This window comes from Dendropsophus ebraccatus, chromosome 8, assembly GCF_027789765.1.
Source record: "Dendropsophus ebraccatus isolate aDenEbr1 chromosome 8, aDenEbr1.pat, whole genome shotgun sequence".
NCBI lineage: Eukaryota > Metazoa > Chordata > Amphibia > Anura > Hylidae > Dendropsophus > Dendropsophus ebraccatus.
This window is the reverse complement of record NC_091461.1, coordinates 121,262,577-121,373,475: the sequence shown is the minus strand read 5'-3', so window position 1 is coordinate 121,373,475 and position 110,899 is coordinate 121,262,577. Positions and strand designations below refer to the sequence as shown.

Genomic DNA, 110,899 nt, shown 5'->3' with positions numbered 1-110,899 from the left:
CACCGTATATGGGGGCATCATGTATTGCTTTGGTATATTTGTGCTATATAGCAGTAATATGTAACCTGTGGCTCTTCAGTCGTCAGACTCCTTCACCAGCCCAGTAGATACCCCGTCCAGGGCAATGCAGCTTGTTGGCCCCCAGCATGACGGCCATTGGTGCCCTCTACACTATTGTTGGGGTCAATTTGGGAATAATAGGCAGACCTCTCCAAAATATGTCATACCGGCCTGCAGCATGTAGACTGCCGTATAATGGCCTGCAGCATGTAAACTGCCGTATACCGGCCTGCAGCATGTAGACTGCCGTATAATGGCCTGCAGCATATAGACTGCCGTATACCGGCCTGCAGCATACACACTACCGTATACCGGCCTGCAGCATATAGACTGCCGTATACCGACCTGCAGCATGTAGACTGCCGTATACCGACCTGCAGCATGTAGTCTGCCGTATACCGGCCTGCAGCATGTAGACTGCCGTATACCGGCCTGCAGCATGTAGACTGCCGTATACCGGCCTGCAGCATGTGGACTGCCGTATACTGGCCTATTTTTGCAGTACTTTTTAAATTTTGGGGGGGATTTTTTCTTTTATGCATATCCCATATTTCTCTCCATAGACTCAAAAGCATTAGTGTGTAGAAAAAAAAAAAGGCGTGTGACACAGACATCAAAAGTTTTGTTGTCTGGGGTCTCTCTGTTTAATACCCCACTGATGTTTAAGGGAAGCAGGGGCCTCTGTATTTCTTCCCCACCCCGAGTTGGAGGAAGTGTACAGCTGTGCGTTTCTCCTGGTTATATCTAATCATACATGGAGGACCCAGCATCAGAACCACCGTCCAATTTAAAGGGAAACTGTCAGCAGCAGCTTCCTCTCCCCTCAGCTGTGAGTGACGGCTCCAGCACCCAATTAGGAGACTGCTCTACCTGTCAGAGCTTAGATGAGGAACCTGAGAAGGCTTATTAGGATTTACAGCCTACATCCAAATAGTGAATTGTGACCCTCAAACGCAATTTCTGTGGTCTTAAAAAAAAAAAAAAAAAGTCCCGACGTGTTTCTCCCCACTTTTCATCAGGGGATTAAAGCCTCAGCAATAACAAACAAATAGCAATTGATAACAAGATATTACAAACCCCAGTAATGGAGCGGTCACTCCCACTAGAGGCACCTGGGTAGGACTCTGGACACCTGAAGGAGCCGCCTCCTGGGCACTTGGCAGAACCTTAGCTGTGTTTTATTTCTCCTCATTCCCTATATATGAAAGTGTCAGCAGATTTGAGGGCTCAAGCCTGCTGACAGTTTCTCTTTTAAGCTTTGACATGTGTTAATAAATCTATTTTATACGATGCAGTAATGGTATTCATCCTGGTGACCAATCCCACATACAAGGTACATGTAGTGTCATCATACAATGAAGCATGTTCATATGTGGATGAGACATCCCCCCCCCCCCCCCCCCCCCCCCCCGTCCCTCCTCAGGCAATGCTACGTGTACACTAATGTTTTACAGAAATATAGAATCTATTTGTTATAAGGAATACTATGTGGACCAATATAATTATTATTATTGTTATTATGAAACCTGTATATATATATAACTCCTGTATTATATGTTCACCCTACTGACGTGCAGCTGTGTCCCATGCTGGAATTTTAACCATAACCACTATGGAAAATAGCAAGGCGTCTCATCCCCGTGTCGTGCCAGCTCTCATATCACGTTGTCGCGCAGCGCCTGATCACCAGGATTTGCGCGATCTCCAGGATGAATACGCGCTTCTTTAAGGCGACTCCTTTTGTGTTGTGTTTTTTTTATATATATATATATTTTATTGCAGCTCATTGTTGTAATTATGGACATAAAATGTAAGTACTTAATAAAGTGTAAATTGCTAGAGACTGTCTGCTTTACTGAGGATTGACTGTGGTGAATGTTCGTTTTTTGTGGGTGCAGCAAATGTTAAGTGAGTCAAGGAGATCTTACAGCTGTTGACACTAGCGCTGTATCCATAACGCTATGGCGGCCATGCCAGATCTATTTTCCTGAAGGACCCCGGTCACTTACCATGTCATCTGCCAGACTTCCGCTTTGATAGTTATAAGACGGCACGGATGTAAACAGGCTCATGCTGCTGATCATAAGCAACAACCGTTAATAAGGTATAGTTTATTATATGGGCTCATATGCACCAGGACAAGGGTCGCTCTGTACTCCACATTACTTACATATATCCTTCCTTATCTTTGTTGACATATCCTTAGATGAGCAGTTAAAGGGGTACTCCAGAGAAAATCTTTTTCTTTCAAAACTGGTGTCATAGATTTTGTAATTTACTTCTGTTTAAAAAATCTCCAGTCTTCCAGTACTTATCAGCTGCTGTATATCCTGCAGGAAGTGGTGTTGTATCTCCACTCTGACACATTGCTCTCTGCTGCCACCTCTCTCCATGTCAGGAACTGTCCAGAGATGTGATGTCAAACCTGCAACCTCCAGCTGTTACAAAACTACAACTCCCATCATGCCTGGAGAGCCTAAGCCTGTCCAGGCATGATGGGTAGTGTAGTTTTACAACAGCTGGAGGATTCCAGGTTTGACACCTGTGGTCTAAGCGATTTCCAGGTTTTCACTTCACAGCCCCCTTTGAAACAATCTGGACAATCTGCACCAAACAGTGCGAGTGTAGACAGATAGACCAATATCATGGTAGGCAGTAACAAATCCTCATAGAAAACCTCTCCTGCTCTGGACAGTTCCTGACATGGACAGAGATGGCAGCAGAGAGCACTGTGTCAGACTGGAGAGAATACACCACTTCCTGCAGGACACACAGCAGCTGATAAGTACTGGAAGACTGAAATTTTCAAAATCTTTTTAACTTTTTGTCACCAGTTGATCTGAAAGAAAACTTTTTTCAGCGGAGTACCACTTTAAAATAAACTGGAAATTTCAAAAGAGGTCTGAGGTGCGCCCAGAGATGATCAATCAGCTTGGGAGTTCGAGTCGCCACCTCAGGCCATGGCCGTGTGTCTGGTCGTTACCCTGAGATTGGGGTTTAGCATCTTCAGGGATGGATTTAGTAATTGATACAATGTGTTTCGTATTCGCCTTTTTTACACGTAATAAAATTGTAGCAATTTTTCTAAACAAAATCCCCATGTTGTGAATGGATATGTAGAGAGATTGTAATTATAGGAAATGTTCAGCTCCGACCCCTGAGGAAGAGGGAGAAAATCCCCCGAAATGCGTCACATTGAAGAACCTGACACTACATTGGAGAAGCGTTCTGATACCTTGGAGGGATCGGCGGCACCAAAGTCTGGTAAGTGGCTCAACAATGTCTGAAGCTCCTGCCCCCAACGTTGTGAATTCTTGGCACTTTTATGGCGCCCACCTGCAACTTTTAAAGGGGACCTGTCAGCAGGTTAGACAAATCTATCCTGCTGATATGTCCCTATTGCGTCAGTAATACGTGAGGCACATACAGTATATAGCTCCTGTATACGTCCTCCTCTCCGGCTTATTGGTACGTCCCTCCTTTTAAAGGCGTCCTGACCAACACCGTAATGAAGATCTCTCGAACTTTGTTCTATTTGTTGGGTAAATTCTGGAAATTCAATATTTGATTTGAAAGCACAATAGTTTTTTTTTTTTTCGTTTTTCTTGCTCCTCATCACGTTGCTTCTGCAAACACAACCTGAATACTTTTCCTAACGTCCGCGTGTCGTCCGTTGTGATGGTGCTCGGCTCTGCCCATGACTTTCCAGGATGTCGGCACGGTACAATGTCTTGCACTCGTCTGTAGCTGCTGGGAAATTGGGAGACATAGATGCTAAAAAAATGGTTTGCAGTCCATTAATGTTAGTTATAAAATGATAAAGGCATAGAGATATCCGAAACCCGTCCTCCAGCTGGGAACTTAAAGGGATTCATTTTCCTTGCAGCGCCACCACTGGAGAAACGAGACATTACACTGTTCCCACTGAAGTCGAAGGTCAATGTCAGCAAACCGTGGCTCTCCAGTTGTTGCAAACAACAATTCCCATCATACCCTATCTTTGGTTGTCCATAAATGATGGAGTTGTAGTTTTGCAGCAGCTGGAGGGCCGAGGATACCCATCCCTGCTGTATATTGGGCATGGACTTGTTAGGTCCTCCAGAACAGAGCTGGTAGATGGCATATGCCCACTTTCAGCACCATCTGGCCCAGACCACCATGGAGGCTTGTCTCACTAAAATTTACTCTCCAGTCTGACACAGTGCTCTCTGCTGCCACCTCTGTCCATGTCAGGAACTGTCCAGAGCAGTAGCAAATCCCCATAGAAAACCTCTCCTGCTCTGGACAGTTCCTGACATGGACAGAGGTGGCAGCAGAGAGTGTTGTCAGACTGGAAAGAATACACCACTTCCTGCAGGGCATACAGCAGCTGATAAGTACTGGAAAACTGGAGATTCTTATATATAAGTAAATAACAAATCTGTATAACTTTCTAAAACCAATTGATCTGAAAGATAAATAATTTTGCGGCAGTACCCCTTTAAGCCCTGTATCCCTTCCTGAGCACAGAGTTGTCTATGAGGAGACGCTCGGAGTCTCTGATTTCTCTTCTCTTCCACATTCGCCTTCTGGGATTTTTACATTTAGAAGCAGAAACTGCTGACTCTGCAATAAACTCCGTAATGTGGATTTAGATGAAGTCGAGATTCTGTTTTCCGCCTGCAGCAAATGGCGACATAGAAATCCATTTTCCTTTTTTATCCTGTTACTATGTAGAGAATCTCTATTTACTGATAGAAAACTCTGAGGTGCACATTCTTAAAGGGGTACTCTGGGAAAAGAGGTTTTAAATCAACGGGTGTCAGATTTGTAATTTACTATTATTAACACAATGAATTCAAATCTTTCAGTACTTATCAGCTGCCGTATGTCCTGCAGGAAGTGGTGTATTCTTTCCAGTCTGACACAGTGCTCTCTGCTGCCACCTCTGTCCATGTCAGGAACTGTCCAGAGCAAGAGGTTTTCTATGAGGACTTGTTACTACCTACCATGATATTGTTCTATCTGACTACACTTGCACTGTCTGTTTGGTGCAGATTGTCCAGATTGTTTCAAAGGGGGCTGTGGGGTGAAAACCTGGAAATCGCTTAGACCACAGGTGTCAAACCTGGAATCCTCCAGCTGTTGTAAAACTACACTACCCATCATGCCTGGACAGGCTTAGGCTCTCCAGGCATGATGGGAGTTGTAGTTTTGTAACAGCTGGAGGTTGCAGGTTTGACATTACTGCCTCTTATTTCACACCCGCACAGCCTGGCTTTGATAATGATGCAAATGTGCAGACTCCTCCTGGAGGGCGTTCCGCTGCCGGCATTCACCAGTCCGGACAGCAGGGGGCGTGTGGCTCATATCAGCAAAAATATAAATAAATGATAAACACAACGGACTATTTATACAGCCCAATACATTGGTGGGTATAAAGAAACAAATGATGAGGTTTTCTTCCCCCAATTTTTCAATAAAACTCCTGAAATAATAAAAAAGCAATCAAAACAGTAAAAAAAAAAAAAAAAAAAAAAACAAAGAAAAAAAAACTTTGCTCATATTCAATAATAGGAAAAAAAAAATGGCATTTCTTGGTGGCCCCCACTGGGGGAAAAAAAAAACCAATGCAAAATTTGTCTGACCAGAATCATTAGGTCATCCAGCATAAGAACTTCGAGCGGTCACAGAGGGAGAGCCGGCTGTTCGCTGCAGTTCTGTGAGTCAGTATGGAGGGTTTATAACCCTGTTATATTCTTCCCTGCACATCGGCTACAGTCGGATTGTCCACATTCTGCTCGAGACAAACAGGAAATTGGTGTCACACACTTCTCTGTCATCCCTGTAATGAATCACATGACGCGGTCACGTTCTCGGCCAGGATGGACGACGTGAAGCGTTACAGGAAACTTCTAGGATTCCGCTGACTATGATGATGTCACTCATTTACAGGGTGCTGGACAAGCGTTTAGGAATTGAAGGGTTAATTCCCACTAGCCATATTTATCATTATCACCTATCTGCAGACTAGATGATACTTATTAGATTGCCGGGGGACCTGTTGCTATACGGGGTCCTGGGTTCCTCACTCCTAAGCAACATATGGGGTGGAGAAGACTTTCTAATGACTGTGGGATCCACTTTTCTCTGGAAAGGTGAAAATTGTTGAAAAGAAAAACCCTTTAAGCAGACTGGACAGATTATTTTTGGCTGAAACAGATCCTGTGAAATTGTCTCCATTTCAGGCAGTGCTCCGGAGAGGTTCCTGCAGCGGGGCGGTGCCCCGGAGAGGTTCCTGCAGCGGGGCGGTGCCCCGGAGAGGTTCCTGCAGCGGGGCGGTGCCCCGGAGAGGTTCCTGCAGAGGGGCTGTGCTCCGGAGAGGTTCCTGCAGAGGGGCTGTGCTCCGGAGAGGTTCCTGCAGAGGGGCGGTGCAACGGAGAGGTTCCTGCAGAGGGGCGGTGCCCCGGAGAGGTTCCTGCAGCGGGGCTGTGCTCCGGAGAGGTTCCTGCAGCGGGGCTGTGCTCCGGAGAGGTTCCTGGAGCGGGGCTGTGCTCCGGAGAGGTTCCTGCAGCGGGGCTGTGCTCCTGAGAGGTTCCTGCAGCGGGGCTGTGCTCCTGAGAGGTTCCTGCAGCGGGGCTGTGCTCCTGAGAGGTTCCTGGAGCGGGGCTGTGCTCCGGAGAGGTTCCTGCAGCGGGGCTGTGCTCCGGAGAGGTTCCTGCAGCGGGGCTGTGCTCCTGAGAGGTTCCTGCAGCGGGGCTGTGCTCCTGAGAGGTTCCTGCAGCGGGGCTGTGCTCCTGAGAGGTTCCTGCAGCGGGGCTGTGCTCCTGAGAGGTTCCTGCAGCGGGGCTGTGCTCCTGAGAGGTTCCTGCAGCGGGGCTGTGCTCCTGAGAGGTTCCTGCAGCGGGGCTGTGCTCCTGAGAGGTTCCTGCAGCCTCTGAGTTGACAGTCCATTGGCTGCAATGAATACAATGCCATCCATTTGTAGAATAGTAATAGTTCTGTCTGTGGTTGCTGTATGGGGGAGCTGTATGGTCATGTATGGGGGAGCTGTATGGTCATGTATGGGGGTGCTGTATGGGGGAGCTGTATGGTCATGTATGGGGGTGCTGTATGGGGGAGCTGTAAACCCCTGTGGCTTCTTTCTGCTCCACCATCTTTGATCAATACATCTCTTGGTGTTTGGTTATAGGGACAGATCTATCAATCCAGACTAGTGGGGTGGGGAGAATCTGTGGGGTGGGTTCCGCCCTCATGACTTTTAGTTCGGGCAGCATGAAAATGATGACAGGATCCCTTTAAGTTAAACAGCAATATGAGAATTTACTCTTATGCCCAAAGTACAAAGGGTTAAACTCTACACTATCCCTCCATAATGTGCAGCAGCCGACGCTCCGATGATGCAGAATCATCCCGCAAAACGCAAATACGACCGATCCGCTTCCCTCTAGAGGCGGTTTATGTCCCATCCTGGTGTATACGGGGCCGGGGACGCCATCACAGAGAAGTAAACGACATCACATCCTATGGAGAGGGGATAACAAGCTGAGATGGGAGACCCCTTTAATTATATCAGGGCATGCTGGGACTTGTAGTTTTGCACCAGCTGGGTACCGTAGGTTGGAGACTTTGTACTTGAACGGGTGCAGATGTAGCAGAGCTGTGGTAGTGTCCTGTATAGTACAGCTGTGAAGCCCATGGTATGGGGTGCCCATCAGGTTAACCCTTTGTGAGCGCCCGGTATAATGGCCTCCTTATATTGATGGATGCAATTTGCATACAATAAATTGCGCATATTTGTACGTATAATGTCATCACATTCATGAGCACATCCAGAGTGAAGTAACAGGAGAAATGATCACGTGCATATAAGACAGGGAAGTCTCTGAATGTATGGGATATTAAGCATCTGAGAAGACCGAGCGGGTAATTCCTGCCACCATGCAGGGTACTGTCACTTTAAGAGATTCTTGGCTATTCCTTACAGTGTAACTTCCTCACCTGCTGGGTGACTCATCCTATCCAAGTAATGTGGAGAATGGGCGGCTGAGATAGGCTACAGGGCAAAGTGTAATGAAGGAGGCACTCCGCCCAAAGGTGTGGGACACTACTGTACATATCACTATACCTTAGGATGTGTGACACTATTATACATAGGACTATAGTTGTGTGACACTGCTGTATATAGGACTATAAGTGTGTGACACTACTGTACATAGGACTATAGGTGTGTGATACTACTGTACATAGGACTATAGGTGTGTGACACTACTGTATATAGGACTATAGGTGTGTGACACTATTATACATAGGACTATAGTTGTGTGACACTGCTGTATATAGGACTATAAGTGTGTGACACTACTGTACATAGGACTATAAGTGTGTGATACTACTGTACATAGGACAATAGGTGTGTGACACTGCTCTACATAGGACTATAGGTGTGTGACACTATTATACATAGGACTATAGTTGTGTGACACTGCTGTATATAGGACTATAAGTGTGTGACACTACTGTACATAGGACTATAGGTGTGTGACACTGCTCTACATAGGACTATAGGTGTGTGACACTGCTGTATATAGGACTATAGGTGTGTGACACTACTGTACATAGGACTATAGGTGTGTGACACTACTGTATATAGGACTATAGGTGTGTGACACTACTGTATATAGGACTATAGGTGTGTGACACTACTGTATATAGGACTATAGGTGTGTGACACTACTGTATATAGGACTATAGGTGTGTGACACTACTGTACATAGGACTATAGGTGTGTGACACTGCTGTACATAGGACTATAGGTGTGTGACACTGCTGTACATAGGACTATAGGTGTGTGACACTGCTCTACATAGGACTATAGGTGTGTGACACTGCTGTACATAGGACTATAGGTGTGTGACACTGCTCTACATAGGACTATAGGTGTGTGACACTACTGTATATAGGACTATAGGTGTGTGACACTACTGTACATAGGACTATAGGTGTGTGACACTGCTGTATATAGGACTATAGGTGTGTGACACTACTGTACATAGGACTATAGGTGTGTGACACTACTGTACATAGGACTATAGGTGTGTGACACTGCTGTACATAGGACTATAGGTGTGTGACACTACTGTATATAGGACTATAGGTGTGTGACACTACTGTATATAGGACTATAGGTGTGTGACACTGCTGTACATAGGTCTATAACCCAAGTCCTATATGTTACAGGATAAGCACTGCATTGACTCCTGAGATGCTGCAGGACTAGAAGTGCCAGCATGGCCTCTTGTGCTCGGACAGGTTCCCTGACATGAGATGTAACAATAACCTCAGATAATAAGCATAAGACAAGGGGTAGAACCCCCCCCCCCCCCCTGCCCAATTACCAGGTGGTAGCAATATTAGGACCCCAAATCCAAAAGGGTTCTGATACTGCACAGTATACACCATGGGCAGCTATATCTTATGGCCACATAGGGGATGGATTGATTTCTTTTACATGGTAAACAATTATCTTCAAGAAGAACCCCGACTGCTGGAGCCAACGGTATACAGCAAATAATCCGACCGTACAGGGAACAGGACAGAATACTTATAATATATTATTATTATAATAGACTGTGTGCATATAATACTACCATACAATAAACAAGTAGTCGCTTACTTGTATGGAGGGTCAGTGTAGTGCTCGCTGTGTTAGCCAGATGAAGTGGGGCTAGTCCACACGAAGCGATCGTCGCTCTCCACTGTACGTCCGTGTGTACGTCCCCCTATTCACCCCCCTGATGCCTTTCTGTACAAGAATGATGAATCAATAAAGAAGAATTCACTACAGACCGGTGAGTTGCCGCAGTTTCTCCTTTACTTCACTGGACTTATTATATTATTATTATATTATTATTATTATTATTATTATTATTGACTGTCACATAGGTGTCCTGTACATACACACAGTATACAGGAGAGTGTCCATATACTACTACATACATACATACAGTATACAGGAGAGTGCCCATATACTACTACATACACACAGTATACAGGAGAGTGTCCATATACTACTACATACATACATACAGTATACAGGAGAGTGCCCATATACTACTACATACACACAGTATACAGGAGAGTGTCCATATACTACTACATACACACAGTATACAGGAGAGTGTCCATATACTACTACATACACACAGTATACAGGAGAGTGTCCATATACTACTACATACATACATACAGTATACAGGAGAGTGCCCATATACTACTACATACACACAGTATACAGGAGAGTGTCCATATACTACTACATACACACAGTATACAGGAGAGTGTCCATATACTACTACATACACACAGTATACAGGAGAGTGTCCATATACTACTACATACATACATACAGTATACAGGAGAGTGCCCATATACTACTACATACACACAGTATACAGGAGAGTGTCCATATACTACTACATACACACAGTATACAGGAGAGTGTCCATATACTACTACATACACACAGTATACAGGAGAGTGTCCATATACTACTACATACACACAGTATACAGGAGAGTATCCATATACTACTACATACAGTATACAGGAGAGTGTCCATATACTACTACATACACACAGTATACAGGAGAGTGTCCATATACTACTACATACACACAGTATACAGGAGAGTGTCCATATACTACTACATACAGTATACAGGAGAGTGTCCATATACTACTACATACAGTATACAGGAGAGTGTCCATATACTACTACATACATACAGTATACAGGAGAGTGTCCATATACTACTACATACAGTATACAGGAGAGTGTCCATATACTACTACATACATACAGTATAAAGGAGAGTGTCCATATACTACTACATACAGTATACAGGAGAGTGTCCATATACTACTACATACACACAGTATACAGGAGAGTATCCATATACTACTACATACAGTATACAGGAGAGTGTCCATATACTACTACATACAGTATACAGGAGAGTGTCCATATACTACTACATACACACAGTATACAGGAGAGTGTCCATATACTACTACATACACACAGTATACAGGAGAGTATCCATATACTACTACATACAGTATACAGGAGAGTGTCCATATACTACTACATACAGTATACAGGAGAGTGTCCATATACTACTACATACAGTATACAGGAGAGTGTCCATATACTACTACATACAGTATACAGGAGAGTGTCCGTATACTACTACATACATACAGTATACAGGAGAGTGTCCATATACTACTACATACAGTATACAGGAGAGTGTCCATATACTACTACATACATACAGTATACAGGAGAGTGTCCGTATACTACTACATACATACAGTATACAGGAGAGTGTCCATATACTACTACATACAGTATACAGGAGAGTGTCCATATACTACTACATACACACAGTATACAGGAGAGTATCCATATACTACTACATACACACAGTATACAGGAGAGTGTCCATATACTACTACATACATACAGTATACAGGAGAGTGTCCATATACTACTACATACACACAGTATACAGGAGAGTGTCCATATACTACTACATACATACAGTATACAGGAGAGTGTCCATATACTACTACATACAGTATACAGGAGAGTGTCCATATACTACTACATACACACAGTATACAGGAGAGTGTCCATATACTACTACATACAGTATACAGGAGAGTGTCCATATACTACTACATACATACAGTATACAGGAGAGTGTCCATATACTACTACATACACACAGTATACAGGAGAGTATCCATATACTACTACATACAGTATACAGGAGAGTGTCCATATACTACTACATACAGTATACAGGAGAGTGTCCATATACTACTACATACAGTATACAGGAGAGTGTCCGTATACTACTACATACATACAGTATACAGGAGAGTGTCCATATACTACTACATACAGTATACAGGAGAGTGTCCATATACTACTACATACAGTATACAGGAGAGTGTCCATATACTACTACATACACACAGTATACAGGAGAGTATCCATATACTACTACATACACACAGTATACAGGAGAGTGTCCATATACTACTACATACACACAGTATACAGGAGAGTATCCATATACTACTACATACACACAGTATACAGGAGAGTGTCCATATACTACTACATACACACAGTATACAGGAGAGTGTCCATATACTACTACATACACACAGTATACAGGAGAGTGTCCATATACTACTACATACACACAGTATACAGGAGAGTGTCCATATACTACTACATACACACAGTATACAGGAGAGTGTCCATATACTACTACATACACACAGTATACAGGAGAGTGTCCATATACTACTACATACACACAGTATACAGGAGAGTGTCCATATACTACTACATACACACAGTATACAGGAGAGTGTCCATATACTACATACATACAGTATACAGGAGGGTGTCCATATACTACTACATACATACAGTATACAGGAGAGTGTCCATATACTACTACATACACACAGTATACAGGAGAGTGTCCATATACTACTACATACACACAGTATACAGGAGAGTGTCCATATACTACTACATACATACAGTATACAGGAGAGTGTCCATATACTACTACATACAGTATACAGGAGAGTGTCCATATACTACTACATACAGTATACAGGAGAGTGTCCATATACTACATACACACAGTATACAGGAGAGTATCCATATACTACTACATACACACAGTATACAGGAGAGTGTCCATATACTACTACATACAGTATACAGGAGAGTGTCCATATACTACTACATACACACAGTATACAGGAGAGTGTCCATATACTACTACACACAGTATACAGGAGAGTGTCCATATACTACTACATACAGTATACAGGAGAGTGTCCATATACTACTACATACATACAGTATACAGGAGAGTGTCCATATACTACTACATACACACAGTATACAGGAGAGTGTCCATATACTACTACATACAGTATACAGGAGAGTGTCCATATACTACTACATACAGTATACAGGAGAGTGTCCATATACTACTACATACAGTATACAGGAGAGTGTCCATATACTACTACATACAGTATACAGGAGAGTGTCCATATACTACTACATACACACAGTATACAGGAGAGTGTCCATATACTACTACATACACACAGTATACAGGAGAGTGTCCATATACTACTACATACACACAGTATACAGGAGAGTATCCATATACTACTACATACACACAGTATACAGGAGAGTGTCCATATACTACTACATACATACAGTATACAGGAGAGTGTCCATATACTACTACATACACACAGTATACAGGAGAGTGTCCATATACTACTACATACACACAGTATACAGGAGAGTGTCCATATACTACTACATACATACAGTATACAGGAGAGTATCCATATACTACTACATACATACAGTATACAGGAGAGTGTCCATATACTACTACATACAGTATACAGGAGAGTGTCCATATACTGCTACATACAGTATACAGGAGAGTGTCCATATACTACTACATACACACAGTATACAGGAGAGTGTCCATATACTACTACATACACACAGTATACAGGAGAGTGTCCATATACTACTACATACAGTATACAGGAGAGTGCCCATATACTGCTACATACATACAGTATACAGGAGAGTGTCCATATACTACTACATACACACAGTATACAGGAGAGTGTCCATATACTACTACATACATACATACATACATACATACATCTTCATCAGATTTTTTTAGCCAAGGCCATAAACAGAGAACATGTTATAAAGGAAAGACTGAGATTTCTCCTCTTTTCAAACCCACTCCTGGCTTTGGCTTCAAAAATCTGTCAGATAAATCTATATGTGTAAAGGCGCCCTATGAATGTTAAAAAGCGTCAAACCTGTTACATAGGAAGGGGCTTGTACAAAAACTGCAACTTTGTAAATCAGGAAAATGTTATGAGAATAATTCATTGCCCCAATGTTTTTGTCTATATTTTTGTGTGTTTATATTTTGGTTTGTGTTTATGCTTATATATATGTTTGTGTGTGTGTATATATATATATATATAAGTCTGTATGTGTATTTGTGTTAGTTCATATGTATGTATGTATCTATGTATATCTGTGTGTATTTGTGTTAGTTTATATGTATGTATGTATCTATGAATATCTGTGTGTGTGTATATATGTTTTCTATATTTGTGTAATTTCCAGTAAACCTATGATTTTTTTTCTGCCAATGAGGCATCTCTTGCCCTGTTTTACGTCCGCCTGTAACATATAGAACGGCCATTGATTCCGTTTCCTGTTACTATTTTAGTATTTTTCGGCTTCATGGAGCTGTAAATGTTCCTCATTAAGGAGTCCGGGGTGAGAAAAGAGGCGCAAAAAGCTTAATCTGTAGAAATGCGCATCTAACATGTGTCTAATAGGCAGCACACATGCATGAGGGGGATCAGAAGCCGCATCACAGACCCCTATTTATCCCCCCGGTCACTGACTACACATTACAGCGGCCTAATGGCTGCCAGAGAAATATTCCCTCAGGTTTGTAATTAGCTCAGTGTCATGTGTCACAGATCAGGCTCTGCTGCATCATGAGCCCCCCCCCCCTCCATGTCCCCTGTATTCATACTCTCATCATACACTCACCATCCATCATACACTCACCATGCATCATCCATAATACACTCATCATACATCATACACTCACCACCCATCATACACTCACCATCCATCATACATCATACACTCACCACCCATCATACACTCACCATCCATCATACACTCACCATGCATCATCCATAATACTCTCATCATACATCATACACCCATCATTATACATCATACACTCATCATCCATCATACACTCACCATCCATCATACGCATCATCCATAATACACTCACCACCCATCATACACTCACCATCCATCACCATCCATAATACACACATCATACACTCATCATTATACATCATACACTCATCATCCATCATTGTCCTGACTTGTCTCATTCATCTGGCCGTGCTGCAGAATCCTCCCCATTCACATCTATGGGACTTAGATTCAGGAGCAGAAATTACTGGAACAAATCTGTCATCTTTGATCAAACTTTATTCAGGCTTAGAAAAACATGGGCGCTTTCTTTACACACACACACCTACACACACACACACACACCCCTACACCTTCTTGTTTGGGTGCAGGGGCTGACCCACTACAGTGAATGGAGTTGAATTGTAATACTACACACAACCTGAGAACAGGGGGTGGTGCTGTTTTTGCAAGAAAGTAGCTATGCTTTTCCTAATCCTGGATAATCCCTTTAAATAGTTAGGACATGTGAAAGGTTTGGCTCGGTGCAAATCTGGGTATCCAGATCCTTCTTTACTTCTAAGAGACGGCCCAGTTCCCTGTGCACGGGCAGCAGTGGGGGTCATCTGAGAAGTGTGCCTGCTCTTCCTCCCCGCAGCCATCTGATAAGTGTGCCTGCTCTTCCTCCCCGCAGCCATCTGATAAGTGTGCCTGCTCTTCCTCCCCGCAGCCATCTGATAAGTGTGCCTGCTCTTCCTCCCCGCAGCCACAGCAGCCGCATGCTGTCACCAAGGAGCTGACAATCTATGTGTGGGATGGAAGTGGCAGAGCTGACGTCTGGAAGGCTGCACTCTGCATGTCAAGGTGTCTCCCAATCAGAGTGCTGGGAGAGGGCAGAGCCAGCCCTGCCCTGTCTGACAGGGTGACAGTCCCTCAGTCCCTGCTGCTGCTGCTGCTGTGTCTGTATCCTCTGCACTCATCCAGGGAGACTGTGCTCAGTGCCAGGCGGGCAGCATGTCCAGGGATACAGGCGGAGGGTGAGTACACACATCTTATACACCGACAGCCTCCTCTGGGCCCAGTCTGCTCTCCTGTGGGGCCTGGGCACCCTCCTCCAGCACACAAGGGGTTAACCCCGACACCAATCTTATTTATTGCATTGTGTAAAAATAGCCGCAATCTATCCCAAAGCGACAATGCGAGATCCTGTAATGTGAACAGGCTGGAAAACCTAGGATATAAGATGTGGATATGTGTTGTATGTGGGCACCGCCGGACGTGCACCTTATAGAGTGTAAGCTCTGTGGTCCAGTAACTGTCAGTACTGTCATCTATTGGGAATTCATGGAAGTCTTAGCTATAGTAGATGCAAGTTCACTCTGACTATATAGGTGCAATAAGATACTGATCATCTATTCTATCAGTGTGAACAGTGATCAATAACTGGACGTAATCACCATCTAAACCATAGCCATATGCTTAGCCTGTATGTGGGTATCTATATGCTTAGCCAGTATGTGGGTATCTATATGCTGAGCCTGTATATGGGGTATCTATATGCTTAGCCTGTATATGGGTATCTATATGCTTAGCCTGTATATGGGTATCTATATGCTTAGCCGGTATATGGGTATCTATATGCTTAGCCTGTATATGGGGTATCTATATGCTTAGCCGGTATATGGGTATCTATATGCTTAGCCTGTATATGGGTATCTATATGCTTAGCCGGTATATGGGTATCTATATGCTTAGCCTGTATATGGGGTATCTATATGCTGAGCCTGTATATGGGTATCTATATGCTTAGCCTGTATATGGGGTATCTATATGCTGAGCCTGTATATGGGTATCTATATGCTTAGCCTGTATATGGGTATCTATATGCTTAGCCTGTATATGGGTATCTATATGCTTAGCCGGTATATGGGTATCTATATGCTTAGCCTGTATATGGGGTATCTATATGCTTAGCCGGTATATGGGTATCTATATGCTTAGCTGGTATATGGGTATCTATATGCTTAGCCTGTATATGGGGTATCTATATGCTGAGCCTGTATATGGGTATCTATATGCTTAGCCTGTATATGGGTATCTATATGCTTAGCCTGTATATGGGTATCTATATGCTTAGCCTGTATATGGGTATCTATATGCTTAGCCTGTATATCGGTATCTATATGCTTAGCCTGTATGTGGGAATCTATATGCTTAGCCTGTATGTGGGTATCTATATGCTTAGCCTGTATGTGGGTATCTATATGCTTAGCCTGTATGTGGGTATCTATATGCTTAGCCGGTATGTGGGTATCTATATGCTTAGCCGGTATATGGGTATCTATATGCTTAGCCGGTATATGGGTATCTATATGCTTAGCCTGTATATGGGTATCTATATGCTTAGCCTGTATATGGGTATCTATATGCTTAGCCTGTATATGGGTATCTATATGCTTAGCCTGTATATGGGTATCTATATGCTTAGCCTGTATATGGGTATCTATATGCTTAGCCTGTATATGGGTATCTATATGCTTAGCCTGTATATGGGTATCTATATGCTTAGCCTGTATATGGGTATCTATATGCTCAGCCTGTATATAGGGTATCTATATGCTTAGCCTGTATATGGGTATCTATATAATAGTAGGCTACCCTATAGAACGGTAAACACTATAGCAGAGGTAGGGAACATTGACCCTCCACCTGTTGCAAAACTACAACTCCCATCATGCATGGACAGCCAAAGCTAAAGCTCTCCAGACATGATGGGAGTTGTAGTTTTGCAACAGCCGGAGAGCCAGGGTTCCTATCCCTGCCTTATAACATGGTATATGTGCTGTATACTTCTTTTACTATGGGCTCCTATGGGGGCTGTATACTATTATACAGGTATACAGTGACATATGCTGCAGCTCTATATAGTAGATGTACATTGGGAGTTTATTCCAGTATACAGGGTAAAGGTATAAGCGGATGACCAACCTGATCTGAACACCCCCAGATTTGGGTCCATTGGTTCAGTCCTCTCCTTATATTATATCATATTCTCGGATATACAAATTAACTTGTAACAATGTTGCACAAAGTAAATGATTCCTATAACTTATAACTCTTCCAGTTTGCATCATGGTTTGGGCTGAATGTTCTCTTAAAGGGGTTCTCCACTTTGTTGTATAGTATTTTTTTACAAGGATTTCCCAGCAATAAGCTGATCACATGGAGACCGGCAGCGATCATCTGGGAGGGAATCACCGGGTGTTTAATTCCACTGCAGCACCCCCCCAGGAGAAATGATGTATTACACAGATATTCAGATTATATGTTACGTACTAGCAAATACTCACTGCCCGTGCTGAGCTGGGCTAAATGTTACCAACTTAAAGGGGATCTACAGTGATTTTTCCCCCTTCAAATCAACTGTTATCATAAAATTTATACAAATTTGTAAATTACTTCTATTTTAAAGTCTCCAGTATTCCAATACTTATCAGGAAGTGGTGTCTTCTCTCCAGTCTGACACAGTGCTCTCTGCTGCCACCTCTGTCCATGTCAGGAACTGTCCAGAGCAGCAGCAAATCCCCATAGAAAACCTCTCCTGCTCTGGACAGTTCCTGACATGGACAGAGGTGGCAGCAGAGAGCACTGTGTCAGACTGAAGACAATACACCAATGCAGGACATACAGCAGCTGATAAGTAATGGAAGACTGGAGATTTTTAAATAGAGGTAAACTACAATTCTGTATAACTTTCTGAAACCAGTTGATTTAAAAGAAAAAGATTTTCACCGGAGTTCCCCTTTAAATCTGCCCTTTCTGTATTGCAGCAATGTGATTATGGTTCCTGTTTTTGGCCGGGATTGAGTCTGCTGCCTAAACGGCAGGGGGATAATGTCCTTTATCTCGGTCTCATTAATAGCAGACGCTTGTGGCTGTCCTGGTAACAGCTCCGGCTCCTGTGTTGTCGCGGTGGGAGGATGTGGGCGCACACTTAGGAGTAATAAGGTATATAAGTACAGATAATGATGGAAGGCAGCAGGGGGGGGGGGGTCAGCGTGCGCTGTCAGCATCGGGAAGATTGTCTGCGGAGAGGAGGAGAGCCGGCAGAGAGGAGAGCCGGCCGCGGCTATAGAGGGATTGTGACGCAATGTCCATTATGGAACCATTATCAGGTTGTGATGATTCTGAGTTTTGGGGATTTTTTTTCTTCGTCATATGGAAAGTGATTGTGGGATAAAATACGGAAGTAAAAAAGATGAGATTTTGAAGAAAATGCATAAAGTAGTTATATTATAGAGAGGACTTAATTGTTTTTACATGATTTCCCTAATGATAAATTAAAGGGGTACTCCGGCGAAAATGTGTTTCTTTCAAATCAACTAGTTTCAGAAAGTTATATAGATTTGTAACTTACTACTATTTAAAATTTTCCGTTCTTCCAGAACTTATCAGCAGCTGTATGTCCTGCAGGAAGTGGTGTAGTCTCTCCAGTCTGACACAGTGCTCTCTGCTGCCACCTCTGTCCATAACAGGAACTGTCTATGGGGATTTGCTGCTGCTCTGGACACTTCCTGACATGGACAGAGGTGGCAGCAGAGAGCACTGTGTCAGACTGGAGAGGATACACTACTTCCTGCAGGACGTACAGCTGCTGATAAGTACTGGAAGGAAGATAAACATAGCCTTTCTGTGTTTTCAATCCACTCCTGGTTTTGGTTGCACAATACTGAGACCTCCTGTGTGTGACCACGTCCTTACCCCGTGTCCTGAGACGCCGAGGCCTCTGGGATCCCATCATGTGCGTCTTATTAGCGGGCGCCATGCTGAGTCCCTGTCCCAGAGAAGCAGTAACATCCCTGACCTTAGAGGTCACCATCTCCGCCATCCCTGTATACAGTGTATATACCCTGTGTATTATATGCAGCACGGGGCTGAGCCGAGTGTGTTAGGAGCAGCAGTGAGGAGTCAGTGAGAAATCATTGGGATAATATGATGCACCTCCCATTGTTCTGCCATGTAGGATATGAACTGGTGACTAATTCCCCTCTGCTACATCAGTGTTCTATCTTCTCTCTGCTATGTCCGGCCGCACACAGGTGACTGGTTATAATGTGATCAGATTCCTGTGTAATATCCCAATGGTGACACCTTGTCCCATCTGTATAGAGAACTATAGACTACGATGGTGCCGGACCCTCACATGATGGGTGGGAGACCCCATCCATCTCTGCACCCACCATGCATGATCCTCCACCAGGATTTAGGGGCTGTGGGTGTTTGGTGATGGGACAGTGACTGGTTATAGTGCCGGGGTGTTACGGAGGAGGATGAGGAGGAGGAGGAGGAGGAGGATAGCCTTTACCTTTATAGGTTGTAACCTTTGTTCTTGTTTTGACTTAAAAGATGCGAAAAGCAAATAATCCCGATCATCCTGCGAGTGACGGAAGCCAGAGAGAAATGGGGGGAGGGGGGGCAGCTATCAAACTTACAGGTGGCCGGATTAAGTAAGAGGCGTGCGCCAGGGGAAGGGGCGGGGCCTAATTTAGGATCGGCATATAAGTACACTGGTCTTGATAAATCCCCCACTAAAATCCTAAATACATAGACCATGATGTGTACAGGAGCTCAGACACTCATCTATCTACCCTTGGGCTCCTATCACGGTGGTCCGGAGTGGAGAGATGACCCACCCAGACTGTCAGTGCCGCCTCCCACAGAAAGGGAGAAATGACCCAAGGACGGTGTAGCCGATAGGTGTAGGTGCTGGTGCAATTATCACTGAGTCCCAGTAGAATAAATAAACTGATCCTTACTGATAAGTCTGTCATAATACAGGATAATAGAATAGTATGTGACTGATACAGACTTGATTTCACTGAATCTGTGCTGAGAGTTACCGAAGTGCTGAGGTAGAGTAGTAGTGCTGGTTTGGTTGAGTAGAGTAGAGAGTTCAGAGGAGTAGAGAGGAGTTTGTTGGGAGAGCCCCAAACCAATATAGTAGTCTGCTCTGTCAGAACTTGTGAATACTTGAAGAAATACTTAAAAGAAGAATATTTGTGCCCGTTTTTCGACCTTTGTTACTATAATCACCTTTTGCCCTGTAGTGTCGGAGTACCCGTCCTACAAGGGTGACACAAGCCCAGTCTTGGTTACCTGAGTTGAGCAGAATGTCTGTGTGTATCCCAGTGTCAGCTGCACTGCGCGATAGAATACGTAGGCCTTGGTTACGGCTGCTTTGCTCTATCCGGGTCAGTTCCTCTCTCCTAGGATACCGCCCTGCACTGTATAGAGAGGTTCATGCCATGGGTTGAGGAGATCTCTGACTTGTCCTTTTTTAAATGTTTAGAACTTCATCTTGACTATAAGTGTAGCTTTAGAAAAGAAAGTCTCTGCGTTCACCATACGTGTCTACTAACACAGCTAGACTGTCCTGGACAGGGGACCTTGGCTAAGTTCAGCAGGGATGCCTGATCTGTGTGTATTGCTCCACTGAGAATCAGAAAAGAAGTAACTAAAGTGGACCTATGCTTCCCCTCCCCATGTGACTACTTCCTACAGGGTGTGTGTAACAGCTTCTGTGAGTGGTGGAGAAGAGTGTGTATAGAAGAGAAGAGAATAGAGAGAGGTAGAAAAAAAAGAGCATCTCTCATTGGTACACAGAATCACAAAAAAATACTACAGCAGTGTAACATACATAATAATACATAGTGACATCTTGTGGTAAAACCTGAGAATACAACTTCATTACCACTTTACTCTACGGTACAGGACTTTTATGACAGTTGCCCAAACTAGAAACACCTGTGGTGGGACACCACACATATCTATGTCCTATCTATCTCTCTCTCTCTCTCTCTCTCTCTCTCTCTCGAGGATGGACCATCAATATCTACATCCTGGGATCCCTCCTCAGATCAGGGACTGATTCTTAGGTCACCCTTGCCATTATTCCCCTGTGTGATAAGTACATACTTTCTGTTCTTACGTGTTTGCACATTTGATGTCACAACTCAGATATTATATTTCTGGCAGGATTTTATTAGTACAATATCCTAATACCGAGCCGATCCTGGAAACCAGCAGCAGTCGGTGTGTGGACTCTTCTGCTGACAGAGCGGTTTAAAGGGGTTGTTCACCAAAAAAGCTTACTTTCAAATCAACTGGTCCCAGCAAGTGCCTCTATTAACAAATCTCCAGTCTTCCAGTACTTATCAGCTGCTGTATGTCCTGCAGGAAGTGGTGTATTCTCTCCAACCTTAACACAGTGCTCTCTGCTGCCACCTCTGTCCATGTCAAGAACTGTCCAGAGCAGGAGAGGTTTTCTATGGGATTTGCTGCTGCTTTGGACAGTTCCTGACATAGACAGAGGTGGCAGCAGAGAGCACTGTGTCACACTGGAGAGAATACAATACTTCCTGCAGGACATACAGCAGCTGATAAATATTGGAAGACTGGAGATTTTTTTTTTTTTATAGAAGTAAATAACAAATCTCTGCCACTAGTTGATCTGAAAGAAAATAATTTTTGATGAACTACCCCTTTAAAGCAGAAGCCACGCGAAACAAAAAAAAAGCACGTGCAGATGGGGAGGGGGTATGAGAACATAATATAGAAAGTATACTTGCCCATCCCTGTGCCTCCTGCTGCTGTTATGTTGCTTACCCAGTGGATGGATTGTCTGCTCAGTGACTGGGACGGGACACTTCAGTCCGTCAGCCGCGATGTTCCAGCAGCAGCCGGGGCCGTAACGTACTAGGAAGCCGGACGGACATTACATCTGGCAGCTGTCAGAGAGAGGTAACGGTGGTGCTATGGGGGCACGGAGACGGGTAAGCATACATGTTTTCCAGCCTCCTCCCTTTCCCGGTAAGTATACATGTTTTATTATGTTTCCCTGTATTACAGTAGATCCTTATTACTGTTCATCTAGACAGTGACCTAAACAGCGGCAGCCGCCTGAGGGGAAAGTAGTAACAGCGGCCATAATCTGTCTATTTAGGATGAGATACAAAGGATATAATCTAAATCTAAAATAGAAATGAGTTGCAGTTTTTTTCTATACAGCTTCTAAGTAGATTTATATGTCTCCATGGTTACAGACTACAAAAAAAGCCGCATGTAGTCGGACCCCGCCTGCAGTTGTAGTTCTGCCTCCTACTGCCTGTAGAAGGGAAAAACTTGGAGCAGAACAATCATATAAATAGTCCAAAGGGGAGTGGGATATGGGGCTTGTCCGGGACAATCCCTCATCCAGCCGGGAACACAGACAGAAGCAGCCGGCGGGCGCTTCCCTTTTGGCATTAGGCAGCGGTGGTCTAATAGCGCCATAATTCTCCCATACATCAGATCCAGGCCCTCCATATTGGAGGATTACAGCAATGTCACTTCCTTCTATGTTAGTCTAGTGAATAAATCCTGTTTATTTTCTGGATATTAGAAAGTAAATGATCAGCTGATGACTGTTTCCCGAGGCGCATAGCTTATTTGGGATTAAAGTGAAGCTTTTTTGTTCTTAAAGGAGTTGTACACCAAAAAAATCTTTTCTTTAAATCATCTGTTGCCGGCAAGTGGCAGAGATTTGTAATTTACTTCTTATCAGCAATAATTTTCATGTCAGGAACTGTCCAGAGCAGGAGAGGTTTTCTATGGGGATTTGCTGCTGCTCTGGACAGTTCCTGACATGGACAGAGGTGGCAGCAGAGAGCACTTTGTCAGACTGGAAAGAATACACCACTTCCTGCAGGACAAGACCGTAAAATAGAAGTAAATTACAAATCTCTGGCACCAGTTGATTTGAAAGAACCTTTTTTTTTTGTGAACAATCCCTTTAATCTTCCTGACGTTACTTGTCGTCCTCCACGTGCAGAATTGCTATACGATGAGCCATATCCTTCGGTGTCAGGTGATGCCTCATACGGCTATAATAAGGTGGCGGTATATAGATGTATTATAAATATCTTTGACATTTCTTCAGATGAAAACAGGATCTTCGTGTGACGTGATGTTTTGTGCGCAAAACAAATAACCTCAAGCAGAAAAAACATATCACAATGCAGAAGTGACGGGCTGGAGACATAACCTGAGGCTACGGGATCCCTGCAGATTCTGTTTTGGGCCCCCTCATCCACCTGTAATGCTGGACTCTTCCTCAATGGCAGATTCAGGGGTGAATGCTGCACCCATAGCGGTCCCTGTGGTCATCCTCAAGCTCCAGCTTAGCTATCCAGATTTGTAATTTACTTCCATTTAAAAATCTCTGATCTTCCAGTACTTATCAGCTGCTGTATGTCCTTCAAAAGGTATTATATTCTCTCCAGTGTGACACAGTGCTCTCTGCTGCCACCTCTATCCATGTCAGGAACTGTCCAGAGCAGCAGCAAATCCCCATAGAAAACCTCTCCTGCTCTGGACAGTTCCTGACGTGGACAGAGGTGGCAGCAGAGAGCACTGTGTCAGACTGGAGAGAATACACCACTTCCTGCAGGACATACAGCACCTGATAAGTACTGGAAGACTGGGGATTTTTTAATAGATGTAAATTAGAAATCTATATAACTTTCTGACACTAGTTCATTTGAAGGGAATAAATTTCTTCGGAGTACCCCTTTAAGGCTCTGTATATCAGTACATTTTATTGTCAGTGTCCTGGACTATGATGACAATGAGTTTCCTGCCAGTTATATATCATTATTTATATCATTTATCTGCATAAACCCATCACATACCATGCAGAGGTAATATGGCCATATGCGTCCTAAATAATACCGCCAGATAGTGCTGTATAGTCCTCAAATATTAATGCAGCACAGTCCTGATATAATACCGCCATACACCGCTAACTAATTTATCTGAAACCTCTGGATGCCTGCAGTAACTAGAGGTCCGGCCAGTCGCCTTCTTTGCCTCCCAAGTGGGTGCATGTACAGGACACCACAGCCCCTGATCTAAGTGTCATAGATACTGGGCGTCTCACGTGTCCGGGCCGGGGACACCAGGACGGGTTTATCTTGTACTGACCTCTGTTTACCAAGGGCTGGAATACTGAGAAATCCCAGGTGACTCTTATACAGTAACATTATCCTGATCTCCACAGTATCAGAATACGGCGCTGCTATCATAACTGGATAAACTGGTTTTACTGGTGGACTTGGTTTTGGATAATGGAGAATCTGGAATAATGTGCACATGTTATATACTATCTACTATATCCCCTGGCTGCAGGGTGAGGGTGCCGGAAATATCCCGGTTACTATATAACACCCAGCGCTGTACTTGCCAAGTGTAGACAAAGGCTGGAGGAGGCATCGGAGGAGGCGCCAGCTCAGGTGGCAGTGCCCCATTCTGCTATCTGGCAGCTGCCCGTGTTCACACACACCCTGCACCTGGATGACGGCACCTGAGAACAGGCAGGAGCGCAGCTGTCTCTTATGTCAGTGCTTGCAGGAGACATCCCCTGGGGACGTGAATCCAGGGGGACGGTGCGGGCTGTGATACTGAGCGCCCAAAGCAGATAGGAGCCACAGGCGGCACGCTCTCATTGCATCTATCATTATCTTCTCTAGATAAATTCTAGAAAGGGATAAACCAACAAACTAGATATAGAGAGTAATAAATAATGTGCAGCTTGGAGCAATGAAGCCGCCCGGAGGCGTCTGCTGCATGATGGACGCTACGTGACAGACGCCCCTTGTGCAATAAATGGGCGCTGTCTCTTTAAAAAAGAAATTTTGACATGTTTCTAGAAGTTTCGACCAATGAGCATTCCCAGTAGGCCCATCGCTGACAATCGGCCTGTGCAAAAAGACAGCAATCAGCTGGCGAAGAAGCAAACGCTTATTCATTGCCTGTTTGGATCATTTGTACAACTTATTAAAGGGATTGTTCAACGATTTTTTTTTTTCTTTCAAATCAACTGGTGCCAGAGATTTGTAATTTACTTCTATTAACAAAATCTCCAGTCTTCCAGTACTTATCAGCTGCTGAATGTCCTGCAGGATGTGGTGTATTCTCTCCACTCTGACTCAGTGCTCTCTGCTGCCACCTCTGTCCATGTCAGGAACTGTCCAGAGCAGGGGAGGTTTTCTATGGGGATTTGCTGCTGCTCTGGACAGTTCCTGACATGGACAGAGGTGGCAGCAGAGAGCACTGTGTCAGACTGGAGAGAATACACCACTTCCTGCAGGACATCCAGCAGCTGATAAGTACTGGAAGACTGGAGATTTTTAAATAGTTAAATTACAAATCTCTGGCACGGTATATGGTCTCCTCTGCTGTAGAATCGGTTCCCCGGCAGGACGCTGCAGTTTTCAGAGGAAATCCCTGTAATTTTTTAGGCACCTTCACTGAGCGGATTTCTTGGCATTTACATTGAGGATCATAAAGATTCATTTCCAGCGAGTCTCTGGCATATATACATAATGCAGATGGTGCAGTGCGGATGCGTTCCCCCATACAGTACAGATGTGCACCCCCCCCCATACAGTACAGATGTGCACCCCCCCCATACAGTACAGATGTGCACCCCCCCATACAGTACAGATGTGCACCCCCCCCATACAGTACAGATGTGCACCCCCCCCCATACAGTACAGATGTGCACCCCCCCATACAGTACAGATGTGCACCCCCCCCCATACAGTACAGATGTGCACCCCCCCATACAGTACAGATGTGCACCCCCCATACAGTACAGATGTGCACCCCCCCATACAGTACAGATGTGCACCCCCCCATACAGTACAGATGTGCACCCCCCCCATACAGTACAGATGTGCACCCCCCATACAGTACAGATGTGCACCCCCCCCCATACAGTGCAGATGTGCACCCCCCCCATACAGTACAGATGTGCACCCCCCCCATACAGTACAGATGTGCTCCCCCCCATACAGTACAGATGTGCACCCCCCCCATACAGTACAGATGTGCACCCCCCATACAGTACAGATGTGCACCCCCCCCATACAGTACAGATGTGCTCCCCCCCATACAGTACAGATGTGCACCCCCCCCATACAGTACAGATGTGCACCCCCCCATACAGTACAGATGTGCACCCCCCATACAGTACAGATGTGCACCCCCCCCATACAGTACAGATGTGCACCCCCCCATACAGTACAGATGTGCACTCCCCCATACAGTACAGATGTGCACCCCCCATACAGTACAGATGTGCACCCCCCACATACAGTACAGATGTGCACCCCCCCATACAGTACAGATGTGCACCCCCCCATACAGTACAGATGTGCACCCCCCCCATACAGTACAGATGTGCCCCCCCCATACAGTACAGATGTGCACCCCCCCCATACAGTACAGATGTGCACCCCCCCCATACAGTACAGATGTGCCCCCCCATACAGTACAGATGTGCACCCCCCCCATACAGTACAGATGTGCACCCCCCCCCATACAGTACAGATGTGCACTCCCCATACAGTACAGATGTGCACCCCCCCCATACAGTACAGATGTGCACCCCCCCCATACAGTACAGATGTGCACCCCCCCCCCATACAGTACAGATGTGCACTCCCCCATACAGTACAGATGTGCTCCCCCCCATACAGTACAGATGTGCTCCCCCCCATACAGTACAGATGTGCACCCCCCATACAGTACAGATGTGCACCCCCCCCCCATACAGTACAGATGTGCACTCCCCCATACAGTACAGATGTGCTCCCCCCCATACAGTACAGATGTGCACCCCCCCATACAGTACAGATGTGCACCCCCCATACAGTACAGATGTGCACCCCCCATACAGTACAGATGTGCACCCCCCCATACAGTACAGATGTGCACCCCCCCATACAGTACAGATGTGCACCCCCCCATACAGTACAGATGTGCACCCCCCCCATACAGTACAGATGTGCACCCCCCCATACAGTACAGATGTGCACCCCCCCCATACAGTACAGATGTGCTCCCCCCATACAGTATAGATGTGCTCCCCCCCATACAGTACAGATGTGCTCCCCCCATACAGTACAGATGTGCTCCCCCCATACAGTACAGATGTGCTCCCCCCATACAGTACAGATGTGCACCCCCCCATACAGTACAGATGTGCTCCCCCCATACAGTACAGATGTGCTCCCCCATACAGTACAGATGTGCACCCCCCCCATACAGTACAGATGTGCTCCCCCCATACAGTACAGATGTGCACTCCCCCCATACAGTACAGATGTGCACCCCCCCCATACAGTACAGATGTGCTCCCCCATACAGTACAGATGTGCTCCCCCCCATACAGTACAGATGTGCTCCCCCCATACAGTACAGATGTGCTCCCCCCCCCATACAGTACAGATGTGCACCCCCCCATACAGTACAGATGTGCTCCCCCATACAGTACAGATGTGCACCCCCCCATACAGTACAGATGTGCTCCCCCCCATACAGTACAGATGTGCACCCCCCCCATACAGTACAGATGTGCTTCCCCCCATACAGTACAGATGTGCACCCCCCCCCATACAGTACAGATGTGCTCCCCCCATACAGTACAGATGTGCTCCCCCCATACAGTACAGATGTGCACCCCCCCATACAGTACAGATGTGCTCCCCCCCATACAGTACAGATGTGCACCCCCCCATACAGTACATTCTTTTTTCTTTTTATTATTATTATTAATATTATTATAGTCTCCTGACCCCATCATCTAACACTGAGCTGCAGTATTGTAACCAGCAGGATAACACAGCAGTCAGACCATAAATAATACCGCCATATATACATTCAGCTGCCAGATAGGTGTATCCCCTGACTCCACATGACTATATATACCTGTCTGTCCGTGTAGATGACGTTATTACAGTCGCTGACCCTTCTCTTACCTTTCACCGTCCAGGCAGAAGGACTCGGACCTGAAGATCTCTCTAGCAGAATGTATGACCGCTCTGGATATGTTCTTGCAGAATGACTTCCAGGGGGCCCTGAACCACCTCCAGGCCAAGTAAGTCTCCTCTCCTTATCACAGTTACACCCTTACAAGCTCCGTCATGTTCCAGGACTCTGTCAGGCTCGCTATTCGTTGGGGGGGGGGGGGGGGGGGTTGTGTTTTTAATGTTTTTACCTTCACCGTCCGCGCCGGATTGTTTTCTTGTTCTTTGGTTCAGGGCCGTTCCCGCTGTGCACAGATTGTATTGCCCTGATGTATAGATGGCCGTGCCAGACATGACGTGCCCATTCTATATAAATGACATTACACACTGGTGGTGCCTAACCTGACTGCTCGCCCTATGGAAATTGGTGATAGAGGGACCGGAATTTATAGTGTAACATAAAAATCAGGAGACTTGGTTAAGGTTAAAGGAATGGGGGTCAGCCACAGTAGGGGTAGGCCGCAGTAGGGGTAGGCCACAGTAGGGGTAGGCCACAGTAGGGGTAGGCCGCAGTAGGGGTAGGCCACAGTAGGGGTAGGTCGCAATAGAGGTAGGCCGCAGTAGGGGTAGGCCGCAGTAGGGGTAGGTCGCAGTAGGGTAGGCCGCAGTAGGGGTAGGCCACAGTAGGGTAGGCCGCAGTAGGGTAGGCCGCAGTAGGGGTAGGCCGCAGTAGGGTAGGCCGCAGTAGGGGTAGGCCACAGTAGGGTAGGCCACAGTAGGGGTAGGCCGCAGTAGGGTAGGCCGCAGTAGGGGTAGGCCACAGTAGGGGTAGGCCGCAGTAGGGGGTAGGCCACAGTAGGGGTAGGCCACAGTAGGGGTAGTAAACCTAAACTTTCCAAAAAAGACTGAATTAAACCAAATAATTAGGGGGTGAAATCCTAAACTTAATACTCAACACCGATAAATTCCACTACCCAAAAAAATGTAATACACATAATACTATCTTGCAAATTTCATATTTTATTAGTACATTATCCAAATAACATTAAAAACACCCATAGGGTATAAACCCACACACCGTATACGCAGCAGATTAGATCTAAATAACTGAACACAGCATCAAATCTGCTGCGTATCTGCTGTGTGTGTTTATAGCCTAAAAACGAATATCCCAGGGGGCTTAGGTACCAGTTAATGTGGGACAAATGGCGCTATTTACAGAATTGGCGCTGCAAAAATAATTTAGATAAGATTCCCATATAGATGGTGATGATAAAGTACCACATAATTGCATAAACATAATAACGAAAGGTGCAAGTGCATATGGTACACATGATTATTGGTGTCAATACGTGATCAAAGCCACAGAGATATGATTGAATATTATATATATATATATATATATATATATATATATATATATATATATATATATATAGTATAGATGTACTAGTACTATGATAAATTAGTTAAGGTAACAGTAGGTAACAGTAGGTGTATACCGCAGTAGGAGTAGGCAGGGCCGTTTTAATACATTGGTGGGCCCAGTGCACAGCCCTCAAGAGTGGGCCCCCCCTTCCCTTTCGGCACATTGTATAATGTACTGAATTTGCCCCCACACTGTATCAAGAGCCCCAATACATACAGTAGTTACCTTATAACACTATTTCCACCATACAGTGATTATATATTACATAAAAACTGCACTAAACAAAACAGAAAGATATCACCAATGATACCATTACATAAAACCGCCACATCATGACCCCTAACACTACAATCCTATAACAGAGTGCAGTTACATCCAGTGACTCACCGGGGGCGTCTTCTCCGATCAGAGTCTGTCACCTTTTCTTTTTCTCTCCATCCAGCCTGGGCCACCTTGAAGTCTTCTCCTGGCTGTGAATCTTCTCTCCAGAATCTGCCAGACAAATATTTTAGGCTCCAACACATACAGTAGTTAGGTCCCTTGTACCTCTATACAGTAGTTACACCCCTCTGTACTCCTACATAGTTACACCCCTCTGTGCCTCCATAGTTTTAAGGTGTCCCTGTAGTATATAGCCCCTCATGTGCTCCTCCAGTTATATACAGCCCTCCTGTGCGCTCCCCCATTAGTATATAGCCCCCCTGTGCACTCTCCCCAGTAGTATATAGCCCCCCCTGTGCTCTCCCACAATAGTATATAGCTCCCCTGTGCTCCCCCATAGTATATAGCCCCCTGTGCTCCCCCATAGTATATAGCCCCCTGTGCTCCCCCATAGTATATAGCTCCCCTGTGCTCCCCAGTAGTATATAGCCCCCTGTGCTCCCCAGTAGTATATAGCTCCCCTGTGCTCCCCAGTAATATATAGCTCCCCTGTGCTCCCCCATAGTATATAGCTTCCCTGTGCTCCCCATAGTATATAGACCCCTGTGCTCCCCAGTAGTATATAGTCCCCTGTGCTCCCCCATAGTATATAGCTCCCCTGTGCTCCCCCATAGTATATAGCCCCCTGTGCTCCCCCATAGTATATAGCCCCCTGTGCTCCCCAGTAGTATATAGCCCCCTGTGCTCCCCAGTAGTATATAGCTCCCCTGTGCTCCCCAGTAGTATATAGCTCCCCTGTGCTCCCCCATAGTATATAGCTTCCCTGTGCTCCCCATAGTATATAGACCCCTGTGCTCCCCAGTAGTATATAGTCCCCTGTGCTCCCAAGTAGTATATAGCTCCCCTGTGCTCCCCCATAGTATATAGCTCCCCTGTGCTCCCCATAGTATATAGACCCCCTGTGCTCCCCATAGTATATAGACCCCTGTGCTCCCCAGTAGTATATAGTCCCCTGTGCTCCCCCATAGTATATAGCTCCCCTGTGCTCCCCAATAGTATATAGCCCCCTGTCCTCCCCCATAGTATATAGCCCCCTGTGCTCCCCCATAGTATATAGCTCCCCTGTGCTCCCCCATAATATATAGCCCCCTGTCCTCCCCCATAGTATATAGCCCCCTGTGCTCCCCCATAGTATATAGCTCCCCTGTGCTCCCCCATAGTATATAGCCCCCTGTCCTCCCCCATAGTATATAGCCCCCTGTCCTCCCCCATAGTATATAGCTCCCTGTGCTCCCCCATAGTATATAGCCCCCTGTTCTCCCCCATAGTATATAGCCCCCTGTGCTCCCCCATAGTATATAGCTTCCCTGTGCTCCCCATAGTATATAGACCCCTGTGCTCCCCAGTAGTATATAGCCCCCTGTGCTCCCCAGTAGTATATAGCTCCCCTGTGCTCCCCAGTAGTATATAGCTCCCCTGTGCTCCCCCATAGTATATAGCTTCCCTGTGCTCCCCAGTAGTATATAGCCCCCTGTGCTCCCCAGTACTATATAGCCCCCTGTGCTCCCCCATAGTATATAGCTTCCCTGTGCTCCCCATAGTATATAGACCCCTGTGCTCCCCAGTAGTATATAGTCCCCTATGCTCCCCCATAGTATATAGCCCCCTGTGCTCCCCAATAGTATATAGCCCCCGTTCTCCCCCATAGTATATAGCCCCCGTTCTCCCCCATAGTATATAGCCCCCTCTGCCCCCCATAGTATATAGCCCCCTGTGCTCCCCAATAGTATATAGCCCCCGTTCTCCCCCATAGTATATAGCCCCCCTGTGCTCCCCAATAGTATATAGTCCCCTGTGCTCCCCCATAGTATATAGCCCCCTGTGCTCCCCCATAGTATATAGCCCCCTGTGCTCCCCCATAGTATATAGCCCCCTGTGCTCCCCAGTAGTATATAGTCCCCTGTGCTCCCCCATAGTATATAGCCCCCTGTGCCCCCCCATAGTATATAGCCCCCTGTGCCCCCCCATAGTATATAGCCCCCTGTGCCCCCCCCCCCCATAGTATATAGCTCCTCCTCCCATATAACATTGAAAAAAACAAACACTGTTACTCACCTGGGTCCACGCGTTCCTCTTCTCTTCCCTCTTGTGGCCGCACTTCCTGCAGTCACAAGAGGCCGCACTCCCCTTACCCTCGCGCCGACGCTCCAGTGACGTCGGCCGCTAGAGGGAGAGTGCGGCCTCTTGTGACCGGAGGAAGTGCGGCCACAAGAGTGACTGACAGGGAGGGAGCCAATGGCTCTCTCTCTGTCAGTGTCGCTGCTGCTGCAGCGCTGACGCGCCGCAGCAGCAGCGGGCGGGCGGGGGCAGCGGCGGACGGGGGGGCCCTGCAGGGGGCGCCATGGAGGGGTAAGTAGATTACCCATCCATGGCGCTCCCCCCTGACAGGCTGGTGGCCGGAGCCCTGTGCGACCGCATTGGTCGCACATAGCAACGGCCGGCCTGCTCGGGGGGGCCCCTTTAACCAGTGGGCCCGGTGCACGTGCACCATGTGCCCTCTGGTTAAAGCGGCCCTGGGAGTAGGTAACAGTAGGTGTATACTGCAGTAGGGGTAGGCCACAGTAGGTGTATACCGCAGTAGGGGTAGGCCACAGTAGGTGTATACCGCAGTAGGGGTAGGTCACAGTAGCTGTATACCGCAGTAGGAGTAGGTCACAGTAGCTGTATACCACAGTAGGAGTAGGTCACAGTAGGTGTATACCGCAGTAGGAGTAGGCCACAGTAGGTGTATACCGCAGTAGGGGTAGGTCACAGTAGCTGTATACCGCAGTAGGAGTAGGTCACAGTAGCTGTATACCACAGTAGGAGTAGGTCACAGTAGGTGTATACCGCAGTAGGAGTAGGTCACAGTAGCTGTATACCGCAGTAGGAGTAGGTCACAGTAGCTGTATACCACAGTAGGAGTAGGTCACAGTAGGTGTATACCGCAGTAGGAGTAGGTCACAGTAGCTGTATACCGCAGTAGGAGTAGGTCACAGTAGCTGTATACTGCAGTAGGAGTAGGTCACAGTAGGTGTATACTGCAGTAGGCGTAGGTCACAGTAGCTGTATACCGCAGTAGGAGTAGGTCAGAGTAGCTGTATACCGCAGTAGGGGTAGGTCACAGTAGCTGTATACCGCAGTAGGAGTAGGTAACAGTAGGTCTATACCGCAGTAGGAGTAGGTCACAGCAGCTGTATACCACAGTAGGAGTAGGTCACAGTAGGTGTATACCGCAGTAGGAGTAGGTCACAGTAGCTGTATACCGCAGTAGGAGTAGGTCACAGTAGCTGTATACTGCAGTAGGAGTAGGTAACAGTAGGTGTATACCGCAGTAGGCGTAGGTCACAGTAGCTGTATACCGCAGTAGGAGTAGGTCAGAGTAGCTGTATACCGCAGTAGGGGTAGGTCACAGTAGCTGTATACCGCAGTAGGAGTAGGTCACAGTAGCTGTATACCGCAGTAGGAGTAGGTCACAGTAGCTGTATACCGCAGTAGGAGTAGGTAACAGTAGGTGTATACTGCAGTAGGGGTAGGCCACAGTAGGTGTATACCGCAGTAGGGGTAGGTCACAGTAGCTGTATACCGCAGTAGGAGTAGGTCACAGTAGCTGTATACCGCAGTAGGAGTAGGTCACAGTAGCTGTATACCGCAGTAGGAGTAGGTCACAGTAGGAATGAATAATATAACAAAACAATAGTATAACAGAACAAAGGTGGGAGGGAGAGAATCTCCTCCTTGCCGTATGGTCTCACTGGCCTAAGGGAGAGCTAAATGTGCCCGCCTGCTAGGTCTATGAGGTTTAATCCATCCCGATTCCCTCTAAGAACATCCAGCGCTGCTGAGAAGAAACCGCTATATAGATTGACCCTCCCTAAAAGATCACGCCACTGATTCGCCACTGAACTCCTATCTCACCGGGCAGGAAGCATACAATGTATATCCATGGCAGGATACAGCCTTCAGAGCAGGCACACCTGTCGTTTTGATGGGGGTCCATGTGCAGTAAGCAAAGGGGCAGTAAGCAGCAGGGCACAATGTACGGGGCAGTAAGCAGGGCAGTAAGCAGCGGGGCACTATGCACAGGGCAGTAAGCAGGGGGGCACTATGCACAGGGCAGTAAGCAGGGGGGCACTATGCACAGGGCAGTAAGCAGGGGGGCACTATGTATGGCCACTGTTCACTCCCCCTTCCTCCTTTTTCTTAGTGTTATCCGCCCCCCCCCCCTTTTTTTTCCCTCCTACATGTGTTCAGTGGCCAATTAGGCTCTCAAGCCCAGGAATTATCCTATCAGGGACCAGCAGGAAGTGACACCAGACCTCATTTATTACGTGTTTATGTGTTGTTACAGTGATGCGTTAAGAAGTAAAAAAGAATATATATATATATATACATACATGAAAATTCTACATAAGTTGAACATTTGGAAGATGTTAAATATTTGTGTGTGGGTTTACAAGTCACAGCTGGCCGAGTACACCTGCCGAGGTTAAAGGGTTAAGCGGGCGTTCGTGTACGGCAGAAGTCCGCCGGTGGCACACTGTGGCTTCCCTTCTGGTGAACATTAGGGACCTCCTGGTAGATAAAGTTCTCCGTCCTGGCGACTCACTCACCAACCGTGTTCCCCCCCAAAAAATTGTTTAATCCATCACAGTGCCCTGACTGTATGTGATAATATGGAGGCCCCATTCACACTGAGAGCTGCGGAATACAGACTTTCCATCAGACATCTGGATATTCACACCAGTAGTCATCAAAATCCATGTGAAATCCACAAAGGCTTCAATGGGAAATCCAGAATGATGAGCACACTCCGGAGATTTTTTTTTTTAACAAAGTTTTATAGATTTGTAATTTACTTCTATTTAAAAATCTCCAGTCTTCCAGTACTTATCAGCTGCTGTATGTCCTGCAGGAAGTGGTGTATTCTCTCCAGTATGACACAGTGCTCTCTGCTGCCACCTCTGTCCATGTCAGGAACTGTCCAGAGCAGCAGCAAATCCCTATAGAAAACCTCCCCTGCTCCGGACAGTTCCTGACATGGACAGAGGTGGCAGCAGAGAGCACTGTGTCAGACTGGTGAGAATACACCACTTCCTGCAGGACATACAGCAGCTGATAAGTACTGAAAGACTGGAGATTTTTAAATATAAGTAATTTACAACTTATAACTTTCTGACACCAGTTTATTTTAAATAATTTTTCCCCTCTCTGGAGTACCCCTTTAAGCAGACATTTGTAATGTGGCATTCTTGTGCATGGAATTTTACTCGGCCGTGTGAACATCTCATTAGGGTCCTTTATGTGTAACGTATTTTGGGTGAGCTATATGGCGGTATGATAAAGTCTTATGTTTAAAGAACAATGGGCACGGATGTCGACAAAGATGTCTGTTCCTTTTTTGTTGAAAGATACAAGTATATGTGTGCTTGGTGGCGCTATTACTTATTCTGCTATGTCTATCCGCCGGGGCTTGTTTGTACAAATTGAAATATTATAATAATGGACGGTTTTCCATTTTCGATGGACAGGTCCAAGGAGAGTATGTACCACGCTCTCACATATGCCACCATGCTGGAGATGCAGGCCATGATGACCTTTGACCCTCAGGACATCGTAAATGCTGGGAACACCATGAAAGAAGCCCAGGCCGTGTGTCAGAGGTTTGTACAGAAACTCAACTATGTGTGACATATTACACCGGAATGACGGCAAATAACATCAACTGCACAGGAGGATCTATATATCCAGGAGGGGAGACCCCCCCTTACACACACTATATATATGTATATATAGCAGGAGAGGATGTATTATACCTACAATAAATATATATATATATATATATATATATATATATATAATCAGGAGTGCATGTAAAACAATATATATATATCAGGAGCGCATGTATTATACCTACAATATATATATAGCAGGAGCGCATGTATTATACCTACAAAATATATCTATCTATCTATCTATCTATCTATCTATCTGGAGTGCATGTATTATACCTACAATAAATATATATATATATATATATATATATATATATATATATATATATAATCAGGAGTGCATGTATTATACCTACAATATATATATAGCGGAAGAACATGTATTATAGTCACGTATATAGGCGTGTGCAGGATAAATAATTACATCATATAACCAATATAATACAATGCACATTACAGCAGCATATGCAAGGCTTAAAGGGGTACTCCCCTTAAACATACCTTTTATATGTTGCTGCCCGTGGTGAGACTAACAATTCCTTCCATACTTGTTATTATCTATTCAGTCTCCTTCCCCCAGTTCTCAGCTGCTGCTTTCTGCTGAACACATAAAAATATGTGTGTGAGCTTCTCTTTATGTCTCTTCCTTCTGAGATGGCTGATGTAAACAAGTCCCTGGCCAGCTGTATCTGCAACATTGTAGCTTCTTTGTTATGCTGGGAGGGATAATCACAGTGAGTTCATCAGCAACTTGATCTCAGAATAACCCTCCGAGCATTACAGAGAAGCTACAATGTTGCAGAAACAGCCAGACAGGGACTTGTTTACATCAGCTGTCTCAGAAGGGAGGGGGGAGGAGGGGGAGACAGAGAGAAAAGCTCACACACAGATTTTTATGTCTTCAGCAGAAAGCAGCAGCTGACATTGTGCTATGGTGATTTGGGATGCGGTTTTCCCCCGCATCCCAATTCAACAGAAGTGAAGTTCATCCGGCCGGTGCTGCTAAATGATCTTCACTTAAATTGTCCGTTCTGTGACACGGCCGGGTCACAGAATGGCCGGTGTCATACTAAGTGTAAACGTGGCCTTAAAGAGCAAAATCTGCAAGGAAACTAAATTAAGCACCCTACCTCCTTAAAGGGACGTCTCCAAATATTTCTACAGATTCTTAGCAACAAGTTGTTCCAACACATTGAAGCAGAGGGACCTATAGAGAAAACAGCGTTCCGGACAATTTATATAGATAGTAGTGATGGCCCCCGACCTCTCCCCTGACCCCCACTTGGATTAAGATTACTCAGCAGCCATATTGTAGGACATGTCATGTGATCTCTTAAAGTGCACTTGACCTTTCACACGTATTCTGCTATACAGAGCAATGTCTCATTGTGTTTAACCCCTTAAGGTCAAAGCCAATTTTCGTTTTTGCGCTTTTGCTTATTCCATTTTAAGTTTAAAAGTCAACAGCGCTTGCATTTTTTCACCTAGAGACGTATATGAGCGCTTATTTTTTGCGAAACCAATTGTACTTTGCAATGACAGGCATTATTTTTCCATAACATATGCTGCGAAACCGGAAAAAAATCATTTGCGCTGTCAAATTGAAAAAAAAACTAATTTGTTTTGATTTCGGGGAGTTTTGCATTTACGCCGTCCGTCCTATGGTAAAACTGACTTGTTGTGCATGTTCCTCAAGTTGTTACGATTAAAACGATATGTAACATGTATAACTTATATTGTATCTGATGGCCTGTAAAAAATTCAAACCGTTGTTAACAAATATACGTTCCTTAAAATCGCTCCATTCCCAGGCTTATAGCGCTTTTATCCTTTGGTCTATGGGGCTGTGTGAGGTGTCATTTTTTGCGCCATGATGCGTTCTTTCTATCGGTACCTTGATTGCGCATATATGACTTTTTGATCACTTTTTATTACATTTTTTCTGGATTTGATGCGACCAAAAATGCGCAATTTTGCACTTTGGAATTTTTTTGCGCTGACGCCGTTTACCGTGTGAGATCAGGAATGTGATTAATTAATAGTTCGGGCGATTACGTGTGCGGTGATACTAAATATGTTTATTTATTTGTTTATTTATTAATTTATATTTATAAAATGGGAAAAGGGGGGTGATTTGGACTTTTATTAGGGGAGGGGATTTTTTATTAATAAAAACACTTTTTTACTTTTTTTTTTACTTTTTTTTTTACATGGACTAGAAGCCCCCTGGGGGGCTTGTATATACACAGCAATGATCTCTCATAGAGATCAATGCTGTGTATATACACAGCAAAGATCCATGAGATCGGTCATAGATTGCTATGGACTGCTGCAGGCCATAGCAATCTATTGCCGAGCCGGGATCAGCGTTATTCCGACGCTGAGGCCCGGCACGGGCAGAAGAACGGGTTTCCCCCCCGCGATCGCATCGCGGGGGGGAGATCCGACCCACTAGACACCAGGGATAGTGTGCATAAAGCACTTCAATGCAGCTGTCAGGTTTGACAGCTGCATTGAAGTGCTTAATTAGCCGGCGCGGCAACGGGACCCGTGCTGGCTAACAGAGGCACTGCCCGGCTGCACGTATCAGCCGGGATCAGCGCCGTTCAGAGCGGGGTCCCGGCGGGACCCCGCTCTGAACACCCCCCGCGGCACCATGACGTATCAGATACGTCATGGGTCGCTAAGGGGTTAATGGGATTTCCGCTCTGTTGTTCACACGTCAGAATTTACAAGTGGAATGTTCCACTGCGGATCCGCTTTCCACCCAAAGAATTGACATGTCATTCTACTAGAGAAATCCTAGAGAAGTCAGTGGGGCTTGAATTGCACCAGAGCTGAATAGGTAAGGAGGTAGGATGCTCCTTATTGGAGGTAGCGTGCTCATTATTGGAGGTAGCATGCTCAATATTGGAGGTAGCATGCTCATTATTGGAGGTAGGATGCTCATTATTGGAGGTAGCGTGCTTATTATTGGAGGTAGCGTGCTTATTATTGGAGGTAGCATGCTCAATATTGGAGGTAGCATGCTCATTATTGGAGGTAGCATGCTCATTATTGGAGGTAGCGTGCTTATTATTGGAGGTAGCATGCTTATTATTGGAGGTAGCGTGCTCATTATTGGAGGTAGCGTGCTTGTTATTGGTGGTAGGGTGCTCATTATTGGAGGTAGCGTGCTCATTTTTGAAGGTAGCGTGCTTATTATTGGAGGTAGGGTGCTCATTATTGGAGGTAGCGTGCTTATTATTGGCGGTAGCGTGCTCATTATTGGAGGTAGCATGCTTATTATTGGAGGTAGCATGCTTATTATTGGAGGTAGCGTGCTCATTATTGGAGGTAGCGTGCTTATTATTGGAGGTAGGGTGCTCATTATTTGAGGTAGGGTGCTCATTATTGGAGGTAGGGTGCTCATTATTGGAGGTAGGATGCTTATTATTGGAGGTAGCGTGCTCATTATTGGAGGTAGCGTGCTTATTATTGGCGGTAGGATGCATGTATATAAGTGTCTGGGCTGTATACCTATATACCATGTATACAGTGCAGATCATGTCAGGAACTGTCCAGAGCAGGAGAGGTTTTCTATGGGGATTTGCTGCTGCTCTGGACAGTTCCTGACATGGACAGAGGTGGCAGCAGAGAGCACTGTGTCACACTGGAAAGAATACACCACTTCCTGCAGGATATACAGCAACTGATAAGTACTGGCTTATAAGACTGGAGATTTTTACAAATCTGTATAACTTTCTGACACCAGCTAATTTAAAAATAAAATCTCCAGAAAACCCCTTTACGAAAGAATACAAAATGCTCAAAAGACCTTATCACTGCGTGACGTGCGGCCGATAACAACGATTTTATTGGCCGCACAAAAGTATTGATGAACTGACAGAGTGTTTTCTCATTAGTCAGCTGATCACCGGCCCTTTACCATTGTATGAAACAATTATTGATCAAGTAAAAGAGCTTTTAGCAGAGACTTCCTGTTCTGTCTGTGATGATAAGGAGGAGGCTGCTGTAAAGTGAACTATACAGAATTACAGCATCACATGACACTAATAGATGAAGATTTCAATTGCAGCTCTCAGCTCAGCCTCCCCCTCCTTGTGAAATGACTTCCCTAAGACCTTTAGATGTTTCTCATTCATGTTAATGGGTCCTGTCTATTGCTGTCTATGTCCATGAGGCTTACTACAAAGCTTTTCAGCACATGCAAGATGGCCGCCCTCATCATAATGTACAAGAAGGATCAGCCATTGCTATTTGCTGACTTTGCTCATACAGATCCAGGTCTCAGACGTTTGGAGCCCTGATTTATTTCCCGCCTTCCCCCTGGCGCTCTCGTCCTGGTTCGGATCCTGTTTTCCGGCGTCTTGTGCTGTTTGTGGAGACTCCTCTATGTACATTTCATGTATCAGTGTGACAACCTCGTGTTTCTTCTTCTCACCAGGTTCAGGAAGAGATCCACAGTCGCCGACTCCTTCAACAACTTGGTCCACGGCCAAAGTCTCGATCAGTTCACGGAAGGTATCAGACTATTACACATAACTTACGTACATCACTTCATAGGGACATGTCGAAGATTAGATCGATACCAATGAGCTCGGTCTTCTCCCAGCTCGTTCTCCCGATCAGTACGGGTGTGAACACTCAGAACGGACCAATCAAAACGTTTGCCATGGCTCTATGGTGTCAAAAATGTTTCCAAACGACAGCGACACTTTGAATCTTCGCACTACTATACACACACACATACACTGTGTCAGTACAGTAGCGCAATGTTTTAAAGTTTTTCGGAGCTCCTCCCGGCATCGTAATGAATGATAATGCCGGGAGTTCTGCATTCCGGTCTATTACACATCTACCGTGCATAAACCGTAATCACGGAACATGTGACTGCCCCCTTATTATTGTCTTCTAATAAAACGTTGCGTGATGTGTGTTACAGAGGAGATCCACGCGGAGGTGTGCTACGCCGAGTGTCTTCTTCAGAGAGCCGCCCTCACCTTCCTGCAGGTCTGACATGTCAGTGTTATACATTACGGCAGATAAGATTCTCACCTACAACGTTGATTATGATGTCATCATGTTATTATGTGTATGAGATAGAGTTCCTGATCTGCACCGTGACCTGGTGGCACTACCGCATGCTAGTAGAAGCTGGAAAACATAGTCTAATCTGTAGGCAGCTTGTTATATAGCAGGAGGAGCCGAGCAGACTGATATATGTATTGGTGGTGGGTGGCCGTCAGTCACTGGGCAGGACCACCCACTGGACTCCCAGCCACAGAATAAGACGGGATTTAGATGAAAAAATCACTACACAGTCGAGTTACAGTATTATTCCTCCATGAGAAGGTGCCCATGAAGTCTCTCTTCTCCATATGAAGAGGCCAGTGCTATACTTGTCGCGTTATTGTTGATTTTGCACGGAGGCCCACCGGCTTTAAGTCACGCCTCTTAGTAAAAGGGGCGATTTAACAAAGTTGCAGTATGGGGTGATGGGTGGGTGATGTCTTCTCCGCTGGTTGGTAAAGGGTTGTCTTCTGCACTGATTGGTATGGGTTGCCTTATCTACTGGTTTAAAAAGGGCTGTCTTCTCTGCTGGTTAGTAAAGGGTTGCCTTATCTACTGGTTTAAAAAGGGCTGTCTTCTCTGCTGGTTAGTAAAGGGTTGTTTTCTCCACGGGTTGGTAAGGGGTTGTTTTTTCTGCTGGTTGGTAAATAGTTGTCTTCTCTTTAGGTTGGTAAAGGGTTGTCTTCTCCTCTGATTGGTAAAGAGTTGGCTAATCCACTGGTTGGTAAAGGGCTGTCTTCTCCACTGGCTCGTAAAGGGTTGTCTTCTGCACTGATCGGTATGGGGTTGTCTTCTCCGCTGGCTCGTAAAGGGTTGCCTTATCTACTGGTTTAAAAAGGGTTGTCTTCTCTGCTGTTTAGTAAAGAGTTGTCTTCTCCACTGATTGGTAAAGGGTTGTCTTCTCCTATGATTGGTAAAGAGTTGGCTACTCCACTGGTTAGTAAAGGGTTTTCTTCTGCACAGGTTGGTAAAGGGTTGCTTTCTCCGCTGGTTGGTAAGGGGTTGTCTTCTGTACTGATTGGTAAAGAGTTGGCTACTCCACTGGTTAGTAAAGGGCTACTCCACTGGTTAGTAAAGGGCTACCTTCTCTGCTGGTTGGTAAAGGGCTGTCTTCTCCGTTGGTTGGTAAAGGGTTGTCTTCTGTACTGATTGGTAAGGGGTTGTCTTCTCCACTGGTTGGTAAAGGGTTGCTTTATCTGCTGGTTGGTAAAGGGCTGTCTTCTCTGCTGGTTGGAAAAGGGCTGTCTTCTCCACTGATTGGTTAAGAGTTGGCTACTCCACTGGTTAGTAAAGGGTTGTCTTCTCTGCTGGTTGGTAAAGAGTCGTCTTCTCTGCTGGTTGGTAAAGAGATGTCTCCTGTGCTGATTGGTAAAGAATTGTCTTCTCCACTGGTTGGTAAAGGTCTGTCTTCCCCTCTGGTTGATAAAGAGATGTCTTCTTGGTTGGTTGGTTGGTTGATTGGTAAAGAGATGTCTTCTTGGTTGGTTGGTTGGTTGGTTGGTAAAAAGATGTCTTCTTGGTTGGTTGGTTGGTAAAGAGATGTCTTCTTGGTTGGTTGGTTGGTAAAAAGATGTCTTCTTGGTTGGTTGGTTGGTTGGTTGGTTGGTAAAGAGATGTCTTCTCGATTGGTTGGTAAACGGTTGTCTTCTCCGATGTGTCACGTTTTCTGCTTCATTGAACAGATGGTCATTGAGGTGCCAGACGAGAAACATCAGAGAACAAACACCCTGCAGCCATTGCTGGAAGAACACAAGCTGGTGGTGGAAGCGTTACAGTCTGGGGAATGTTCTCTGGATCCCTCATCCATGCGGAGTCGCTCTCAGCTGATCCGGGTATGAATCCATTATGGATTATGTACACCCATACATGCTGATTGTCTTCCTTGGGGCAAATGGGATCTCCTAGCAAGACAATGTGACATGTCCTACATTGGTTGTATGATCAAGACTTCCAAGTACTATTCTGGCCCCCATATTCACCAGACTTGAACCCAACTAACTAACCGATAATCTTGTTTGCTCTATGGATCCCCCAGCAGCTATGGACATGTATATAAAGGCTGTATTAGACTGCCTCATGTGCGGGGTAAGGGAGCTTTGATCTTCCAGATTGACGTTCGCTTACCAGGCCTATTACACGGCTCGATTATTATTCGGGCGGGGGCTGCACAGACATCATTAATGATGTCTGCGCAGCCCTTGCTTTAAATGGTAGCTGGCATCAGTATATAGAAAATAATAAAGATGTTGTACTCCATGCCCCCCTGGTGTCCTCCTGCCATATCTCTGGGTTCGCAACCCTTCTCTGCAATGATAGCCGGCTCAACCAATCAGTACCCGCGATGCTATCCTGTCTCAGTGATTGGCCTAGCAGGCTGTCACTGCAGAGACAAGTTGGTGACGGCTGTGGTCAGCGTGGAGACATTGCAGGAGGACATCAGGGGAACATGGAGCGGTAGCATCATTGTTATTTTCTATGGACCAACGCTGGAGTGCCCCTTTAATCAGCTGTCGGCCGCGAATCAGCTATAACACCAAATGATGCGTGCCCAGTGGACAATGCGTTTTAAACTTGTTGAAAGACAAAAATCAGCCGACAAGCGAACGGCTGGGATATCTGCCCGATATTAGTGATATCTGCCCGATATTAGTGATATCTGCCCGATTCGGCCTACTTCGGCAGATAATCTATGTAATTGGGCCTTAACTCTGCTCAGCTCTTTCTGCTCTATAAGATGCTGCCTATAGATTGGACTGTATTATCACCAGGATGAGTTCCCTTTAAGACATCACGATGAGATCCTTCATTGCATCCCATTGTAGCCATTGCGGGATCCACTGAGGATAGAGAATCGCTCAGCTATGAATGTGCTGGTCCGCAGCAGCGGGGGAAGGGCTGGGGACTCTTTATACATGAAAGCTTTATTACTATCACTTTTTATCATCATAATGCGTAACAAGGCGAATGGTAAAATTACAGATTGCAGCAATTCCCAATGTGTCTATGTAATTATAAGTAGAAAATGCAATTAACATCCTGACAAAACCCTTTAAATAATGGCTCTTCTAATTACCGCAGGATGAAAACATGGTCAGCTTCATCAAAGGTGGAATCAAGGTCAGAAACAGCTATCAGACCTACAAGTGAGTAAGACTGTGTGATATACGGCCTGCAGACTCCTCCATAGACTATGTGATATACACCCTGCAGACTCCTCCATAGACTATGTGATATACACCCTGCAGACTCCTCCATAGACTATGTGATATACACCCTGCAGACTCCTCCATAGACTATGTGATATACACCCTGCAGACTCCCCCATAGACTATGTGATATACGGCCTGCAGACTCCTCCATAGACTATGTGATATACACCCTGCAGACTCCTCCATAGACTATGTGATATACACCCTGCAGACCCCTCCATAGACTATGTGATATACACCCTGCAGACTCCCCCATAGACTATGTGATATAAACCCTGCAGACTCCTCCATAGACTATGTGATATACACCCTGCAGACTCCTCCATAGACTATGTGATATACACCCTGCAGACCCCTCCATAGACTATGTGATATACACCCTGCAGACCCCTCCATAGACTGTGATATACACCCTGCAGACTCCTCCATAGACTATGTGATATACGGCCTGCAGACTCCTCCATAGACTATGTGATATACACCCTGCAGACTCCTCCATAGACTATGTGATATACGGCCTGCAGACTCCTCCATAGACTATGTGATATACACCCTGCAGACTCCTCCATAGACTATGTGATATACGGCCTGCAGACTCCTCCATAGACTATGTGATATACGGCCCGCAGACCCCTCCATAGACTATGTGATATACGGCCTGCAGACTCCTCCATAGACTATGTGATATACACCCTGCAGACTCCTCCATAGACTATGTGATATACGGCCTGCAGACTCCTCCATAGACTATGTGATATACACCCTGCAGACTCCTCCATAGACTATGTGATATACACCCTGCAGACCCCTCCATAGACAATGTGATATACACCCTGCAGACCCCTCCATAGACTATGTGATATACACCCTGCAGACCCCTCCATAGACTATGTGATATACGGCCTGCAGACTTCTCCATAGACTATGTGATATACACCCTGCAGACTCCTCCATAGACTATGTGATATACGGCCCGCAGACTCCTCCATAGACTATGTGATATACACCCTGCAGACTCCTCCATAGACTATGTGATATACGGCCTGCAGACTCCTCCATAGACTATGTGATATACACCCTGCAGACTCCTCCATAGACTATGTGATATACACCCTGCAGACTTCTCCATAGACTATGTGATATACACCCTGCAGACTCCTCCATAGACTATGTGATATACGGCCCGCAGACCCCTCCATAGACTATGTGATATACGGCCTGCAGACTCCTCCATAGACTATGTGATATACACCCTGCAGACTCCTCCATAGACTATGTGATATACACCCTGCAGACTCCTCCATAGACTATGTGATATACACCCTGCAGACTTCTCCATAGACTATGTGATATACACCCTGCAGACCCCTCCATAGACTATGTGATATACACCCTGCAGACTCCTCCATAGACTATGTGATATACACCCTGCAGACTTCTCCATAGACTATGTGATATACACCCTGCAGACTCCTCCATAGACTATGTGATATACGGCCCGCAGACCCCTCCATAGACTATGTGATATACGGCCTGCAGACTCCTCCATAGACTATGTGATATACACCCTGCAGACTCCTCCATAGACTATGTGATATACACCCTGCAGACTCCTCCATAGACTATGTGATATACACCCTGCAGACTTCTCCATAGACTATGTGATATACACCCTGCAGACCCCTCCATAGACTATGTGATATACACCCTGCAGACTCCTCCATAGACTATGTGATATACACCCTGCAGACCCCTCCATAGACTATGTGATATACACCCTGCAGACCCCTCCATAGACTATGTGATATACACCCTGCAGACCCCTCCATAGACTGTGTGATATACACCCTGCAGACTCCTCCATAGACTATGTGATATACACCCTGCAGACTCCTCCATAGACTATGTGATATACGGCCCGCAGACTCCTCCATAGACTATGTGATATACGGCCTGCAGACTCCTCCATAGACTATGTGATATACGGCCCGCAGACTCCTCCATAGACTATGTGATATACACCCTGCAGACCCCTCCATAGACTATGTGATATACGGCCCGCAGACTCCTCCATAGACTATGTGATATACACCCTGCAGACCCCTCCATAGACTATGTGATATACACCCTGCAGACTCCTCCATAGACTATGTGATATACACCCTGCAGACTCCTCCATAGACTATGTGATATACACCCTGCAGACTCCTCCATAGACTATGTGATATACGGCCTGCAGACTCCTCCATAGACTATGTGATATACACCCTGCAGACCCCTCCATAGACTATGTGATATACACCCTGCAGACCCCTCCATAGACTGTGATATACACCCTGCAGACTTCTCCATAGACTATGTGATATACGGCCTGCAGACTCCTCCATAGACTATGTGATATACGGCCCGCAGACTCCTCCATAGACAATGTGATATACACCCTGCAGACTCCTCCATAGACTATGTGATATACACCCTGCAGACCCCTCCATAGACTATGTGATATACACCCTGCAGACTCCTCCATAGACTATGTGATATACACCCTGCAGACTCCTCCATAGACTATGTGATATACGGCCTGCAGACTCCTCCATAGACTATGTGATATACGGCCTGCAGACTCCTCCATAGACTATGTGATATACACCCTGCAGACTTCTCCATAGACTATGTGATATACACCCTGCAGACTCCTCCATAGACTATGTGATATACGGCCCGCAGACCCCTCCATAGACTATGTGATATACGGCCTGCAGACTCCTCCATAGACTATGTGATATACACCCTGCAGACCCCTCCATAGACTATGTGATATACACCCTGCAGACTCCTCCATAGACTATGTGATATACACCCTGCAGACTCCTCCATAGACTATGTGATATACACCCTGCAGACTTCTCCATAGACTATGTGATATACACCCTGCAGACCCCTCCATAGACTATGTGATATACACCCTGCAGACTCCTCCATAGACTATGTGATATACACCCTGCAGACCCCTCCATAGACTATGTGATATACACCCTGCAGACCCCTCCATAGACTATGTGATATACACCCTGCAGACCCCTCCATAGACTGTGTGATATACACCCTGCAGACTCCTCCATAGACTATGTGATATACACCCTGCAGACTCCTCCATAGACTATGTGATATACGGCCTGCAGACTCCTCCATAGACTATGTGATATACGGCCTGCAGACTCCTCCATAGACTATGTGATATACGGCCCGCAGACTCCTCCATAGACTATGTGATATACACCCTGCAGACCCCTCCATAGACTATGTGATATACGGCCCGCAGACTCCTCCATAGACTATGTGATATACACCCTGCAGACCCCTCCATAGACTATGTGATATACACCCTGCAGACTCCTCCATAGACTATGTGATATACACCCTGCAGACTCCTCCATAGACTATGTGATATACGGCCTGCAGACTCCTCCATAGACTATGTGATATACACCCTGCAGACCCCTCCATAGACTATGTGATATACACCCTGCAGACCCCTCCATAGACTGTGATATACACCCTGCAGACCCCTCCATAGACTATGTGATATACACCCTGCAGACCCCTCCATAGACTGTGATATACACCCTGCAGACTCCTCCATAGACTGTGATATACACCCTGCAGACTTCTCCATAGACTATGTGATATACGGCCTGCAGACTCCTCCATAGACTATGTGATATACGGCCCGCAGACTCCTCCATAGACAATGTGATATACACCCTGCAGACTCCTCCATAGACTATGTGATATACACCCTGCAGACTCCTCCATAGACTATGTGATATACGGCCCGCAGACTCCTCCATAGACTGTGTGATATACGGCCTGCAGACTCCTCCATAGACTATGTGATATACACCCTGCAGACTTCTCCATAGACTATGTGATATACACCCTGCAGACTCCTCCATAGACTATGTGATATACACCCTGCAGACTCCTCCATAGACTATGTGATATACGGCCTGCAGACTCCTCCATAGACTATGTGATATACGGCCTGCAGACTCCTCCATAGACTATGTGATATACACCCTGCAGACCCCTCCATAGACTATGTGATATACGGCCTGCAGACTCCTCCATAGACTATGTGATATACGGCCTGCAGACTCCTCCATAGACTATGTGATATACATACGGCCTGCAGACTCCCCCATAGACTATGTGATATACGGCCTGCAGACTCCTCCATAGACTATGTGATATACACCCTGCAGACCCCTCCATAGACTATGTGATATACACCCTGCAGACCCCTCCATAGACTATGATATACGGCCTGCAGACTTCTCCATAGATTATGCAGCAGAAGATATATTGAATATGATGGGGGACTTGTTCCATGATCAGTGTTATTATTAATAACAGGACAATTTTCCTTCCTCCTTTAACATTCCATTGCCTCATGTAGTCAGAGGCGTGCTTACAGTTTTCCTCAGTTAGGCGTGCTTGCACCAACCTGACACTCATGACCAGGGCTGAAGACATAATATCCAAGGCTTTAGAGCTGGAATCTCCCAGTATTCCCTGCTGGTTCAGTGTCTGAGCACATCCTGCTCTTTGTATAGAATTGATTTATGTATTAAGCGTATAACAGATATTCGGTATGTAATACAAGTTATTGATCGGCTTCATCTTGCTTCTGCTTTCAAAGGGAGCTGGATACCCTGCAGAAATGTGCCAACTACGTGAAAGGAGAAAGTCATTGTCACTTTGAAGGTGGAGTGAAGCTGGGTGTTGGAGCGTTTAATCTGGTACGTGATTCATATTGGATATATCTGGTCTTATACGGCCTTATATATTACCGTGCATCTATACAAACTGTTAGTGTAGTCTATTCAGGGGTTCACTACAAAAGGGAGAGGGGTTCCAACTACCTAAAAAATCCAGTCACTCATAGGAAACTAGATAAAAATGATTATAGTGCAGCATTGTGCACAATAATCATTTTTATGAAGGAGCTGTAAGACGCTCACTAATTTACAAATCTGTATAACTTTCTGACACCAGTTGATTTTAAACCATTTTTTATCTCCGGAGTTCCCCTTTAATAAAGAGTTAGCCCAGTATCTGCTGAATCTGGGGGGAGGGGATCTGCTGTGACCAAAATAAAGATATTAATAAAATATTATTATATATAAAAAAAACCATTTAGCGCATAATCCTGATTCAATTCAGATTAAAAGGAGCAAAGTGTTGTCCAAAGCTCGTGATACTTGTTATCGCCCCTTTCCCTGTTGTATAGTAGAGAATGACCCCCCCCATACTATGTATCCTACACAGTAGAGAATGACCCCCGATACTATGTATCCTACACGGTAGAAAATGACACCCCCATACTATGTATCCTACACGGTAGAGAATGACCCCCCCTACTATGTATCCTACACGGTAGAGAATGACCCCCCCCATACTATGTATCCTACACGGTAGAGAATGACCCCCCATACTATGTATCCTATACGGTAGAGAATGACCCCCGATACTATGTATCCTACACAGTAGAGAATGACCCCCCCCCCCATACTATATATCCTACACGGTAGAGAATGACCCCCCCCCCCATACTATATATCCTACACGGTAGAGAATGACCCCCCCCATACTATGTATCCTACACGGTAGAGAATGACCCCCCATACTATGTATCCTATACGGTAGAGAATGACCCCCGATACTATGTATCCTACACAGTAGAGAATGACCCCCCCCCCCATACTATATATCCTACACAGTAGAGAATGACCCCCCCCCCATACTATATATCCTACACGGTAGAGAATGACCCCCCTATACTTTGTATCCTACATGGTAGAGAATGACCCCCGATACTATGTATCCTACACAGTAGAGAATGACCCCCGATACTATGTATCCTACACGGTAGAGAATGACCCCCCCCATACTATGTATCCTACACGGTAGACAATGACCTCCGATACTATGTATCCTACACGGTAGAGAATAACCCCCCGATACTATGTATCCTGCACGGTAGAGAATGCCCCCCGATACTATGTATCCTGCACGGTAGAGAATGCCCCCCGATACTATGTATCCTACACGGTAGAGAATAACCCCCCGATACTATGTATCCTACACGGTAGAGAATGACCCCCCATACTATGTATCCTACACGGTAGAGAATGCCCCCCGATACTATGTATCCTGCACGGTAGGGAATGCCCCCCGATACTATGTATCCTACACGGTAGAGAATAACCCCCCGATACTATGTATCCTACACGGTAGAGAATGACCCCCCATACTATGTATCCTACACGGTAGAGAATGACCCCCCCATACTATGTATCCTACACGGTAGAGAATGACCCCCCCATACTATGTATCCTACACGGTAGAGAATGACCCCCCCCCCCCATACTATGTATCCTACACGGTAGAGAATGACCCCCCCATACTATGTATCCTACACGGTAGAGAACGCTCTTCTTGTTTCTTGAGCTGAAAGTTCATCGATGGCGGATACAGGAATAGGATTTCTACCGTGTTAGTCGGGAGTGTGTACAAAGTTCTGCTGAGACGTGTAGAGCGCAGTGTATACTGTGATGTCACTGCCGCCGTATACTGTGTACACAGATCACATGCTGTTGGTTTTTGCAGAACTTTAAACACAGGAAATAGAAATCCAGCAAATATTTACTGAGCCGGATAATGGTCGGGGCCGGGAGCTGCGGCTGCGTCCGCTTACTATACGTGTATATATGTATTCTTTACTATATGTGTATATATGTGTATTCTTTACTATACGTGTATATATGTATTCCTTACTATACGTGTATATATGTATTCCTTACTATACGTGTATATATGTATTCTTTACTATAAGTGTATATATGTATTCCTTACTATAAGTGTATATATGTATTCTTTACTATAGTGTATATATGTATTCCTTACTATAAGTGTATATATGTATTCCTTACTATAAGTGTATATATGTATTCTTTACTGTATGTGTATATATGTATTCTTTACTATACGTGGATATATATGTATTCTTTACTATACGTGTATATATGTATTCTTTACTGTATGTGTATATATATATATGTATGTATATATATATATATATATATATATATGTATTCTTTACTATAACTGTATATATGTATTCTTTACTGTATATAATTGTATATAATTACCAGAAACCAAGCAGTAAGGCAGTATAGATTGTACATACAGAACAGCGCATTGTGTGAGCCGGTAATTTACCATTATACATGGGGGACGCGGCTGCAGGACGAATGGAGGGAATGTCAAATATTCTTACGCTACAAATGTAGAGTAATTTAATAGACGTGTGAACAGAGGCGTATTCATCTCCTAACATAGCCATTAGGGAAGGTTCAGTATGAGTAATGGATTTATATAAAGCGACTATAGCAGGGTCCATGCACAAAGTAAAACGTGCAGTATTTAAACATGTTCAGGAAACCGTCATTTACTAAGACACAGATATAAGAATTTATATATTAAAGGGGAACTCCAGCAACAAAAACTAAATTTATTTCAAATGAACTGTTGCCAGAGATTTGTAATTTACCTCTATTAAAAAAATCTCCAGTCTTCCAGTACTTCTCAGCTGCTGTATGTCCTGCAGGAAGTGGTGTATTCTCTCCAGTCTGACACAGTGCTCTCTGCTGCCACCTCTGTCCATGTCAGGAACTGTCCAGAGCAGCAGCAAATCCCCATAGAAAACCTCTCCTTCTCTGGACAGTTCCTGACATGGACAGAGGTGGCAGCAGAGAGCACTGTGTCAGACTGGAAAGAATACACCACTTCCTGCAGGACATACAGCAGCTGATAAGTACAGATTTTTTAATAGATGTAAATTACAAATCTCTGGCACTTTCTGCCACCAGTTGACATCTAATGGGCCCATAGCCTCAGTGTATAAGGATAACAGTTGTATCTAAACCTATTCCTAACGGAAAGCAGAATTTATAAAAAAAAAACAACAACACAAAAACATAATTTTTAATGATACTTTCCCTTAAAGTGTTTTTTTCCGTGATGCTGATCTATCTTACACTTATGTTGTCTCCCCTCCAGACATTATCAATGTTACCTACCAGGATATTGCGGCTTTTAGAATTTGTGGGATTCTCTGGTAACAAGGTGAGTGCGCCCTCCGTCACATACCCGAACCCTCCTCCTCCTCCTCCTCCTTCTTCCCTTGTGTCGGTATTTGATGTTATTGTCTGATTGTCCCCAGGATTACGGGCTGACGCAGCTCCAGGAGGGGGCGGTAGATGACAGTTTTCGGGCCTTGCTGTGCACCCTGCTCCTCCTGTGCTATCACACCTTCCTGAGCTTCGTGCTGGGTAAGAGGATGTACATGGTGATGCTGTATACTGCTATCTCTGTATGCTATGCTGTATACCGCTATCTCTGTATGCTATGCTGTATTCCGCTAGCTCTGTATGCTATGTACCGCTATCTCTGTATGCTATGCTGTATACCGCTATGCCTGTATGCTGTGCTGTATACTGCTATCCCTGTATGCTATGCTGTATACCGCTATCCCTGTATGCTATGCTGTATACCGCTATCCCTGTATGCTATGCCGTATACCGCTATCCCTGTATGCTATGCTGTATACTGCTATCCCTGTATGCTATGCTGTATACTGCTATCTCTGTATGCTATGCTGTATACCGCTATCCCTGTATGCTATGCCGTATACCGCTATCCCTGTATGCTATGCCGTATACCGCTATCCCTGTATGCTATGCCGTATACCGCTATCTCTGTATGCTATGCCGTATACCGCTATCTCTGTATGCTATGCTGTATACCACTATCTCTGTATGCTATGCCGTATACCGCTATCTCTGTATGCTATGCCGTATACCTCTATCCCTGTATGCTATGCTGTATACTGCTATCTCTGTATGCTATGTTGTATACCGCTATCCCTGTATGCTATGCTGTATACCGCTATCTCTGTATGCTATGCCGTATACCGCTATCCTTGTATGCTATGCCGTATACCGCTATCCTTGTATGCTATGCCGTATACCTCTATCCCTGTATGCTATGCTGTATACTGCTATCTCTGTATGCTATGTTGTATACCGCTATCCCTGTATGCTATGCTGTATACCGCTATCCCTGTATGCTATGCCGTATACCGCTATCCCTGTATGCTATGCCGTATACCGCTATCCCTGTATGCTGTGCTGTATACTGCTATCCCTGTATGCTATGCCGTATACCGCTATCCCTGTATGCTATGCCGTATACCGCTATCCCTGTATGCTATGCCGTATACCGCTATCCCCTGGGTCCACATTGAGATTGCGTATTAACTGGATCGTCCTTTTTCTAGGCACGGGCAAAGGAAACATTGACGAAGCAGAGAAGCTGCTAGAGCCATATTTAAAGCGCTACCCCAAGGTACAGTCAGGTACACGCGGGGTTAACAATCTCTTTATTCTTCCAGGTTACTTTGTATTTTTATTCATTTCTTCATCCCATCTTGTTAGGTCCTAATGCTGGAACCTGCAGTGGTCGGCTGTAATCTGAGCTAGAACCTGAGCTAGAACCTGTGCCCCTACAGGTCAAACAAAGCATTACACATTTATTGCAATTAAAGCGGTATACCACCATAACTTCTGATATGTTGCTGCCCATGGTGAGACTAACAATTCCTTCCATACTTGTTATTATCTATTCAGTCTCCTTCCCCCAGTTCTCAGCTGCTGCTTTCTGCTGAAGACACAAAAATCTGTGTGTGAGCTTTTCTCTCTGTCTGCCCCTCCTCCCCCCTCCCTTCTTAGACGGCTGATGTAAACAAGTCCCTGACTGACTGTATCTGCAACATTGTAGCTTCTTTGTAATGCTAGGAGGGTTAATCTGAGGTCAAGTTGCTGATGAACTCACTGAGATTATCCCTCCTGGCATTGCAATGAAGCTACGAAGTTACAGATAAAGCCAGTCTCAGAACTGGGGGAAGGAGACTGAATAGATAATAACAAGTATGGAAGGAATTGTTAGTCTCACCATGGGCAGTGGAGTACCCCTTTAATGGACTGTATATCTAACGCATGGACGGCTCAGATAACCCAGAACAATAAAGATGATGTTTGCTGCTGCAGCTAATAATATATTTTATGTGCTTAAAAGCTGCTATTATGGGCAGCACAAGGCGTCTATTGTCAGAGGTCAGCACCGCACCCGTAACTGATTGATGGGACACGGATGACAGAGAGCTTATTCAGCACACGGCAGCATCCGGAACGCTGTCACTATGTGCGGAACCTATAGGGTCATTATCCAGCATCAAGCACCCATGTAGGGCCGGAACGCAGCAGCGCTGTACTGGATGCTGGCGCTGCCTCGGGGCTAATAAACATTTTCCTCTGTACTCCAGGATGCTGGTGGACTTCATGAATCACAATTCCTGATTGCCTTATGACATCACAACACCTTATTTGGTCATCACAATTTCCCATTGTGACACTGTTATCCCCATTTATGTCATCACAATCCCTGACTGTGACATAACGATGATCTATTGTGACATATAGTGCCCCATTGTGACGTCATCTCCCATTGTGACATCATCTCCCATTGTGACATCACAAGTTCTAGTTTGAACGTTTCTTATTTTGGGCAGTTGATGCAAACTAGGTTTTTACTTTTTTCTTAGTATTTATAGGCAAAAAAAATTCTAAAAATGTAAAAATGCAAAATCCAAACACTTCTAGATGTAAATGCGGCCAGGAAAAGTCCCTTAATAATAATAATAATAATAATAATAATAATAATAATATTACAGCTCCTATCATCTGAGCTATAGGATTACACTACATGTAATGGAACTGTAAAAGCAGCAGTAAAGTGGGCACTATGTGAGATGTGACCCGACCAGAACCCGAGTGTGAGCATTATCTGATATCAGTTCTTTATAAATCAATAAATAATAATAATAATAATAATAATTATTATTATTATTATTATTATTATTATTATTATTATTATCAGATATCGCCCTGTTCTTTATAAATTAATAATAATAATAATTATTATTATTATTGTTATTATTATTATTATTATTATCATATATCGGCCTGTTCTTTATAAATTAATAATAATTATTATTGTTATTATTATTAGTATTATTATTATTATTATCAGATATCGCCCTGTTCTTTCCTCTAGGTTTATTGGGTTGTCACATTTATGATTTTTTCACCGTTCTGCGGCCGCCGTTCCTTCTCTCACCATCCCTCCCTGTTTCTTTTCTCAGGGCGCCATATTCCTCTTCTTTGCTGGAAGAATTGAAGAAATTAAAGGCAATATTGACGAGGTAAATAACCCACCGTATAATGCGACAATGCAAGTAAACCAAATGTATAGTGAATAGGATGCATCAGATTCCATTATTATCTATTGTAGAAGAGCTCTGCTTACTATAAAGGAAGGGTTCCCATAGGGAGGTGTTCAGCATTAAAGGGGTAGTCCCTGCCCCCCAGGAACTGTCCAGAGCAGGAGAGGTTTTCTATGGGGATTTGCTGCTGCTCTGGACAGTTCCTGACATGGACAGAGGTGGCAGCAGAGAGCACTGTGTCAGACTGGAGGGAATACACCACTTCTATATACTGTATATATATATATTTTTATTTTTTTCTTGGTGAAAAAACCCTTTAAATCTATCCCAGTTCATTGCATGTATCTGGATCTTTACCCTCCTTCATAGATTATAGCAGATATTATATTACAATGCATAATCTATGGGTGACAAACTGCAGCCCTTCAGCTCAAAACTACAACTCCCATCATGCCTGGACCGCCAAAGCCAAGACGTGATGTTGGGAGTTGTGGTGTTGCCACCCCTGGCATAGTCTGTGGCTAGTCATAGGATCTATACATTACTTACATTAATTCACTATGGAGGTGGCCAAAGAGATACATGAGGAGTCGCGCTGTGCCGGGCACAGGCCGCCATGCTGATATCTCGCTCTTTTAGGCTATCGAGAAGTTTGAGGAATGCTGTGAAGCTCAACAGAACTGGAAGCAATTCCACCATATGTGTTACTGGCAGCTGATGTGGTGCTTCACCTACAAGCAGCAGTGGAAGATGGCGTATTTCTATGCCGATCTCCTCAACAAGGAAAGTTCCTGGTCCAAGGTAAGAAAAGAGAAGGAACAAATGGTCAGTGACTGGAGCCCTGCCTGACATGACTGTGTGCGGTGCGGCACTATACTAGGGCAATGATGAAATATACTCTCAGCTACTGCTATACTGCTGCCTGACAATACTACTGTGTTTCCCCAAATATAACACAGTGTCTTAGATTCATTTTAGCTCCCAAAGATGCACTAGATCTTATTTTCAGGGGATGTATTATGTCACATGCACAGCAGGGGCAGTGCACGGTATGGCAGCTTCCAGCCCACCAGGGGGAGCTCACCACATCACATTCGTACAGCACAGCAGGGACAGTGTACGGTATGGCAGCAGGTGGCGGGAAAACGTTAGAAAGTTTGCAGCTTTACATCTGGTGGTAGGGGACAACGAGGAGGGCAGCAGGCGACACACCTCTTGATGCCTTGCCTACACATTTACAAGTGACGGCTGCGGAAGGGAACATCGGGGTTGGCAGCAGGTGACGGTCTTCATGTTCTGCATGCATGCCGCCATTGGCTTTCATAAGTAAGGTCCTGGTAGGAGTGACTACCCTCATATATAGGAGGCAGGTCCTTATACGTTTATCCTATCTTATCTTTGCTCCATCACCCCACAGGCTACGTACGTGTACATGAAAGCCGCTTATCTCAGCATGTTTGAAGAGGAAGACACAAAGCCATTTGGAGAAGATGAAGTTAAACTTTTTAGGTTTGTTCCTATATAAAAGTCTCATTGTGATGAAACCTCATAGAGAGTGAATGGGATCATGAGAATCCTACTTTAAAGGGAACCCGTCACCATGATAATGCTACCTAAGCTATCGGCATCATGTTATAGAGTAGAAGGAGCTGAGCAGAGTAATATATATATATATATATATATATATATATATATGGGAAAAGATTCAGTATAACTTGTCATTTATTGAGAAAAACCTCTAACGTTTCCATGGTGAAGAGTCCACTCCATTGAGTGACCCCGCCCACTGGACTCCTTAACCCAGAATAAGCAGAAATTCTAATCAATAAATAACATCAATAAAGTTATCCTGAATATGTTCCTACAAAGTTACATATCAATCTGCTCAGCTCTTCCTGCTCTATAACATGATGCCGATAGATTAGATAGCATTGTCCTGGTGACAGGTTCTTTCCTGCAGTACCAGGCACAGCAATATCTGTATGCACTGACTGTTATTGCAGCTCAGCTCATTGAATTGAATAGGACTGAAAATTGAGAGCCGGACGCCTCCCATACCGGAGAGAGGCCTGAGAGCCGGACGCCTCCTATACCGGAGAGAGGCCTGAGAGCCGGACGCCTCCTATACCGGAGAGAGGCCTGAGAGTTGGACGCCTCCCATACTAAAGAGAGGCCTGAGAGCCGGACGCCTCCCATACCGGAGAGAGGCCTGAGAGCCGGACGCCTCCCATACCGGAGAGAGGCCTGAGAGCCGGACGCCTCCTATACCGGAGAGAGGCCTGAGAGCCGGACGCCTCCTATACCGGAGAGAGGCCTGAGAGCCGGACGCCTCCCATACCGGAGAGAGGCCTGAGAGCCGGACGCCTCCCATACCGGAGAGAGGCCTGAGAGCCGGACGCCTCCTATACTGGAGAGAGGCCTGAGAGCCGGACGCCTCCTATACTGGAGAGAGGCCTGAGAGCCAGACGCCTCCCATACCGGAGAGAGGCCTGAGAGCCGGACGCCTCCCATACCGGAGAGAGGCCTGAGAGCCGGACTCCTCCTATACCGGAGAGAGGCCTGAGAGCCGGACGCCTCCTATACTGGAGAGAGGCCTGAGAGCCGGGCGCCTCCTATACCGGAGAGAGGCCTGAGAGCCGGACGCCTCCTATACTGGAGAGAGGCCTGAGAGCCGGACGCCTCCTATACCGGAGAGAGGCCTGAGAGCCGGACGCCTCCTATACCGGAGAGAGGCCTGAGAGTCGGACGCCTCCCATACTAAAGAGAGGCCTGAGAGCCGGACGCTTCCCATACCGGAGAGAGGCCTGAGAGCCGGACGCCTCCTATACCGGAGAGAGGCCTGAGAGCCGGACGCCTCCTATACCGGAGAGAGGCCTGAGAGCCGGACGCCTCCCATACCGCAGACAGGCCTGAGAGCCGGACGCCTCCCATACCGGAGAGAGGCCTGAGAGACGGACGCCTCCTATACCGGAGAGAGGCCTGAGAGCCGGACGCCTCCTATACCGGAGAGAGGCCTGAGAGCCGGACGCCTCCTATACCCGAGAGAGGCCTGAGAGCCGGACGCCTCCTATACCGGAGAGAGGCCTGAGAGCCAGGCGTCTCCTATACCGGAGAGAGGCCTGAGAGACGGACGCCTCCTATACCGGAGAGAGGCCTGAGAGCCGGACGCCTCCCATACCGGAGAGAGGCCTGAGAGCCGGACGCCTCCCATACCGGAGAGAGGCCTGAGAGCCGGACGCCTCCTATACCGGAGAGAGGCCTGAGAGCCGGACGCCTCCTATACCGGAGAGAGGCCTGAGAGCCGGGCGCCTCCTATACCGGAGAGCCGGAGCCGCAGCAGAATAGCTGAGGATTAGTGTAGATGCCGGGACGGGCCTCGCCCTGGATCTCTGCACACTGGGTGAATGTTAGTCCAGCAATGTCTGACGTCTATTAGTAACAGAACATTTGCTTCTATTTCTTTGCAGACAGGTGCCGAGCCTTAAAGTGAAAATAGCCGGGAAATCTCTCCCAACAGAGAAATTTGCTATAAGGAAATCTCGGAGATATCAAGCTCAGAACCCTGTGCCTTTACCCGTCCCGCCATTGGTAAGAGCTCAGTCACTTATCTACATCTGTTCCCTGTGATATGCATTGGCAGACTGGTTAGAGGGTGTTTGCCACTAGTACACACACAGCTATTTATTATCCAATCACAGCACAGGACACAACATCACACACTCTGCTCTGCTATGCCATGACATAGTGCTGGTGCAAGTGCACTGAACAAGCTGCCACTGTGCTGGGCAGATGACTTACACAGTACACTATTACACTATTACAGATGGTATATAGAGGGAGAAGGGGTGACTGGTGCACTGGGTTTTTGCAGGATTCTATGTGTGCAAATGTGAAAGAACCAGCAGGGGAAGTGTGGCACTGACCAGGCTGGAACCGTTCTCAGGAATGGTTTATACACCACAGTACGATATTTGGCATTGGGGGGTAGAAAAGGTTAATGATGCACTGGGTTTGCAAGCAGGAAGGAAATAAACAGCAGCAGCAAAGCAAGAAAAGCCTTATATCAAGGGGTCAGTCACATGTTCTATGCATGGTCCGCAATTACGGACGTCGGACTATGTGCTACTGAACGGACTTCGGAAATCCCAACATCCTCATTTATGATGATACCGGGAGCTCCCAAACAGTTGAGATGTTTGTGCTGCTGTACTAACACAACGGCATGGCTGTATCAGTACAGTGGCGCAAAGATTTAACCAGTTTCAGAGCTTGATGGCAGAAGTCCTGAATCCTGGTCCGTAGCACATTGTCCGTGCACGGAGCGGAATAGGGCAAGCGTCTATGCCTATGTGGGGGGGCATCTCTATATACCACTACAGGACTCTGGGGGGAGACCTGTGACTATCTTCTCCTCTCTATATTCAGGAAATGATGTATATCTGGAACGGTTATGCTGTTATTGGAAAGCAGGGGGACCTCACCGAGAAGATGCTAGAAACATTGAGCAAAGCCGAGAAGCGTCTGGAAGGATCCTCAGGTAGCCAGTCATGTAGCTTAAGGCAAGGGCTCCTCACTTTGGGGTGTTTTTACATGTGGGGTGAACACCTCAGCTGCTTCATTAATAAACTGTAGCATAATCTGTCAGTAAAGGGGTCCTCTGTACAGAATCCTCACCTCTTGGTCATAGTGGAGAGTGGCTGGAAAGAGTCCGGCCCTGCCCAGTCTTTACACAGATTATCTGCCAAAGATTTGAAGCCAAAGCCAGGAATGGATTTGAAAAAGGGAGAAATCTCAGGCTTTCCTTTATGACCTGATCTCTGTTTAGAGTCTGTTTCTGGCTTTGGCTTCAAATCTTTGGCAGATAATCTGTCAGATAATCTTTCTGTGTAAATGGACTCTTAGGCTAGGTTCACACTGCGTTTTCAGCATCTGTTTAACGGATCCGTTTTTTGCAAAAAACGGATTGCAAAAAACGGATGCATTTGTGTGCATCCGTTTTTGATCATTTTTTCCATTGACTTCTATTATAAAAAAAAAAAAAAAGGGATCCAAACGGATGCGGGTTTTTTTTGACGCACAATAAAGTACTGTTGACGCTACTTTTTTGACCGTTAAAAAAAACGGATCCGTTAAACGGATGCTGAAAACGCAGTGTGAACCCGGCCTTACATAGACACTCTAGTGATTTCAGTGGACTCTGTGTAATACCTCATTCCCCCTGTGGTGGCGCTGCAGGGAAATCAAACACTTTTTGTCCTACAAATTATAGCTGATCAATCAGAGAACCCAGACGGAGAATACTTATATATAAGATCTGATAATTGTCAAGGGACCCTTGCCAAAAAAAAGTAGGGATTGTCCAGAGCAAAGAACCACCCCTTAAAGTGGACCTGTCAGGGTGTAAGTAAGCTCATATCTAGATGTTTCTCAGCATACCTTTTTAATTTTCATGGTCCTTTTCAACCTTAGTTAATATGTAAATTAGACTCAAGTGCCCAAGGGGTGTTCCCCAGCATGGCAAAAGCCCAGGGTAAGCCGCCAATCTCCTATCCTTCTCCAGCTCAATGTCCCTGTCAATCTCAAACAGGGGAGGAAGATGCAAGCAGGCCGAGGGGCATGTGCTGGACTCACCTTGGCTCTTGCCGTGTTGGGGACCGCCCCCTGGACTCTTGAGCTTTATTTCCATAATAAAAAAGGCTTTATGTCTCAGCACTGGAAAGGACTACAGAGATAATAAAGATAGGCCTGGAATCCTGATGAGAAGCCCCATTTTAGTCATGGGCTCATTTACACCCTGTTTTCCTGATGACAGGTCCCCTTTACATTTATTAAATTTAACCTAAAGACCCAGATTATACAAGGCTGCACCAGGCGCAGAGTCGGCAAGATGGAGGACATAGTCTATATATATTGGATGATTCAGTGTTACAGTTCCCATAATCATTTCCATAGCACAATGTGTCTCTCTGGTGGAGGCCTCAGATGGATCTAATAGCTTTGTGAGCTCATAAAAGGCCTCGGCCATCGCTATTTACTAAGGAACATTGCATTATCGAACGTCTATCGGCCTCATTCTGGAACATAATGGAAATAAATGTGCTTTGTTCTCTTTGTCAGAGACTGATTTCCTGATCAATGAGGATCAGTGTCTGGTGAAGCTGCTAAAAGGCCTGTGCTTCAAGTATCTGGAGCGGATCGAGGAGGCCGAGGAGAGCTTCAAGCACATCATTGCAAAGTGAGCAAGATAATAATACAACTGTATGTAAACCAATGGGCAATGGTGGATGCCGGTAATGGTGTATGCCAGTAATAGGCAATGGTGTACGCTGGTAATGGGCAATGGTGTATGCCGGTTATGGGCAATAGTGGATATGGGTAATGGATAATGGTGTATGCCAGTAATGAGTAATGGTGTACGCTGGTAATGGGCAATGGTGTACGCTGGTAATGGATAATGGTGTATGCCAGTAATGAGTAATGGTGTATGCGGGTAATGGATAATGGTGGATGGTTTCTCATAAAGTGAGAAAGATAACAATACAGCTGTATGTAAACTAATGGGCAATGGTGGATGCCGGTAATGGGCAATGGTGGATGCCAGTGATGGGAAATGGTAAATGCCAGTAATTAGCAATGGTCTATGCCGGTAATGGTGGATGCCGGTTATGGGCAATGGTGGATACCGGCAATGGGCAGTGGTGGATGCCAGTAGTGGGCAATGTGGTGGATGGCAGTAATGGACAGTAGGGGATGCCGGTAATGGTGTATGCTGGAAATGGGCAATGGTGTAAGCCGGTAATAGGCAATAGTGTACGCTGGTAATGGGCAATGGTGTACGCTGGTAATGGTGTAAGCTAGTAATAGGCAATAGTGTACGCTGGTAATGGGCAATGGTGTACGCTGGTAATGGGCAATGGTGTACGCTGGTAATGGTGTATGCCGGTTATGAGTAATGGAGGATGACAGTAATTGGCAATGGTGTATGCGGGTAATGGATAATGGTGGATGCCAGTAATAGGCAATGGTGTACGCTGGTAATGGGCAATGGTGTACGCTGTATGTAAACCAATGGGCAATGGTGTATGTCGGTAATGGGCAATGGTGGATGCCAGTGATGGAAAATGGTACATGGCAGTAATTAGCAATGGTCTATGCCGGTAATGGTGGATGCCGGTTATGGGCAATGTGGTGGATATCGGTTAATGGACAGTGGGGGATTCCAGTAATGGGCAATGGTCTATGCGGGCAGTGGTGTATGCCGGAGATGGGCAGTCGTGGATGCCAGAAATGGGCAATGGTGGATGCCGGTAATGGGCAGTGGTGCATGCCAGTATTGGTGGATGCCAGAAATGGGCAATGGTGTAACAGATCAGATATATGAAGCGTTTGCTGAGCAAGTGATATTTCATGTACATTGGATTGGTTGTTATAATGAATAGTGGAACATGATGATGTGTCACAGTGTGCGTGTGTGCGTGTGTGTATGGGGGGGGGGCAGGGGTGGTTGTTCCAGGTACAAAACTCTTAGGGGGTAAAACCTGATCATTATTGTGCCCCCAGCCAGACCAGTGCATGTATATCCATACAGTAAAGCCTGCACACATACATCTCTCCTTTCCCTACACTCAGCTCTGTGATCAGTGCACAGACAGAACAGAAGGCTGGACTATCAGTGTTCAGCTTCCTGTTACACCCTGGACCACATAGGAGCTTAGTGGGGTGAGCTATAAGTGAAGCATTAAAGGGATTGTCCAGGCTTAAAAATAAATGGCCGCGTTCTTCTAGAGACAGCGAGGCTCTTATCCTCAGTTTGGCCTTGGGGGGTTTTACAGTTCAGTTCCATTGAATTGATTGGAGGTGAATTTTAATACTAAACATAACCTTAGGACAGGGTTGGTGCTGTTTTTGCAAGAAAGTATGTTTATACAAGGTGGTGTCTGTCTATATAACCACTACATTCCCTTTACAGTGAAAAGAAGATTAAATATGACGAGTACCTGGTACCCAACGCACTGCTGGAGCTGGCTCTACTCTATCTCCAAATAGACAGAAGGGAAGAAGCCATTAAACTACTTGAAAATGCAAAGTAAGGAGAAGTGTGCGCTATTGTATATCGGTATATATTGGTCTTGTGTACTTGTATCTCTGCTGCAATCCCTGTACGCTGGCGGTAGTATAGAGAAATCACCGTACAGCAGTTTCTCCTATAGATGCAATCATTACATCACCAGCATTAAAGGAATTGTTCACCCCAATTTTTTTTCTTTTAAGTCAACTGGTGCCAGAAAGTGTCAGAGATTTGTAATTTACTTTTATTAAAAAATCTCCAGGACATTTCCTGACGTGGACAGAGGTGGCAGCAGAGAGCACTGTGTCAGACTGGAGAGAATACACCACTTCCTGCAGGACATACAGCAGCTGATAAGTACTGGAAGACTGGAGATTTTTTTTTTTTATAGAAGTAAATTACAAATCTCTGACACTTTCTTGGTTCCATTTGATTTGAAAGGGGAAAAAATGGTGAACAACCCCTTTAATATACTGCTTGGGTGTAGTCAAATGCCTTCAGGTTGTAACAATATGACATAGAAGAGATGACGATATTAGTGCATAGTAATACCCACACTGGACCTAACCTTCTAATACAGCATGAAGCCTTGGCTGAAGGTCACTATGTCCTCTATCCGGCTCTCTTATTTCTGATGGGAATTACATGAATAAGTGCAGAGATGTTATTACACTTTACAATATAATGAATTTCACTACTGCCAAATCCTAAATCCTTACAGCAGCGGCGGTGGCAGCGGGCGTCCCGCGGAGGCTCACAGCGCACTGACATTTAAGATTTGCCTGCGCCGTAAAGAACCTGTTCTGAAAATTGCTCAAATGTTATCTGGTTCAGAAAAGATGTTTTTTTACATTTCTTGTAAGCTATAAATAGTTGACTGCTCGAATGCAACTAAAGAAGCAACTTTGCAAGTAGTGTTAAAGGGGTATTCCGCTCAGACATACCTTTTGATATGTTGCCGCCCATGGTGAGACTAACAATTCCTTCCATACTTGTTATTATCTATTCAGTCTCCTTCCCCCAGTTCTCAGCTGCTGCTTTCTGCTGAAGACACAAAAATCTGTGTGTGAGCTTTTCTCTCTGTCTCCCCCTCACTTCTGAGATGGCTGATGTAACCAAGTACCTGGCAGGCTGTATCTGCAACATTGTAGCTTCTTTGCTGGGAAGGTTATTATGCTGGGAGGTCAAGTTGCTAATGAACTCACTGTGATTTTACCCCCCCCCCCCCCAGCATTACAAAAAACCACAATGTTGCAGATACAGCCTGCTAGGGACTTGTTTACATCAGCTGTCTCAGAAGGGAGGGGAGGAGGGGGAGACAGAGAAAGTTCACACACAGATTGTTATGTCTTCAGCAGAAAGCAGTAGCTGAGAACGGGGGGAAGGAGACTAAATAGATAATAACAAGTATGGAAGGAATTGTTAGTCTCATCATGGGCAGCAACATAGCAAAAGTTATGTTTTAGTGGAATAACCCTTTAATTTTTACTTAGAGCATCTATACTAGACTACAAACTAAGCCAGTGCAGTCAGACCCTGCCAGTGTATACGTCCCTTCCCTTTGCCTTGTATAAATTTGTTAGGAGACAAGGACAAGCGTATACATGCCGGATCAGGCTACACAGGGTTTATTTGTAGTCTGTAAGTACCATGGCATCTTACTATGTCCTAGTTCAGCAGTTGCTTAGTACTACAATCCCCAGAATGCATTGTTCTCCCTCGGCTCATGAAGGTTAGAGGGGCTGGTCACTCAGAGACCAGATGATGTGTTGTCTTAGGAGAGTAGGAGGAGCCAGGAAGTTGCTGAGACACCACACTGAAAATAAAAAGACTACACAACTTCCTGTCGGGGGTAATTCTAGCCGAACCACAATGATTCCAGGACAAACAGTGATGATACTATATCAGACACCTCCAAGTCTCGGGGTGGGAGTTTTGTTGAAATATCATTTTCTGATACCAGAATCCCCCTTTAAGCTTCTATTTTCTTCTCACCAGGCAAAACTACAAGAATTATTCCATGGAGTCTCGGACGCATTTCAGAATTCAGGACGCTTTACTCCAAGCCAAATCTATTCCGAACGGCTGCTGACCAACGCCTCCCGGGATTCTCGGCCTAGTATTTATTTTTCAAGAACTGCTATTTCCCGCACAGATGGGATAAAGTCGGAGGACATCAGGGAGTCGCCGGCTGGATGCTATAAATTATTTGTCCATAGGTGATTTCCACAGGGAACGCGGCGGCCGGGACCCTGAAGGCGGCAGCGGCGGCTTCTCTCTGCTATGATCTTATGTTTTATAGAAATCCATGACTTTGCATGGCTGAAAAGTGCGAGCCTTCTAATCATCAGCAATCAGGGTTTAGCGGTTGTATTTATAATGGTTCCTCATTGCATATAAGATGTTTATATGGAGCAACGGATCTGTGAAAATCCCAACAATCTTCCCCCAATTTAAATTTTTACTAAATGCAACATAACAGGCAGGAGTAATTCTGGAGTTCTACCACTAGATGGTGCTCAGTCACCCTGGCAGAGTGCGGTCATCTCCCCTTTGTTATCATGGCTGAAGCAGCTGGATACTTGTGGTTATGCACTTTAAGGGGGTTTCTCACTATAATGATGTCTTAAGGGTTTCGGATGGTCGGTTTCTTACTAACCCTCCGAATTAAGGATCCTTTATAGAAATTAAAGTGTCCCTGTGATTTGCAAAAACCTTAAACAAGTCACAGAGACAAGCCAAAAGTTAGTTTTATTAGTCAGTGTCTGGTCCGACCTCCACCGATCATTAGACAGAGGCAGGAGAAGCGCTCGGACAGGTGCTTCACTGTCCAGGTCCCTGTTGTCTTTACAATGACAGTGAGTCTAAGAATTGGTGGGGGTCCTGACAACCGGACCCCAACCAGTTCTGGATTTACCAGTAAGTCCTGTGGTCCTGTGCCTCGGGCAGCATTTCAGTAATGTAAAAAAATATAAAATCTCCCTTTGGTTGAATCCGTCCTATTTAAAGGGGTGTGTGATTATAAATGCATGGCGGCCTTTATGCAGATAAAGCAGCACTCCGCAGCCGGCCATACGAGTTACATAGCCATTGCGGGAATGCCCGTCTGACTGACAGCCTGCAGCCCTAGGGAGTCCTGCTGGATGAAGCCATAGGCCATAGGCCGCATCCATGTGTTCCTGGACCCCCTAGGGCTGCATCCAACTGTTCGTCCCACCCGCCGCCTCCGATGCTCACACTTACTGATGCATTCTCCAGCCTACCTCAGGCATGAGCATGGGAGGTGGTGGGCCGAATGGTGCACTGGGGAGGGGGGCCGAGGAACGCCGCCAGTGCACCAGAGGAGCTCATTTACATATTTTAATAAGATTTCATTTCTCAAAATTTTCATCCAATTGCCGAATCCTTATGTCCTCCATTTGCTGTCAGGGTTCCCCCATACACAGTATAGGGCAGGGGTAGGGAGCCTTGGCTCTCCAGCTGTGGCAAAACTACAACTCCCATCGTGCCTGGACAGCCGAACCAGAACCTGGATTCAGGTTATCAGTCAGCCATGCCGGGGCCCCTAATAGGACCGGAGGATCCACCATCGCGCCCCAGGGTAAACCGACCCCAGGCTGAGGGGGGGGGGGGATCACTTGCTGCTAGGGTGTTATTGGGTTATTTCATCCACTCATTTTACTGATGATCTATAGAGATGAGCGCTATCTCGGGGCGGCTCCGGTCCGGCTGCATCCAATCCTGCAGTGTTTGATGTCTGAAGACGCTGGACGCATCTCTTATCCATCCGCCTTCTTCAGGCAGCGATAATCACATGATCGCATGATCCAGCTGCGCTCATCTCTAGTTATCTCCCAGCAGGGATGGGGAACCATCGGCTAAAGCTTTGGCTGCCCAGGCATGATGGGAATTGTAGTATTGCAACATCTGGAGGGCCGCAGGTTCCCCGTCCCATCCTAATGCAATGATCCCCAACCTGAGGCTTTCCAGTTGCTTCTGAAGTACGACTCCCAGCATGCATCATGGGAGCCACGTTGGGGGTCTCTCTCCTATGTATGTCCAATATATGGCCCCTGGGACCCGCGCAGCAGACATGTCCAGTCATTGGGATTCGGTCATGACTTGCTGTCTGCTCCGCATCCCATCAGACTTGATTGACAGCTTCCTCCCTTTTGGGTATGGGGATAGACGGCTGAGGCCCGACCCAAGGACTTGTGGCTGAGAGATTCCTATATATTGGGCTCACACGAGCAGGAACCGCCATGTCTCCATGTGTCCCACAATGGCCGGGGCTGCTGGGTCCTGGTCCCTGATGGAGTCACATGACAGGCAGCTGTAATAGGATGGTTCCCGGTCATGTGATCAGGAACCACCGTGTAGCCGCAGTGTCCAGGACGCCACTGGGGCAGTAATGTTCTCATCCCGTCACTTATTGGATTTCACTTTTGCCAAAAAAATTATATATATTCCAGAAACTTTTACAAGTTTTTTAAGAGAAAGTTTATATTGAATCTGATGTTTCCTAATGAGAAATTATTCTGTATTTTTCTATTATTTGTTCAGAATAAACGGACCTTTTAATTATAGCAGAAGACGTCCTGTGATCTGTAAATTACAAATCTATATAATTTACTAAGAGGGAGGAGTTTACACTACAGTATATACATCTATATACACAGGGAGGAGTATACAGTACATACATCTATGAGGACAGGGAGGAGTATACAGTATATACATATGAATGGCACCACAGGCCTTTAGCTGAAAATGGGTTTATTCGCAGGACAGTCCGCTCAGTATCCTCTTTGTCTGATCCCCCCACCATCGCCCCCGCGTCTGTCTGCACCGCCCTGACGGATTGTGCGGATTCTACAGGATTACCCAGTTATATTTAAGTGAACAGCTGATGATGAATGAATAGTCGATCTCCTGCCCCTCACACCACAGTATACGGATATAGATCCCGGCTGAGCGGGGACACCGCCTCCTCCATATTGTATTTCTATTCACCAGTAATAAGAATTCCAGCAAGTTCCTTTAACAAAGGCGAAAACGACAGAGCAGCGAGGGGATCACAAGAGATGGATTATAATGGGTTAATCTGGTGTCAAAGTAATTGTCACACAGCAGATACATCATCCAGTATGGAGGGCACCGCACTTATAGGGTGGTCTCTCCTTTCTTTTAATTTAAAGGGGAACTTTGGCTAAAAAAAAATTGTTTTCAAATCAACAGGTGTCAGAAAGTTATACAGATTTGTAACTATTTAAAAAAAAAATCCATTCTTCCAGCACTTATCAGCTGCTGTATGTCCTGCAGGAAGTGGTGTATTCTCTCGTCTGACACAGTGCTCTCTGCTGCCACCTCTGTCCATGTCAGGAACTGTGCAGATCAGTAGCAAATCCCCATAGAAAACCTCTCCTGCTCTGGGCAGTTCCTGACATGGACAGAGGTGGCAGCAGAGAGCACTGTGTCAGACTGGACAGAATACACCACTTCCTGCAGGACATACAGCAGCTAATAAGTACTGGAAGACTGGAGACTTGTTTTTCAGAAGTAAATTACAAATGTATATAATTTTCTGACACCAGTTGATTTGAAAGAATTTTCTTTTTCACTGGAGTGCCCCTTTAAAATAAGAAAAAGCTAAAAGAAAACAAGGTTACATGTGATAATGCGATAAAGAGAAGAATGATAGATTGGATGAAAGTGATCAGTAATTAATCACAGATCTGCTCTCTCCAAGGTAATCAATGATAGAATGTAATCTGGTGCCGTTCTAGTTCACAGGGCGACTATGAGGAGCTGTCAGCGCTCGTTTGCTCCTCGTTCCCCGCTCGCTGCCGCCGCTAGTCCGCATGGCGGCAGCAGCAAGCGGGCAAGAGCAGGGGGCAGCCCGATCGTCTGGGAAGCCCATAGAGGATAGCGGTGGTCTGCTGCTGCCCCTCCTACTCCATGGAGCGGCACCTGCAGATCGCTGCTATATAAGTCGCTTGTTTTTCAACATGTTTAAAATCAAATGACTGCAATGATCAGCCGACATGAAAGATGTCGGCTGATCGTTGCCTTCTATTCCATGGGACGATTATCGGCCGAATACGGCCTTAAGAGTGGCTTAAAGGGGTTATCCAGAAAGCACAGCTACTTTCCTGTAATAATAGCACCACCACTGTCTTCAGGTTGTGTGCGGTATTACAACTCCTCTCCCGTCACTTTAGTGGAAGCGAGCTGCAAAGTCCCCAAAGAAAGCAGCCATGGTTTTCTAAGCCTGGATAATCCTTTTAAAGGGGTTATCCAGCGCTACAAAACCATGACCATATTCCCCCTACTGTTGTTTGGGTGGGGTTTTGAAACTCAGTTCCATTTAAGTAAATGGAGCTTAATTGCAAACTGCACCTGAACTGGAGACAACAGTAGGGGAAAAGTGGCCATGTTTTTGTAGTGCTGGATAACCCCTTTAAATCTTTGTGCAAGTAGCATAAAAATGTAAACTTTTACATTTGGAAAGTTTGTACGTTTTGAAGTTCCTGGCATCATAATGAATAATGTTGCAGAGAGTTGCGATTTCCGATCGTCCTTGCACAGAATGTAATTAGAGAACGTCAGTGCCCCCCTAACTCCTACATAACTGAGGCGTAGCACAATGCAAGGAGACCGCAGAGCAGGCAGGTCCTCTAGAATACAAGGGCCATGGATTTGAGTAGGAAAATGTCTGAAAATAGAGAGTTCTCCAACTATAGATGGTAATTACATGGCAACCTAACAGCGAGCGGACAGTGGATGGGAGGGACGGACGCAAGTCTATTTTCTGGTTAAAACAAACTAAAATTATTAAGAACTTTGTGTTGCAATATTACTAAGAACAAGCGCTCCACACTAGGAAGAAGATGGTGCAACGGACGCACCAGCAATAACGGCTCTGTGCACAGTTCATTGGCGCTTTATGCCGCTCGGGTTAATATGAAATTATTTGGATTCATTCATGCAGGAAAAGCACAGAAAATGGTCGCATTACAGGAAAATACGGTATCTTAAATTCCAAATCATAGAGATAGGTGAATTTACATTGTGAGAAGTGATCAGCAAATTTACAGTAGTAGCGAAGCACTTGGCTAGGCTCAGCGGTCGGCCTGTCAGCAAGCTGCCCCTGAACTTGGTGCCGCTCCTCTCCCGGTGTCCGGAAAAGCTGGATCCAGTCCTTGGAAAATGGGAGAAGTTTCCCAGCTCTAGATCCACTAATTGTGAGGATGGCAAATTATATATATTTATATTAATTTTATAATTTTTTTTTAAGTGTGAACGTTGCCAACCTTTACCAAAACCTTCCCTAAAAATAAAGTGTAAACAATTGTGTGTGTTATCCCATCTTGAATCTTAACCAATCAGATACATCATGCTCCTCCCACTTGACTCTCCATCACACTTGGACCTCCTATGTATATTACACGCACGTCCTCCTAGTCCCGGCTTCTCTTAACTTTCAGATCTCATTCTGCTTTTGCTTTCCCATAATGCATCAGTGCAGCATGACATGGGCCATATCTTCTTGCTGGTAGGACAATGTAGTAATCCTCATCTGTATAGGCTGAGTAACCATGAATATGGAGGTTGCGTGGTGACCTCCTCCATTATGTGTGACAGGAGCGGTCTAACCATCCTCAGTGACTGTGATAGCAATGTATGCGCCCCCTGGGGAGAGTTCGTGTAGTTGTTTGAGATGGTGACCGTGTTAGGAGAACAGACACATGAGATGACATGGGGGTCACCGTGAGATCACATGACCAACCTGAAGGAATGGATTCTAGGAAATAAAAATACGATAACGACTGAATTATACATATCAGGAGACTACTTACATGATGCATGGAAATATAAATATTGGAGTGCTTCTTTAACATCACAGCTAATGCAGGACCCAATAGCAAACAGCTGATTTTACCAGAAGAATCCAGACAGACAGTGGCTGCCGCAAGGGAAAATCTAGTATAACATCACAACCCGCTAAGGGAGAACTTAAAGGGATATTCCGCAAAACAGAACCTTTTGAATATTTTTTATTTTTAGTGTCTCCCTTGCAATTCATACTTCCCTACATCGATCCCTCTCCTGCCTTGTCTTTGGATCCTGAACACTGTGGCTGCCATTTCTGAGAGGAACTCGTCGCTAAGCCAATCACTGACTGAGGAGGGGGGGGGGGGGGGGGGACTATTACTGAACCAATCACTGACTGAGGGGGGGGGGGGGCACTATTACTGAGCCACTCACTGACTGAGGGGGGGGGGGCACTATTACTGAGCCACTCACTGACTGAGGGGGGGGGGGGGGGTGGGGGGGACTATTGCTGAGCCACTCACTGACTGAGGGGGGGACACTATTGGAGACGAGTCCCTCATAGCCAGAGCCTTTAGCAGGGACCAGAGAACATTCCAGAGCAACATTTAAAAAAAAAAAATCTGTTTTCTGGAATATTCCTCTAAGTCCACCAGGAGTAGCAGCTTTCCATCTTGGCTTATAGAAAGGTACAGAGTCACCCATGACACCAGGGGCGTAACTAGAAATTGCAGGACCCCATAGCAAACTTTTGATTTTATTTTCTGTATTATAAAATAATCCTGAAACCTTGTATTTTTCAATCTTACCAATAGGCCTAATACGCTGACGGATGGGATCAGACTATTTATAATAGGTGATGTTTAGGGATGAGCGCAATTGGAGTCTTATTATTCAGCATTTGATTACCGGTGGCTGGAGGAGATGGATGCGGCCCTAGGGGCTGTACCCAGCTTCTCCAGACATCGGTAATGAAATGTCGAGAGTTTGGATGCAGATGAAGCCGGGTGTGCTCAAGATTCGCTTCCTGTCTAAACAATAATTTTCTATTACGTGGTTGGGGTATGTCGCCTACAGACAGAATGCTGAACTATTACCCGTCGTTTTGCACCATTTCTGTGACGTCACGTGTAAACAAGATCATTCCCGCTGTGGAGATTCATCGATATGGGAAGGATACAAAGATCATCCTCGCTGCACCAGAGCTGTTTATAGGTTATATTCTCCTATATGGAACATAAGTCCTGCGGGATGATATATTATACTAGTGATCCAGCCACAGTGTATAGTTCTGACAGCTGCGGAGCCCCCCCGCCCAGGATAAAGTCCCATATAAACAAGGCGTCTTATTGAGCGGACGGGACTGTAACAGACGCTTCAGCACGAGTTGCAGATTTGGGGGCTGAAATGCTGAGAACAGGGACTATTCAGTGGCGGGTATTAGGCAGAGTTGAAGCAGAGCCAAGTCAGGGCTTTTCAACCTTGGGAATACACAGCTTTAATCTGATGCTGAGCTAGCAACACCACATTGAAAGGCTGATGAAAATACACCGTCATCTCAGACAAAATAAAAAAGAAACATATACTGTAGTGATTACAATGAACATAAATGTAACACAAATGAAGGTTAATCCCTCCAGAGTCAGCGACGGCCCCGGGTCAGCGTGCGGCTGGGTCCTCTCTGACCGGGAAGGGGTTAATGAACATAAAAAAAAACAGCAAGAATATGCGCCGTGCGTCCTACACGGTTGGACAAAATAAAAATCAGCCAATGTTTGGTTAAAGGAGATCACCAAAACTTTTAAATCAACTGGTGCCAGAGATTTGGAATTTACTTCTCTAAAAAAAAAAATCTCCCGTCTTCCGGTACTTATCAGCTGCTGTATGTCCTGCAAGAAGTGGTGTTTTTCTTTCCTCTTTGCTACCCCCTCTGTCCATGTCAGGAACTGCCCAGAGCAGGAGCAAATCCCCATAGAAAACCTCTCCTGCTCTCCAGACTCTCCTGACTTTTTTACTGGAAGATTTTTTTTTCAATAGAAGTAAAATTGTACATTTCAAATCTCTGGCACTTTGTGGTACCAGTTGATTTAAAAGAAAATTTTTTGGGTGAACTACCCCTTTAAGTGCCGCCTGATTCTATCCTCGCGAGGCCGCACAGGTAAGGAGCCTGTCCGGCAAGATGAAACTTAAACTTTACAGAGACCTAAGGCCATGGAATTCCATTTCCAATGGAAAGAAATAATATAATAATAATTATAATAATATAATAATAAAAGGTGCAAATATTTCCTCCACTCGAGGAGGAGCCAGAAGCCCGGTGAGGACATTTCTGGGAACCAAAGGGTTAAAACTAGTTGAGTGCCAGTTTTTCGTCCAGACCGATTTGGCACGGAGGTGCCCAGACCCCGAGGGCCACAGTTTGTCTGCATTGAGGTCTTTCCCACCCTCCCCCTCCCTGGCCCATCACTATATGTTGAGAGGTATAGCATGGAGGGCATGTATCTACAATGGTTTAAGCACACCCTATTGGCTAGATGAAGCGGGGTGAAAGAGCAGCTCCTCTTGCGAATGTTCACATCGGGAAAACGATAAGCCGACAGATCTGGGTGGATGGCCGCCCCTTCCAGGTCCGATACTTGAGACAATGTCAAGGAAAGTTTTCACCCCATACACGGGACAGACAAAAAAAACCTCCACAGATTCACTTGGAACGACATAACAGGCTATTACAGGAGGGCGGGAAGGTGCCGAATATTTGTGGAAAGTAAAGGCCGGAAAAAGAAAAAAAATCATCATCAACGTCCACCTTACTGGTTAGGCCTTGTACCCAGAGATAGGAACACTTACAGAGACAGAACATCACTTCTTGTGCACGTGTCAAGATCCAAGAGGAATCGGCGACTGTAGAGCGGGAGCTGCTGCTGGATCTCACGGGAAAGGCCGTTCTTTCCAATGGGTTTATTCTAGTTTTGCCAGGAGATATGCGGGTTTTTGGGCCTGTGCGCATTCTCCTATTCCCTATGGTATAATTCTTTGGGGCTCAGACCGGTTGAACCCTCGGCAGGCATGTCTTGTTTGCGACGTTCTCGGACAGGGCTCAGTTAGTCTCGTAAGAGGAAAGCAGCGCTGCATCGACCGGCTCCATGCAGGAAGGGCAAGTGAAGGAACGCATTAGCCAGTCATCTATACAGTCCATGTGGTAAATGTGCATGCAGGGGAGGAATCGTATGGGGTCGCCATACACAAAGTCCATCATACAGATCACGCACCTGCAAAACAAACCAGGAGACAGTAAATCAGAGATCGGGTATCATTCTGTGTTCTTTATTACACCCCTAATATGTCCTGTCTATGATGAGGTGACACACAGGAAAACTTTGCATTAACTTTTAAAAGTTTTTAAAGGGATTTTTTTTTTCTTTCACATGTCAAAAAGTTATACAGATTTGTAATTTACTTCTAATAAAAAAAAAATGTCCAGTCTTCCAGTTCTTATCAGCTGCTGTATGTCCTGCAGGAAGTGGTATATGCTCTCCAGTCTGACACAGTGCTCTCTGCTGCCACCTCTGTCCATGTCAGAAACTGTCCAGAGCAGGAGAAGTTTTCTATGGGGATTTGCTGCTGCTCTGCACAGTTCCTGACATGGATTAATATTGCACAGTTAAAATTTAAGGTCTATGGCAGGGGTGTCAAACTCGCAAAACTACCATTCCCATCATGCCTGGAGAGCTAAAGCTGTGGCTCTCCAGGTATGACGGGAATTGTAATTTTGAATTACGATCATAAGTAACGATTATCGTTCCATGGAAATGAGTGAACGTTTTCAGGTCTTTCGCAATAGCGGTCGTTTGAGATAGTTAACGATTATGCAAACGATAATCGTCCGTTGGAATAGGGCCCTTACACCTGTGGTCTATGGGGACTCAATATTATCAATATTAAGGGGGTTAGGGTTATCGCTGGGCACCCCACGATCACTGAGCGATACTCCTTTCTTTAGTACCAGGCTCGGCTGTATACATTTTTAGGGCCTGTGACTGGTATTACAGCTCATTGTTCTCCAGTCCTATTCATGTCAATAGGACTGAGCTGCAACATCAGCACATCCTGGAAAACAATGAAGAGGAAGGTATTGTACAGCTATGCAGCGGTAACCTCATCTGCACAAACACTGTTCTCCCCTCATGACTATTCCCTGCAGATGTTCTGCTGCAATGTACATCACACTGGAGACACCTGGCTACGTGATCTCATCCTGCTATGTGGCCTGGGGCTTCTTCCTTTATGTTGACGTTCATCCGTAAAAATGTTGTCCTCGGGGTAAGACAGCCCACAGATATCAGGTTGTCCAATACCATTGTCCGTACCATTACCTCCCGATCTTCCGACGTGTGTAAGGGACGTCAGGAGCTCTTATACGTGTGTGTTGGGGGATGTGACATGTGATCCCTATGGGGAGTCTTGTGGGACTTTTTTTTTTTTTTTTTTTTTCAAGACCTTCCCTCTAGAATTCTATATTTGTACAAATACGATGATCAATTAAAGGGGAACAATCCACAGGTTAGACAAATGTAACCTGCTGATATGTCCAAGGAGATGCGGAGGAGGAAGGTATGTGTCTTAGAGTGTGTCTCTTACCTTCCCTCTTGGCATCTCCTGTGCAATCACATATCAGGTTAGATTCATCTAAGCTGCTGATAGTTCTCCTTTAAAAAGGTTCACTGGGTAAATATGGCTACCCATCAGATCCTACGCAAAAACTTCAGACCCAATAGCTCAGCACTTACCCATAATACACTGGGAAGCACGTGTTAGTTTATTTTGGCTGGTGAATTCAGACACTGACAATGTCCTAACCAAGGGGTGCACCATATGAATCCCCTCCAAACACCAAAACTACAACTCCCATTATGCTTAGATTGCCAAGAGGTATCCAAACATAATGAATTATAGCTTTGGAACAAGTGGAGGGCCTCTGGTTGTGCACCTCTACCCTTTCCCGCTGACTAGTAGAGTATACTGGAAGAATCAGTTCTTGTTGACTCTGTTCACACAAGTGCCTTGGACACTATTCAGTTTTGTAATAGATCCTATTGACTTGAAGTGTTACTTCATCGAAAAAAAAAAAATGGTTGTCAAATAAAATGGTGTCAGAACGTTTATTTTCTTATACTTATCAACTGCTATATGTCCTGCAGGAAGTAGTGTATTATCTCCAGTCTGACACAGGGCTCTCTGCTGCCACCTCTGTCCATGTCAGGAACTGTCCAGAGCAGCAGCAAATCCCCATAGAAAACTTCTCCTGCTCTGGACAGTTCCTGACATGGACAGAGGTGGCAGCAGAGAGCACAATGTCATATGGAAAGAATAGACCAATTCCTACAGAACATACAGCAGCTGATAAGTAGTGGAAGACTGGAGATTTTTAAACAGAAGTAATTTACAGATTTGTATAACTTTCTGACACCAATTTATTTTGCTCTGGAGTTCCCCTTTAATCAGTTCATGGGGTTTCTAGTTTTTTCTCTCTCTATTTCTAGTAAAATAAAGTAGCAGAAACAGCTGCCTGCCAAGGGCAGTGGAAATGTGACCGAGGGCACCATAACACCAGTGTAGACACAGTCTATAAGGGATCAATGCAGCTTATTAGTAGGAAGTTGACCAAGGCCATGTATGCGTGAACTCACTCTCTAATCTTCTTCTCGGATCCGTCTCTCCCGGGGTCATACACTCCCTTGGGCAGGTGCTGAATGAGTCCTATTCGCTGCGCTATTCTGATCTGTTCCTCTTCTGTCAGCTGAGTAGCTAGACGGGTCTGGCTCGGCGTTGGGTGATACACGGGCACCGGAGCCTGCTCCTAAAAAAAACAAAAAGAAGAAAAATCCATATTAAAATACAAACTGAGCAAAATACATGAGATATTGTAAATGTAGCAGACCCCCCCCGCCCCATACAGCAATAGGACGGGCTCAGGCGTCTCCTGGTATTTCTTGCTGCACGTTCAGTAAGAAAAGGCCTGAGTCAGAGCAAAAGTGGCATCTGCTGCAAACTGCGAGATCTGCACTAACAAAACTAATCATCCGCAATTAGACGTCCAGCACCATCCCATAGACTGCGGCATGCTGGGAGCGTCTGCCAGGACGTTACATCCACCATTAGACTGGACCAAGGTAGCGTCTGGCTGTGAATTCTCAGAAACTTTCCATTGTGTATGTATAAATGTGTTATAGCCCAGGCCTGCGCACCTGTACCGGCGTATCCTTATTATGGAGCCATGGTGACCGCCATGTTTAGGAGTGATGCGATTACTTGGAATATAGTGTGAAATCAGAAGCCCATGAAGATACAGTAAGGTCTCATAACTATGGAGAGTTAGAGTTACCTCTCCTGACCTTCCCCTACACATGAGCCTTCCGCATGGCCGAATGTTCATGTTTCCTCTGAGTGATACAGATGGCTGTATCTTAAAGGGGCGCTCCAGCAAAAAAATAAAAATAAATAATTAACTGGTTTCAGAAGGTTATACAGATTTGTAATTTACTTCTATGTAAGAATCTCCAGTATTTATCAGCTGCTGAATGTCCTGCAGGAAGTGGTGTATTCTCTCCAGTCGGACACAGTGCTCTCTGCTGCCACCTCTGTCCATGTCAGGAACTGTCCAGAGCAGCAGCAAATCCCCATAGAAAACCTCTCCTGCTCTGGACAGTTCCTGACATGGACAGAGGTGGCAGCAGAGAGCGCTGTGTCAGACTGGAGATAATACACCACTTCCTGCAGGACATACAGCAGCTGATAAGTACTGGAAGACTGGATTTCTGTTAATAGAAGTAAATTACAAATCTCTGTCACCAAATGATTTTAAAGAAAAAATAAATAAATTGGTGAACAACCCCTTTAAGGTGTATAGTCACCGACTCAAACAGCAAGGTAAGCAGTCTTCATAGCGAAGAAGTGGTTCACATGATGGTTTTCATCTATTATGTTTAATGAGTCTGTGACGTTATATTAGATGTGGTTGGTATTTGCATACTCTCAGTTAATATTCTTTATGCCTTGTCCTATTTCATGGATGGGATCCTGCTGTCTATGGATGATGGATGCCATTCTATGACCTCTATCACAGCTAAGGGTACTATTAGACGGGCTGATGACCAATCAGTGGTCAGCAGAAGATCGGGAATGTGGACAGGTAATGTATAAGAGTCTATTTAATCGTTAGCTGTCGGCCGCCCATCACTATCGCAGGTAGCTGTTACACGTATTGGCGGCCAGTGGGCAGCCATAGATTCTGCCGATTCAGCCGATGATTGTTTCATTGGCTGATCGTTGTCTCTATTACACAGAGCGATAATCAGCCCGATTCAGCCGACTACTGCTCCATGTAATAGGGCCCTTAGTGTTTCCATGGTCAAGGTCTATCGTAGGTAGCGGCTTATAACTAGGTGTATCTACAATAGGAGAGGTGGACTGCACCACCCAAGCAATTTCCGACACCTAGGGCTATGGTAGAAACAGGCAATAGCCGCTGCCAAGACAGCGATTCCTAGTGGTACACACCTTAAACAGAGACGTACTGTAAGGGCAATAAGAAAAGAGAGAAGCAGGCACTCACCAATGGTGTGAGTCTTCTGGCCGGTTTATTGAGGATCACTTCATAGCTGCAGGGGGGGGGAGCAAATGCGTCCTCACAGGTAGACTATAACTGTTTCTCGTGATGACACGCTTCTTCCGGTCTACGGACCATAGACCGGAAGAAGCGCGTCATCGCGAGAAACAATTGTAGTCTACCTGTGAACCTATGAAGTTATCCTCAATAAACCAACCATAAGATGCACACCACTGGTGAGTGTCTGCTTCTCTCTTCTCTTATTGCCCTTATAACTAGGTGTGCCACCAGCAGGACTCCCCTTTTATATAACCAAACGGACACCTCTGCAAGGCCCATCACATTAGCAGCTGATCGTACCACCATTAGCTGATCGTAGACTGTAGGTAAGAGTCGGCCTGAGGGAGGACTCTGTAAGCCCTGCAAAGAGCAATCATCTTTACATGCAAAATCGTCAAAGACCTGCTGTCCCTCGAGGCCTGCACGGCCTGTCTGGTCCCATTCGATATGCATCAGCTCAGAGTCTGCACTTTCTAATGGGTCACAAAGGGAGGCTTTGCCGCTGAACACAGCCCGTCCCGGCCAAGTACAGTCAAAGCATTTTCCAACAAAGGCTCGTCCCCCGAACATACTGTGTCTCTCTCCACAAAGCCATAGTTGGTGGCTTTAGCCAAGCCCATGTAATAGACTGGATGAAGTTGCGCATTTTCACGCCGTCACCAATTAAGTTTATTTAACTGGAATGGATTGTTTTGGGTCTTTGCGTCGGGTCTTGGATGGAGAGGTCTGACACATCCCATTATCTCAGGAGTCTGCCCGGGCCAGGCAGCCTTGGCTTAAGATGTAATGTGCCAGACAGCAGCGTCTCCTCCCCGGCCAGCTGTCTCCGGAGGCCATGCCAGTTGCTGCTGTCTTACACCATTAAATCACCAGACTGCTGACACACGTGCGATAAAAGAGGCTTCTGCCTCTATATCCCTCCCAGCACTCGGTGCTCTCAATAAATGCAAGCTCATTCTGACTGTAAAACAGTTGTGTAATTGTCAAGCCCTTAAGAATAGCTTGAGAATACTTGAAAGGATCTCTTCTCCTTCTGGTAAGAAACATTATGTTAATGCGGTTCCCCACCCAAAGGAAAATAAAAAACAAGCGATAAGAAGGAGATGCTAATGGTCCAAGTTTCAGATGTTGCTGAACTACACACCTCGACTATTGAGGGACGAGGACGGGACCCCAGACGACGTGACCTGCTGCACCCTCTCCACCTATAGATAGGCTTAGTCTCTGTGCACACATGCATCCAGGCTCGGATGGATTGCACCAGGGGTGTAAGGGCCCTATTCCACCGGACGATTATCGTTCAGATTATCGTTAAATCGTTCGAATCTAAACGATAATCGTTCGGTTGAAATGCAGTTAACGATTAACGACCGAACGAGAAATCGTTGATCGCTTTATAAGACCTGGACCTATTTTTATCGTTGCTCGTTCGCAAATCGTTCGCATTGAATAAGACATCGTTCGGTCGTTCGCAATAGATACGAACGCAATAGCGAAGAAATACGGAAGAAGAAACGATCGCAATTACGATCATAAGTAACGATTATCGTTCCATGGAAATGAGTGAACGTTTTCATGTCTTTCGCAATAGCGGTCGTTTGAGATCGTTAATCGTTAACGATTATGCTAACGATAATCGTCCGGTGGAATAGGGCCCTAAGACTCAGGCTCTCCGGCTGTTGCAAAACTACAATTCCCATCACGACCGGACAGCCAAAGCTTCAGCTCTCCAGGCATGATGGGAACTGTAGTTTTGCAATAGCTGGAGGGCCTAAGTTTTACACCCCTGGTGCAATCCATCAGAGCCTGGATTAAGGCCTAAGTTTGACACCTGTGGATTGCACAAATGAGAAGGCAACCGAAGTATTCACAAAGATAGGTAATATGCCATGTGAACATTTATACAGATGACCCTATGTGAACTCTCCGACTCCAGCCTCCTCCATGTACATGACCCTAGCAGAGGACCACGTCACACACCACCCCGAGACCTGTGATCACATTGCTGTGTTTGCCATATACACCAGAACAGGTCTCTGCACGTGCCTAGGCCCCATTTGGCCTCCATCGGGCTTGTATACAGCAGTATAACTTTATATTCTGCTGTATATAACGGCTAAGAGGCATCTAGAATGTCTGCACAGCAACGTCTGTCGGTACATTCTTCCAGCAATGTGAAGGCAATCTTTAATAAGTCTTTCCCGTCTGTCTTCGTCCTTCCCATACACAGGAAAATTCAGTACAGTGAAGAGTTCCTGTGTTCGCTGGGGGGGGGGGGGGGAGGATAGGGTTAAAGGGGTATTCCACTCAAACATAACTTTTGCTATGTTGCTGCCCATAGAGATACTAGCAATTCCTTCCATACTTATTATCTATTCAGTCTCCTTCCCCCAGTTCTGAGCTGCTGCTTTCTGCTGAAGACATAAAAATCTGTGTGTGACCTGTTCTCTGTCTCCCCCTCCTCCCTTCTGAGACGGCTGATGTACACAAGTGTTCTGAGGTCAAGTTGTTGATGAACTCACTGGGATTATCCCTCCCAGCATTACACAGCAGCAACAATGTTGCAGATACAGAAAACCAGGGACTTGTTTACATCAGCTGTCTCAGAAGGGAGGGGGAGATTATGAGAAAGGCTTGCACACGGATTTTTGTGTCCTCAGTAGAAAGCAGCAGCTGAGAACTGGGGGAAGGAGACTGAATAGATAATAAGTAGGGAAGGAATAGTTAGACTCACCATAGGCAGCAACATATGAAAGGTATGTTTCAGGGGAATGCCCCTTTAAAGGGGTTATCCAGCGCTACAAAAACATGGCCACTTTCCCCCTACTGTTGTCTCCAGTTTGGGTGGGGTTTGGAAACTCAGTTCCATTGAAGTAAATGGAGCTTAGTTGTAAACCGCACCTGAACTTGAGACAACAGTAGGTGGAAAAGTGGCCATGTTTTTGTAGCGCTGGATAACCCCTTTAAGCGGTGCCAGAGCTCTCCCAGAACCAAGGGGTTTGGCGGTGATTCACCATCGCATCCGACCCTTATCTCCACCAATATAATCTGTCAGTGGGAAAGTCCCCTACACCTTTTACTGACTCTGCTCACTAAACATAAACTAATGGAACAGAGGCGACCTGAAAGCAACCAATAGCATACAAATTCAGCTGTTCAGCATGGCCAAAGCGTCTGGACCAGGTCCTCGGCACAGAGTAAAGATAGCTGAAGAAATAGTCTGAGTGTTCCTGTACAGCTGATGCTGCGGAGACCACCACACACGTGACCATGGCCTTACCCCTGTCCTGTGCAGGTACCCATAGCAGATAATATTGTACGGTAGACTAATGCATCGCCTTTCCTGCGGAGTTCATCGCCGGCTCTGTAAGTCACTTACAATCAGAGAAGAGACAGATCAGGTATTGCCTGTAGATATTCTGTTCTCCCAGCGGGATAGTGGAAGTATCTGGTTTTCTCAGCTCAAGTGCAAGAAGCTCTTATAACTAATAGATAAATCAAGTATCCTCTGGACTTAAAGGGAACAGCAGCCGGATACAGACATGGGACACAAAGTGGATCCCTAAGGGGGTAGACTTTGCCCCCAGTCGATTATCTGTGGGTCGTGCAGGAACAACATTGTCGGCACAAGTGAGGTCTACTATAACCAACTCTACCCTGGCCTGGAGAGAGTACATGACAGACAACCCCTTAAGGGCCCTATTCCACCGGACGATTATCGTTCAGATTATCGTTAAATCTTTCGAATCTAAACGATAATCGTTCGGTTGAAATGCAGTTAACGATTAACGACCGAACGAGAAATCGTTGATCGCTTTATAAGACCTGGAACTATTTTTATCGTTGCTCGTTCGCAAAACGTTCGCATTGAATAAAATATTGTTCGGTCGTTCACAATAGATATGAACACAATAGCGAATAAATAGCGAAGAAAAAACGTTTGCAAATACGATCATAAGTAGCGATTATCGTTCCATGGAAATGAGTGAACGTTTTCAGGTCTTTCGCAATAGCGGTCGTTTGAGATCGTTAATCGTTAACGATTATGCGAACGATAACCGTCCGGTGGAATATGGCCCTTAAGCTCAGAAGGGGTCGACTCTAGGGTTCTTCATTGGCAACCTGTTTCCTGTATAATCTATATAGGGTCACACATAGCAAATCTACATGGACTATAAGGAGATCACTTTACCTTTCATGGAAACTATTCTCTGACCTCGGCGGACTCTGAATCTGTCCTGCCAGGTTACGTAACCGGGGAAAACCAGAAAAATTACTGAGGTAGTGATTACTGCGGACCAGAAACCACCACACTCCTCCCTGATCCGCCATAACTGCCCATTAGAGACTCTGTCCCGTCTGGATAACACGCGCCCTCGCCATCCGGCTGTCTGCACCCTGCAGTAAAAACTGCTCAAATGTAAAGATTGTTGGATCTGGGTAATAAAGTGTATGGGGGTCACATACCCAAGTTATGGACGCCTCTTTGGATGAACCTATAGTGAGAGGCTTGGTTTAGGGGTTTATCATCTGGGATCACTTCGTCATACAGAAAAAAAAAAGGCTCATTTCTGGTACGTGTAGTGTCACATGTGCACGCTACGATAATCAAGGACAACACATCAGACACCAACAAGAAAGCTCCAATGTCCATATTCTGACAGCAGTTTAAAGCGTTAGTTCACTAAAAAATGTTTTCTTTCAAAATATTTACTTTTCTTTAAAAATCTCCAGTCTTCCAGTACTTATCAGCTGCTGTATGTCCTGCAGGAAGTGGTGTATTCTCTCCAGTCTGACACAGTGCTCTCTGCTGCCACCTCTGTCCATGTCAGTAACTGTCCAGAGCAGAAGCAAATCCCCATAGAAAACCTCTCCTGCTCTGGACAGTTCCTGACATGGACAGAGGTGGCAGCAGAGAGCACGGTGAAATACACCACTTCCTGCAGGACATACAGCAGTTGATATGTAATGGAAGACTGGAGATATATATATATTTTTAAATAGAAGTAAAATTACAAATCTCTGCCACCAGTTGATTAAGGGTGCGTTCACACCTACCGCATCCGCAGCTTATTTTTCCGCGGAAATCCGCAGGTCTGGTAGTGCAGAATTCAACCTGCGAGAAATCCGCGTATGTGTGCGTTTTGCGGTTTTTCTGCAGCAAGTTTATCGCAACTGAAATGTCCGTTTAGAATGAGAGACATTTTAAACAGACATTTCAGGTGCGATAAACTTGCTGCGGAAAAACCGCAAAACGCACACATACGCGGATTTCTCGCAGGTTGAATTCTGCACTACCAGACCTGCGGATTTCCGCGGAAAAATAAGCTGCGGATGCGGTAGGTGTGAACGCACCCTTAAAAGAAAACATTTTTAGTGAGGTACCCCTTTTAAAGCTTAGAAGCCTGCAGTGATATACGGGCGGAATATGTCAGACATTAAAAAAAAGAGGTCAATCAGTGTTGGATGGCAGCTCTCTGTGGTAATCCGGGGGATAAGGATTACTGAAAGATTACAGAGCTCAGGACGATTGGAAAAAAACCTACAGAAAACTCCTGTCATAGGGAACAACTTGCTAGAATTCCCAGTAGTTGGGGAGAAAGTAGAAGAGTCTGCGGCAGAGGAGATAAACTACACGTAGCTGCCTGATATGTAGCATGGAGACGCCAGAGATACCGTACCATGTGTGCAAGGACGCGTGCCAGCCATCACCCCTATCTGGGGATTAGTGGGGGTCCCAGAGAATGAATCACCCACCCATCAGCTAGATATACCTTTGCCCCGTATATAGGGGATTATCTCTTTATGTTGGACAGCGAACGATCAAGCGACGAGCGAGAAATCGCTTATTGTGATCTTTAAACATGTTCTCAAATTGTCGTTGGTCGTTCGCTAAAAATTCGCAGATCGCTTCGTGTAAACAGTCTTTCAAAGATTCACCCTGTGTGTGAGATAGGCTTAAGCGTTCTTAAAACAATGGCAATAACAATGATCGTTATAAAAACCAAATCGTTGCTTCAAAATCGTTAAACCATCGATTTGGCGAATTATCGCTGTGTGTAAACAATTTTACATCATTCCTTCATTTGCTGGGATCAGATGGAGTAAATGATGGCAGTCATAAACGACTATCGTTCTGTGTGATATGGTGAATGATTTCCGGTTATCGATAAATGATCTCATTTGCCATTGTTTATCGTTAAAAATCTCTTCATCTAATAAGACTCTTACTGGATCCATTGAGATGGAGGTCTCAGGTCAGTATGACAAACCACCTCCTCCAGGTCAGGGATAGGGGAAGCCGTCCAGGCATGATGGGAATTGTAGTTTTTCCAGCAGCTGGAAGGCTGCAGGTTCCCCATCCCTGTTCTAGGTAACGTCCTATACCTCAGACCTGCATACAATACACACACGGCAAATAAATCAGCTTTCCTGTCACTGCCGTTTCCTCTGGCTGCGCTGCTCTATATGAAGGTCACATCAAGGGCACAATGATGGGTTTGGCACCGTAACGCTGAACAATGGTAATTGTGACGTTATACGTTATCTCTATTCCGCAGCGGAGAACGGATTCGTCTCACTGTCATGTGATCCTTTCCCGGTAAATTACAGGATGGGGCCTTCTATATGTTTTACCGGTGATCCGAAGCTTTTGTCGCTTTACAGATATCTGGACTTGTCTTCAGCCGAGTCACTGTAAAGATCCCTGTACACATCTGTGCCGGCTGAACCCTGCTGTCTCTGGTAGGATTGGCCATAGGGGCTTCACAATTATCCCCCCCAACAGAGGAGGGGAGAGAAGGATTGTGCAAGCAGGAGGAAGCCAAAGCCAAGTGTATGGAGGGTTATCAGGTCAGATCTCATGTCTATGGCTGCCTGCAGCATATCTAATGGGTATAGCACTTGCTTAGAGGGAAGAAACACCCAAGAGTGGCACTAGCGAGAAAGCACTTTGTCGACTTAAAGGGGTACTCCAGCAAAAATCTCTTTCAACTGGTTTCAGATAGTTATACAGATTTGTAATTTACTTCTATTACAAAATCTCCAGGCTTACAGTACTTATCAGCTGCTGTATGTCCTGCAGGAAGTGGTGTATTCTCTCCAGTCTGACACAGTGCTCTCTGCTGCCACCTCTGTCCATGTCAGGAACTGTCCAGAGCAGGAGAGGTTTTCTATGGGTAACAGAGTAAGCACCAATCTGCTAGATCAACACTCGCTTACTGTGCCTATTACACATCTCAATTATCGTGCAGCAAGGGCTGTGTATATCTCTGCTCTGCTGTAAAGATAATAAAGGGATGTACTTACCTGTCCAGGCTCCCCTAGTGTCCTCCATTCTTCTGTTTGATTCCCTGCCCACCACAGCCACTGCCGATACTTTTGATCCCGTCTCTGAAGTGACAAATCACTTAGCCAATCACTGTCTGAGACAGGACAGCACCACCAAGGTGGGTTCTGAAGTCCCGGAGGCGGCTGCGATGAGAGGAGAACACAAGAACAAGGCAGCAGGACACCAAGGAACCTAGAGAGGTAAGTATAATAGTGTTTTTTTTTCACGTTTACACTCAAATCAGCCATTAACGATGTTAAATGGCAATGATCAGTGTATGATTGCTTCTTCAGCTCATTATTGACTTAATTACCTGGAATCAACCTGATTCGTCAGATTATCGCTCCATGTAATAGGGCACTAATGCAACTCTTAGAAGGTTGGAGAACACAGGTCATTGGTTAATACACAAGTAGCAGTGACCACAGCCAGGGGCTTATGTCTGCCCGCTATATGGTCATGAAGTTTATAGATTTTCTGGCCTGTATTACTGAGCTGTATACAGGAGACAAGGGCAGCATATAAGAACAACATACGTTCCATAGGGTTAGGTAACTTTTGCTCCCAGCCCGCAAGTTTTTGCACTTTTACTTTGTCAAGGTAATTCAGAAGACAAGTGCGGGCCGTACTCACCAGTACAAGGTGTATGGTGCTCTTCATACAGATGATGATGGTGGTGACAGGGGAAAAAAAACCATTGCCTGACCCCTTTGATCTCTGAGAGCTAAGCTGTGGCTGAACCCTCCGCTCCACATAGAGAATAGGGGAATACACTGATGTGTATGGGGAGGATGGGAGAGAAATGTCGGCCAAACAATTGCTCGACCAGCAGTTATTGCAATTGTATGGCCGCCTGATGGTCAATGTAAAGAAAGGCCCATTTACAGCCTCTAGGGGGCTCCGTCTCCCCCAGCTAGAGAGTAAAAGTGCGCAGGAAAGGTGCAAAGACTGTAGATCACAGTTGGAGAATAGCAGTGCTACAGATCTGGTATCAGATGTAAGTGGATCCCCAGGGGTCTCAACAGCAAGACCCCGTAATTCAATTCTCTATATAGTAGAAGATATTTATCCATAAAATGAGCTCAGGATGTCACCTTTTCATCAAGTTGACAGAGAACACAAGAAAACTTCTAAATAAGTGTCTCCACCCCCACCTCACATAATGCCAAGACGACGTCCTTTCTGAAAAAAAAAAAAAAAAAATTGTTTTCCCCACAACTGGCAGTTTCCAGTAAGACAATAGCTGTGATGTAATAGTGACCGTGCAGCCTCCGCTATCACAAAGAGACGATAACCTTCCCTGTGACCCCCACACACGTGTGGACCCGGCCTGAGTCACCGGGTAAAGTGCACCAGACGTGAGGTCATTGCTGAAGATTTATAAGAGCCGACGCTAAAGGCCATTTTCCATGGGACGACTATCAGGGCAAAGGAGGTTCCTGATAACCGGCCATGTGAGGGCGCTCTCACATGCTGCACTACTGACCTGCAACTAACTGCATGTGTCCATTGATTGACTCTCCTATCCACCACAGCTGCAACATAGTGTAACTAAAGATTTTTTATTATCCATCTTTATAAAGCCCCAGCAATTTATGTTTTTTTTTTAATGCTAATTTATCCCTTTAAGTTCCACCTGTCCTCTAAGATTTACCATCTGAAAACCCTACTCCGACACGGATGACAATAAATGTCTCTTTATTCTACGACTTGGAAAACACCTTTAAGTCTTACTGGAAGCGTCCGGCACCCTGTAAATAGCAGCACAACAATGCAGAATTATTACTGGGGTTATTTCCTTTAAGGGAAGGAACATTCCGGAGGTGCAACTTTCTTCCTTTTGCTTGTGGACCTGGAGGCTGCTCTGTGTGGAGGTGAGGCCGCCATATAACATGCTGATAGATCTGCAGGGTAGGACACCGTACCCTATCCCCACCGCTATAGGGGCAGAGTACGCCCCGGACCTTCGGACCGCTCCCTACTGAACATAAAGAACTGGTTATATGGCTTTATGTCAGGGACGGTTCTCTTACAGGATGACGTCATGTAAACAATCTGGATGTGTACATGTAAACTCTTCTGCCATTACACGTGTCCTTGAATAATATATAGAAATAACTGCAGCCCTGCGATCGCCTTTCTGCTTGTCAATCACTATGGCTGCACCAGTCGAGAGTAAAATACACAAGGTCAGAATAAAAATAGTAAAATTAAACACCAGGGGTTAAAAAAATAAATAAAAAAAAGGCACAGTGGCCGTGTCCGCAGTCAACATTTTAAAAACAGGAAGTGGTAACAATGGGTGACATCATTCACAAGCTTATCGGCTGCAGCACGCCACCCCGTAATATCTCCACCTGAGAGCTGGCTGCCACACGCTGCTGCCGGGTGAATCTGGTGGCCGCCCGGCTATAAATATCTTATAGAAAAGAAAAATCCTCCCAGAACCAATTCTGCCTGAAAAGACAAGTAAATGTAATTGTGTTTTGTTTTCTTTCTTTGTACATTGCACCCTTTGGGGAGGATACTCATGTCTGGGCCAGAGAACAGAGAGGATACAAAGAGCGTCTGTCACACTGGAGGACCTGACCTGTCCTGTCTGACACAGGGAATCCAATGGAAGCAAACGGACATAGTGTAATACTAGAATTGTCCAGCGGTGGCACTGCTGTGCATATGCCTAATAGCTTTGATTGCTTGTTCAGCCAACAGCTTCCTCTCCTGACAGGTATATAGGCACCCTAACTGTTTTATAATTGGTTTGGGGTCTTAAAAGGGAATTCCAGGGAGCAGAGAAGGTCCTACCTGCTCCTCTCCCTGATGCCCTAGTTCCTCCCACTGGCACTCTCAAAAGTATACTTTATGAGACAAGAAGGTTATAGCTATATAAAGTTATATTGATTTGTAATTTACTCTTATTTAAAAATCTCCAGTCTTCCAGTACTTATCAGCTGCTGTATGTCCTGCAGGAAGTGGTGTATTCTCTCCAGCCTGACACTGCTCTTTGCTGCCACCTCTGTCCATGTCAGGAACTGTCCAGAGCAGCAGCAAATCCCCATAGAAAACCTCTCCTGCTCTGGACAGTTCCTGACATGGACAGAGGTGGCAGCAGAGAGCACTGTGTCAGACTGGAGAGAATACACCACTTCCTGCAGGACATACAGCAGCTGATAAGTAGTGGAAGACTGGATAACTTTAAATCAAAGTAAATTACGAATCTGTATAACTTTCTGACAGCAGTTGAAATATATGTTTTTTTTGTACCCCTGTGAAAGACATTTCAATATAACAAAGCAAAATCTATGCCACCTGTCGAAGGGTTCCTCATCCCTGTATTAATACATTCCCCCTATGGTTTTTCCAGCCCATGACCTGGGCTGCATAGCAAATAAGATTATAGGAGTAGAAAATAAATATAAGTATACGCCACCAACTACTTATTAGCCACTTAGCTTGCCTTAAATACAATCTGATGATCTGATAGAGGCCGGCAGGCCCAGACCGATGCATAACAATGCCCTGAATCAGTGTGACTAATAAAATGATGACTCAGGACGGCCTCGTCCGTGACCTGAAAGATCCAATTATTTTTATTTCTGCCAAGTCCATAGAAATCACCTACAGGTCCTGATGTATGGATTCCTCACCCGGCTGCGGTGAATGAGATCACCATCAGTTTCCTAGCCGGTAACCTGAGAAGCAGCCGCCACTTTACGACTTGTGTGGCAGCGAGATATGATGTGGGTGCAGAGGACGTATGGTAATCTGCTGTGTCATAACACAAGGAAATCTCTGCTCAGTATCGGGGTGGGTGATCACACGAATCAAGATTTCACATTGCAGAGAGTCCTGATGTCCGGGGGGTTGATATGAATGGTTTTAGTCAGAGAGATTAACAAGCGAGAGGATTATTTCTGCACATTCCCTGGATAAACCCTTGTACATAATCCTTGTGAAAGCTCCGAGGACCGGCGGCATATCGGGACAAGGATGGCCGGTCCCAAAAGAAGAGCCGGCTCCGGAACGTTTAGTTCAAGCAACCTCAGGGTATGGCCACACGTGGTGGTTTTGTGGCCGGTTTTGTGCTGCCCCCGATGACAGACAGACAGTGCGGCTAACAGCTCGTGTAAATACATTAACCATCGAGCGACCAGCAAGAAACCCTTAATCGTGGTCGTTCAATAAGCCCATAAAAAGTTGCTGATATTTTTTAGATCGCTTCTGCTCAACTAAAAGACGATTGCTGGAAAAATAAAAACGTTAAACGATTGAGTCTAAGAGGACCATGAGGGTCGTATTACACAAGCGATTATATGTTGAATCGGGTAGATATCTCTCAGTGTAGTAAGAACAGTGACGAGCCAAGGGGCTAGCAATGGTCTGGTCATCGGCTGATCGTCGTCTTCCAACAAGTTGGAAAATCATTGGCCGTGCACCACGTGAATCAGCTGACTGCTGATTCGGTATATAGAAAATAACCATGTATGTCTGCCTCTCTACACTACCCCGTGGACACGTCTAATTCCATCTCTATAGCCCACTCAGCCAAAACGGGACGGCGCCGGGGCCAGTGATCGGCTGCCAATGGAGAGATGGGTTCAGAAGTGTCAGCGGGGACACAGAGACAAGGCAGGTGGATACCAGGGGGTAATAAAGGTAAGAACAACAAGTTTATTATTTTATATTATTTTACTAATGCCGAATGCCTAAAGCAAGGACTGCATGGACATCGCTAACACCCTTGCAGTACAATAATCAAGCCGTGTAATAGGATCTAACAGATCAGTGATCAGCTACCCCGCCCCTCGGGGTGTGTAATAGGATCTAACAGATCGGTGCTCGCCAAAACTCAGACCAATTTTTGTGCCGTGCCAGTGCCTACTCCACATTTATATCAGCACCAGCTCCACTCTGTAAATAACGGGACCCTTAAGGATGCTTTTTCTGAGGGAACATTCCAACACATTGCAGAAAGTCCAGAACTACGCGATGGTGTGTCACGGACGTGACATCACATGGATTCCGGGACATGGACCAGCCCCCATGGAGGTGCTTACCCACATCACACATTGTAGCATGCAAGGTCAAAATCAGCATCGGAAATCCAAAGGTGGTGTAGATTGGGAGGTGTGTGTGTGTGGGGGGGGGGGGGCGGCTACTTTTTTTTGCCAGGGCTCTATGGAGGTGCACTGTAAGCGGGAAGGGATGTAGGAGTGAACGATGGATGTTTCGCACGACCCTTTCCTGCAATGGGCCATTGGCTGCATATAACGTATGGTCAAAGCAACCCAATCAACCAACGAATGAGCGCTTGCTCGCCCCTATTACACCGGGTGATATCCGACTGCTTGGCCAATAATCCTCTTATGTAATACAGTATTTTACCACATACTATAGCAACAACGTGGGGCTGTACAGACATTATTTTTCTGACTCCTGCTGCAGTCTATATTCCACATTTACCAATCAGTAAGGTTATGTGCAATATCTCCACACTATCTCCATGCAGAGGGATTCAAACCCAGGGCCTCAGCACTGCAAGGTAACAGTACTGACCAATAACGGAGATTTACTACAGACCGGCTGCACTGAGACATTAGATAGTTGCCAGGTTTTTGCACTTAAATCTGCATTAACATAAGCAAATGATGAGACGGGACAGAGCTTGCTGGAACGGCCGAGTTCTCCGCCGCCGTTTATCTTCTTCCAGTGCGGATGGACATATTGGAATCCTTTGTCTCCCGCAGAGCACAGGCTACGAATCACAAAGAGAACGTGCTGACTCTGCATTCCACCGTGCACGCCACCTCCCTCTATGCTTAGCTTGTGAACCCCGTCGCATGTTACATTTGACAATCAGCCATTAAACCGAAAACAGTGAATGACACTGCAAAGTGCGCTAAAGAAAAAAAGGCGACTGAAAATGCAAAAACAAATGGGAAATCGGCTCCACGAGCGATATAATCAAAGCTTTTGTTTCATCATAACCTCAGGGGGTCAGTGACTGGGCCGCTGCGATCAAGGAAAGTTATGTCTGCCCGAGATGACGGAGACGCAGACAGTGAGATCACCATCTCCAGCATAACAAAGGAAGCACCCAAACTCCAAACTGACCCCGGGGTCACCCCCCAGCTGACTAATCTCACATTATCTCTAATGAAGTCATCCCGGCCCGGGAAATGCCCAACTTCTGGGAAAATTACATCGTTAAAGGAGATGGAGCAAGAAAATGGAACTTGAACTACTTCAAAAGAAACTAAACTTATCCAGCAGCTGCTCCTGGTGAGGGTTACTATACAGTCACATGGGACTTTGTCATATAACGCCTAGGGTTCCTTCCTGATAACTGTCCCGTGTGATAGGGCTGGTGATCAGATGATGAACGAGAAAACGGGTGACTAATCGTATTTATACAGGCCTAAAAATGATCCATATCTTTAACCATAGAAGCAGAGGATGATGAACTATCCAGTGAGAATGAGGACTGAGCTGTCAAAGGCTTCTTAAAGGGGTTATCCAGCGTTAGAAAAACATGGCTGCTTCCTTCCAGCACCACTCGTCTCCAGTTTAGGTGCAGTTTGCAATTAAGCTCCATTCACTTTAAGGGAAATGGTGGAAGAAAAAGGCCATGTATTTCTTAGGTTCACACTATGGAATCCATGCGGAGAAGTTCCGGCAGATTCCGTCGCTCGTACCCGTTCGCGGTGGCGTGCATATCCGTCTGCTCCATAGACACCCTTCTATGACTGGACCGATTCCACGTTCTGCCAAAAGAATTGACATGTCAATTCTTTCGGCTGACAGCGGAATCGGCCCAGCCATAGAATGGTGTCTATGGAGCAGACGGATATGCGCGCCACCGCGAACGGGTACGAGCGACGGAATCCGCCGGAAATTATCCACACGGATTCCGTAGTGTGAACTTACCCTAACGCTAAATAACCACTTTGAAGTGGCGATGTGCTAAACCGGTGCACGCCTAGAGCCTCAGGTCAGTCGGACAAGACAGATTACTAAAAAGCAACTCAAGCCTCATTGGCGTCTGTCACCATCAGGACTGTCACACAAGCGATCTACGATGTCTAATTCTCTTGGGAGCTAAAGGCCCAGTCACGCACAATGCCAGGGATAGGGACCACGCGGCCCTCTAATTTTTGCCAGGCATGATGGGAATCGTAGCTTTGTAGCAGCTGCAGGGTCGCAGGCTTCCCATCCTGCTCTATGTTATGAGTCGCATTTCTACGACTACTGGAAAGCCATTGGCTGCAATTACATATGCTTTTTTTGCAACAAAGCCAGAAATAAATTCAACAGGAAAGAGAAAAAGTACAAGTCGTTCCTTTTCTAGTTTCCCTGCCTGCTACAGTAAATCCACTTCTGGCTTTGGCTCACAAAAACGCATGTGTGACTCCAGCCATAAGCCAGGTTATCTCCCTAGAGACAATTGAGATACAAGAGTCAGTGGTTTGGCCAACTTTTCTTTAATGTGTATGGAGGCCTTCAAAGATTGTGCTGATATGGTTCTGAGCAGCAGAGTATAGATTTACTGTGCAGCTGGCGGAGCATATACCAGCCATGGCTGCAGCAGTAGCTCTATAAAGGTGAAAAAGTAGTTTTATTCTGCCGACAAGGTCAGGAGAGGGGTGGCAACTAGTCATCTTGGCGGGGAGCCACTTGTCACGGCTCTTGGCCTGTCAGCGCGCAGTGCACGGATGATTGGCAGGCCAAGACACCTGACACCCCAGATGACTAGCTAGTCAGATAACACCCCAGATGACTAGTCTCCCATCCTCATGCAGCAGAATAAAACTACTTTTTCACCTTTAGGGTACAAACACACACAGCTTATACGCTGCGTATTTACTGCTGCGATACGCAGCAGATTAGATCTAAATAACTGAACACAGTATCAAATCTGCTGCGTATCTGCTGTGTGTGTTTGTACCCTTAGGGTACAAACGCACACACCGTATACGCAGCAGATCTGCAGCAGATTTGATGGTGCAGATTTGATGCTGTGTTCAGTTATTTAGATCTAATCTGCTGCGTATTGTTGCGTATCGCAGCAGTAAATATGCTGCGTATACGGTGTGTGTGTTTATACCCTTAGGGTATAAACACACACACCGTATACGCAGCGTATTTACTGCTGCGATACGCAGCAAATACGCAACAAATATGCAGCAGATTAGATCTAAATAACTGAACACAGCATCAAATCTGCACCATCAAATCTGCTGCAGATCTGCTGCGTATTTGCTGCGTATAAGGTGTGTGTGTTTGTCCCCTTATAGTGTGACTGCTACCGCCGTGACTGGTGTGCTCCACAAGCTGCACAGTACATCTAGCTGCACAGTAGATCTATACAATTGTGCTGACTGGTTCCATTTAGGCGGATTAAGGTTGGCCGAGTCCAACCAACCTAATGTGTAGCGGCTAGAGATGAGCAAACTCCCTGAACACACTGCATTATCGGTGGCCAAATCAGTTATATGCAGCCCTAGGGAGTCCTGGGAGCAAATATACAACCTATGACCATAGGCTGTGTCCACCAGGACTCCATAGGGCTGCAACGAACTTCTTCAGTCACTGGTAATCCAATGCTGCACGCTCAGGTTCAGACCCAGATGCACTCGAAGTTCGCCGATCTCTAGTAGCGGCTTATGTATACAGGACATATGAAAGCTGTGTTGGGTTGTGTTCAGACATATAATCACATTATCTCTCTTAGGGTACTATTACACCAACAGATCTGACGACAGATTATCTGCCAAAGATTTGTAGCCAAACCCAGGAACAGACTATAAACAGACAACAGGTTATGGCCCTATTCCACGGGTCGTTTTAGAGGAGCAAACGAGCGCTATTAGCGCTCGTTTGCTCCTCGTTCGCCGCTCGCTGCCGCCGCTATTCAACGCGGCTGCAGCGAGCGGGTGAGTGCGGGAGGGGCGGCGGGGAGCTGCGGGGGGGCTGCTCGGAAGATCGCTGATCGTCCGGGCAGCCCATAGGATATAGCAGCGTCTGCTGCCGATGCTCCTATTCAACGGAGCGACGGCAGCAGATCGCTGCTATATCAGTCGCTTGTTTTTCAACATGTTGAAAAACAAGCGACTGCAAATATCAGCCGACATGAACGATGTCGGCTGATCGTTGCACTCTATTCCACGGAACGATTATCGTCCGTAGCGGTCGATATCGTCCGAAAACGAACGATAATCGTTCCGTGGAATAGGGCCATTAGGGCCCTATTCCACCGGACGATTATCGTTTGCATAATCGTTAACGATTAACGATCTCAAACAACCACTATTGCGAAAGACCTGAAAACATTTAGTCATTTCCATGGAACGATAATCGTTACTTATGATCGTAATTGCGATCGTTTCTCTTCGCTATTTATTCGCTATTGCGTTCGTATCTATTGCGAACGACCGAACGATGTCTTATTCAATGTGAACGATTTGTGAACGAGCAACGATAATAGGTCCAGGTCTTATAAAGCGATCAACGATTTCTCGTTCGGTCGTTAATCGTTAACTGCATTTCAACCGAACGATTATCGCTTTGATTCGAACGATTTAACGATAATCTGAACGATAATCGTCCGGTGGAATAGGGCCCTTACAACCGTATTATGGACACTAAATGGCGGTTGAATCAGACGTTCAGTTTCTTGCCGGATCGCTCTATACTGTAGGCGACTGAATGCGCCATCCGGGGTTATTCCGGCCACCATAAATCTCCGTATTTTCAGTAAGTAAAGCCCAGGGACTGATACAGAGGCAGAGGGCTCATTCATCACCGCACAGCGCGCAGCTGTTTGCTTTTTGGCGACGCAGAGGGGAATGAAAGTCGCACATTGTTATGGATGATATTTACTTTATAAATGTGCGGGCTGAGGGATTTTTACAGTCAAAAGAACATTCACATTCAGACTAGGAACAATAAAAGGGGCATTCAATGACACCGCTGGCGGGAGGGCGGGCGGCTGCGGCGGGCACTGGTGACCTCTCTCCTTACGTTACAGTGTGACTGCCATTAATCTTCATACACAGCTCTGCCAACCCGACGGATCAATCTGGTCACAGATCACAATGGAGGAGATTTATTGCAACTAGCACGAAGGAAAGATGGCGGAGCCTAAGGAGTAGGACGCCAGAATTTTCAGTAACTCTCCTGATGCCGTGTGTACATGAATGCTCACATGAGCTAAGCACGCATGACTCCTGTATGCAGAAAGGAGGGATAAGCCGCTGCCGGACTCGAGCCTGATTGTTCTTTTGGGAGACCCCTGTACTCAGATGGGGAACCTTCAGCCCTCCAGCTGTTGCCAAACTAAAATTCCTATCATGCCTGGAGAGCTAAACCTTTAGCGGAGAGCATTGTGTCAGACTGGAAAGAATACACCACTTCCTGCAGGACATACAGCAGCTGATAAGTACTGGAAGTCTGGAGATTTTGTAATAGAAGTAAATTACAAATCTCTGGCCCCTTGATTTTAAAGAAATTTTGTGAACTATCCCTTTAAATCAAAGTAAGTGGAGTATTGTGTGCGCACAGCTGAGCCGTGTTTGCCTGACTTGTACATACACGTTACACAATCCGACATGAGTGCTGTGACACACTCATCTCCTGCTCAGTACGTCTATATAACCAATCCATCAAGACGTTCAGCAGCTGCCAGAAACCATCTGGCCGTAGATTCATGGTTGTTGCTGTAAAGTGGCACCGTCAAGTTTAGTGACTCCTAATGACTATCTTGATTCTATGGGATCAGGTACCGGTACGTCACAATGTTCCGGGTATACGATGGCTGAAACCTATGCTGATGTATAACCAGAACATATACACCCGTCTGTGCCTTTCCATTATAACATTATACTTTCAGAAATTGACCAAACGTAGTCACCAGTAGACTATGCTGAGGCTATTAAAGGGGCACTCCAGCAAAAATCTCTCTTTTAAATCAACTGGTTTCAGAAAGTTATATAGATTTGAAATTTACTTCTATTAAAAAATCTCCAGTGTTCCAGTACTTATCAGCTGCTGTATGTCCTGCAGGAAGTGGTGTATTCTCTCCAGTGTGACACAGTGCTCTCTGCTGCCACCTCTGTCCATGTCAGGAACTGTCCAGAGCAGCAGCAAATCCCCATAGAAAACCTCTCCTGCTCTGGATACTGACCAGTACCTGGAAAATAGTGAACCTAACCCGATATGGGATAGATCATACCATGAAAGTCCTTGCTACATTCGTTGCCATCTTTTCGTCTCCCATTGGAAAAACTGGCACACTCGGCTGAGCTAAGCATGCAAGTGTATAGGGGTTTGGGGAGGAACAGCATTAAAGGTGTGTGGGCTGGCTACATTCCTATATACTAAAGCTTTGGCTGTCCAGGAATAAGGGGAATTGTAGTTTTAAAACAGCTGGATATATAGATCCAGGCATGGGTGTGGTACAAATGTCTGCCTGCAATAGGGTGGTTGAGACATCAACAGGTAGGTACGGCCTCCCCTGTCTGCAATAGGGTGGTTGAGACATCAACAGGTGGGTACGGCCTCCCCTGTCTGCAATAGGGTGGTTGAGACATCAACAGGTGGGTACGGCCTCCCCTGTCTGCAATAGGGTGGTTGAGATATCAACAGGTAGGTACGGCCTGCCCTGCCTGCAATAGGGTGGTTGAGATATCAACAGGTAGGTACGGCTTGCCCTGCCTGCAATAGGGTGGTCGAGACATCAACAGGTAGGTACGGCCTCCCCTGCCTGCAATAGGGTGGTCGAGACATCAACAGGTAGGTACGGCCTCCTATATGGTAGACTAGAGTCCCCATGCCACCCCTGACCTAGTGCGGTACTGACAGAGCTCCTGGTAAGGAGTGGCGCTATGAACAAAGCTCAACTAATCACATGCTGATAACGTGCCATGAATGTTTATCATAGGGAAGTCACTGATCACATTTCAACAGGATCCAAGGTCAATCTAAAGTCTAACACAGTGTTCTCCGACCTCTGGCCCTCCAGCTGGGAGTCGTAGTTCTGCCAGAGGTTGAGGAAGCTCCCGTACACCTTCAATAGCAGTGGTGACCCGACGTCTTTCTCGTCATTAACCCCATACACAAGCATTTGTATGTGCCGTTAATGTGGAGAAGAGCAGCTGCCAAAATCCTCAGGTGGAAACCCAACAAGCCCCACGGTTCTCTCCCCCATGGCTATCTGTCTCACATATTAGACGCTCTGCCACGTCAGTCACATGACACCGAAGTCATAACAATTTTCTTAGGGACACTTTGTGGGATATGTGACATAGATGTTGGTTCTCCAATGTGTATGATGGACACCGATACATGTGCCGCCACCGTGTGCCAATGTGTATGATGGACACCGATACATGTGCCGCCACCGTGTGCCAATGTGTATGATGGACACCGATACATGTGCCGCCACCGTGTGCCAATGTGTATGATGAACACCGATACATGTGCCGCCACCGTGTGCCAATGTGTATGATGAACACCGATACATGTGACGCCACCGTGTGCCAATGTGTATGATGGACACCGATACATGTGCCGCCACCGTGTATGATGGACACCGATACATGTGCCGCCACCGTGTGCCAATGTGTATGATGGACACCGATACATGTGACGCCACCGTGTGCCAATGTGTATGATGGACACCAATACATGTGCCGCCACCGTGTGCCAATGTGTATGATGGACACCGATACATGTGACGCCACCGTGTGCCAATGTGTATGATGGACACAGATACATGTGCCGCCACCGTGTATGATGGACACCGATACATGTGACGCCACCGTGTGCCAATGTGTATGATGGACACAGATACATGTGCCGCCACCGTGTATGATGGACACCGATACATGTGCCGCCACCGTGTGCCAATGTGTATGATGGACACCGATACATGTGCCGCCACCGTGTGCCAATGTGTATGATGGACACCGATACATGTGATGCCACCATGTGCCAATGTGTATGATGGACACCGATACATGGGCCGCCACCGTGTGCCAATGTGTATGATGGACACCGATACATGTGCCGCTATTGTCTACGTACTATGGTTAGTGCTGTATTATAATATATTTACATCATACAATATATTTATACAAATGTATAAAAGGACAAAAGATATATACACACACACACATATATATGGGTGTACAGAGAGCTAGGTATACAGATTGGTGTACCCCTGTATCTAGGTATACATACATACATACATACATACATATAGGTGTATCCCCCCCGTATCTCAGCACACACAGAGGTGTATCCCCCCCGTATCTCAGCACACACAGAGGTGTATCCCCCCCGTATCTCAGCACACACAGAGGTGTATCCCCCCCGTATCTCAGCACACACAGAGGTGTATCCCCCCCGTATCTCAGCACACACAGAGGTGTATCCCCCCCGTATCTCAGCACACACAGAGGTGTATCCCCCCCGTATCTCAGCACACACAGAGGTGTATCCCCCCCGTATCTCAGCACACACAGAGGTGTATCCCCCCCCGTATCTCAGCACACACAGAGGTGTATCCCCCCCCGTATCTCAGCACACACAGAGGTGTATCCCCCCCCGTATCTCAGCACACACAGAGGTGTATCCCCCCCCGTATCTCAGCACACACAGAGGTGTATCCCCCCCCGTATCTCAGCACACACAGAGGTGTATCCCCCCCCGTATCTCAGCACACACAGAGGTGTATCCCCCCCGTATCTCAGCACACACAGAGGTGTATCCCCCCCGTATCTCAGCACACACAGAGGTGTATCCCCCCCGTATCTCAGCACACACAGAGGTGTATCCCCCCCGTATCTCAGCACACACAGAGGTATATCCCCCCGTATCTCAGCACACACAGAGGTGTATCCCCCCCGTATCTCAGCACACACAGAGGTGTATCCCCCCCGTATCTCAGCACACACAGAGGTGTATCTCAGCAGCACGTTACCTGGTATAGGGGCGGCGGCTCATGGTACCTCTGTATAAATATATACATATAGGTGTATCTCAGCACACACACAGAGGTGTACCCCCGTATCTCAGCACACACACAGAGGTGTACCCCCGTATCTCAGCACACACACAGAGGTGTACCCCGTATCTCAGCACACACACAGAGGTGTACCCCCGTATCTCAGCACACACACAGAGGTGTACCCCCGTATCTCAGCACACACACAGAGGTGTACCCCCGTATCTCAGCACACACACAGAGGTGTACCCCCGTATCTCAGCAGCACGTTACCTGGTATGGGGGCGGCGGCTCGTGGTACCTCAGTATATATATATATATATATATATATATATATATATATATATATATATATATAGGTGTATCCCCGTATCTCAGCACACACACAGAGGTGTACCCCCGTCTCTCAGCGCACACACACAGAGGTGTACCCCCGTATCTCAGCACACACAGAGGTGTACCCCCGTATCTCAGCACACACAGAGGTGTACCCCCGTATCTCAGCAGCACGTTACCTGGTATGGGGGCGGCGGCTCGTGGTACCTCAGTGTATATATATATATACACATATAGGTGTACCCCCGTATCTCAGCACACATATAGGTGTACCCCCGTATCTCAGCACACATATAGGTGTACCCCCGTATCTCAGCACACAGAGGTGTACCCCCGTATCTCAGCACACAGAGGTGTACCCCCGTATCTCAGCATACAGAGGTGTACCCCCGTATCTCAGCATACATATAGGTGTACCCCCGTATCTCAGCATACATATAGGTGTACCCCCGTATCTCAGCATACATATAGGTGTACCCCCGTATCTCAGCACACAGAGGTGTACCCCCATATCTCAGCACACATATAGGTGTACCCCCGTATCTCAGCACACATATAGGTGTACCCCCGTATCTCAGCACACAGAGGTGTATCCCCGTATCTCAGCATACATATAGGTGTATCCCCGTATCTCAGCATACATATAGGTGTATCCCCGTATCTCAGCACACAGAGGTGTATCCCCGTATCTCAGCATACATATAGGTGTACCCCCGTATCTCAGCACACAGAGGTGTACCCCCATATCTCAGCATACATATAGGTGTATCCCCGTATCTCAGCACACAGAGGTGTATCCCCGTATCTCAGCACACAGAGGTGTATCCCCGTATCTCAGCATACATATAGGTGTATCCCCGTATCTCAGAACACAGAGGTGTATCCCCGTATCTCAGCATACATATAGGTGTACCCCCGTATCTCAGCACACAGAGGTGTATCCCCGTATCTCAGCACACAGAGGTGTATCCCCGTATCTCAGCACACAGAGGTGTATCCCCGTATCTCAGCACACAGAGGTGTATCCCCGTATCTCAGCACACAGAGGTGTATCCCGGTATCTCAGCACACAGAGGTGTATCCCCGTATCTCAGCACACAGAGGTGTATCCCCGTATCTCAGCAGCACGTTACCTGGTATGGGGGCGGCGGCTCGTGGTCGCCCTCGGTGCCGTCCCCGTAGCTCGCCCGGTCAGACTGGGACTCGTGCAGCAGGGAGATATCATCCGATGTCGGGGACTTTAAGCAGTTGCCCATGTCGCCCCCGGGAGTCTCCGCTATACACACAATACACGGGGTCTCCTGTCCGGACACCTGGGGCCTTGCAGGGCTCCTGATGGCTCGTGTGGCCTGGCTGTACGCGTCGCCTCCGTCCTGTGAGCCGGTACCGGCCGTCGCTTCCCTCTCACGGGCCGGTCAGCCTCTCTCTCCGCCGCGCTCCGCCGAGGTACCGGCCGCCATTACTGATCCCTGCGCTCACAGACACGGCGTGACGTCACCGCCAGCCGGGAGGAGGACACGCCTCACTGTTTGTGTCTGGGAGGAGGACGGTCACGTGGTGCGCGGCGGGCGCCACCCTTTCGCTGCCGGCTGGCAGGAGGCGCAGCTCAGAACAATGGCCACGTCTGTGCGCGTCTGCTTCTATTGTCAGGCAGAATACCCACTGACTAATAGTGAAACGGGCTTTGTTGTTCGTCGCGACCAATCAGAGCTCAGCTTTCGTTTCTTAATGTGCTGTGGTAAGATGAAAGCTGAGCTCTGATTGGTTGCTATGGGCAACATGTATTTTTACCAAACACAAGGATGGGGAACCTGCGGCCCTCCAGCTGGTGCAGAACTACAATACCCATCATGCCTGGACAGACAAAGCCACAGCTTCAGCTCTCCAGGCATGATGGGAATTGTAGTTTTATAACAGATTCCCCATCCCTGAAGTAAAGACTCCAGAAACATTCACATACATAGCCATACGTGTCCAGAACACACACAACGGCCATTTATATACATAGCCATACGTGTCCAGAACACACACAACGGCCATTCACATACATAGCCATACGTGTCCAGAACACACACAACGGCCATTTATATACATAGCCATAAGTGTCCAGAACATACACAACGGCCATTTATATACATAGCCATACGTGTCCAGAACACACACAACGGCCATTTATATACATAGCCATACGTGTCCAGAACATACACAACGGCCATTTATATACATAGCCATACGTGTCCAGAACACACACAACGGCCATTTATATACATAGCCATACGTGTCCAGAACATACACCGCGGCCATTTATATACATAGCCATACGTGTCCAGAACATACACAACGGCCATTTATATACATAGCCATACATGTCCAGAACACACACAACGGCCATTTACGTACATAGCCATACGTGTCCAGAACACACACAACGGCCATTTATATACATAGCCATACATGTCCAGAACATACACCACGGCCATTTACATACATAGCCATACGTGTCCAGAACATACACCACGGCCATTTACATACATAGCCATACGTGTCCAGAACACACACAACGGCCATTTATATACATAGCCATACATGTCCAGAACATACACCACGGCCATTTACATACATAGCCATACGTGTCCAGAACACACACAACGGCCATTTACGTACATAGCCATACGTGTCCAGAACACACACAACGGCCATTTACATACATAGCCATACGTGTCCAGAACACACACAACGGCCATTTTTATACACAGCCATACGTGTCCAGAACATACACCACGGCCATTCACATACATAGCCATACGTGTCCAGAACACACACAACGGCCATTTACATACATAGCCATACGTGTCCAGAACACACACAACGGCCATTTTTATACACAGCCATACGTGTCCAGAACATACACCACAGCCATTTACATACATAGCCATACGTGTCCAGAACCAGTGTCGGACTGGGCCACCAGGGGACCGGGGATTTCCCCGGTGGGCCCGAGCAGGAGTAGGCCCCGCCCCCCAGTCAAAGGACACAGGGCTGGAGACCACATCAATGTGGTCTCCAGCCAGTAAGCCCAGCGGGGCCCCCCGTGCTCCTGGGGGGGCCCACTCATCCGCCGACTGCTGCTCCTCACCCTTTTAACTGGAAGCGATCGCTTCCAGTTAAATGTGGCAGTCTTCCGATTGACAGCGCAAGAAGCCATAGGCTTCCCGCGCTGTCAATCACCCTTGGGACCGCAAGCAAGAAGCTGCTTGCGGTCCCAAGAGTGATTGACAGCGCGGGAAGCCTATGGCTTCTTGCGCTGTCAATCGGAAGCGTACCTCCGCCACCCCTGACAGATGCGCAGCTCCTGGTCCCCCGCAGCTCCGTCACCACTGAGCTCTGTGTGCGATGCGGCAGCTGGGACTTCTGGTACACGCAGCGCATACCGGAAGTCCCAGCCACTGCGGCGCGCACAGAGCTCAGTGGTGACGGAGCTGCCCGAGACCAGGAGCTTCTCGTCTGTCGGGGAAGAGAGAAGAAGAGGCCCGCGACCGACGGGGGATCGTGGTGATAGATGAGTTGGGTTTTGTTTTTGTTTTTTTTATCATAGGGGGACATCACTGGGGGCTATAGGGGGGGATGGACATCACTGGGGGCTATAGGGGGGGATGGACATCACTGGGGGCTATAGGGGGGGATGGACATCACTGGGGGCTATAGGGGGGGATGGACATCACTGGGGGCTATAGGGGGGGATGGACATCACTGGGGGCTATAGGGGGGGATGGACATCACTGGGGGCTATAGGGGGGGATGGACATCACTGGGGGCTATAGGGGGGGATGGACATCACTGGGGGCTATAGGGGGGGATGGACATCACTGGGGGCTATAGGGGGGGATGGACATCACTGGGGGCTATAGGGGGGGATGGACATCACTGGGGCTTATAGAGGGGGATGGACATCACTGAGGGCTATAGGGGGGGATGGACATCACTGGGGCTTATAGAGGGGGATGGACATCACTGGGGGCTATAGGGGGATGGACAATATAAGGGGGGCTATAGGGGGGATGGACATCACTGGGGGCTATAGGGGGGGATGGACATCACTGGGGGCTATAGGGGGGATGGACATCACTGGGGGCTATAGGGGGATGGACAATATAAGGGGGGCTATAGGGGGGAGGGCCAGCATGAGGGGGATTATAGGGGGGATGGACAACATAAGGGGGGCTATAGGGGGGGATGGCCTGCATGAGGGGGGCTATAGGGGGGATGGCCAGCATGAGGGGGGCTATAGGGGGGATGGACAGCATGAGGGGGGCTATAGGGGGGATGGACAGCATGAGGGGGGCTACAGGGGTTATGGACAGCATGAGGGGGGCTACGGGGGGGATGGCCAGCATGAGGGGGGCTATAGGGGGGGATGGACAGCATAAGGGGCGCTACGGGGTTATGGACAGCATGAGGGGGGCTACGGGGGGATGGACAGCATGAGGGGGGCTACGGGATGGACAGCATGAGGGGGCTACAGGGGTTATGGACAGCATGAGGGGGGCTACAGGGTTATGGACAGCAAGAGGGGGGCTACGGGGTTATGGACAGCATGAGGGGGCTACAGGGGTTATGGACAGCATGAGGGGGGCTACGGGGGGATGGACAGCATGAGGGGGGCTACAGGGTTATGGACAGCAAGAGGGGGGCTACGGGGTTATGGACAGCATGAGGGGGGCTACCGGGGGATGGACAGCAAGAGGGGGGCTACGGGGTTATGGACAGCATGAGGGGGGCTACCGGGGCGATGGACAGCAAGAGGGGGTTACAGGGGTTATGGACAGCATGAGGGGGGCTACCGGGGGGATGGACAGCATGAGGGGGGCTACGGGGTTATGGACAGCATGAGGGGGCTACAGGGGTTATGGACAGCATAAGGGGGCTACAGGGGTTATGGACAGCATGAGGGGGGCTACAGGGGTTATGGACAGCATGAGGGGGGCTACATGGGGGATGGACAGTACTGGGGGCTATAGGGGGGTGGACAACATAAGGGGGGCTATAGGGGGTGGACAACATAAGAGGGCTATATGGGGGGAATGGACAACATGAAGGGGCTATAGGGGGATGGACAACATAAGGGGGCTATAGGGGGATGGACAACATAAGGGGGCTATAGGGGGATGGACAACATAAGGGGGCTATAGGGGAATGGACAACATGAGGGGGCTATATGGGGGGAATGGACAACATGAGGGGGCTATATATATGGGGATGGACAACATAAGGGGGTCTACCTATATGGGACATGGACAACAATGGGGGCCATCTATATGGAGGACTGAACAAAGGACCATCTATAAGGTGTCTACACAGAGGGGACCATATACTATAAGGGATATATATATATATATATATATATATATATATATATATATATACACACACACACACACATAGAGTCAGGGCTACCCACCAAATGAGGGTGTAAAGGGGCCAATTCAGATGTGCAGTTAGTATAGAGATGAGATGGTGACAGAGTGAGGAGCCTAATATTGTTTGTCTGGCAGATTCTGTGGATTCGTGGCTCGGAGATTTCTCATAATGGCCCAGGACGGATGGAGAAGATGAAGAAGAGGGAAGAACTCTGATCAGAGAAGACGTCCCCTGTGAGTCACTTGATATAACTGCAGTGTAATGTATATGGTGTATAGAGCCTGTGTAGAGCTGCGTCCACCTCTATATGACTGGATGAGGTGATAGTGATCTGTGTACAGTGGATTATTCAGTAGCAGCGATGGTATTAGACAGTATGTGGTGGTGTTAGTCAGTATGCGGTGGTGTTAGTCAGTATGTGGCGTTGTTAGTCAGTAGATGGTGGTATTAGTCAGTATGTGGTGGTATTAGTCACTTGTAATCCGGTACTGTGTTTTATTGGTCTCAGTATACTGGATTTGGTCAGTAACAATATGGTAGTGATGGTTGTGGTGTGGTGTAATATTTCCCCCTTGTATTCTGGTATTATTGGTAATATCACTCTCAGTATACAGGATCTGGTCAGTAACAGTATGGCGGTAATATGTGTGGGGATATTTGCTCTTTATATACTGGTGTTATTGGTAGCATACATTAGTATACAGTGTTATCATGCAAAGAAAATTGTCTTATAGCCCAATTACACCGGCCAATTATCGGTAACAAGCGCTCCTAGGAAGCCCCATGTAAAAGTGCCAGAGATCAGCTGACAAGCGAGCAAATGGCCGATAGTCGGCTGATTTGATCTTTTGTGCGGCTGTAAAAATCGTTGTTGGCCGCACATCTCTATATAATCCTGCCCTGCTGATTAGCAATCGTTTGCAGCCCTACACTGCCCCATATCACGCCGTGTAACTGGACCCTTATTAATGTTACCATACATAAGTATAGTGGCAGAAGGGTGGGCCCCAAGAATGATTTCCCCTGGTGGGCCCAAGGACTCCAGACAGACACTGTCCAGAACACACACAACGGCCATTTACGTACATAGCCATACATGTCCAGAACATACACCACGGCCATTTACGTACATAGCCATACGTGTCCAGAACATACACCACGGCCATTCACATACATAGCCATATGTGTCCAGAACATAAACCACGGCCATTTATATACATAGCCATACGTGACCAGAACATACACAACGGCCATTTACGTATATAACCATACCTGTCCAGAACATACACCATGGCCATTTACGTACATAGCCATACCTGTCCAGAACATACACCACGGCCATTTACATATATAGCTATACCTGTCCAGAACATACACCACGGCCATTTACGTACATAGCCTTACCTGTCCAGAACATACACCACGGCCATTTACGTACATAGCCATACCTGTCCAGTCACTGGACCACGGCCATTTACGTACATAGCCATACCTGTCCAGAACGTGTCCAGAACATACACCACGGCCACTATTGAAAAATACACTATAGCCACTATCCACCGCCAGAACATACAACACAGCCACTATCCACCGCCAGAACATACAGCTAAATCAAATAGTGAAGTACAGCTAATTAAATCTAAAATGTAGCTTTTATTAATATAAAGTTAAAATTTCATTACCAAAAATAACCAGACAAATATAAGGAAAAAGTATCCTAGGTGAAAAAATGTATCTTACCACTCAACGGTGACTGCTGAGTAGGTTGTGCCGGAGCGGTAGTGGACCATTCGGGGGCCGTAGTCGTCCTGAACCTCAAATGGATTCCACAATAAGCGGCTGAGGTCCTCTGGTGTCTTGAAAAAAGTGGAGGACAAAATAGGGTGCACACTGTGTGGGAGATAGGACAGCCGATCCCTGACACTGTCCTATTTTACCCTAAATGTACTGTCCCTCCAGACAGAGCTCTCGCCCTAATAAGGGCGACTCCGCCACACTCACTCCTAGGGTCCCTAGTTAAACCCTAATACTCACTAGTGGCTGTGTCCCAATGCATTTCATCTCCCGTTAGGGGAATCATCAGGGGATCAAAAAGAAAAAGTGCCACGTACAAAACAACAATGAAGGGTAAAAGCTGCACGTATGGTGCCTGCTGCGCATATGGCGTTCCCCTCTAGAACATACAGAACATACAGCACGGCCACTATCCACCACCATAACATACAGCACGGCCACTATCCACCGCCAGAACATACAGCACGGTCACTATCCACCGGCAGAACATACAGCACGGCAACTATCCACCGCTAGAACATACAGCACGGCCACTATCCACCGCTAGAACATACAGCACGGCCAATATCCACCGCCATAACATACAGCACGGCCACTATCCACCGCCAGAACATACAGCACGGCCACTATCCACCGCCAGAACATACAGCACGGCAACTATCCACCGCTAGAACATACAGCACGGCTACTATCCACCGCTAGAACATACAGCACGGCCACTATCCACCGCCAGAACATACAGCACGGCCACTATCCCCCGCCAGAACATACAGCACGGCCACTATCCACCGCCAGAACATACAGCACGGCCACTATCCACCGCCAGAACATACAGCACGGCCACTATCCACCACCATATGACGTCACGTAATTGGAAATGTCGCTGCATTGTTGCCGCGTGGGCGTCATGTCATTGCATTTTTATACAGTTCAGTGGCTGCAACATAAGAGGGAAGCTGCTGTAGTGTAAATCTGGGCACAGCCAGGGGGGCGGCGCTAAGACACCACTGTGCCGCCATCATGGTATTTAGCTATAAGGTTAGGACAAAAAAACAGATAAAAGAAAGCCAAGCTATGGCCCTGCTATATGTACATGGTAGAAAACAACCACATTTTCCCCATGAATGTCGCCTTCTGCCAACTTTGTATCATTAGAGAAGGGGAAAAACAACAGGGATGATTATACCGGGGGAAATAGAGGATTAGATGGGTTAAAAGCCATGTAAACCATTGTCATCTGTCGTGACCTGTTATAGTGTTTATAGGTTTCCTAATATGTGCCTTCACACGTACCGTATCGCTGCGTTTTTGGTGTGATTTTTACATGCGAGTTTTTATTTTCACACGATTTTCATGTGAAAATCAAAACTCGCATGTAAAAATCGCACCAAACACACAGCGATAAAAACCGTAGCGATAAAAACCGCAGCGATAAATACGCAGCGATACGGTACGTGTGAAGCTACCCTAAATGTGTTTTTCTCAGGGTCCTTATACACGCTGCGATCTTTGGCTGTCCGCAGTATGCACGAGAAGTCACACGGCCATTAACATTCATTGTTACCGGCCATAAATCTCCTCTTTACACAGAGATCCTTAGCCAATATTACATGCTATATCACACGTAGCGGTATATGTCACACAATGAGTCACATAATAGTTCCAGGGGTCACAGTTAACAGCGCCATACGATTGGTTATGATGCTATACCAGACCTAACCAATACTACCATACTGTGACTGGATAACACTGCCACACCAGACCTGACCAATACCGCCATATTGTGACTGGATAACACCGCCACACCAGACCTGACCAATACCGACACACTGTGACTGGATAACACTGCCATACCAGACCTAACCAATACTACCATACTGTGACTGGATAACACTGCCATACCAGACCTGACCAATACCGCCATATTGTGACTGGATAACACCGTCATACCAGACCTGACCAATACCACCATACTGTGACTGGATAACACCGCCATACCAGACCTGACCAATACCGCCACACTGTGACTGGATAACACTGCCACACCAAACCTAAACAATACCACCATACTGTGACTGGATCGCCATACCAGAACTTACCGATACCACTATACTTTGACTGGATAACACTGCCATACCAGAACTTACCGATACCACCATACTGTGACTGGATAACACTGCTAGACCTGACCAATACCGCCATACTGTGACTGGATAATAACAACATACCAGACCTGACCAATACCGCCATACTGTGACTGGATAACACCGCCATACCAGACCTGACCAATACCGCCATACTGTGACTGGATAACACCGCCATACCAGACCTGACCAATACCGCCATACTGTGACTGGATAACACCGCCATACCAGACCTGACCAATACCGCCATACTGTGACTGGATAAC

The 110,899-nt window shown here is 46.2% G+C and overlaps 2 protein-coding genes across 4 annotated transcripts; one reads left to right on the top strand and one right to left on the bottom strand.

The window, feature by feature from the left end:
- Positions 1-15,796: 15,796 nt before the first annotated feature.
- On the top strand, positions 15,797-67,262 carry TTC39A (tetratricopeptide repeat domain 39A). 3 transcript variants are annotated; one of them, XM_069981587.1, is made up of 19 exons: positions 15,797-15,959; positions 28,796-28,900; positions 36,150-36,281; positions 40,801-40,877; positions 41,299-41,366; positions 43,109-43,258; positions 44,505-44,569; positions 49,338-49,437; positions 52,760-52,825; positions 52,923-53,031; positions 54,039-54,106; positions 55,962-56,021; positions 56,682-56,843; positions 57,460-57,551; positions 59,510-59,630; positions 60,468-60,579; positions 62,160-62,277; positions 64,012-64,128; positions 66,109-67,262. In XM_069981587.1, the coding sequence occupies exons 1-19, from the start codon at positions 15,937-15,939 to the stop codon at positions 66,200-66,202; spliced, it is 1,839 nt and encodes a 612-aa protein (XP_069837688.1). In that variant the 5' UTR covers positions 15,797-15,936; the 3' UTR covers positions 66,203-67,262. The 3 variants fall into 3 exon arrangements, with proteins under 3 accessions (XP_069837688.1, XP_069837689.1, XP_069837691.1); XM_069981588.1 differs by lacking the exon at positions 43,109-43,258 and having other exon boundaries at positions 15,800-15,959; XM_069981590.1 differs by lacking the exons at positions 15,797-15,959; positions 28,796-28,900; positions 36,150-36,281; positions 40,801-40,877; positions 43,109-43,258 and having other exon boundaries at positions 41,297-41,375.
- Positions 67,263-73,413: 6,151 nt separating this feature from the next.
- Positions 73,414-102,891, bottom strand: RNF11 (ring finger protein 11). Its single transcript, XM_069981586.1, has 3 exons — positions 102,411-102,891; positions 77,628-77,797; positions 73,414-75,209 (listed from the first exon to the last, which is right to left on the bottom strand). Exons 1-3 carry the CDS (start codon positions 102,531-102,533, stop codon positions 75,038-75,040), a joined length of 465 nt encoding a protein of 154 aa, XP_069837687.1. The 5' UTR covers positions 102,534-102,891; the 3' UTR covers positions 73,414-75,037.
- Between the last annotated feature and the right edge of the window lie 8,008 nt (positions 102,892-110,899).

Bases quoted from the DNA above. Each gene is read 5' to 3' on its own strand.
- TTC39A (XM_069981587.1), top strand. From the start codon at position 15,937: ATGTCCAGGGATACAGGCGGAGG. The intron at 44,570-49,337 runs GTGAGTAAGACT...CTGCTTTCAAAG, and splicing joins AACAGCTATCAGACCTACAA to GGAGCTGGATACCCTGCAGA. The intron at 62,278-64,011 runs GTGAGCAAGATA...TTCCCTTTACAG, and splicing joins TTCAAGCACATCATTGCAAA to TGAAAAGAAGATTAAATATG.
- RNF11 (XM_069981586.1), bottom strand. From the start codon at position 102,533: ATGGGCAACTGCTTAAAGTCCCCGACATCGGATGATATCTCCCTGCTG. The intron at 77,798-102,410 runs GTAACGTGCTGC...TGTTTTTTTTAG, and splicing joins AGCCGCCGCCCCCATACCAG to GAGCAGGCTCCGGTGCCCGT. The intron at 75,210-77,627 runs GTGAGTTCACGC...TTTGTTTTGCAG, and splicing joins TCCGAGAAGAAGATTAGAGA to GTGCGTGATCTGTATGATGG.